The sequence below is a fragment of the Lycorma delicatula genome, chromosome 5 (genome assembly GCF_047948215.1).
Source record: "Lycorma delicatula isolate Av1 chromosome 5, ASM4794821v1, whole genome shotgun sequence".
In the NCBI taxonomy this organism is placed as follows: domain Eukaryota; kingdom Metazoa; phylum Arthropoda; class Insecta; order Hemiptera; family Fulgoridae; genus Lycorma; species Lycorma delicatula.
Window position 1 is genome coordinate 87,416,111 of NC_134459.1, and position 129,296 is coordinate 87,545,406.

Genomic DNA, 129,296 nt, shown 5'->3' on the forward strand with positions numbered 1-129,296 from the left:
TTGTGTGAGCTTGGACGTACAATCAAATTTAAATGTGTATTTTTGCTGTATGTTTTCTACTTCCTAATTTATTTTTGAGTGACTTACTGGACCAAAATATTTGAAAGATTTAATGTTTTTCTTACTAATATTGAAATAAGGTAAATATAAAAATTAAGTGGAAACATTTGAAAGAAAAATCAATAAAAGCTTGTTTACCCATTACGGGATATTTCAATTTTGAAATAATAAATCATTCACCATCAAACTTTGTTTGTTTGTAATCTCCTTGGTTACAGCAATGTTTTTATTAACAAATAGCGGTATATGGTTTTTAGTTGAGAAAGTGATTTTGCTCACATGACACACTTTAGGTAGATTCAGGCAAGTATGTGAATAATTACAGAAATGTTTATTGTAATTATTTTTCTTTGTACTAAGGTCATTCAGAATAAAATTTAATGATTTTTTTTTTTATTCTACGTTCCATCTACTGTAGCAGTTAAATGTCACATTTGCATTACTACTTTCACAATTAAATTATGCTGAGATGTTACCTTAAAATAAGAACTAGAACAAGATTATTGAGCTAATTTAATTTGTGTAATAACAATTTTATTTATTTTACAAATTCTTTTTTTTAAATTTTAATCTAGTATTAAACTTTAATCCATTCCCCCCCTTCAAGGATGTACATATTTTGTGTTAGCGGCATCTTAGATTAAATATATGTTATCATTTCTGTTTAAACTAAATTTCTGTTAGATTCTGGCAAACAAAATAGAAACTAATTTTGAAGAATCACTAAAATATTCATGTTGTACATGAGAAAAATCATTAAAAAACCCTAAGTATCTTATGTCAAGAGATGCTAGTTTTATCCAGTTCTTGCTACACAGAGTTCGCTATATAATGAACAAAAACATCGTTAATTGTAAAGACCATCCTAAGGCATTAAAAGATGTAAGCAAATTGTAATCGAGTTCACCCACCTATCATTAATTAAGGGAAAAAATGTCTGTTAACATGAGAATAACTCAATTATTTTTCCAATATCACCCAAGATAGTTGTGATGAAGATTATATAAAACTATGACAAACTAAACCAAATTTACTTAAATGACTATTTTTATTCTTACATTGCATTACTCTTATGAGCTTACTTCCTCAAAAGCACTTTGTGTTTCCTCAAAAAGAAAGGTTCTTCTTAGGCCTTAAGTAAAAAATGTTTGATTTAAAAGAATTTCATTTAGAGTGCCATTAAAATTAATATTTTTGTATAATTATTAATCTTTATTCATTTAATAATACCAAGCTTTAAACTTTAGCTTAACTTGTTTATCACTGAAGTAATATGAATTCTTAGTTTTTATTTAAATGAAAAAAAAAATACTAATTTAAGAAAAATAAAGAATAACTCTTTTAAATCTAGACATATAGTCGGAATATATGGCATTATTTTAGCATTAAAATGCAAATCCATTTATCTAGACTTCAATAGATAACTTACAGTTAATTCAGGTAAAAATTTCTGAGAACAATTTTAATGAAGAAAGCAGCAAATAAAAGTATAAGTCTCCTTTGAATGTTACATATCCTGTGTGGAAGTGTAACATATATACTCTTGTAAATGAATTATTAATTCAGTTACTAAAAGAGACGCTATAATAAACTGTAGGTGTAGCTCATGCTGTATCTGCATCTCCTTAATAAACTAATACTAATATTTACATTAATTTTTTCATGATAGGAGGCATGAAGCTTTCAAAAGAGCTTCATAGGTGAAGCTGAGTGAAAATAGATAATAGGTACAGTAATTTGGGTAGAAATCTTCAATAATAATGCCATTGTTGTAACATTATTTGAGTCAGATTTCCAGCCTTACTAGAAATATGATTTGTTAATTTGTTTTTATCAGAATCACACTTACTAAAGTGTACCAGAAATAAATTCATCATTACAGACCCAGTATGATCATATTTACTGTTTTTGTAAATTAATCCAATCATTAAAAATAAAAAAAATTATACAATGTTTTTTTATATATTCTGTGATTATTGTGGATAATTTAATTAGCTCTAAAAAGATAATTAGGCAAGATGAAACAGTCATGTAAAATGTAGACTAAGATAGAGTAAGCTGTCATTTCTCTGCTAAAAATATACATGGATCCTAATTGTATTTGTTAAAAACTGCAGTAAAAATGTCAGTTCTTAAGCATATGTTATTGATCTGATTTTATTCATTACAATAAAGTGCTTGTTTATTTAAAGAAATGAATATTAATGTTAGTAACTGTTTTTATTTGGTGATTTAATTTTAAATTTGTAATCCAATTAAGTCTTATTTTTCATTAAAGCCAGCATAACTTTATAGTTCTGAATATTGTTTAATTCTTCTTTTATAAAATTAAAAAAAAAAACTTCACATCTTTTTAATTAATAGATATCTAATATTGTATTGTATATAAACCAGATAGTACACTACGGTCTAGGTATAGGCCTTATATTACTCAATAATGGTTACATAGAAGAGAATATATAATGTGTACATTTAGTATTATTAGGCTGACCTATCTATTATGCATAATATATGGCAATGTGTAAGCAAAGTTAGTTGTAACAGAATTTAAAAACTAAGTTAGTTGTAACTGTTTAGTGTTTATTTTGCAGAGAGCTAAGATAGGTGCCATGCTTCCTTCTGGTTACAGTAAATAGTATGAAAAAAAATGCTAGTGAAAATTTGAGTAATCCAAGAATAAGTAAAATCTAGGACATTAAAGGTTTCTTTCTAGTTAATCCAGACTTTACCTGATCCAGACTAAGTATTGTCCATCAAGTCTGGGTTATTGAGTTTTTACTGAATTATATAAACTAGCTAACTTTTTATTAGATAACCTTGAAGAGAAACTCTAATGACTTATTAATGATTTAATTTTAATGACTTTTAATGATTTATTTTGTGAATGATATTTATTTTCACGTCCTTATTGTTATCACTATCAACAGCAGCTACATGAATGCCATGATGGTAAATGATATGTATTTTAAAATTAATGGGTATATACAAAATTTATACACCCATGAACAATCATGATTTCTTAAAATCATAATTAATTCATCTATAATTTGTTGCTTAGTATTACTTTAGTATCATACAATAATGTGGCCTTTTGTTTTCAATTTCAGCTAGATGAAGCGTAACATTCTTTCTGTGATGGCCATTTTAGTTATCACTGTAGTTTCATTATTTTATCAAGTTACTCCACAAAGTGTCCAATCAATAAATTTAAGTAAGTTTTATTATTTTTGTACCAGTAAAATATAAACAGTGATTTGGTGTTGTAAAATTGGTTTATTTGAATCTTGTTTCGCAGTTCTTGAACTTACATTATCTGATACAATAATAACACAAAACACTAATAGAAAAAACTAAAAATTTTGACATGTAAGCCGATTTTTTGTGTCACTGTCTTTATAACTTATCAGTATTATATCATTCAAATATTCAATATTTTCAGAATAACATTACAGTTCATCTACTAAGATTTGGAGAGGTCAGCCTGAAACTGAACAAGTCAAACGGTGACAATGTGGATGAAACATAATAAAAAACAAATAAACTCTTTAGAGAAAATGAATGATAAGACCAGTTTATTCAGTAAATTGAGAAGAGGTGGGAAATTTCTCAAGGTCTATCATCATTGCCTTCATATTTATAAAATTATAAACATTCTGTTCAAATATTTTTAAACTAATCTTTATTAATATCATCTAACATTATATGTTTACAACTGACAGAAGTTCAATTACAGTTTAGCGGTTAATCTTTTTTAGTTTATGATAAAACCATTAATTGATTCCCAACAACTTAAGAATAGTCATAATAACACATAAAATTCAAATTCAATTAAACACAACTGGAATTAAACCAGAGTCCTACAGAATAACATAGCAACTGATATCTGCAACGGGACTTAAACCAGAGTCCTACAGAATAACATAGCAACTGATATGTAATGATACCTAAAACTCATATAAATGTACTAGGTAATTGAAAACTACATTACTTAGTGTTACTTCAGCTATCAGTTCATAACTATTATTCAAAAGGAGCACAAAATTAAAAAAAAATCTTATGTGGACACCACATGACTTCCTTGTACGCCTATTTAATTACTTATACAAATTTTTTTTAAATGAAAACTACATAAAATTTTATTTCATTAATAATTTCAGATATTTTTCATATTTCTTTTTTTATTGTTGTTATTGAATTAATGTTAAAAAAATTAACAAAATGTTAAATAAAAAAATTTTACAATCAGAGAACAATAATTATTAATAAATCAATATATTTAAATTAAAAAAAAAAATGAGATGAAGTCTTATTTGAATCGATGTGACTTCCACTTGTAAGATTCAAATATTTCATTAATTAAAATTTTATTTGGCTATAAGTCTGAAACCAATGAAAATAAGTACCACTTAGGACATATCGTTTAAAAGCTGTCAAAGAGGGAATGCATAAAAAAAATCCAAAATCCAATTTTTTTTTAATTTTGGGCTTTTTTGGACACTTTTTTGTTCAATCAATTGCATTCAAAAAGGGAGGTGCAGAACTAGATGTTACAACAGTCCTAAATTTAAAATTTCAACATCCTGCCTACGTCTAATCGTTTTTGAATTATGCGAGATACATACGTACGGACAAACGTCACGCGGAAACTATTCAAAATGGATTTAGCGATGGTCAAAATTGATATTTCCGTTGAAATATGAAAACCGAAATTTTTCGCGATTACAATACTCCCTTTATTTCGTATATGGAACTAAAAAAAGTTTAATAATTTTTCAAATTTGTTTTTTTATCTCGTTAAATATTTTATTAAAATGCGTCCCATTGTAGGATCACAATAAAACTACCGTGTTTATTTAAGTACCTTCCGCCGCCGATTAAACCCCGCACGACGATTTTCAGGACCGAAAGTCTAAAAAAAAAATCGAGTATATACCGGTATTTCAAAGTGCAACAGATATGATAAAAAAATACGTAAATACGAAAATTTTCAGAAAGTAAAGCATTTAATTCGTTCATTTAAATTACAATATTAATATAACAATAATAATTAATTACCGTAATTCTAGTTTAGTTAAGAATCAGTAGGCCAGTAAAACGAAAAGAAAGTATCATGTTGAAAAGGATCATTTCAATACACTTTTTAATATGGGATTTTATTTTTAATTAATCACTGTCACCGTCCAATGTCTATAGAAGAGTTAGCGGTAGTCTCCACGTCGCTCTGCCAAAGGTGATCGTCTTCACTACCATCAAGTTCATTAGATATTCCGCATTTTTTAAACTTTTCCTTACTAATTCCGTGGAAATACCTTCCCAAGTGTCTTTTATCAAAACACAAATCCGGTTAAAATCTGGGCGTTTGATTCTTCCTGTAGGCGTGAAAAGAAATTTTCATCAGCCATCCATTTACTGTACAGTTGTTTTAATGCAGATTTAAACGGTTTATTAATGCAGATACCTAGTGGTTGCAATAGAGATAGATGTCAATCGTCCTGGAATTATTACTTTGTCTATAATACCCTTTTTTTAAAATGTCTTTTACTTTATCAGTCGTATGCCCCCGATAACTATCCATTACTATCATACCGGTATTTTTTTTATTAAGTAAATCTCCTGATCGCTTTTGTCATACACACCTGATCCGATCTAAAATTAAGGTTTCGTCCATCCAACCTGATTCCTTTGCTCTGACAATAACTCCATTTACCTGTACGGTAGGAAGAGTTTTTATTTGAAAAACAATGTACGGAGGTAATTTTGAACCATCAGAAGTAATGCAAAACATAACACTACACTTATGTTTTTCATTACCACCAGTGCGAATCGTAACACTTTTTTCACCTGTTTTGTTTACGGTTTTGTCGTTTTTCGTTTTTTGTTGTTTTTTCGGTATGGCGTTTCAAAATATACGGGGGGTTGATCAGCGTTTCCTGTTTGAGAAGGCAAATAGCCTTCAACATTTCTAAGATTTGTTATGTATTTGTGAAAAAGTAATAAATTTTGTTCATAAGCGTTTGGAAGTCGTTGAGAAATGGTCGTCTTTCGTCTTACTGGCAAATCATTTCGTGCAAACTATCGCGTTATCCAACAACGGCTTGCTTTAAAATCAACTTTATTCAGTGATTTAGCGATTTCACGAGCATAAGATTAACTCATTTCTGTCGTGACTGCATAACCGTATTTCATTTTTTCCATAACGAAGTCATACAATTTTTTTTCTATGCCTGTGTATTTTGGTTTTAAGCCACGAAAAGCTTTTTTATTACAAGTGCCTTTCACCAGAAGTTGTTTCTTCTTACGCCAGTCTCGAATGCAGCTTTCATCTACGTCAAATTTTCTTCCTGCCGCGCGATATCCAATTGTTTCAGCCTGTTCTGTAACGCGCAGTTTTTCATTTACTGTAAAAGATCGTAAACGCTGTCCTTTTGTACTCATTTTAATGCCGTAATTAAAGTAAATCACCGTGTTAAACTTTACAAGATAAAATGCACATAACCAACCACATATACAAACAGTACAATGACTATGGTGAATAGACAAGAAGACGATCGGTAACTAATACTGTAACTGTAGTGCCACTAGAATCGGATGCAGCCTATGTAGAATGAATCAGTTTTATAAAAATACCGTAACTTCGTTACTATCTAAAATATGAACAGGATGTTAATAATTAAAGATGTATTCTGTATAAGCGGCATCCGGTATTGATAAACGAAAGCCTAATGTAATTATATTTATGTGATTGAATTTACTTACTAAATTCAGGAAAACGTTTACTCTACATAAATTATCCTGGCTAAAGGCTATGTTTCAAGTAAGCCCCGCACCCTTATTTTTTCACTCCAATTCCAAGAAAAAAGTGCAGGGGGTTCTCGAATAAATACGGTACTTTCAAGAAGAAGAATGGAAACCCTGTTTAAAATTTCAAAAATGTTTTGTACGAAAATTTTTTAAAATTCTATTTGCTTAATATTTTTCACTAGAATGAATCTTTAGCTAGTAAAAAAATTACCACAAACGGGAGTAAAACCTCAGTAACTCAAAAAGATAATAAATTCTTAGGAAAGCTGTTTGAAATCTTTTTGTACTGTTGAATTTGTGTTCCTAACTGCAATCAGTTTAAGATTCATCAAATAATAGTTGTATGTTTAATTTCATTCCTTATAACCTGATGTTTCCACAGCAGTTGAAATGTCTAAGGTGCAACATTATGAAAATTGGAATGTGTGAAATAAGGTAAAATGCCAACAGTCAAAGCCATATTTAATAAATCCCCAGTTAAAAAAAAATGTTTGCTTAAAAGAGTAGTCAATTATCCTTAAAAGATAACAATAACACTTCTATCAAGCCTAACCACAGAACCACTTTTATATAACTTAACATAATAATTTGGCTTATAAAAATGGGTTCTTATTATACTTCTACCGCCTTTTTTTATAAATCACCAAATCATTCAAAAGAACTTCCCACCAATTTATACAAAGTAAAATTAAAAGATTTTCTTTTAAATTAACAATATTACGCTATCAATGAATTTTTCTATCATATGAATTTTATTAAGTTTACAAATTTTTAATTAAAAAAAGAAAATTTTTTTACACATCTGTTTAGTGTGTACATAAATGAGCTAAAATAATTTCTGTAATGCCTTCGGATTTTTAATATATTTGTAGATATTTTATAAATTTATTATCTTAACATAATTATTTAGTTTAATATTATTTCATGTATCTATATTTAAAATAATTAATATGACCTTTAATTGCATCAATTTTAGGAAGAATTCTAATCGCGAAAAATTCCGGGTTCCAGATTTCAACAGAAATTTCCATTTTGACCATTCCTGAATCCATTTTGACTAGTTTCGACGTGACGTCTGTACGCATGTATGTATCCAGCATAACTCAAAAACTATTAACCGTGGGATGTACAAATTTTGGATTTAGGACTATTGTAAGATCCAATTGTGCACCTCCCCTTTTGAATGCAATCGACTGAACCAAATGTGTCCAAAATGCCCAAAATCCAAAAAAAAAATGGATTTGGATTGTTTTTCTAACTACAGTAATAAGCCCTCATAGAGAGCTTTTCAACGATATATCATAAGTGGTATTTATTTTCATTGGTTCCATAGTTTCAGCCCAATAAAATTTTTATTAATGAAATATTTGGATCTTACAAGGGGAAGACACATCAGTTCGAATCCGGTTTCATTTCATTTTTTTTAACCTTCTTTTTTTAATTTAAATATATTGATTTATTAATAATTATTAAACTCTGTAAAACATTTTTTCAATAAATAATAATTCAATAATAACAAAAATAATTTATGAAAAATGTAATAAAAAATATAAATATATATGAAATATACGTAATTTAATAAGCATGAAAGGAAGTCATGGGGTGTCCACATCAAATTTTTTTATTTTATAATTAAATGTGTATTTTATGATGTTGCTCTGATCAAGTTTTTAACATGGTTAAACTTGATCCTTTCAAGAAAATTCTGGAGGAAATTATTTTTTTCTTTTTTCATGGAAGTACTATTACTATTAAATTATAATAATAATAATAATAATAATAATAATAATAATAATATTTTTAATTTAAAAACAATATGTTTTAATCACATATCTTATCTTTTGTTACATATAAAATAATAATAATTTTATTTTTGTGTGCGGTTTTCCTGTGTCTGTTTTTAAGTCCACCAGTTTTATATAAAAGCAGACAGAGTTTTTCATAGATTTATAGTGTGTTCTCAGTGTACTAACCTGCTGTTCGACGACGACGACGACGACGTTAAAAATATTATAAAGGTGAGAACAAAAATAAAATAATTTCTTAATAATTAGAATTTTTAAATAATATCTTGTAATTTTTAAATGTAAAGATTTAATAATTTTTCTTTATAATAATGATGATAATTAGATTTAAATAATATTTTATAAATAATTATTTGCATAAAAAAATACTTTCTTAATAATTAGAATTTTAAATAATAATAATTAGATTTGAGATTTTAAGTTAAAAATAATATCTTATAATTTTTTAAATGTAAAGATTTAATAATAATGATGATAAATAGATTTTAAGATTTAAATAATATTTTATAAATGATTTTTAAGAATTAAATAATATAGATTTAATTCATAATAATTAGAAGATTTCAAGATTTTAATAATATCCTTTAATTTTTAAATGTAAAAATTTAAGTCATATTACATATGCGAGAACAAAAACCGACCGCTTAGCTTTTTTTTTAGATGAGGTATTGATGTAGTACGCATCATAAAATCTAAAATGAGCTATGTGTTTTTCAGATGGCCGTAATCTCTATAAAAAAAGGCGAGCGATTGATGATGATAAATTTTGATGATGATGATGATGACAAACCTCCCAAAGTCCGCTTAGTTAAAAGCATGCTCGCGGATAATTCCATTGAGATTACAATTTCCACATCTGCCTATGTAAAAGTTAACACAAACAAACCTCAGATCTCCACACCCATTGATAGAGTGGAGGAGAAAACAAAGGGTGCAGCCGGAAACCTCGCTCTAAACATCGAGCGAGCGGTGGCTAGGGTTGCACCTCGCCTCCGTGCTGAGGTAGCCTCCTCTATCAGCTCGCTTGAAAGAGCTGCATTACCTCTTTTACGCCCACCTTCACCTCCCATCCTAAACCTCCATCAACCAATCGCTACTGCTGCGGATGGTGAAAACTGTATAATTTTATGCAAATGTCCTATCCGTCCAAATCTCGTGCGCTCTTTCTTCATGATGTCGACTGGTTCGTACATTGAGAAGAATTTGTGCAACAACGAGCATATCACCTTGCAGACTCTCATCGAGCGCACAAGCTCAAGAAACTCGATCAGAAATCTTCGAATAGAGGATGAGTGCTTCCACACGGTCTTTGTGATTGATGAGGATATACGGTCTCCGCTTGTGCTCCATCCGTGTGAACATAACGGATGTGGTGAACCGATAACAGTAGAGCGCGTTGTAGGGCTTGCTGCGTATGAAAATGAAGCTGAGGACTCTATCGCCCCTATCTAGATGCGGGGGACTATGAGCAGATCATAGAGATGATGATTAATGCTCCATTCCTAGCGATCAATTTCGATGGGTTGCGAGGTGGTATTATTCGCATACCCGCAGGAGAGGAGGATGAAGAAAGCGATTGGGATGATTGATAACAAAGCTGCTGCAAAGGCATGAAAAAGCCTACGCGCTGACCTCTATGTTATCACTTCATCTTCTTAAAATCATTATCAATCGGCTTAATACGATTCGAGGAATCTATTTATCGATTCGGAGGAGGTGAAGCATTAAGACCTTTTAAAAAGGTAATTTTATATCAAATATATAATAATTTCATATGCAATATTTGTTACTTTTTCAGACTAAATTAATATACCGGTTTTTTTTATTTTTCAGATTAAATTTAAAATTATAGTCTTTACGGTAGTGTGACATCTTGTATACTCTTTACGGTGTGGTATTTTGCATCGGCTTATTACAAAGGTAAGCGCGCAACCAACTACTATTCCATAGAATAATTGGTATTAGTTAATATTTTTGTTTTTATGAAATAGTAACGTTATTTCTTTAATAAAAATAATTATAAGCAAATTTTCACATTATATTCTTTTTATAAATATAATCCTTTCATCATTATGAAAAAATAGTATTAGTTATTATTTTTTGTTTTATTCTTATATAGTGGTAATTTTATATCAAATATATAATAATTTCAAATGCAATTCAACACGACATTTATTACTTTTACAGATTAAATTAATATATTCGTTTTTTTTATTTTTCAGATTAAATTTAAAATTATAGTCTTTACGGTAATGGGACTCGGATTCGGAGGGAGTCTCTTCTTCTTCGTCGGTAGCAGATTTGTAAGTCTCTTCTTCGTCAGTAGCAGATTCGACATTTTCCTCGCCGCCGCCGCCGCCGCTCGGTGATGCATTTTTTTCCTTTGCAGAAAAATATTTCTCGTTCTCGGACGGTGATGATGAGGAGGACGAACTCATTGTTTCTTGTTGTCTACTACAGCTTGCTGCTCCTAGAACAAATAACATTAAACGTATTAGCGATTTGCTTATATATCAAACGAGACTTAGTTCGCGGCGCCTGAATATAACAAACATCAACTCACCTCTTCGGTCTTTGATGAAGCGTTGACCAGGACGCAGTTTGGAGACGCACGTTTATGTTCTTCAAATAGAACATCATCATCCGCCCACTCGTATAATTCAACGCCGCACTCTATACATGCCACAGTATCTAACACGCCAGTAAAATAGAACCCCGTCTCTAACATATCATCAATTTTAAACGATTTTATCGGCCAGTACCTGAACGTGTTACGTAATAATATATCAAATACATCGCTCACTTTAAAGAATTTGTAACACTCATAAGCTTCTTTGGCGGTATTACAATCAGGATTGAGTTCGTAGTGCCATAAACAACTGTGAAGAAATATAGTTTTTAATTCGAACACAAAACCGCACTCTACACATAAATATTGTTCTGCGTTTTGATAAATACAACATTTCTTCAAATCAGATTTCGACATGGTTTGGTTCCTTCGACTTAGTACCGCAAACGGAACAAACATTTCTCAATTTAATTCTTTTGATGCGATTATTAATTTTATAGATTTCTAATTCGTTTTCCAATTCCTCTAACCTTTTTTTAAACGATGCCAATCTCTTACAATATTCATTAACTAAATCATCCTTTTCAGTTTGCGACAACGACGACGATTGCAACTGAAACAAAACAACTACGTTAGTATGTGCGGTTATTATTTAAAAATATAAAATCACATAAAGTAATATATATATATATATGATTACCTTTATTGACGAAGTCTGTTTGTTAAAACAACAATCTTTCTACAGAATGGACAACGATTTTCCTCCGCTTTCTTTGGTTCATCTCCATATAACTTTATTACACATTTTATACATGCATTATGACCGCATGGCATAAATACTATGTCAATTTCATCTTCAAAACAAATTTTACATAATATTCTTTTCTTAGCCTCTCTTTCTGTAAGATTTACAAAACTTTCATCATCATCGTCCTTTTCTATTTCATTCTTAAGGAAAAAAATAATCTGATCATCCCTTTTTATTACAGGATACATATTATATATTCCATTACTTACTCCACAATCATGCTGAAAAGAAACAGAGAAGAACAATAGCATTGAATTTTGAAAAGCATGAAAAGGTTGGTTGTTTCTGAAAAAAATATTTGAGATAGAAACTATTTATTAATTATTACTTTTAATGGAAAGTAATTGTTTAACTCCTTTAGCTAATTATTAATAGACATTACAAATTAAAGCAGAACAGAAAAATGTTAAATTATGCGCATGAAATACCCATTTAAAAAAAAATATATATATATATATCTTTATATATATATATATATATATATATATATATATATTTCTTGTGTGCATAAGTATGTCACTGAACTCCTCCTAAACGGCTGGACCGATTTTTATGAAATTCTTTGTGTGTGTTCAAGGGGATTCGAGCATGATTTAGATTCACAATTTGGTCCACTAGGAAATGTTTTTTTTAATTAATTTTTTATTTATAAGTAGTTGTTGATTTTGGAATGTTTTACATTGGATCCGGCAGACTGCGCTACCTTCGCAGTATCGAATATTCTATTTTAATTTTAGTTTGTCCCGACAGTTGGTGCTGCGATCAAATTGAGAAAAATATTTTTTAATTTTGTGTTATTATTGTGTTACAAAAAATCACGAGAAAACTGTTTTTTAATAAATAAGAGGCTAATAAATCAGATGGAAATGTAAACAAAGTAAAACCAATCAGATCAATGCAAGATGGCCGCTGTCAAACAAACGACCAATCACAAAGAGCCCGTATGGCCGTTGCCAATGTAAACAAAATCACAACTGATTAAGTAACAAGTAGGCAGCACTGCGATCGCGTTTAGAATTGTGCGCGTATTGAGAAATATTATGTTATATTATTATTTATTGAAATAACGTTTTAAAGTGTAATTAAAAAATATACATTGTGCAAATTTGTAAGGTACAGTATTGAAGTGAAAATGTTATTTTAATTTATTTATGTGTTGTTGAACTTGGGATGGTTAAGGTTCACAATTGGGTCCGGTAGGCAGCGTGTGGGTCCGGTAGGCAGAGCTGCGATCAAGTTTTAGAAGGTTTTTTTTAATTTTTGGTTTATCAGTCAAACCCGGTAGTTGGTGCTACGATCGGATTCTAGGAATTTTTTTTATTTTGTAGCTTTTTCGCATATCAGTTACTTGCGTCGTAGCTTAGTGTTGTTCTTACATTAAAATTAGTATTTAGAGAATAGTTTGAATTAAATCCGATAGGTAGTGCTGTTCTGACAATTGGATTTATTTACATTCTGACTTTTATAAAGTGAAAGGTTAAATTGCTAATGTTCAGTTTTTTAAGGTTTTATGAAACTTTCAATTGTTGTCATTTAATCTGTATGTATACTCAGATCTAGCAACAGCGAAGCATTGCCGAGTCTGCTAGAATTGCGCGCTTATTGAGAATATTATATTATTATTTATTGAAATAACGTTTTAATGTTTAATTAAATAATGTACGTTGTGCAAATTTGTAAGGTGCAGTATTGAAGTGAGTATTTTACATGATTTTTCATGAATTTTAATGATGTATACACGTGCATTCAATAACAATCAACTTAAACTAAAAATTTGGTCAGTTCTCATTTGATTCTATGCAACTTATGAAGTATTGAACGGCTTTTTGAAAATAAAAATTTAAGTTTGTAAAATAAATTATAACATTTATAAAATTAAAATATAAGTTACTTATAATATAGTTTAAAGTATATTTAAAAAATTGAATTTATGTTTTAGCTGATTAATTTTATAAAAAGTTTTCTAAAATTATTTTTAATTTACAATTATCTAAAATTTGGTAAAATAGATGTTAAAATAAAGAATGAGAAAAATGATAAATATTTCTACTAAAATTTTAACTACGTTGCTTTTTTACAGTGCTTTAATTTTTTTATTAATTGATTAATTAAGCTGTTACATGGTTATGAAACATCAAAATTATTAAATAAATAAAAAAATATGTAGGAGGTACTTTTTTAGAATGATGTTAAGTGAAAATTAGTAGTAATGTGGATGAAAATGTATTAATTACACTAATCATTAATTTTACGACGTTTCGATTTTTTAATTCAATTTTCATGAGACATCTCAATATTTACTGAAAATAAACATTAACCATACTACACATAATTAATCAATAAACCCATTACAATAATAAAACAATCACAAACTGATAATATCATACTAATAGTCATTTTAATGAAATTTAGAACACATTCCTGCTAATTTTAACTTAATTAAGTTACTTATATTTATGTGTGTGCATTTATTACAGAATAATGCCGCGTCAGGACAACGTCTGTCGGGTCCGCTAGTATATATATATATATATAATATACACTGTATAATTATTAAAATACCCTACCCTAAACTTTCTGTTTATCTGTATGTGTTATGATATGTTATTATTTTTCTTGTTTTTTTAATAATAATTTTTTCTTTACTTTTACATTTTAGTGTTTGTAAATGAAGCTGAAAATAACATGGTTGCTGAGAAATCTGTTGAAGTTGCATTAAATTATTTAAGACGTAATCCACGTCTTGGTATTCATGTAGGTAATTTCATAAAACTTAATTTGGTTGGCCAAGATGTTCAAAATATTCTGGAAAACTGTAAGTTTTAAAATTCACATCTTTTAATATTCGTTTCCCTTAAAATTATTATGTCTCTCTTTTACAACACTAATATAGATTTGCTATTAATGTATTGTAAGTATATGATAAAATGAAAAAATTTTCTAATAAAATATTTTATTTGTTTAAACTTTACTCTGGTTTAAAAATTTAAAAAGAAAATTTTTTAATTTATTGCCAAAAAAATAAGAAAAGTTATTCTACGTAACACTAATTCTGGAAATTGGGGACAGTTGACATGTTTTATTCATAATCTTAGTTATTGCGTAGAATTTTTTTCTACTGTCTATCTTTAACAAGATATTTGTAAAATTCACTATTATTCACTAATTTTATGTGAATAATGATTCTGGTTTACAAAATTAATTGCTAAATTTCTTCAGTAGAGAAGATAAATTTATGTATCACTGAAATGTTTAACAATAATTTTTGTATCTAAACCACAACCACTACTGTGATTAAATGCCACAACCATAATGGTTGCAGAAGACATACATGAGTCATAATTCATTTCTGAAAATCATAGATATTCTCAAGTGTAACAAGATCCATGTCAGGCTTACTACTGAAAGTGAGAAGTGAAATGGTTTATTTTTCCCTTCGTCACTGAACCAAATATACTACTGCATATCAGCAATCGAAGCCCATCAAAATGCAGATGACATTCAGCCATACAAGTGATACCTTCTTCTACACACAAAGGCAATGGCTACATAGTGAAAATCATTACTCCCATAGAAAGCAACTCTGACTGGTATGCTATTTTTTGTTAAATAATTATTACATATTAAATTCAAAAAGAAATCCTCTATTTATACATTTAATTATGTATAAACATTCTTTAAATTACAATAGAAGTCTTTTAATTTTTTTGATAATTTTACCCTAACAATTTATTTAGTGTGTTTTCTTTTTTTTAATAATCACACTTTAATTATTTTATGATAAATAGATACTTTAAGATGGTGACTAACCATTTAAATGTAATTTTTTTTCAGTGTGTGAAAAGTATAATAATTCAGTGGTAAATAATATGCCTCCTCATATTGTCTTGGATACAACACTTAGTGGTACTGTTTCTGAAACAGTTAAGACATTTACTGCTGCTCTTGCTTTACCAACTGTTTCAGCTTCATATGGTCAAGAAGGTGATATCAGGTAAGATAAATAGTTTATAATGTAATGGTAATAATGTTTATTTATTCTTTACAGAGTTTTTTTTAATTATAAGTCACTTACTTTTCATTAAAAAATGGACGCCCATATTCAATTTTTTAGTTGTATGAAATAAACAGTGTTTGTACGGAACGTAATATATAATTTATTACTATTCCAAAAAATGTAATTTTTAATTTATATTGTGTTCTATATATGTATAGAATTTATTGATGGACAAGTCTTTATCAGTGGTATCTTACAGGAGGAAATTTGCCATTTTTGTAATTAAGAAATATAATATCTTATTTTACTGTTTAATATGAAACTGTAATACTGTCTCAGCAACCCTAAAAAATAAATAACAATACAAAAATAACAATTAAACAAAATGAAACATACAAATAATATTTAGCAGCATGTTAACTTTTAAATGAAATATTTTTATATACCTTTTTTGTCAAAAAAATTCTTAAAATAGAACAGTAATGACAAATTGTTTTTATAGTTGAGCAAATTGTCTTTAACCAGTTTTATCACATCTGCACACTATAGATGCTTTGGATATTTTCGTCTTGTTACCACCATTGATTTTGCTGTAATGATACTACCTTGACGTACGTACATAAATATATGACTATTTAGACTCAGACATGACATTTTCATCTCCTTATATAGGTTTGGAAATCCAGTCTAGAACCTTCCATATATACTTATATGGAATAAAACTTTTTTGCATTTTCAAATAGCTTAATTGGTGATGAAATGAGGTTTTATAGTTTTATATATTTTAATGTGCCTTTTTTTATCAGTAAAGTAATAAAGAAATATGAATGGATTGCTCTAAAATTGTCTATCTTTTTACTAAGAACATACTTTCTTATTTACAGTTGGTGTTATTGATTTTTATTAACAACTTTTATATAAAATAAAATTGCATCATTCTATTTTTTTATCTCATAAAGTATAATATGTCCTGTATTTTAGTTTGTAACAGTGAGAAATAATAATGAACAATCATATAAAAATTTGATTTCTCTACAGTTTTACAATTTCAAAAAGAAGAAAAAGAATATTCATTATTTTATGGTACAATAACAAGACTTTTATATTTTTAATTAAAACAGTTTTGCTGTAATTGGCCATGAAACCTTTTAAAGAATGTAGGTCATGATTGATAAGCAGGTTTTCAGAAAATTATTTAATTATCTTCACATTTTAAAGATAAAAATTCCTTAAAAAAAGGTTTAATTATCATGAGTACACATTATTGTTGGATGTTTATAATTACTGCATTTATTTCTTATGAATTTTAACTAATCAACTGTTAAATTCATTCATCAGTAACTGCCAACTGTAAACTGTTACAAATGTGGTTCTAAAAGACATTACAAGAAAGAATTATGTTATAAAAAAATGGTAAAAATACAAAAAGAATCTACAGATGCTTGTGAAATAGGAACTACTTCATACTTCTACAATATACACCAATTTGCTGAGAGCTCTTACCATTGGAAAAACTATGACAAGGTTATGACAAGAGTTATTCATTACATAGGAATTACTGCTTATTCCTCAAGAGTTACTCCTGTTACACTATTTTATAGATAGATAGTTGAATGTGTATGTGGCATGAAGAGAACTACTGCTTCTCTGCTCTTTCTGAACTGCTAACAGTACACATGCACAGTTTTATAACTTAACTTTATTTTGTTTTTTTTTTAAATACCTCCCATTAATATGGTGAATTTTGCAAGTATAATTTGTCAAATGAAAGAATTATTTATATATTTTAAACAGTAATTTAAAAGGAACAAATAAACCATTAATAGACTACATTTAAAAATTTTTGTATGTTTAGAACAAAATTCATACAAATAAGTAGAAATAATTGTATTTATTTAACTTGTTTCCTGGTGAATAATATTTTTTAACATTTAATATGAAGTTATCCTTTTTTATTTTAACTGGCAAATAATTTTAGTTAATAGATAAATTATGATTAAAAGAGACTCTTTTGTTTAGACAATGGCGTAACTTGGATGGAGAACAGCAAAAATTTCTAATACAAATCAGCCCTCCTGGGGATATTATCAGTGAAGTAATCAGAGCTATAGTTGAAAAGCAGAACTGTACAAATGCTGGAATACTTTTTGACAGTTCTTTTGGTATGATCATTAGAAAATTTAAAATTTTATAATAAATTTTCCATGAGCTTCTGTTGTGAATTAATTCATCAGTTAAAAAAATAAAAATTAAAATAATTACTAGGTAAGCCGAAGTATATTCACCCAAAATAAAGATACTGAAAAAAATGAATCTTACAAATTTCGAAATTACTCCCGACCTTGAGGGTTTACTCAGTACTTATGAAAAAGAATCATTTAGAGATAGTATAAATGAAGAAGGCTTGTAGTACATAGCAGCATTTGTAGCTTACCCCTTTTGTGGCTAACATAATGAATATTTCTACAAATACCTAAGTATGTGATAAATGAGGATTGAGACTGATTACAATTTACGTCAGAAGAAGTTTTGATGTATCCTAGTGATGAGCTGTGTTGTGTAGCTGTTGATATGGAATTTCAGACTTTTCATAGTGATAATATTTCAAATGAAAAATCTAATTTGACAATCTTTGACAAATAATTTGTTTAAAACTAAAATTTTCTATTCCCTTGAAGTTATTTACTGTTTAGTAAAAGCTTACAAGTATGCAAGATTGTGAGAGTTAAATAGAAAGATAAGTTAGAAGAACTCTAACCCAGGCTCCACACAAACTTATTCATAAGGTGACCAACTTTTTTACAATGAAAAGGAGAACATAAATAAATTGATGAAAAAAAATTGTAAATAAAAGAAACATTTTATTCAATGCAACAATAATATAGAATACTCTATAAATGCGTAATAAAAACATTTGTAACTTTTTATATTGTAATTATGCTTACATGCCTATTAATTATTATTTAAAGACTGTTTTCCCTAAAATAGTACGATTTGCCACCTTAGTATTCATGCACCAATGTTCGATATTCGTACATGAATAACGCATGTGCAGATAAAAAATTCGTGTTCGTTAACAATTATTCGGTATTCATAGCCCAACACTAATATTTTCCTTCTAGAGTCGATCAATTAATACTTTAATGTGATCTCAAGCCGAATACAAATATTCGGCTAAAGAAGCACATTGTAATGGCAAATATTCGTACAAAAATATTCGCTGTTTAACCAAACATTCGTCAACGCCATGTGTGGAGGCGGAGTAAGCGAAGATTTAAAAATCATACGTATGTTCAACAATTCGAATTATTATTCATTATATGAATAGTAATTTATATAAACTTTTATATGATTTAGACTTCTACGGCTTTAAAATAAAGGTAAATTCAAAACCAAAAGCATAGAATTATGTATTAAATTCATATAACGTAATTGTTAAGACTAGATAAGGGTTCGACGATTTTTTATTAGTTTTATTATTAAATAGTCACTACTGAAGGCTATTTTTAATTATTAGTAATATTGCATTTTAATTTGTTTTTTAGTTAGTCGAATTCGTAGTTTTGTTCTGTACTGGAATGTGGAACAGTAATAAGTAAAATGTACGGTAATGAAATGAATAATTTGCTTCGCTTGTTTCTTGTTCCATTAGTAATGTCGTCACATATACGACGAAGGTAATACATGCGAAATTGCACATTATCCCCTAATCTCGCACAATCCATAGAATTTCAATATTCTTCAGCAGGTAGGTAATATGAAACGTTATTTTGTGAATAAAATTTTTTAAATATTTACTTAAAAATAGTAGCAACTAACAACAGTACCACCTTCAACACTTGTAAAGGAAACTAATAGTATTCAGAAATATCAAAAACCATAATTCCACTTAGGTTCGAAGCTCGCCATTTCAGTTTATTATTACCAGCCGTTCTTATGGTATAGAAAAAGCTTGAGATCGTGGCAGGATTTTATTAGATATTCCAGTGAACAGATGCTATATGTTATTACGAATTCACATTACATCTATATGTAATGTGTAAACTTAATAAACCTTACGATTTATTAAGAAAAAGCCTCAACATGAAAGTTACGTACCCGAGAACCCCTAAACTATCTTTTTTTTTACATCGGTGACTGGACTGATAGTAAGAAAACCCAATCATTTCAGTCTAGTCAGTAATTAAAGTGTAATAACAATAAATAGTACAAATTTGAAATACACTGATCGGTACCATAGTTATCGTAAAAATTGTAAAAATACTACTAAGATCAATAAACAATGCTGCAGTAGACTTGCTGGCCGCTCAGTGTTAATCAACGTAACATAAATCTCAGGTAATAAACATAATCGAATGGGCAGTGATGATTGTATGATTACAGTTAAGAAATTTGTTTGAATATTTGAATTGTTGTATGGTTTTTTAATACACATTTTACAGTTAAAGATAAGATATTTGACTACTGGGTTAAAATAAAATTGAAAACTGCAAGAGCTAAAGTATAAAGTTTAAAAAATCCTAACCGTTGTACGTATTCCAAATATATCTGCCAGAGAAAATTGACGTGAAACTTAATTGTTTGGTTATTATTTTTGTAACCGATATCCTTCTAATTATAATTGGTAGATACTAAAGAAATCGACTCATATAAACTAAAATGCATAGAAAAAAGATTACTTTTGCTTCAATGTCTGTAGAAGTTTGTCTAAGATCTGTTTATTATTAAAATATATAGTAATGAACCCTAAAAGATTGATATTGTTAAGTAGTTGATGAAATCACATTACCCTAGATTACTAAAGGTCTGTAGTTCTTTAAGTGTGTGACATAAAAATTACATTCATTTGTTTAATACATTATTTCTTTAATTCTACACATTATTAATTACAGATTGTCTAATATTGAGTTTGTGTTCCAATATGAATCGATTTCAATCATTGTGCTGCAGATACAGACCATTTATGATAATATTCTCCATCATGAATTTCACGTGGTTTGTTATCACTATTTGGAGAACAGTAAAAAATAATGGAAAGATTAGTAAGGGAAACCGGGACAGGTTGTCACATGTGTTTTGTCACAAGTGTCAGTTCTCAGTCGCTGCTGCTTCCTAGCGGTCTAAACTGAAACCGCAGCACGATAACAATATTCTGAGTAAGGTACGCAGTTTCTAGTTCCTCTTTCTTTTCCTGTTTAGCCTCCGGGAACTACGGTTCAGGTATTACTTAGAGGATAAATGAGGATAGTATGAGTGTATATAAAGTGTAGTCTTGTACAGTCTCAGTTCGACCATTCCTTAGATGTGTGGTTAATTGAAACCTAACCACCAAAGGAGACTAGTGTGCAAAAAAACGTGTTATCCATCAACGGCTTGTTTTAAAATCAACTTTATTCAATGATTTAACGATTTCACGAGCATATGATTGACACGATTCTTTCGGACAGCATAACCGCATTCCCTTTTTTCCATAACAAAGACATACAATATTTTTGTACGTCTGTGTGTTTTGGTTTTAAACCATTAAAAGATATTTATTACCAGTGCCTTTCACCAGAATTTTTTTCTTCTTACCAGTCTCGAATGCAGCTTTAATCTACGTCAAATTTTCTTCCGGCCGCTCGATTTCCAGTTTTTTCAGCCTCTTCTGTAACGCGCAGTTTTTCATTTACTGAAAATTTCGCAGACGCTTTCCTTTTGTACTCATTTTATTGCCGTAATTAAAATAGATCACCTGTTAACCTTTACAAGATAAACTAAACAGATAAAATGCACATACAAACAGTACAATGACTATGGCGAATAGACAAGACGACGATGGGTAACTGATACTGTAACTGTAGTGTCATTAAAACCGGATGAAGCCTATACGAATGAATCAGATTTATAAAAATACTGTAACTTCGTTCCTATCGATAATATGAAGAGGATGAAAATAATTAAGGATGTATTCTGTGTTAGCGGCATCTGGTATTGATAAACGAAACCCTATTGTAACTATATTTATGTGATTGAATTTACTTACTAAATTCAGGAAAACGTTTACTTTACATAAATTATCGTGGATAAAGGCTATGTTTCAAGTAAGCCCCACACCCTTATTTTTCCTCTCCAATTCCAAGAAAATATGTGCTGGGGGTCCTCGAATGAATACGGTACTTACTATTTAAAGAGTGCTTATGGTCCTAACGAAGACATCTGCACTTAATACAAATGGGCCTGACCGATTTCTTAGGATACGCTTCTCGTTTGTGTCTCTCATCCCCAAAGTAGAATCACAGGTGACTTGTGCACATTACTGTGCACAAGTCACCTCTCGTAGTAATACCTTTACCAAAAACTGACGATAGAAAAAATACAGATAGAAATAAGTCTCGAAAAAGAGATACAGCAATTTTAACAGATTCGCCAATTAAAAGAAAACTTGAAGAACTAGTTAAAAAAGGAAGTAAAAAAATTCAAATAAATGTCTATTTAGGAAAGTAACTAAAAATAATGAGAATGTAAAACATAAGAAAGGAAGTAAAAAGAAGAAGGAATGAAAAATCTCAGTTAATGAAGAAGAGGATGATGATGACTTCTTTTTGTTTTGAAACATTTTCTGACAGTAAAGCTAAGAAAAAATGTATCCAGTGTATAGAATGTAAGAAGTGGCCCTATGAGTATGTACCAAATAACTTTTATATATGTCAAAATTGTGAGAATGTGCTTGAAAGTGACTAGGCTAATATAGGGCCAGCCCTCGTGCGAATGGTAGCATCTCGGCCTTTCATAAGGAGGTCCTGGGTTCAAATCCCAGTCAGGCATGGCATTTTCTCAGGCTACATTTGTCATTCATCCCATCCTCTGAAGCAATACATAATGGTGGTCCCAGAGGTTTGGACTAAGGCTAATATAGGACATTTTCTTAAATATTTACTTAAATTATTATTTTAGTATCTAAATTGGTCTTAAATATATATTAGTGCTTTATCAATATCATTATTTAATTTTTTTATTCTTAATGAAACTTTTTTTAAATAAATAATTTCTTTTTTCTGATTGAAATAACCCATGACAATCAACCCCAATGTATGTGACAACCAACTCAGAGTCGGGACAATTTGTCACAAAAATTTACTCTGACAGAACTTTTTTTCTGAAAAGCTAAATGCTGAATGGCCTCAAATTTGTGGGAAAATATAGCCAAGATTACATATTACGAGATACACTAATGATTGAAAGGGAAACTGTAAATACTGCCCCTTCAAAAATTAAAAATTATAATTTGTGACAACCTGTCCTGGTCTCCCCTATTGTCTTTTATGAAGTGAACAAACTATTCATAATTGCTTAATCATAATTTTTCATAATACACTTTGAAATAACATTAAATTTACACTTCATTGCTTCTGTAAAATTAAAATTATCTTTCTGTGATTATATAAAAATTTTCTTCATTTACATCATCTGAATACTGGGATAAATGCTTAAATTACCGAGAATTCTGTAACTTTACATAGTTTTGGAGAAAATCATGGTCATTAATCCTAAACAGCTGACATAAGAGATTAGAAATAAAATGAAATCTGCAGGTATATGAAGAATCAAACATTCTATTATTACTGAATTGTAAATAGAATAAACCATAATCCTTCAGAAAAACTTCAGCACAAAAGCAACAAATATTGGTCCAAAAAGCAAAGCTACTGAATGAAAAATACTAAGATACTAGTCAAAGACAAATCAAATGTGCAATTAAAATTAATTTTAAAAATGTTGACTTTAAATAAAAATTGATTCTTACTGTTAAATGTTTTTTGTTTGAATAATATTTCTCTTATCCTTTAACTATTATTTATTTATTTTTTTGATTACCTAAAACATGACATCTAATTAATTTAATCTAATCTATTTTTCAGTTATGAATCATAAGTACAAGTCATTGCTGCAGAACATTCCTACCAGACATATTATATCTGAAGTAGAAGACGCCCGTAGCATAAAAAGACAGTTAACACGGTTTAAAGATTTAGATATTGTCAATTATTTTGTTTTGGGCCGTCTGTCTACAATTAAAACTGTACTTGACAATGCTAACGTTAATAAGTTTTTTGGGAAGAAATATGCATGGCATGTTATAACTCAGGTATAAAAATTACAATTTTAAAAGGATGTAAAATACTGATCTTGAATATTTTAGTTATTTTAATGATTTCAGTAAAATTTGCTACACTGAATATTCTTTTACATGATCTATTTTCAATAAATATATGTAGTAACATGTATTAAGTAATGCATGCTTAATAGCATTATTTTTCAGATTATATTTGTAGCATGTTACAAAATATAAGGTCGGTTCTCAAAAGTTTTTTGTTTTTTTAGATAAGTAGTTGAAGTTAAGAGAAGGAAATTAAAATGTTCTACCTTTTAGTTACCCTCTTTGCTGCAAGGTGCTGCAGCTAAGTATTTTTTCTAGCCTTGGTTAATCATTCCCTTCCCAGTTTGTATTTGATCATATTGAATGCTTTCATCAGTTTTGTTTATGATGACAAATGTATTACACACCATTACTGAATCATTTTTTGCCAAAAGTTACGTGATAACAAACCTTAAATGGTATCTATGATTCAATAACGTTGTTTTTGAATTTATGCAAGACAATAAATGTTTTAAACATTTTTAAAAATGGCAGAACTTTGGTGGGACATGATCAGTATTCTGGTATACCACTAAAAAAAAATCTGATGTTGGCACCTATTAAATTACATATGTACATTTTTTTTTTTTTAATGAAAAGTACATAAAATTTTATTTCATTAATAACTTCTGATACTTTTTCACATTTTTTTTTTTTTATTGTTATTATTAAATTATTATTTATTGTACATTTTTTATACAATTATATTATATTAATAAATCAATATATTTAAATTAAAAAAAGTTAAAAAAAAGGAGATCAAGTCTGATTTGAACCGATGTGCAAAATCCAAAGATTTCATTAAATAAAATTCTATTTGGCTATATCTCTGGAACCAATGAAAATAAGTACCACTTATGATCGTTGAAAAGCTTTCAGTTAAGAAAATTCAAATTTGTTTGGATTTTGGGCTTTCTTCGACACTTTTGGTCCGGTCGATTGCAATCAAAAGGAAAGGTGCACAACTAGATATTACAACAATCCTAAATCCAAAATTCTAACATCCTATGGCTAATAATTTTTAGTTATGCGAAATACATATGTACATACGTACATACAGATGTCACGCGGAAACTAGTCAAAATGGATTCAAGGATAAAATGGATATTTAAATTGAAATCTGAAAAACCTAAATGTTTCGTGATCACAATACTTCCTTTACTTCATACAAGAAAGTAAAAACATTTTGGTTTGTACTAGTAAAATAAAAAAAGTTAAAAATTTAATCATAAAATATTATGAACTAATCATTGGAAAAATTAGTAACTTAATGACACTGGTATTAAGAATATTGGATGGTGCAGCACAGCAATTGTAAAAGATTTTAAGTCATACTGAAAATAGTTGCATAGCCAAGTTACTTTGATTTGAGCAGGAAGAAGAGCTTCACATTTATATCAAACAGGACTTGCTGAACTGTGAGTGTTCAATATTAATTACACTGACAGACAAAAAAAATTTTTTTAATGTTTCTTAAGTGTGGTACCATTTCTTGAATTGCTTTTTTGCATACATTACAGATATGTAAATACAATTTTTCTATCATGCTTGGTTTTAAATATTACGCTTCAAAATAAATAAATAATGGAAAATATATTTAAAATCTGTAAAATTTATAATTTGCATGGTCATACCTGTGTTAGAATGATTTCGATGATGCTTTTCTTTTATAAATAGCCTCAGATACATCCCGAATTAATGTCCAAGTAATCGGCTAGCATGCTAATATTCCATTTACCTTTATAGTGGCTTTCCATCACCGAAATGTCTTGGTGGAAACGTTCACTGTGTTCGTCACTTACGTCTCCGAGGTTGTTCGGGATAAAATCCAGATATGAGTGGAGGAAATGTATTATCAAATACATATTACATCCCATAGCTCTGAATGAAATAAGAAGTTGATTAACAATATCGTAGTAATTGTTGAATTTTTGTTTGCCGAGAAAATTATTACAAACATTTTTAAATGAAGTCCAAGCTGCACTTTCCACATTATTTATCATTGAGTTGAATACATCATCTTTGACCAACCCTCTTATCTGAACACCAACAAACATTCCTTCTTAATTTTTACTTCACTTACATTCAGAAATTTCTGCCTAACGTACAAAAATCAGGGACTATTTTTCTTCACTGCTTTTACAAAATTTTTCATTAGTACTAGCATGATAAGAGAAGAAGGAGGTAAAAATATTGTTTTTGGTTCTACTAAAAGGGCTCATGAATAATATTTTTCCCGTTTGGGGTTAAATTGTCTCGTTTCTTCCACTCTTTGGTAATATAACGTGTATTCCTGGTTCAGCTGTCCCATTCCCAAAGAAAACACATGTATTTAGTATAGCCTAACTGCATGCCGAACAAAATAACTATAAATTTCAAATCAAACCATACGTTCCAGATATGCTTTTTATAATTTATTTTTTCAAGAACGTCTTTCATCACATTGAATGTCTCTTTCAAATTAAGCTCATCAATATTTGTGCTCTGCACTGTTAACAAACTTAAGACAGCAGTAAGACTGAACCAAATTAATTCATTTCTAAATCCAGTGCTTAGTACAAACAACAAAACTGTGTTTTCAGCTAGATGTTTTGACCTCCACAGATATGATTAATCTTGTCCATGAAGGAGGTTCACTTTTCAATATTAGATGAGATGTCATAATATGTGGCTATGATATGATTTAATTCTTTGTCTAATATTGTTTATTTATAGCTTACACATTATATTAACAAAGTTAAACAAATAAAACAAATACAATATAGGAGCTTAAAATGCTAACTATACGTCAAAAAATGAAAAAATTCTTTAATTAAAATTTTAAAATGTTTCAAAAATGGTTGGTGATAGAAATTCTGTGTTCATATTTGTTTTGAGCATCAAAAAACAGATTAAAATCATGTATCACATGTTAGGAAACAAAAATTATGTTTATCATTGTTATTATTACTGGTGATAAAAGTAAACCAAAGTTTCAGTCATTGGAAGTCTTCAAAATCCTTTGTCAAACAAAATAAGATAATATCCTGTGTACAAAGTAAAGAGTGGAGTTTACCTCTAATTTTCTTCATTACATGTTTGTCTCAAAAGACAGACCTGTGAAAAAAGTGCTGTTGTAAAATATATCTTTACAACATAACCTGTTCATTACACACACGTTGACCAAAACACTTTAATTAACATACAATTATGGATTTTGCAAAGAACCTTGCTTTCTAGTGTAGTGTTATTTGCTTACTCCAGAAAATGGAATTGTTACTTAAAGGGTTAAAATTTGAGAGTCAGGAGAACATTATTTTAAAAGAAATTTAACTACCACTTTGAAATGTGGCTTACTGAATTATGTATTGAATCATGATAAAAGTGCGTGGATAAGTTTAAAGTCAAAAGTATCATATTTTGGTGCCTGAATAGATAATTACTAGTTAAAGAACTGAATATTTTAAATACTTCTACCATATAAGGTCAAATCATTTTTGAACAGACTCCAAATATTATATTATAATAATACATTCCATTTAACAGTTTGTTTTTTTTTTTGTCTTCAGTCATTTGACTGGTTTGATGCAGCTCTCCAAGATTCCCTATCTAGTGCTAGTCGTTTCATTTCAGTATACCCTCTACATGCTACATCCCTAACAATTTGTTTTACATATTCCAAACGTGGCCTGCCTACACAATTTTTTCCTTCTACTTGTCCTTCCAATATTAAAGCGACTATTCCAGGATGCCTTAGTATGTGGCCTATAAGTCTGTCTCTTCTTTTAACTATATTTTTCCAAATGCTTCTTTCTTCATCTATTTGCTGCAATACCTCTTCTTCATTTGTCACTTTATCCACCCATCTGATTTTTAACATTCTCCTATAGCACCACATTTCAAAAGCTTCTAATCTTTTCTTCTCAGATACTCTAATTGTCCAAGTTTTACTTCCATATAAAGCGACACTCCAAACATATACTTTCAAAAATCTTTTCCTGACGTTTAAATTAATTTTTGATGTAAACAAATTATATTTCTTACCGAAGGCTCGTTTCGCTTGTGCTATTCGGCATTTTATATCGCTCCTGCTCCGTCCATCTTTAGTAATTCTACTTTCCAAATAACAAAATTCTTCTACCTCCATAATCTTTTCTCCTCCTATTTTCACATTCAGTGGTCCATCTTTGTTATTTCTACTACATTTCATTACTTTTGTTTTGTTCTTGTTTATTTTCATGCGATAGTTCTTGCGTAGGACTTCATCTATGCCGTTCATTGTTTCTTCTAAATCCTTTTTACTCTTGGCTAGAATTACTATATCATCAGCAGATCGTAACATCTTTATCTTTTCACCTTGTACTGTTACTCCGAATCTAAATTGTTCTTTAACATCATTAACTGCTAGTTCCATGTAAAGATTAAAAAGTAACGGGGATAGGGAACATTCTTGTTGGACTCCCTTTCTTATTACAGCTTCTTTCTTATGTTCTTCGATTATTACTGTTGCTGTTTGGTTCCTGTACATGTTAGCAATTGTTCTTCTATCTCTGTATTTGAACCCTAATTTTTTAAAAATGCTGAACATTTTATTCCAGTCTACATTATCGAATGCCTTTTCTAGATCTATAAACGCCAAGTACGTTGGTTTGTTTTTCTTTATTCTTCCTTCTACTATTAATCTGAGGCCTAAAATTGCTTCCCTTGTCCCTATACTTTTACTGAAACCAAATTGGTCTTCTCCTAACACTTCTTCCACTGTCTTCTCAGTTCTTCTGTAGAGAATTCTAGTTAAGAATTTTGATGCATGAGTAGTTAAGCTAATTGTTCTGTATTCTTCACATTTATCTGCTCCTGATTTCTTTGATATCATGACTATAACACTCTTTTTGAAGTCTGACGGAAATTCCCCCTTTTCATAAATATTACACACCAGTTTGTGTAATCTATCAATCGCTTCCTCACCTGCACTGCGCAGTAATTCTACAGGTATTTCATCTATTCCAGGAGCCTTTCTGCCATTTAAATCTTTTAATGCTCACTTAAATTCAGATCTCAGTATTGTTTCTCCCATTTCATCCTCTTCAACTTCCTCTTCTTCCTCTATAACACCATTTTCTAATTCATTTCCTCCGTATAACTCTTCAATATATTCCACCCATCTATCGACTTTACCTTTCGTATTATATATTGGTGTACCATCATTGTTTAACACATTATTAGATTTTAATTTATGTACCCCAAAATTTTCCTTAACTTTCCTGTATGCTCCGTCTATTTTACCAATGTTCATTTCTCTTTCCACTTCTGAACACTTTTCTTTAATCCACTCTTCTTTCACCAGTTTGCACTTCCTGTTTATAGCATTTCTTAATTGCCGATAGTTCCTTTTACTTTCTTCATCACTAGCATTCTTATATTTTCTACGTTCATCCATCAGCTGCAATATATCGTCTGAAACCCAAGGTTTTCTACCAGTTCTCTTTATTCCGCCTAAGTTTGCTTCTGCTGATTTAAGAATTTCCTTTCTTAAAGGAACATTCTCCCATTCTTCTTCTACATTTTCTACCTTATCTTTTTTACTTAGACCTCTTGCGATGTCCTCCTCAAAAATCTTCTTTACCTCCTCTTCTTCAAGCTTCTCTAAATTCCACCGATTCATCTGACACCTTTTCTTCAGGTTTTTAAACCCCAATCTACATTTCATTATCACCAAATTATGGTCACTATCAATGTCTGCTCCAGGGTAAGTTTTGCAGTCAACGAGTTGATTTCTAAATCTTTGCTTAACCATGATATAATCTATCTGGTACCTTGCAGTATCGCCTGGCTTTTTCCAAGTGTATATTCTTCTATTATGATTTTTAAGTTGGGTGTTGGTAATTACTAAATTATACTTCATGCAAAACTCTATAAGTCGGTCCCCTCTTTCATTCCTTTTGCCCAGCCTGTATTCACCCACTATATTTCCTTCCTTGCTTTTTCCAATGCTTGCATTCCAATCTCCAACTATTATTAAATTTTCATCTCCTTTTACGTGTTTAATTGCTTCATCAATCTCTTCATATACACACTCTACCTCATCATCATCATGGGCGCTTGTAGGCATATAGACGTTAACAATCGTTGTCGGTTTAGGTTTTGATTTTATCCTTATTACAATGATTTATCGCTATGCGTTTTGAAATACTCTACTCTCTTCCCTATCTTCTTGTTCATTATGAAACCTACTCCTGCCTGCCCATTATTTGAAGCTGAGTTAATAATTCTAAAATCACCTGACCAAAAGTCGCCTTCCTCTTCCTACTGAACCTCACTAATTCCTACTACATCCACATTTATCCTATTCATTTCCCTTTTTAAATTTTCTAGCCTACCAACCTTTTTTAAACTTCTAATATTCCACGCTCCGACTCGTAGAATGTTATTTTTTAATTTTCTGGTGACACCTTCCTTAGTAGTTCCCACCCGGAGATCCGAACGGGGGACTAGTTTACCTCCGGAATATTTCACCAAGGTGAAATTTCACCAAGGCCTCCATCATTGCTATATGAATATGCAGAGAGCCACATTTTCTTGGAAAAAAAACAGCTGTAGTTTTCCATTGCTTTCAGCTGCGCAGTACTCAGAGGCCTGAGTGATGTTGATATGGTCGTTTAAGTCATTCTGACTCACGCTCCTAACTACTACTGAAAGAGCTGCTGCCCTCTTTCAGGAATCATTCCTTAGTCTGGCTCTCAACAGATACCTCTCCGATACGGTTACACCTTCGGTCCAGCTACTCTGTATCCCTGAGCACTCAAGCCCCCTCACCAACGGCAAGGTCTCATGATTCATAGAGGATAACAGTTTGATGGACCACAAAATATTTTATGTTGTACATTTACTTTATCAATTTATTAATATAAAAGTATAATTTTTACAGAAATGATTATTATTAAAAGAGAAAGGTTTTGCATTAAAAAATGCAATGCCTTTCTTTATTTTGTTTTTTATCTTATTGTGTTATTATTATTATTATTATTGTTAATTACAGTATAACTAAATTAAAATTTGTGACTACTTTATAGTGCACATTAATTGATTATGTTGTAGTTTAATTAATTTTTTTGCAAATGTATGTATTTCAGGACAAAGGCCTTCTTAAATGTAGTTGTTCAAATACTAGTGTAATGTTTGTCATGCCTGAGCCAGAACCTACGAATCGGGAACGACTTTCTAATCTTCGAACTACATATAGTCTTACTGCTGATCCTGAAATTGCAGCTGCATTCTACTTTGATCTTACAATCCGTTCATTACTTGCTGTAAAGTAAGTATCTAAAAGATCATGTTAAGAGTATTACAGAAATTTTTTTTTTAATTTACGTATTTATTTACCTTTATTTTTTAAAGTTTTATTTCAAATAATTAAATTATTTACTTATATAAATTAAATTATATGAAACATATTCTACTGATTAAGAATTTGAACGGTCCATCTGGAAGCATTTTTTAAATAACAAGTTTTATGTATTTAAAAGTTTGCAATTTTGAAGTATCACACTTCAATGTTATACTATTGTATAGTATATGCAATAATATACTATATATAGTATCACACTATCAAGTTACACTATTCCAAGATATTGCTTTCAGTTAAATGTAAGCAAATATATTAGTTTTTCATTCTGAAATAAAAGTTGAACTCAGTAAATACTCTATTAATTTGTATAAGCTGAATTAAAGAAAATGGGTAAATTTTGAAGAAAAGCTTATTTTCAGTATGGTTGTATTTTGTAACATATGTAGATCCATGCCCTTTTTTTATTTTACTGAATAAGTAATTTAGTCACATACAGATATTTTGTTATAATTTTTGAGTATATCTTACCTCTTTTGGTCTCTGTTTCATTTTATATCATTTTTTTATAATTTAAATTTCTTATAGCCTAATTCTGGGTGTATGTATCCTTTTAAGTTTGAGAATTAAAAAAATCTCAATAATGTAATAAGATAAAACAAATTTATTTTAAACAAGCATTCTTTAATTCAAGTCATACTTTTTCTATTTGGTTTTACGGTAAACTCATCACATACATAACAAAAGCCATTATTATGACACTGCACTGTTAACAAACATAAGATGCAATAAGACTGAACAAAATTAATTCATTCCTAAATCCAGTACTTAATACAAACAGCACAGCTGTGTCTTCAGCCACATGTTTTGACCTGCAAGATATGATGTCATAATATGTGACTATGATATGATTTAATTCTTTGTCTAGTATTGTTTATTTATTGCTTACAAATTATGTTAACAAAGTTGAACAATAAAAAATGAGCTAACAAAATACAATATAAGAGCTTAAAATGCTAACTGTAAGTTGAAAAAGAAAAAATCCTTTAAATAAAATTTAAATTTTTTTTCAAAAATGGTGGGTGATAGAAATATTCTGAGTGCTTATTCGTTTTCAGCATCACAAAACAGATTAAAAACATATATTGCATGTTAGGAAATAATATAAATATAAATTATGTTTATCAGTGTTATTATATATTTATTCATTTTAAATTTGGCTAACCTTTTCTAACATAACTTAACTAAATGCAACTAGTTTACATTCATTAAGTTTCCCTTTGAAAATTGAGCTATAAAGAAGCAGTTTCTTCGTTTGTGATCCAATAAAAATACCCTTTGTAAACTTAGTATCTTCAATTTAGACATAGTCTTTTTAAATGATTAAATTTCAGTCAATCTTTTTGAGTGCCTTTACAACATTTATAAGTGAGGTTCACTTTTTAGAAAGTGCTTTACGTATTTATTATCGGTCACAAAGTTCTTTCACAGTGTACAGTACTTTACTTGGTAATGTGTTTTTGTAATAAAATTGTCCACAGATATAAACAATAATAGTTAATAATTCCAGCTAGCAAACCAAAAGGTAATGCCAAATCTTGTATTACCAAATCTTTGTGATCAGTAAAAACTTGCTACATGTGGTCTTTATGTTTTATTGCTTGTAATATTGAAGTTATACTTCTGAATGTTTCTTTAATACTGACTGTTTAAACTAATTGAATTGATGACTGTTTTGTTACAATTATGAAGCAAAACTGCTTTGAAGCTAATTTCAAATTCTTTTAACAAATCCCACTATTTAGGAATATGGTGAATTCAAAGATCTTTCATTAGGCCATCAGCATATGTACATATATTTATATATATAATGAATTTTTCATAGTAAAATAATTTTAACTACTTTGTTGTTCTAAACATGGCAACTTTTTATGCTAAAAGATTTGACTGCTGTAGTCTAGACCCCAAAAAATTCTACTTGCTGCTTGGATAGCTTAAAATCATGAATTAAATCAATAAGTAAAAAAAGGACAAAATTCTTTAACATTCTTTAAAGTTCTGCTTGCCATCAGATTTTCTTGTACTTCTAGCTTTGTTAATTTGGACTGTGATGCAGGTACAGGGGTGCCTCTTTTCCATGTGATATCTGATTTAGAGTTGAGGATACATCTCTTTATCATATTGAGTTTTTTTTTAGAATGAATATCCAAATGTATTTGTCAGAGAAAACAGCAGTAAGTGGTCCTTAGGTTCACTTCCTACCATTGATAAAGAAAATATTGCACAGCTCATCATTTCTCCTTCAATCATTTAGTGACTGAACAGATGAAAAAAATAAGACATAATTTTTCTCTTGATTCCCATGTGAATAATCAAAACACAATTTGTAAAATTAGAAAAAGTTTTTCTTGGCACTTGAGATACAAATTTACAAAAAAACATAAAAATTGTACGCATTACTCATATTTACGTAATACACACCTACAAACTTTTGCAGAAGTCAAAACAAAAGATACTTTTGTTAAAAAAATATTGATAGTGAGTTAAAGAAATGTTATCAAATATAAAGGTGCTAAAAATCACAATTTTATTTATGATCGATTAAAAAATAGCAGCACACTAATATCTTACCAAAATACAACATGTGGTAAAACAAGACTAAATAAGATTTAAACTCTCTGTAGTAGTCAAAAGCAGACATACACATATTTATATAGGTTGCAAATTTACTAAAGACATGTTTCCCTTATTCCACTGAACAAAAACCCTTCTATTGTTTAGGCCTACATTTTATAAATACACTGTTTATTCTGAGTTGTAACCAGTAGTTGATGACCACTTGAAATTACTTATGTGCCATTTACATTATGTTGTGCCATTATTTGGTATGACAATTTCCATTCCATATGTAAAGTCAGAATCCATTACAATTAGTAAAGTTGTTATACATTGGAAAAATGTTTTATATTGACAGAGTAATGAAATAAAAATATTAATATTTTATAATTCTTTTTAAAAAATTTGAGTGCATGCTTCTCCATGGTCATGCATATTTATGTAAAACAAAGAAGGAACTTAATCAAGTTGTAAAAGTAAATGACACAATATTTGTACTTTTAAACAACTGATCGCATTTTTTTTTCATTTAGCACATTGGATTCAGTAACAAAAAATTTAACTTGGATGACAACCTTGATCAGGTAAACTCAAGATGTCTTTCAGCCATAAGTCTCATTTATCTAGTTCTGTTTACTGTTCAGTAAAGGGATGTTTGCTTAATTATTAATGAAATGTGTCCTTATACACCTGATACATCTTAGGCAAGAATAATCATGGAAAAATAGAAAAGGGGATGTTTTGATATTTCTTACTTTCTTTAATAATGTATAAAGAAGTTAAACTACATATAATATAAGAAACACAAATTATAGAGTTTCCTTGGTAAAAATATATGTAACTTTTAATTGTTTTAAGAAAAAATGTGAACTTGCATAATATTTTCTAGAACTATTTTATTTTTAATTAAATAGTACATAGAGAATAAAAATTTAAATAATCATTTTATCTAAGTTAATTTCTTTGTACCCTTAATAATAATGATTGTGTTATTTTTAAATAAAAAAAAAAAAAATATGAATGATTAAAATTTTGTTAATACTAGGAACTGAATAAAATTGTGTTTTCTTATCCAGTCCTGGAACTTTTCACCCTACCCTCTTATATGCACATATATATATATATATACTCTTTTACTAATCAATTGTTCTTTTTAGTATTGATCCATAATACTGATTTGATTTAAAATATTAAAAAATTATTTAATGAAAGGAATATCTCAATATTTTATGAAAAATACTATTTTTTATTTTTAGATTTTTCTGCCTTGCTGAAACATGTCTGTCTCAGGCTTTAAACGCACATCCTAAACACACTAATATGGTAGTTTTAAGATAGATACTTTTTATGAATATAATACATTAAAAGTCCTTTAAAATTGTTTAAAGTATTTTAATATGTGCAGTTATCAGTCTTATAAATATTTAAATAAATAAATATTTCATTTCACTGATGATAATTTTTTCATGTCCATACTAGGAAAGTAGGCAATATTTAAAACAAATGTTTTTTGGATAGAGCACATATCCTTAAGTATGAGTGCATATTTAATGGGATGACATAAATGACAACTAGTAATACATTTGAAATCGGACAAAAAAGGATGTTTATTACACTATTTAGTATATAATTAATCTGATTAATAATGCTAAACTGTTTTTTAAGCTTGTAAATAAATGACTTAAAAATTTATAGTTTCAGTTGCTTAAAGTTTTCACTGGTACTACTCTATTTCATTTATGATTTGAGGAATTGTGCCAGCATCAGCAACAATAAGTTGGTTAAATAATCTTTGTGTTGAAAGATTTGGTTAAAACGTTCTGTATTAAAAATTAGTTTACCTTTGTAAACAAGCAATGCTGAGAGGCTTTTGAAATAATGCAAAAAGAAAACATTGTTACTGTTACATATAATTTGTATTTATAAATAATATTACAAAGTGTAAATTGTTAATTGAATTCATATGTATTTTTTTTCTTCTTTTTATATAGTAGACCTAGCATTATTAGAGAAGCACTTGTCATTACTTTAGCTTTTTTATGGAATCCTGTTTTTGTGGACAAGCATCCAACTCCCTAGTAAAGAAGGGGCTGTTTTGTTTATTTTAAGCTGGCAGGATGGAAGCTAATATAATTTTAGTGTTATTTTTTCAACATGATTAGAATAGTTTACTTATTCATGAAGAATAACATTAAAAGGAATGGGATGATAAGGCATGGAGAGACTCTCATTGTGGTAATTTACTGTCTTCCCAGGACTGTTCATATGTAATGTAATGTAATTAGCATTAACATACTATAAGTTTGTTTTTTTAGTAATATTGCTTTCTCTCTCTTTTTTCTCTTTTTTCTTAAATGGTTAATTTTTTTTTGTAACCAGAAAGAAGGGCTGATATTGCTGTTATAACCACCATTTAAGTACTTGTTTATTTTATTAAACTTTGGATTAATAGGGCTCTTTCTTCCAGATCAATGATGGAAAATGGGGAATGGCCAAGGAATATGAGCTACACTACTTGTAATGATTATAGTGAAGATAATTTACCACGAAGGAAAGACTTGGATTTAAGAAAATCTTTAAAATTGGTGAGATCATTATTAAAATTAGTGAGATGTATAATATTCATAACACTGTATGCTTACTTAATTGTATGTTTTTATTAATTGTGTGTCAGGTTCGTATATAAAAGATGTAAAGTAATTGATAGCAAAAGATGCAGTAGACTTCCTTTGACTGAATCTATCTTTCACTGTTTATATCATCAATAATTAACTTCTGTAATAGACTAGGAAGTGTAATGTTGATCATCACTGAACATGTAATCTTGGGCAAAGTTATTAGGAATAAGCTCTACCACTTACTAAACATCATTACTTGTGAATATGTGATAATTATGAAAGAGAGCTTCCTTCGGTAGTTTTATTTTCACCATAGAGTGAATAAATTTAAAATTATTTTTATCTTGTTTATATAAAACTAATGTTTTGTTTATTAATTACTGAGATTATGTTTTTAATATAAATAAAAATAAACATAGCATGTACATATTTCTATATGAAAGAAATGTAGATTTTGTAATATTGTACAATTAAACTTTTATTTTATTTACTAGTGTTGCTTTAGTACTCTAGTACCTTTTATTCCTTTCTATGAGTCTTTTCCATTTTTGATCTACTTTCTTTATTTAGTTTTGTCTTCTCAGGTAATGGGAAGTCTACTGTAATTTTGTTTTTTGGCAGTGTGATATCTATGATTTTGATACAAATAAAAAAAAATATTATTAATTATTAAATTTTAATAATTATTATTATTGCAAAGATAAAGGAGTCCTGCAATTAGTTTCAAAAAATTTCAACTATCTATTTACACTTAACATTCTACCTAGGAATTTCCTTGTGAAATTATACAATGATTCAAGTCCTTCTATCATGTTTCAAACACTTCCCAAAAGTTCAGTCTATTTACAGTTCATTATAAATTTCATCCTCAGTATCAAAATGCTGCCCCTTCACATTCAGCTTTCTTTTTTAAACAAGGGAAATCTGTATGGGCTAAATCCAGTAGAGGTTGTGCCAACTGCCTGAAGGAGACAGTGAACTTTCCTTGTAAATTATTTTTGTCTCATATTTTGGTTCCTCTATAAATAATCATTCCTTATTAATCATCCCACCCTTTTGACCCACCCTTTTTCTTTATCCTTAATTCCTTCTCATTTCCAATTCCAAAGTTGTGTCCAGACTGGTTAAATTGAACCACCTAATTCCTCCTAAAATATAAACGAAAACTCATAAGCAAAATTTGTTCAATAATCAGAGACAAATGACTAGAAAAATGCTATTTATTTAATGACAATGAAACTAATGCTAATTTTCAACATAATCCCAGGCTATATTTAGGGACTCATCTCATCTTTCTATGACGTTTCTTATTCCAGTAATAAAGAATTCTTCACCTTAGTGTTTGAGTCATTCTTTTATTGCAACCTTGACCCACTCACTGTTATCAAATTTGATATTATTTAAAAACTCTTTTAGAGGACCAAACAAAAAAAGATCTGATGGTGCAAGATTGGGAATTAAAGGTGAATGTGGAACTAAAATTTTGAGTAGCTTCTTTGTCTTTTGAGTAGTATGAAGATAGAAATTATTATCCAGAAGAATTACACCTTTTCAGAGAGAATCAAGAGTTTCCTCTTTGCTGATGATTTCAATTTGTTTTCTAGCATATTCACTACTATGGTATTATAATAATCTTCCAAATAAACACAATAAATTCGACCTTTACAATCCCAAAACACCCTTAGTTTGAATTTTTTCCTGATAGGCAAACTCCATTGTATCCATTCCATATTCATGACATTTGGCTTCTGGCTCAGAATGATGAATAAAGTTTCATCACAAGTGTTTGCAATCTAAAAAACATTATCTTCCACTAAAAACCATCGCTTAAGTTCTGTACTACTGTGAATTTGGGTGTCTATGATTATGAGTCAACTGTCATAGAATCCCTTTTAAACATGTTTTGTGGTAATTTAGCTTATCGTTGATAATGGAATGGACTGTGTCAATACTCTCACTTCAATTTCAGCAATTTCCCGAATTTTTAAATGTCTATCTTTGAGAATAACATCATAAATCCAATTTTGCAAAGCATCAGTAGAGACTTCCAGTCTTTCATGACAATGAAAATTGTTTACAATTGTTCTGTCTGATTTAAATTGTTCAGTACACTTATAAAAGTTTGCATGGTTAACACACTTTTACTGTATTGTTTTAACAAATGCCAGTGAATTTCAGCCAGTTTACACCCTCAAAAAATAAAAATCTTACTATAGTACATTGTTCTTTCATAGTAAATGTTTCAACCAGAGTCAACATTTTAACATATACAAAAGAGGATGTAATAAAAGGAAATTTTTTTCAAACAGCTGATATTTTCTATGTTCAGGGATGTCAATTTGAACATCATATAGTTTTGGTTTATTCTGTTTAATAGTTTTTCCACTGTTGCCATTTGTCTCTAATTATTGGACAACCCTAATGTTTGCAGATTAAATATACTATACACTGACACTAATAAATCAGAATGTAACTAATTTTATTAATATTTTCAGGAAGAAAGGTAATGTTCTTTTAAACTACAAAAAATACTAATTATCATACAATGCATATTGATAATTACAACCAAATAGTAATAAAAAAAAAAGGGTGACTGTACTAAACACTGTTGCCCAATATTATGTGGGCAGACCGTATGATATTTTAGCCGTAGATAAAGAAACTTTAGAAGTATATGTACAGTATATTTATACTAAGATATAATTAACTAAACATTTAAGTTTTCATGTAGTAGATAAAAGCTGCAGACTTGATCTGCCAAAAAATTTGAAATTTATACATGAAATCCAACAAAAAAAGAAGCAGAAGTATAAATGAATAAACATTCAGATCAAATTGTGGTTTCCTAGCCAGTTCAAAAAGAAAACCACTTGTAATACCTGCAGTATAGGAGCTGTTAAATAGTTCTAAAAGATCTGGAAATTTGTTACGTATAGAAAATGAGCTATTTAGCAAAAACTTATGGAATATTAGAAGGGTAGAAGGAGAGGGTTGATCTATTCACAGAAATGCTTCAATGAATATGGGTATTCTTCAAGGACCCATCTGATTATTAAACATTGATCCTGCTCATAAACCTTTTAGAAAAGCAGATAATCTTTATTTAAAATGAATGAGAAATTACATATAATATGTTCTTCCTCTGACAAAATCAGATGTTTGCTTCTCTAACATGGTTTTCCTCCAGGTACTGGATAGTCACCGAAAAACATACTCAGACTTTCTTAAGGAAATCTCCCCTTATCTCCAGATTTGTGTAGGATGTGAAGGATGTAGCTAAACTAATCAGCCATACCCTTATTTGTAGGCTATGACTACTACTTTTAGTCTATAATTAAATTTAAATTCATCAGCATTTGATGACAACATTAAGCTAAACGTAATATCTAATACTAAGCTAAAACACTCATTCAAATCAATATGAAAATTAAATCGTTTGAAATTAGGAAAATCACTAAATTTGATAGGAGGAAACATTGCACATGCATAATAAAGCATGCAGTGATGCTGTACAACTTTTTTTGTGAATTTTTTTTAGAATAAATTTTTCTTGACTATTTTTTCTAATGAAAAATTAATTAATTTAACTTTCCTGAGATTGTTAGAATGTAGACATCAGAAACAGTATTGAAACCGAGGATGTCCACATTCTAACAATTTCAGGAAATGGTATCTTATGGCTTAAGAGTTTTAAAACGCTCAAGTGACATAACTAAGATTCTTTGAGCTCATGAAAATCTGCAGATTAAACATTTCAAATCTTCTTGCTCATTTTCATAGAAAATATAATCAGACTCCAGTTTCAAGATTTAAATGATCAAAATAGGTCCTATATACAAGTCATAGATGCACTGAATACACCAGTGGCATACGCAGAATTTTATTAAGGGGGTCATTATTAAAATTGTTTACAATTGACATCGATATTTTAAATTTTGTGTTATTTTATTATTATCATTACTATTATATCATGTTACAATATATTTATTTTACAATATTTGAATATTAACACATTCATAAATACACTCATAAAACTTTTGTAACGTATTTTTTTCACAGCCTTAGGCTACAATCTTTTTTAACACCTATTTCATTTTGTATAATAAAAATGCTTGTGCCAGTGCCACATGCCATTATTACACTTAGGCTACACAATAATCATATATTTTAGTCAACAGTTATTATACAATAGATAAGGCACTTTACATAACATATAAAATCCATGGAAGCAATCAGTGAAATATATAATAAAATAAATTTAATTAAACACAACATATCAATATGGAACTCACTGAGTTGAAAAATGAAACTGGCACTGATGAATCTACATTCTATGAAGGAATTTGAATAAAGAATTGAATACAGCTGTCTCAAACGTTCAAATTAGTACTCTATTATAGTGTATTATTGTTTTGAAAAATCATTGTTTAAAAAGAGTACTGGTGGCTAGTTAAATTAATATTGTATTTATAATTTACATAGCCTATGGTATATTATGTTACTACATTTGGAGGATTCAGCATTCACAATACAATGTCCAAATGACGTTTCTTTTTCATTAGTTCATTTAACATATCTTCTGTAGTCGGAGTGTAGTTTCTATGTATGTTTAGGAGTGCTAATCCATTCAAACATGTATTTCCAGTAGAATTAGGCAAATATGTTTTTAGATGGCATAATGTTGAGAAACATCGTTCATTTGTACACGTGGACATTGGGAGTATAGCTAGTATTTCTAACAAAGTGAATATATTTGGCATTATGTTGGGATTGCACATAGTTAACCCATATTTTTTCGGTTGGTCTCCCTTCTCAAGACGTGTAATTTTTTGTACCATAATTTAATTCCTTATTCAGATCTTCCTGGCAACCTTTTCTTATGTCACTGGCATAGAATTCTGTGAGTGAAGTGAAAGCAGAAACTTGAGACATTAGGGGCAGAATGTCTGGGTTCGTAGGTAAAAGGCACTGAAAGCCTTTCAGTATTTCCTTGTGTTTCAAGGAACGTGAATCTAGTTGGGATATGAAGGTATCCAGAAATGGAATAAAAGTTGAGACACAGAAGTAAAGTTCTGGCATCACTGATAATAGGTCCAATTTTACACGGTTTTTTGCTTATGTTGCCATGCATGGGATTTGAATAGAGGACCCCAACCTATTAAAGACTTTAGAAGCACAAATGAAAATTTTAGAAAATTCTTCAACATTTTTGTGTATGCATTTCACTTCACTGTTATATCTGGAGCAAAGTTTACTGCTTACATGACATCAATAATTGAATTTTGCAGGAATTTACACAATGGGAGACTTAAAGAAAACAATCTCTGAATATAAAACAACGATATCACAAATTGAGAGTCAGTCAAAGTACTTAAAAGTGAATTTTCTTGTGAGAACGAGTCTTTGTCATTTCATTCTGATACGCTTTGAAGGGTTGCAATAATAGGGTCATACAATTCCACCACCGTGGCCACGGAATTATAACTTTCTAACCAACGTGTTGCGCAAAGTTGAACCAGTTTTTCATGGTGTAAAGTTGTACTTTCCATTTCATTTATCGTCGATTTAAAACATGTTGCCTTTTAGGGGTATTAAGAAAATTGAACAGACTCGATATTGTACCCATACAGTTACTAATGGCACTTACTTCACAAGCACTGGATACAGCTAAGTTGAGGCTGTGTGCTTAACAGTGGAAATATAAAGCTGACGGAATTATTTCCTTTACATGTGCCTGGATTCCGTTTACTTTTCCTAACATGGACATATCTCCGTCATACCCTTGACCACGAATCTTATTTATGTTTACATCTAATGAACGCAACTTGTCCAATATCGCCGTTGCGATTACTTTTCCGGACCCAACATATAAAGGTACGAATTGTAGAAAGTTTTCCTTCACAGTGAAATTTTCTCCATCAACATAACGAACACACAGTGATAATTCTTGTAAGCCTTATATGTCTGAGGTCTCATCGGCGAGAATAGAGAAGCAACTGAGGCATTAAGTTCTTTCACAAGATTTCGAACAATCAGGTCGTTGTACATTTCAATTATTTCATTCTGTATTCTAGGACCTCTTTTTTTCTTTTTTTTTACAAGGTAGAGGAACCCCATTTACGGGCCCCTAGGCAGTGTCGGCCTCGCTAACAGGTTCCGCAAGATATGCTAATAAGTGCGTATGTGTTCCTGCGCAATACCGACTAAACCTCCACCTCTGGCTATCTTTCCTCCCTGGTACAGTTTAAAGAAGCATATCATCAGGAAAAGGTATTCTAGGACTGGTGTACTGCGTATTTCCAACACTACACATCAACATACTTTTAATACAATATCAGTCTTACTTCGAAAGCGAAGAAGTACCCTGAAATTGCCATCTTCTGGTTCTTGGTCGACCTCGACCTCTATTCGTCCCGAATCCCTGTGGCCTCGCAGAGCTATACATTGTTTCCCGCAACAAAATACTCTCAATAATAGGAATAAGTTTTTAACTGTTCTTCAGTTTCTTCTGAGTTGTTGTAGTATCTATTAGTACATCTATAGACCTTTTCTTCCCACATGACATTTCGATCAAAGTACCGGCTACCTCCAAACTTTGTTTGTGATAAAGACACTTCTCATGTTCTGAAAATCTCTCGACAGGATCATTCCATCATTCCAGTTGTCCAATTTCTCATTACAACGTTGACCTAAGGGTTGCTTGCCAGATCTAACACCATTTCTTGGAGCAAACAGTGCACAAAATATTAAAATTTGAAAAATTAAAAAAAAAAATATTAGTTATTAGCATAAGGCTTCAGTGACTAAGCTAAAGTTGATTTTATTATTTTTTTTAATATAAATTTTATATTAAAAATATTTCATCATCCAACGAACGTGCTTCCGGTCAACAAAGTATATGTGAAGCATCAACATCTTGAGATACAGAATATATTGCCGAGACATCGAGCACACATTTAGAAGAAAACGCATTCTTTGAACTGAAACTTCAAAGGAGTCGAGAAAACAAAAAGATGTTTGTTTTTTTTTTTTGTGGCAAAAGCTCTAAAAAAAGGACAACGTCAACATCTTAATACGCTCGATAAGGAAGTTTTGAAAAAAACTTTAATACCGTACGAAAGATTTATCAGGGATACTATAAAAGAAAGTTCAATATTTTAATAACTAATATTAAAATTTGAAAAATTAAAAAAAATATATTAGTTATACTAAGAATTGTTAACTAATTTTTAATAAATACTAAACATGAATTTTTATTAAACGTTGTATTTGCCAAAATTATGTAATGTTAAAAGTAGTTTTGTTGTAAAATTTTGTACTCCATTCATTGAGGTAACTAAAAATTCAAGCCGGTAATAAATCGACGAGCAGATGTATACAGCTATTGTATAAAGCTATACAGGTAAAAGATATGCCTAATATCAATAGTATACGTAAATATACCCTGTAGTCGATATATTGGGTGTAGTCTATCCGATAGACAAGATTTATTTTAGTTAAGGACTATGAATATCTCTCGCTATTTGTGATTATATTATCTTATTTTACATAATAAAAAATAAAATTATACTGTGCCTAATGAAGATTGGATTTTCCTGAAGCGTTGTCATAATATTTCTTGATTAAAGATTTCCAACACTTCAAGACTTTTTTTTTGTGGAGTTATTTCACTAAAAACAATTATTTTTCCGTCGCTTTTTGTGCAAATAACGCAAACTAATTTTTCACTTTACACGATTAATATATATTATATATTTTTTATACTCGTGTTTGCGTGTTGTTGTGTATGTGTGTGTGTGTGTATATATATATATATATATATATATATATATATATATATATATAAATAGCACTTCTTTAACTATGAATGAGAATCTTTTAACCACTCCAAAATTTTTTCTAACTACTGCAAGCTTACTATAAGTCACGTGTTCTTTCGAGAGCCAATCGCAGCAAGATTAACAACTCAGCCGGTCGCAGATATATGCTGTCTCTCACACTTCAACCCTTTTTTTCCTGTTTAGCCTACGGGAATCACCGTCAGGTATTACTTAAGAGGATGAATGATGATGATATGTATCAGTGTAAGGGAAGTGTACTCTTTTATAGTTTCAGGTCGACCATTTCTGAAATGTATGGTTAATTGAAGCCCAACCACCAAAGAACACCGGTATCCACGATCTAGTATTTGAATCCGTATAAAAGAAATTGCCTTTACTAGGATATGAACGTTGGAACTCTCGACTTCGAAATCAGCTGATTTGCGAAGACGCGTTTACCATTTGACCAACCGGTGGGTTCATACTTCAATCTACACATAGCGTTACTTACTCGCACTCAGGTATAACATTCCCGATCACCTGGCAGGTAAAATGACATAACCTTTTAAAAATATTTTTTTCTCGGTATAAATATTATTCTGTCTAAACCTCAACATGCCTTAAATATATTTTTTTTCGATATTTATGAAATACAATTTTGAAACGACCTGGCAAAATTCTAAACCCGACTAAATAATCTGGCATTTTTATTATTATTTTTTAATTCATTAAATACTAAATTTGAAGGTATTAAAATTTCAAAATGTCTCAAGGGTTGTTTGCAAATAAAATTTCGCAAAGTTAAAACTTCGTCTTCGATTTTATTATCAGACATTATAAAAAAAATATTACACAAATTTTCACGGTGCCTCAAATGCCTACATAAAAAAATGTTTTTTATGTATTTTTTTTGTTGTATTAATACATGTTTCCGCTCTTAAAAATATGTCTGTGTGTTATTTTATAAAATAAAGGGGAAGCAACAAGATGAAATTTTTTTTTAAAGGGAGGCGTAGTAACATAAAGTTTGGAAACTACTGGTGTATAGATGTTGGCTTTTCAAGTGTATGGCAAAAGGTTTGATTCTGACACGCATCTGGCATTCTTTTACCTGTCATTTCATCCACCTCATCAATCTTTTAAAAAGATGTAAAAGATCATACTAATAAAACTGGAAAAATAAAAAACAATCTTTTTGCAGACTTTTTCTTGTCTGACATATATTATTTTGTGTTAGTTATCAGTATCTTTTAATTATTCATTATTATATTACCATAAATTTTGAGTAAATATCTTAATATGAATTTCTACCTTGACGTGAAGTATTGTATGAAAGAATTAATTCTTCTTTCTCCTCCTGAAGCTGTTTCACTGTTTTACACCATACCTATATTTTATTCTTGTTCTTATCATAGATAAGCCTATGATCCAGATTGTTTGTCTTCTAAAGAACCTTTGTTATGAACTGTTCTTAATTCTGTTATGAAATAATTATATTGAATTTTGGTTAAAAAAACTTAAAATCGAGACCATTGCATTCTGGGTTTCTGTAATATAAAAATATTAATTATAGACTTGTCTGATAGCCTTTAAATGGTTATTTTTAAGAATGTTAATATTATAGTTAATTTGTTTTGATTAACCATGTTAGGGGGAAGTCCCTTTACACTGTAATAAATCCAGCGCAATTGGGCTCTGCTGCTGTCAATTCTCACTGCTGTTATCGCTCACTGCTGCTGGAAAAGGTGAGGGGAATAAGTCTTGGTGGGGATTGTCTGGGGCATTCATTTGTGATGGGATGACCTTAGTTGTAGTCGATTGTGGAACTGTGGTGGATGCAAGTGCGTTCACTGTTGAAGAGCATTTGTTAGCTTGTGTGCGAGTCCACGAATGTCTACATACTGGTAAAACATTGGAAAATATTATGAATGACTTCTTTGATGTTTTGGCAAATCATCACCATCATGTAAAATGCTACTGGCATGGAAGAAGGCTTTTGTAACAGGAAGTGTTCTTGATGCGCCATGCAGTGGGAGGCCGAGCACTCGAGCTGAGACATTTGCTGTTGTAGAGATACAGCTTCAACAATCATTAATGAAATCAATACACAAATGTTCTGGAGAGTTAGGCATTCCAAGATCAACAATGCGAAACCATATATGGAATAACTTTAAAGATAAATGTTTGTGTTCAGTTGAATGACAATGATGTTGATCGACATCTTTGTGCATGTCAGTTATTGCTAGAATGCTTTCGAAGAGCAAACAATAAAAAGAACATCATGTTCTCAGATGCGTGGTGATTTAGCGAAACTCTCTCAACTAAATGTTTTTTCTGTGCAAAGACAATCCTCACTTTTTTTAGGAAATTGAACACCATCACCTCATGTTATGGTTTGGACTGGGATGACAGCTGAACATCTCCTTGGTTCTTATTTTTACATGATGCAGTTAATGAACACAGTTATCTGAGAAGCATAAATGGATTTAAGTAATTAAAATATCCAATTAATAATAATTTAAAGTATTTAATTAAAATAATGATTGATATTTTTTCTTTAGGTAAATGAACCGGTTTCATATGCTCCATTTTTAATAGAAAAGAATGGTCATAGTTATATGGAATTTAATTCTAGACTTGAAAAAGTTACCATAATCAATTCACAGTCTGTAAGCGCTGAGACTTTAGGTTCATGGAGAGCTGGATTAAATTCACCATTAGTTATTAAAGATTCAAACAGTATGAAAAACTTTTCTGCAGTTACTGTATATAGAATTGTTACAGTGTTGGTAAATATATGTTTTTATTTCTTTAACTGAAATTTTAATTATCATATTAATTGAAAAACTGACTAAGTATAGATATTGATTACTATTGTTTATATTTATGAAAATATGATAATAATCACAAAACTTAATAACAGATTCAATAAATAAAATTATTGTAAGAAATTGTTTAATTCCAATTTTTATATATTTATTTTTAAAAAAAATGTTTTTCTGATAGATTTTTTAGGGCATAAGATTGCTTGAAATTAATCAAACTTTGCTACATTGAAATTAGATTACTGTTAACTTAATGATTTTCTCCCAGTTATTAAATCTTAAAAAAAGATATTGACTGGTATAAACTAAAATAATTATAGAACTTTTAGTTTATGGTCGCACCAGTTGAAATATAATGCTGTTGGATATATTACAAGAAATTTCTGATAATTTGTATTTTTAAGAATTATACACAATGCTGTAATTATGCTGTAATTAAATTTGGTATATATTTAGTAGGTACCATTATATGAATATATTATTATTTTACTCATTCATAAATGCTACACTAATGACAGTCATAATACATTAACAGTAATTATATAATCCTTATTATTAATCTAATACATACTAGTACTTACTGATAAGTTCTGTGCCAGAAAATTAGGCTGTGTAGAGTCATAAGAATGTTCCAGAAGTAATTTAGTAAATTTAGAAGAGTTTAAGTTAATCACTCGAACCTCTTGTCAGTTTTCATCTGAAAATCTTTAAAACTTGATTATAATTTTTATAAGGATCTGATAATAATGATGTAAAAATGCAAAGGTGATAAAATGTTTTTTTTTTTTTTTTTAATATGTTGATAAAAATATAGGAACAAATTTGTTTTTTTATATTATGTATTTATCCACATATTTTTTAATGTAAACAGCTCTGATTTATTTATAAAAGAATTATGTTTAAACATAAAGGAAATATTTGTGTTTCTATATATTTCTATGAATAACCTGATGTAGCTGAAATATAAAACTAATAATATAAGTTGCGTTATAATAAATCTAATTTGATAAAAAGTAAATGGAACTTTTCCTTAGAAAGTATGTATATTTAGCATTAGAGCATATTTACTTAAACCAATTAGCCTACTTATTTTATATAACTGATTAGTAAATAGTTTTTTTTTTAAAAAAAAGCAGATACTTTATTTTCATCCTATTTTGTTTGGCTATTAAAATGATGATGACAACAGCAATAAAATAATAATAATAAGTAAAAGTGAAGCTATTATTCAGCTTTCAAATAGTCACACAATTATTTATTCTCCTGTTAACAAGCTTTGCAGAAGGGGAATCATTTCATTATTTAAATAATCAATAATCAGTATGTTAGCATATTGATAGAGGTAAGTAGATTTGTAAAACAAAGTTTTGATATTTAAGAAAAAAATGTATATAAATAATTTAAGTCACATCTTTAAATAAAGCAGTGCATTAAAAAAAATGGTTTCCAACGAAAAAACATGGATATGTGTCAAATATGCAGTATTCTTTACATAAATATTGTTCATTTTCTGTTTGTTTAAAGTATTGTTTGACGGATTTTTAAGGATGTACTTAAAGAAAAAATAGTAATGGGACAAAATATTAATCCTACTTCCCTTTTGGTAAAATTGTTTTAATTTATAATCAGAAAGGATTTTAGCATAAAATTCCAATAAATAAAAACAATTTTTTTTTTTATTTTACACAGGGAAAGGGGTTCTGATCACTTACTGATAAAATATTTTTATGGTTTACTAGCCAGTGGTATGCTTTTCAAAAAAACTTCAGGCAAAACAAGAATTATAACAATTCTAAACAATCTTCACAGAAACATTTAAAAATTTCAAACAGAGGTTCATTCCCTCATGCTGGATTAGTTTTTTATAATTTATTCACTGGATAAATGCAGTAAAACGATTTCTGAGGATAAGATTAAAGCAAATAAAATTTGAAACAAATTCTGTATGTAATATTTTATTTTAATTTTCACTTTGGATTCTGTTTCCAATATTAAATTACATGTAATAATTGGAGGAGCATGGTAGTTTAGCTTGGTGGATATAAACTGTTAATGAATTTTCTCTAGTCTACTTGAATTTTTGCTAATTTACCATATTTAATGAATGCAGTCTTATAAACAGTGTAGGAGCATTTTTTTAATGTAAACTATTTAACGTAATTCCTAATATACAATATACTGTTTTTTTTTACATTAATCTTTCTTATTTTGATTGTTTTTCTTATCAAAGCAACATCCATTTATGATGAAAACAGAAGAAGATGGTGTTGTTCAGTACAAAGGTTACTGCATTGACTTAATTGAAGAAATTAGAAAGTTAGTTGGTTTTGAATATGAAATATATGTTGCTCCTGATAATAGTTTTGGTGAAATGGATGAAAATGGACAGTGGAGTGGCATGATTAAAGAACTTATAGAAAAGGTAAATTATGGAAAACTTAGCGTATGTGTGTGTGTGTGTGTGTGTGTGTGTAAGCACACACACACACACATTACAATTATCAATATTGTCGGGTGTTCGCAGCTCGATCAGGATACTGAGAGATTGACAGTTGGAAATGTTTAAATAATTACGATTTATTAGATACGATTTACGATTTCTTAGTTTAAGAACATAAATAAAACAAGACAAATCAATACTAATAATAAACGACAATAACAAACAATTCACAATAATAATCAGAATAATATCAACAATGACAACAGAAAACAATAATAATAATAATAATAAATGTCAATAATAAACAAAAAATAATCATAGTAATCACAACCAAAACATTAATAATAATAATAAAAGACAGTGATTACATACAAAACAGAATTTAAAGTAATCGTCAGAATTTACCTACAGGTAGTTAAGTATTGAAAATCAGGATTTAATTCCACTGTCAGAAGACATTAGTGTGACCGTTAATCTTAACACTTTTAATAACTAGTCTTGTATTAACATAAATAGTATATAGATAAGACAATTATAAAGTTTTTTTACTGGAAATACGCTTCCTGTTTACAAATAAAACTACCCTAACAATTTATGAACGAAATTTAGTGCATTATTCTTTCACCTATAGTCTAACGGTAACTCATCGAACCACTTAGTGTATTCATTGACTGGAATTACTTGTGACGTCACCTTAATCGCGTCGAACGTGTGCGTACAAGAAATTCGCGCCTTCTCTGACCCGCCGATCTCCTCACACGATATTCTCACTTCAAACACACGTAATAACTCCTTGCTTAGAACTCTCTCGCAGAATGACTGTCAACTGGTCTTCCCTGGAGTATTTATACTCCTATTCTCTTTACCTGCAGGACCGAACCCAATTCGAAGCGTGAGAATGATCGTCTGCTCTCACATTTCCCCATGAAATTCCTACCTTGGTCCGGTAACCACTTTTCATTGAACAAGATAAGTTTAGTTGTACCAGCAGGCAGTATTACAAACGACGATTGTTAAACGGGCCTGTTAGCTTTACTAAAATGGTTTCTTTTAGCCCCTTTCTGGATTTCTCCCATTATTATATTTGCTACTTTTTTTTTGGCATGGTGGATCAGCTTTTATTGATTTCAGTTAATGAAAATGGAACTTTGTTTTTGTAACTTTCAAATCAGCTGGCCGAGTGGTTAGCTGTACTAACTAGTTATTCAATATATAACTTGCTCAACCTTTCTTGTTAAGACCGTTTTTATTTTTCTGTACACTAATGTTTGCTCCTTAATTCTTGGTATCTGTACCATGATTCCAATTGCCTCTTTATTTAGTACTCTCTTTCTCTCTAAATCGTATTGTAACAAGACAGGTATAGCGAGTCTGAGTAACGGATTCCTTTCAATTATTGTGAAAGTAATTAAAAAATATAATAATGGGACGAACCAGAAAGGGACAAAAAGGAGAACCCTTTTTGTAAAGAATTGGTCCGTTTTACAATCGCCCTTTATACTACCTGCTGACACACAATGAACAGCTGTTGTACGGTGAGAAGAGACCAGGTTTGGAATTCATGGGAAGAAAAGCCTCGATCGACTGTTCTCACGATTCGACTTGGATCCGGTCTGCAGGTAAAGAGGCTAGGAGTATAAATATCCTAGTAAGACCAGCTAAAAAAGAGTTCTATTAGAACCAGTCTGCGAGACGTTAGGCTCAGTCCCGCAAGGGCAGTTCTGCGAGAACAGGCTGCGAGTTGTGTGGGTTCGGCGGAGTTCTGCGAACTAGTCCTGCTTGCGACATATTACAACGTCGGTCCAGCGAGGAGAGTCTTGAATCCAGTTCGATACGAGTAAGATGACGCCACGAGTAACTCCAGTAACCAAGAAATACTATCGCTGAGTTACAGTAAAACTATAAGTGTATAAATGAAAGAAATAATGCAAGAAACTCTATTCATAAACTGTTAGGGTAGATAGGAAAGGATAGCAAAGTGGACACTATACGATTGTTTGTTAATACAAGACTAGTGGTTAAGACTAGCGGTTTCTTTTGTTAATGGTTCTAGTTTTCTATTTATCTACCTGTAATAAATTCCGAATGATTATTTATTTTGAACACTGTCTTGTGTGTAATCTGTATTTATTATTTACTAATAACATTTATCACTATTTGATGTGTAATATTTAGATTGTTTTTTGTTGATTATGCTCTGTTTTTTTGTCATGCTTACTGTTTTGATTATGTTATGTTTTATTGCATGCATTATTTGTTTGATTTGTTGTTTCTGATATGCAATATTATTATTCTGATTATCGTTGTGGTTGTAATTACTATATTAATATTTGTGTTCATTAATTGCTTTATTATTGTCACTTATTATTCTTATTGTATTTATAACCATTGTTATTATTAATTTGTCTGGTTGTAATTATGAACATTTTAAATCAATAAATTGTAATTATATAAACATTCTAAATTTTCAACCTCTCAATATCCTGATCGAGCCGCGAAACACGCGACAATATCATCAGTACAATTCCTTCCACTACTCACTCCATCATTTGTTTCCTTATTCCAATCACTTCCACTTACTTTCTTTTTCTGTACTTTCACAACGTTAATAGTTAGAAAGTTGTTGGTTATTGCTTTTAATTTGGTTCAGCGTTTAAAAGTCAAAATATAAAAAGAATTGAAAAGGTTTTTTTTTAGTTTTTTGGCCCATGTGTTTTTAAAGTCATGTACTGTGACTGTCTTTTAGTTTTTCTTGAAACACTTTCTGAAAGAGTAAAGATTATTATAATCTCAAAGTATCACGCATATTATCAATTAATTATCAACTTTTTTTAACATAAATTCATTTTGTATCTTTAGTATGTTTCATACATGATTTTCTTATTAACTTTATTTTTTAAATAATTTTAAATTAATTAATAATTTATTATTTTACTGTAGTTAGTATTATTTAATCACAGATTTCATATTTAATTTTTTTAATAGAATATGTTTCACCAGTTACTATTAAATTTGAAGGCTGTTTCAAGCAAATAATTAATGCTAATTTTGCAATCATGATTGTATATTAATAATTTTGTACACTTCAGGTTAATCATTAATAAATTAGTCTGCCTATTTGGTAATAATTATTTTTAATTAATACTTTTAATTGATGATTTAATAAAAATTAAATTCTTATGTTTTAAGAATTACCATATTTAATGAATACCATCTTATTTAGAACTGTCTTTTAAATATTTACCGATAAAACTGTTCAAAACTATTCCAGGTGTTACCATTTAGGTTTTATGAGTGATTTTGGGTAACTTTTATTACCTGAACATTACCTTCTAAACAGTTATTTTAATAGTGGTACAATTTTTATAATTAAAAGGTTATTGTTAAAACGTTAAATTGGAGATTAACTCAAACCATGTGCTTATCAATTTTTAACTAAACCAAAGGTTACTGGTACAGTGATGCCTTTATACAGACAAAATTGTTTTGAAATGAATGTCTAGACATGAGAGTTTATATACAAAAACATATCATAACTTTTATAAGTATTACATGAGAAAAGTATGTTCCATGCTCTCATCCTTTGTATGTGCTATTAGAGTCAGAAATCTTATATGAATAAAAATTTAATTTTAAAAAACAACTTGACATTAAAAACAAACAATGAAAATATTTTTGCTTTTTGATTATTTTTAAATTAATTACATTTGTAGGTTCAGTCAAAAAAAATTAAACCAAAATTTTTATATTGTATTAAGCAAAAATTAAAAGCATTTCCATAACACATTAACGTGTTCTGAATATCTTTAAAATGTTCAAGTTTTATCCTGAGATGTTGCAGCGTTATAAATATAAAATATTGTTTAGATTGTGTAAATTCAATATTACAGTAGAAGGAACCACATTATCTTTAGTATTGAATGTGTGTTACACATTTTAATTTTCTATACTTTTTTTTATTACTTGAATACTATGTCATTTTTTGCATAATTTAAGTTTTAAAATTTTTTTATTTATAATTCTCTTGTCAGATAAAAAATCCCTAAAAGTATAATTTTATATAAATATGTAAATTGTTATTTTAAAAGATTAAATGTTTTGTTTTATCTCTCATTAGACGTTGTCTCTATTCTTCGTAAATTTGTTGTTTATTTGTAACATTAAACATTTAATATGATAATCACCAATTTGTATGATGAAAATTAACTAACAAAACAAAATTGTTTCTAATTATAATTACAAGAAAAGAAAAGAATGAATACTCATCAAAACAGTTAATATACATCATTTCAGAATATCTGTAATTTAACTAATACGCATTCATATATTAAATTATAACATTTCCATTTGTTTTTAGCGAGCAGATATTGCTCTTGGATCATTGTCTGTGATGGCTGAAAGGGAAAATGTTGTTGATTTTACAGTTCCATATTATGACCTTGTTGGTATCACTATATTAATGAAGAAACCAAAAACACCTACTTCACTATTTAAATTTTTAACTGTGCTTGAAAATGATGTTTGGTTATGTATTTTAGCTGCATATTTTTTTACTAGGTAATGTAAGTTTGTTTCTAATATGGTAATCTTATTTTTACATTTTATATAATCTGGTTGTTTTCAATTCATTTTTAGAATTAAAGTTTAATAAAATATGTTGTTTATGCTACATTAATTGTACTCATTTAATAGCTGTTGTTAATAATTTATAGAGTAATACAAATTACTGTGGTAGCATTGTAAATGGTATGATTTACCCTTTATCTTGATTCAATTCAAGAACAAAAAGTCATTTGCTCTTTTACTTTACATTCTTCTCCTTTTTTTAAGTGATTTTCTTATCCGTTTTTTCTTTGTATTTTCTGTCCTTTCATGACATCTTACTTTGTATTAAACCTTTCCAGCTCAGCTTTTACATTTATAGCTATTTTAGAAAATCGTATTATCTGTGTAAAACAAAATATCTACAAAACTATCCTGTTCATTAGTCACCTTAGACACAGTTGGTCACTGTGTCTAATAATCAAATTTAAATTTGCAACATTAGTTATGGAACCATTATCTATATATTGAGTGATGCTGAGAAAACCAGACTGAAATACAGAATACAATTTTATTTAGTAATAATTTACCATTAGTTCAAAACAAAATTAATGTATGTTAAATAAAATTTATTGTAGCATTTTAAAAATTAATTTTTAATTTGCATTTTCTTCCATTTTCAAGCCCATGTTGGAAATGTTAACATATATATGTAATGTACACTTATGAGCATAATTTGGTTATTATTGTACATTGTGAACCATAAAAAAAATATTAGTTTCATATGTTCAAGTTCAATTTATCACTCTGTCCTGTACAAAAACATATCATGATTATCACAGATAAATTTATTCTCTACTTGCATTACATGGAATACATGAGTATGTTTCATTGTGCTTATATGTAGAGTTTTAACTATATTGTTATTTTATTAAATATTTTAATTTTTTTCAGTTTCTTAATGTGGGTATTTGATCGGTGGAGTCCTTATAGTTATCAGAACAATAGAGAAAAATATAAAGATGATGAAGAAAAGAGAGAGTTCAATTTAAAAGAATGCTTATGGTTTTGCATGACTTCTTTAACGCCTCAGGTATATATTTACTGATAAAATTAATCACATTAAATATTTCTGCATCCCAATTTGTTAGGGTTGAAGGACCCTTTTATATACTGTACTTCTCTTATTGCTAAGAAGGCAGTCTGTAGGCATGTATCTTCTGATATGATTGAAAGTAGTGAGAAAATATATTCAGGAATGGAAAAACGCTAGCTCATGGAGAATACAAAAACCTCCAGCAAAATAAGTCTCTTGAAAATAATCTCTTCAGAAAGTTCTTAAAACCTACATCAAACCTCTTCAGAAATATTACAATAATTATGTACTGGTATTATACCAGTAATTATGTACTGGTATTATTACAATAATTACATTTGGTATTATATCATGTTACCAGTTTTTAAAGTGAGCAATTGAAAGAAAGGGTAGAACAGTTGCTGGTGTTTTAACACTGTTGCAATTCACTCATTTTCAAATCCAGATTGAACTATGAATTTAAGTCTTATTGGTGTACTTTGATCTTTAAGGTTTAATGAATGGTGCTGCATATGGACTGATCAATATGGAACTAAATTAGAGTAATTGCTAATCCATAATTGAGCTTAAAACTGTTGTGAGACAATAAATTTTAATCCAGTGATAAATAGATACTGTAAATATTATAGTGTTCATGAGTAAATTAAAATAAAAAATAAAATTGATTTTCTTTACTAATCTTTCAGATAAAAGGACATACCACACCACTCCACCATGTTGGTTAGCAGAATATTTATGTATTGCAATTTTACATTTATTTACATTATCGCTTGAAAATGAGTGAAAGTTTATTTATTTCACTGATTTTAAAGTATCATAATTTTTCAGGGTGGTGGCGAAGCTCCAAAAAATTTGTCTGGTCGCTTGGTTGCAGCAACTTGGTGGTTATTTGGATTTATTATAATTGCATCTTATACTGCAAATTTGGCTGCATTTCTTACTGTTTCTCGCCTTGACACACCAGTTGAAAGTTTGGATGATCTTTCAAAACAGTACAAAATACAATATGCACCTCTTAATGGTTCTTCTGCAATGACTTATTTTCAGCGAATGGCAGAAATTGAGGGAAAATTCTATGAGTAAATGTTATTGTTAATAATTTTCTTGCTATATCATATCACTTTATCAACCTTTAGAGCAGTGTTTCTCAACCTGGGGATTGCAGTATAAAAGTACTCTTGATAAAAGAGGGGTTTGCAAAATTAACCTACTACTTTACATATAAAAAATAATGAAATCATTTTATGAGAAAAAAAATCATTTATAATGAACATTTTACTTAAATTTATAAAAGTGCATATGTAAAGAAAATAAATTAATGAGATGGTTGCATTTGTTTTTCATTTAAAACTTTCTCTATAAGTGGATCTATGTTAGAAACACATAAAAGTAAATTGATACAAGATGATTCCTATATTTAATTTTTAGCACAACCTTTTCACAGAGGTAAAATGTGGTAAAAGGGATAGATATTTTCAGTGCTTCTGTGACTAAATTTTCCCATATTCACTTAGATGAGCCGATCAAAACATATCTAAATTTTGAGATGTGAATTGTAGTTGTAACATTTTATTGGCAGACATTTCGATGGGCTGATTGTGAATCTCAACTGATAACTTATGAGCAGCAACAATGTTTTCACTAAATAGATTCAGTACCCATCTCATCAAGAAATCATTTTTATCTTCCAGGAAATACTCCACCAACTGAATTTTTAACTTGCACAAATGCGTCTTCATACTATCCAAACTATGGTGAAGAAGAGACTATTAGTCTCTTCTTCATCCAAAGTTTTCTCAACATAATCGGAAGTGAGTGGAAACATACCAAAAGTTTTGGCTTGAAGGCAAATAAGCCAAGCTTCTTAATGAAAGCATGAACTTTGTCATTAATAAAATGTCCTTATCACGTTCTTGTAAATTCACATTCATTCAAAAGCAAAAAATACATCAGCTAAGTTAGCAAACAACAACATATACTTATTATTCTGTAAAAACATTGAAAAAACTTCATCTCAAAAATAATTCATCTCACAATTCCAAAAACTGGGTTAACACTTTCCATCTGATGGTTGATAACCATCTGACTGTGTGTGGAAATGAAAAAAATGTCTCTTTTTGCCAATTTCATCACATAGCAAACAGCCTATTCTGTAATGATTGACTTTTAATAAAATTATCCACTTTTACAGCTTTACAAAGAATTTGTTTGAGATTCTCCGTTATATTTTTCTTAGCAAGAGCATGTCTGTGAAGGAAGCAGTGTGTCCATTCTGTCCTTGTTATTATTCTTTCCTGTTATTACCTATGCACTATACATACTGCAATACATGTATCTAGTCTATATTACAGTTTTTAGCAGCTTCATAAAATATATCAAAAAGACATCGTTCTGCTGCATGACCAGGTGTTGATTTGCAAAACAACATATTTTCTTTGAATGATCGATCTGTCCCAATCACATTCATAAAACGTAATAACTGGGAAATGTTTGCTACATCTATTGATTCATCAAACTGAATACTAAAAAATTCACTTGAACTCACTTGCTGACTTATCTGATTGTGAACATCGGCAGTCATGTTATCGATTCCCCTTGATACTGTGTCGTTAGAAAGAGTATTTTTTCAATTTTTTTTTGCTTCTTTCATGCTTATTAAAACACAGACCATATCAATTGCAGCAGGCAATATGAGATTTTGTGCGGTTGTATGAGGTTTGGACATCTTAGCTAACCTTAATGCTACTAGATAAGATTCTTCAAGTGTATTTTTATCAGTATGGCTTGATTTACAAATAGAAGCTTTGTTGATTTCTCAAAGTATGTAATTTTCTTTGGAAAAATTTGAAAGGTTTGTTTTTATGATCTGGATGTTTAGTTTCCAAATGTTGAATTGATTTTGATGGCTTCATGCTTTTATCAGACTTGAAAGCAAACAATGCACTGTGGTTTTCCATCCAGTGAGGTAAACCCATAATATAAATAACTGTCATTGTACAACTCTGTCTTTTTATGCATGCTCCATGTTCGAAACTAAAGTGATGTTCTGCAATCCCTTACGCTTCTTATATTGCTGAGAGCATGATGCGTTCAAACATATCATATACATGTTTGAACATGACACACTCTCACAGCAGATATTATGCAAGCAGACCGAATTGCAAGGAGTACATACACATCAAGTTGGAACCTGTAAATTGATAATGTTTGGACACCCCATAAATGCATGCTCATACCCATCACTATTAACGCAGCTAAATAGTTTCACTGGGTTGGGGTTGGAAGGGGTTGTAAAATAGTCCTTATATATTTTTTTTATTTTTTGGGGGTTGTGGAGTTTAAAAGGTTGAAAATCACTGCTTAGAGGAATACATTAGTCACTTATGGTTCATTTATAAAACTGTCAAAAATTTGTTGGAAGGGTACTGCATAATTATTTGCTAAATGGTATTAAAAAAAAAAAAAAAACTGAAATGGAGTTCTGTAATCCCTTGATATGGATGATTTTGGTTTACATATTTTAATTCTAAATTATTTCTTCATATAGGGAATAAGTTACTACTAAACAAATTCAATCTTTTTTTCTAATTTATTTGTGTATATATATGTATAATTATTAGTATTTAGATTAAGTTTTTTATATCCCATTTTTTCCTCTGTATGTTAAATAACCATATATAAAACAATAAAATATAATAATATTTTTTCAGCCTTCATAAAGTACAGAATTAGAGAACCCTCTTACCATTACTTTATGTTTATCAAAATGTTTTTGGGCCCAATCCTCAGTGATATTTTTTTATTTTAATAAATTCTTCTTTGTTTACATTTACACATTAATTTTAGCTTTTTACATTTTATTTTGTGAAAATTGTTTGTTATTGCAATACTTTTTCATTCTTTTGACTGAACAAATATTTGTTCTGAAATTTTTAAAATGTTTTAAATTTTATTAACAAAGCATTTTTACAAAATAAAATGTTAAAAGCTAAAATTAATGTGTAAATGTAAACAAAGAAGAATTTATTAAAATAAAAAATATTACTGAAGATGGGCTTGGGCCCAAAAACGTTTTGATGAACATAAAAATGCAAAGGTAAGAGTGTTCTCTAATTCTGTACTTTGCAGAGGCTGAAAAAATATTTATATTAAGATAATAATTATATTATCTTATGTATGGATATATATATATATATATATATATATATATATATATATATATAGTTATGAGAGTCATTCAAATATTGTTGCATTGTTGCAGAGAAGGAGGATGTTTCAAATCAGTTTCTGGTGTTGTTTGTTGCGATAAGTAGCCCTGATGTCATCTTTTGTTGATTAGATCACATTTGTTCATGTATATATATGTCTGAACCTGCACAACAGTAGCAACGGTATCCTTAGAGTTAGCTCATTTGTTTCCATCATATTTACAATGCTCTAGAAGCTTTTACTTGACAATGGACAAGTGAACAAAAAACATTTTAAAATTAAAAAAAAAATAAAATAACAAAAAACTGAGGGTGAAGGAGAAATTCCAAATATATATTTGAAGACAGGATAAAAAAACTGCATTAAGTATATCTATTTGTACTTGTGAGATAAAAATCATGTTGACCAGGGTAATTTAAGCTGGGAAATATGATAAAACAGGTCCCAGAACAGTAACTCCTGTAACTCCAGTAGTTTTTAAGATATCTGATGTAAAACACAAAATTTGATGTTGAAAAAGTTTTTTTAGGTTTGTAATACAGTAGCTTCACTAAATGACATTATTTAGAAAATTTTAGAAAATTATTTAAATTTTCTCAAAATTAACTTTCTTCAAGTTTTGTTATTAAATCTAGTGCATTCATTAGTAATTTGTAAAGCTATTGTACTACAAACCTAAAAAAAAATATTGTTTTTTGGCACTGAATTTTGTGTTTTATGTTGGATATATTAAAAACTACTGGAGTTACAGCCTGGAATCTGTTTTATCTTTTTTCCCAGCTCAAATTACATAAAAAAACTACCAACTTTACTCCTTAACTTGGATCCCAAAAATTACAATAGGGCTTCTTTTTCTTAGAAGAGCTGAATTCTGAACAAAATCTTTTGCTAGCCATAATTCAAAAACAAAGCATTTCCAGACCTATGTTTATATGAATTTGTTTCGTATTTTCACTAGTAGAACATGTCCTGAAAGTTTCTCAGTTTCTTTGTGGAATACCTGCATAATTTATATACATGTATTAAAATATTATTAATCATTCACTACACATATGTGCTAGTTCGAATAATCACAATGCATTCAGTGAAATAAGACAGATGTTAAGATAAACAGTTGTGTGCAAAAATTATGTCTAGGTAACAATCAAAAAATTGTTACACAAGTGAGTTAAGTGTATATCTCAAAGTAGGTCATCTATAACTAGCTTTTACACTATGCAGACTGATCTCTTTAATTATTCAGATATATATAATAGAATAATATATTGCTGTTATTTGAAGTTGGAAGGCATTATACCTTATATTATGATATTGTTTATTATTATAAAATATTCTTCTTTTCACAGTATTTGGAAGGAAATGAGCTTAAATGACAGTCTAAGTGAAGTAGAACGTGCAAAATTGGCTGTTTGGGATTATCCAGTCAGTGATAAATATACCAAAATGTGGCAAGCTATGAAAGAAGCTAGACTTCCAAATACTCTTGAAGAAGCAGTTGAACGTGTTAGAAGTTCAAAAACTTCCAGTGAAGGATTTGCCTATCTTGGTACATAACATTAATTTAAATATAATATTCTTAAGAAAAATATTTATATTTATAAGAAGATTTTAACATTGGATTATCTTATCATTGGTTTGATTTTAAGGTGATGCAACAGATATCAGATATCAAGTATTGACAAGCTGTGATCTGCAAGTGGTTGGTGATGAATTCTCAAGAAAACCTTATGCAATTGCAGTACAGCAAGGTTCTCACTTAAAAGACCAGTTTAACAATGCGTAAGTTGGTTTATATCTGTATAATTCTTTTCTTTTTCACTGATAAATTTACTTTATATTTTCTAATCAAATAAGGTTAGTCTTATACTAACCTTATACATTTTACGTTTTAATACTGGGTCACTGGGGCTGAATTTGTAATTTTCATGCTTGAACACACATTCAATATTTTGGCAATTTTATATTTCTTAAATAAAATTTATAATAATTTGATAACATTAATGCTTAACTTTCTTGACACTTGCATAGAGCTTAAAATTTAACTTTCCTGTATTAATAAAATTAAATGTATTATTATTCTTATAACCTTACATTTTTTTCCATATATTTACATATGAGGACTATTTTTTAAATAAGGTCCGATGGGCTGTAGCTATGTAAATTTTGCACAACTGTTAAAACGTGCATGTATCCCAGCTCACGGCATGCCTTGTACAAAAGTAGATGCCATTTGCAGTCGTAGCCTCACTGTGTACAGTTTATATTGTGAAGTAGAAATGTTGCAAATAACTGGCGCCGATTGTGAAATGTAGTCTGTGATAAGAGTTTTGACTACAAGGAACATGCTAGCAGCAGACATTTATTGCCAGATATGTGAGGTTTATGGGCCTAATTCAATGAGTGACAGTAAAGTGCAAAATTGGGTAAGCCTGTTAAGGGAAAGTGGGACAATGTCCACGATCGGGTCGACCTTCTGTAATCACAAACAATTTGGTATGTAATGTTGATGCAAAAATTTGTGAAGACTGGCAATTCATGATTTCCACTTTGTCACTGATTTCCCTTAAGTCTAACTAACCCCTTTGGGATTTATTACTCTAATGTTCAATTAATCCAATGGTTTTTGTTTTTTTTAATTTAGTAGAATCATTCACAAATGTTACCTCATCAATATTCATGATTATAAATTTTTAAATATAAGTCCAAACAGATAATCAACCAAGATTAATACAAACATTTATAGATAACAGTTTTACAAACAAGATCTTAGCATTTTTGAATCTGCCAGGAGCCTCAATACTTAGGTCAGTATTGGAGATAGGTAATTTTTTTGATAAACCGAACATCTTCCTTCTGTTGTACATTGAACAGTGAAGAAAATAGAAATGCATTGGGAATAAGTAATAAAAATGTAACTGAAAATAAATTAATGATTCACTCATTCTTTCTTTCTTAATATTTTTAGAATACTTCAGTTGTTGAACAAACGAAGACTTGAAAAATTAAAAGAAACATGGTGGAGTCAGAATTCTGAGAAAATGACTTGTGAAAAACAAGATGATCAATCAGATGGAATTAGTATTCATAATATTGGTGAGTTTTGGGTAGAGAACTGACTCTAATAATTCTTGTTAAAATATTTTAGATTTTCCTAATGTGTACATTGCAATCTATTAACTAGTGAACAATAAGCAACCACCCCACGGTCCATTTAAATGAGTATACGAGTATGTATGATATTTAAATTATGTCTGTAGTCTTGTACAGACTCAGGCTGACCATTCCAAAGACATGTAGTTAATTTAACCCCAACCACCAAAGTATGCCGGTATTCATTGTCTAATATTCAAATTCATATAAAAGCAACAACTACTTTTTACTAAGATCTGAACCTCAAACCTTTGACTTCAAAAATCAGCTGTTAAATTACTGATTTGTGACGAGTTAACCACTAGACCAGCCCAGTGAGCTCGTTAAGATATGAAAAATGAATTTTCATTAGTGAAGTAATATACTGTCAAGCCAGTTTGTATAATTACCCACCAGGTCTAGTGGTGAATGCATCTTCGCAAATCAACTTATTTTCGAAGTTGAGAGTTCATATCCTAGTAAAGGCAGGTATATGGATTTGAATACTAGATCGTGGATACCAGTGTTCGTTGGTGATTTGGTTTCAATTAACCACATATTTCAGAAAGGTCGACCTGAGATTGTACAATACTACACTTCATGTACACTCATACATATCATCCTCATTCATCCTCTGAAGTAATCCTGACGGTGCTTCCGAAGGCTAAACAGAAAAAAAAGATTGTATAGTTCGTTATCATGTTGGCTTCTGAATCACTGGTTTTGGATTCAATTGCAGGCAAAGGTCTGGGATTGTTTTACTTATTACATATTCTCATTAAAAGATATCTGTAGCGTGTTCTAATTACTAATAATAGTCAATACAGTGTTTATTTGAAAACCAAGTAAAAAGCTAATTTGTATTAAAAAGATTCTGCTGTATAATTTAATAGGAAATTTTTTTAACTATCTTTTAAAATTCTTTGCAGAAATCTATTTCTTATTATTTAATAATATAATGTTTAATAACATGTTTTATATTATATTTTGTAATATAATTTTATCAGAGTAATCTTCAGCCATTACTGGCTAATCCATAAGTCTGAGTTAGAAAGGAAATGCCTACATCTCTAACTGTAGGGTTGAGACAATCTCGAACAAGATTTGCATATATCGTAGATGCAGTCTGCTACTCTTTTTTAAAATCTATTAACCTTCTTTAATTGCTGACAAAAGTAAGTTCACTGACAAAGAAAGTACCCCACAGTTTTTATTACTATCATTAAAAAAAGAACTTGTTTCTCATCAGTTTTTTCAGTTTGTTTTTTTTAGTTTCGGTTTTTGATTTTTTTATTCTTTCCTTTTTATACTGTTATAGCCTTCTACAATGATATTTTACAGACCAGTAAAAAAATGCTACCACTATACACAGAGTTTTTTGATTTCCGTACTGAAACCTAGTAAAGATAAATGAGCTGATGATATATCCAATGATAAGGAGGCAAGAAACATTACAGAGAGCGTTAAATACTGTTGTATAAAGTTGCTTGTAGTAAGGTACAATGGTGAAGGTAAACCCTTCGCTGCGGATAAGTAAGAGCATTGTAACAGCTTGTGGGTCTCCAAAATCTGTGAAAAAACTTAGGAATGACAACCTGTTAATTGAAGTATGTAATGAAGTGTAATGTCGGGAACTCCTAGCTCTTATATAGAGATAGACTGAGTGATTGTAGAGCCCCATAAGATCTAAATTCCAGCAAGGTGTGATCATTTGCTGTGATCAATTTGACAGGAGTGGTACTACAGCGATCCACCTACTTGCCAGGCTTACACACCTGATATTTGATAGTGCAAGTGAATTTATTCCTCTAAAATCTGAAAAGCCAAATGGCCTGCTGTTCCTTGGTGGGACGAAGACTGCAGAAGTGCATTAAGGGATCATTGCAGGACTTTACGTAATTTCAATCAAAGGCCTACAACAGATTTGCTCTGTGTCTTGCAGAATGAAAGAGCTGTATGCCGTTGAGTATTTTGGTGTGCTAAATGGAAATCATGGCTGAATTATGTGAATACAATCTCTCTGATAACTCCATCATCTGTTGTATGGAGTAAAGTTCAGGCCATGTGTGGATCAGGACAATCTTCGCAGCTGATTGGACTGGAAAACAATGGCATCCTTGACACCACATCAACTGATGTGGCCAACACATTTGGAATTTTCAGTTTCCCCTTACACTGTCATATTGTCCTGAGTTTATGAAGTATAAGTTGCAAGTAGACAGTCTCCCATTACTAGAGACTCACAAAATGAATTAAACCTTGGGTTTTCTATTGATGAGCGAAAGTATGCCTTAAAAAATTCCCGTGTCAATTCCCCTGGAAATGATAATATCAGATTTAGGCCTCCTGAATACTGTATATGACATCTTTTGTCTATTTTCAATAAAATAGTTTCTGACCAGGTTTTTCCAGATTCTTGGTCAGAAGCATTGGTGATTCCCATACTGAAACCTGGTAAAGATAAATCATGCCCTTTTGCCCTATCTTGTTGACCAGTAAGTACCTTGTGCAAGTTGATTTAATGAATGGCAAATGGTAAACCTTTGTCTAGTGTAGAACCTTGAGAGAAATGCCCTAATTGCCCCTGAACAATGCAGTTTCCACCAAGGTAGATCTTCTATTAAACATGCAGTTGCCTGAAATCTGTTATTCAAAATGCCTTCCAACTTCACCAACACCTTTTTGCTGTTTTTTGATATGCAAAAGGCATATGATATGGCTTGGGGGAGAGGAATCCAAAATACATTCTTAAAAAACTCCTGATAAATGCAAGGAGAGTCACCTTGCATTTATCAGGGATTTCCTAAATAGTCAGTCTTTTCAAATTCAAGTTAGAACAATGGTATCTGAAAGTTTCAAGATAGAAAATTGAATACCACAGGTAAATGTTCTAAGTGTTATCTTTTGCTGTAACATAAATAGTATAACTAATTGAAGGAAAATCCCGTTATGTGTTTGTTTAGTTGTAGGTGATTTTGCAATTCACATTGTTTGAAGAACTTTAGCTATTGCCAAAAGGCTGTTCCAAATTACAATAACCTATTTGGAATCATGGTGTAAAACAACTGGATTTACTTTTTCCCCTGAGAAAACAAAATGCATTTGCCTTTCCCAGTTGAGGGAACATGTTAATCCTCAACTTTATTTATACAGTGAACTAGTTGAACCATGTATGAAGGTTAGATTTTTAGGGAAGTTGTTTGACCAATTACTGGTGTAAGAAACAGATTTAATGGAGCTGAAGATAAAATATCTAAAACTGCTAGCGATGCTGAGAGTTCTAACTAATATAGTTGGGGAGCTGATTGAGTATGCATGTTCCAGTTCTATCGAGCCCTGGTCGATTCCCATTTGGATTACAGCAGCATGGCTTATTCATCCACATGGACTACTGTTCTTAGAATGCTTGATGGAGTCCATCATTCATTTGTCCCCCTTACTACAGGTGCATTTCATTCAAGCCCCAAGGTAAGTCTACTATTGGGTTGTAATGAGTCACCTCTTTGGAATAGAAGAAACTAAATGATCTGCTCCTATGAAGCTTGTATTAAAGCAACCAAATAATCTGACCTTTGACACAGCGCTCTCCAACCAGCATGTTAATTGATATAAGGAAAGGCTGAGATCTACTGTCCTGCTAGGCATCAGAGTTCATTGCCTTTTCTTATCTCTAAATATACAATTATCTCCCATTGTTATGATTACTCAACATTATTACCCCCTTGGTGGCCTTCTCTCGTAAATTATTGCTTTGGTTTTTGACAATATAAAATAAAGTACATGAATCCTTGCAAGAAAATTTTTATAATATTGTAAATAGTTTGAATCCTGATGCTATATTTTATACAGGTGGCTTTAAACATGATAATTCTGTTGATTATGCTTTTGTGATTGGCAATAGAATATATATGTTTGGCCTTCCTGTCATAGCTGGTGTTTACATAGTGGAGCTGTATGCTATTAATAAGGCCTTAAACATAATTAGCCCAACATTTTGACTTGTCTGATTCCTTGAGTGCCTTACAAGTGATAAGTGACATGTACTCCAGACACCCTGTTGTCTGTGATACATAGTCTGTTATCTCTGAAATGACTCAGCATAACACAACTGTGAGTTCCTGCTGGATCACTAGCTATATTGGAATTTCAGGCAATGATCATGTTGATCATGTGGCAAAAGAGGCTTGTTTGTAGTCTCCTTTCATTAATCATGTTATTTGAAAAGATCTTGTCTGTTTTCTGAAGAGCGTGATTCTTGAGAATGACATTGTGAATTGAATGCTACCAACAACAATAAACTTCATCCAATTAAGAACACTGTGGAGCCATCCAGGAAAAACCGTCGAGAGGAGGTTATTATTTGTTATTTGTGAAAAGAGCACACTAGACTCACTCATGGATATCTCATGACTCAGATCGATGCACCCGTTAGTGTTCACCGCAACTGCCAGCTAATGATGTACCATATCCTTGTGGATATGATATCTGTTATGCAGCATTTCATCTGAAATTTAAACTAGGGGCTAACATGCAAAATATTTTAGAGATCTATGAAACGATGTTATCAAATATTTTAATGATTTCTTAAGGTTATGCATTGTAGTCAGATATTTGATTATTCATATAATATTTTTTGTCTATGCCATTTGGTATATGCCAGAGAGTATTTTTGTTGTTTTAAGTTAGATTTTTAATATTTTATTTCACTGTAGTTTTATTTCACCTTTATTCTACGACACAGGCATTTTAAATCTACGCTGTGTTTTTGTATTATTGTTGTTAACTTTTAATTGTTAATTTTTAGTATTTAATTGTTTACTTCATGAATATTGTATCCGGGCAATGATGACAACACTTCATTGTGCGCCAAGGAAAAAATCAGACAATTGAAATCTTACTGCATCTTTGCCAATAAGTATAAACCTAATAACCCAGTTAATGAACAGTAAAAAATCATGAATGGACTTACTTTTCTAATCAGTTTTTTGTTGTTTGATTTCTTTTCCTGTTGAGATTTTTTTAAATCACTGAAGTAAAACTAAAGAAAAGAACCCTTCTTGACCATCTTTTAACTTAAACAAGACCCATGTCACAACTCCTTTTTTTTCCCTATTCTGCTGCAAGGTGTATTTTTAATAAATGTTTGATAAAAGATGAACATGATCTATAGTGTTCATTATTGTAATATATGTATATTATTTCTTCTTCAAGGTGGCGTATTTATAGTAATATTTGTTGGAATCGGATTAGCTTGTATAACTCTTGCATTTGAATATTGGTGGTATAAATATCGTAAACCGCAAGGAATCACTGAGGTTAAAGAAAAGCGAGATCATCATGCACAGCGACGTGAATTCTTAGAGAAAATTATAGGCAATGATAAAGCTGAAATGCCTGCATTTAGACCACGTCATGCTTTTCATGGAAATGATTTTAGGTAAATTATTATTTAATTTTTTTATTAATATTACACTTAATTTTTTTCTATTATCCTCTTGCGGGTTATTCAAGGCCAAACCTTGACAAACAAAGAAACTTCACCTCTATCTCCCTTTTGGAATCATTTTTCTTTCTGCAGGAACAATTTTCCTTCAAGTACTGTTTTTGACTAAGTCTTGTTTCTCTCAATTTCCAAATTATTTTTAGTATTTTCCCATTCTTTTAACCTAATTCTTAATTAAACCTTCTTGGTTTGATTAAGCTTAATGCTTAATTAAGGAGTTATCTCTCTCCTAGTCTTAAAAAACTCTCATCTCTGCTCTCTCACTATATGACATTTCTTTTATTTAGTTTATGAATCCTTGCTACATATGCCAGAATAGACAGATAATTATGATGTTAATTACTTATAGAAGCTCTATCATATTCTAAAATAATCCTTTTACAATACGTTAGATATACCAAGTGTAATTTATTTTCTTGAATATTCTACAATATAATTATTATTCATTTGAATAAGCAGTGTAGAAATTATAAGAAAAGCCAGTAATCAATACAAGTGAGAGTGTATTCATCGTAATGTAGAGCAGATTCAATAAAATGTACTTTTCTTTAATTATCACTTTGTTTTTTTATCTTAGCTGGAATTAAGTATTACAATTATTTGATGGAATCTTTTTTCTTTCTTTCAAAAAAAAAGCTATTGTCTATAAAATGATGCTTACTATTGATCTGGGACTCATCCCTGGTATTGAAATAAAAATATTTGATTTTATCATATTCACATTTATATGCATGTACATGTCCTAACAGTTCTGAGTTTATGTATTAAAAATTGTTTTTAGAATTATTCTTGCATACCATGATTGTTATTCATACTCGTAAATGTGCCCTCTTGCTATCTAAAATATTTGATCTATACATGATATGTAACTCTGGAATTTATTGTTGATGGTGGTTTACAGTTTGCTAGATGCAAGCCAAGGTATCCTTGCAAGACTCTGAAAATAACTGGTCAGATTATTGAACTTTTTCTAAATCCATTTTTTATTAGTGTTTGAGTAATTATTATATTTGAACAGGATAATATTTCTGTTATTATATTCAGCACATAATGATACCTCTAGAGACATGTACTAGGTCAATTACTTTGTAGAAATTTGTTGGTACAAAGCACCATGCCATCACTTAAATTCTATTGTCATTCATTTATAATTAAGCCTACTTCTTATTTATATTATAACTATGTAATGTTTCACAAAAAGTTATCATAAATTTGTACTGTATGATGTGCAGTTTTTTCTACCTACAGGGAAAAACAAGATATCATATCTTGAGGTGTTTGGTAATTAGATAATTGAGTCTATGAAACTGAATATTGGTCTTAAAAGAAGCAGATTCACTGTCTGAAAAGTATACAGTGTAAGGTTTTACATGTACTTCCAGTCAAAACAGGAGTCCTCTAGATGCTGGTGTATTTTAAGGAATTTGATAGTGTATGTGTGATATTTCTTGATAGGCAGTTTAGTTATACCATGAATTCTGTTCAAATCTGATAATTATGATTATCCTAATGACAAATATCCTCTTTGAAAGTATATATCTTAATAATGATTTGGTTTGACTGATATATATTTGAAGTATTTTTAAAGGTTAATGTTTTTATCTCCATTGATCATTAAGTAATGATACAGTTGTAAGGATTATAATATCGCCTTATTATCTTAGATAGCGCCAAATGCTGTACTAAAAATATAAATTACGCCCAGTCAACAGCATGAGGGTGACTTTTATTTAGATAGTCACATTAGCTTATCTATTATTGCACAGTGATACATAGATTTTCTCCTAAAACTGAGATGAGAACGGTTGTATAAAGTAAATCGCGAAGAGGAAAACCCCGTTTGAAAAAAGATTTTATCGAATCGCGTTAATTAGTTATTAACGATTAAAGTTAAAAATTTTTTGACTGTCAACCATATGATTTTTTGATATGTGTGTATTGGAAATTTTATACAGAATATGAATTTCTAAAAATTATATCAAAAAAAGAAAACAAGAAGAATATTGATGTCTGAAAAATAAATAAATAAGTCGAGAAAAGGTGAAATCGGGAAATACCTTCAAACAAGTGTTAACGATAAGCTATAAGGGTAATAAACAGCGGTTTGCCGTAGCATTGTTGGGCCGCCGTAATTCCTACAATAAAATGTAACAACAATGCTACGGCAAACCACTGTTTATTACCCTTATAGCTTATCGTTAACACTTGTTTGAAGGTATTTCCCGATTTCACCTTTTCTCGATTTATTTATTTATTTTTCAGACATCAATATTCTTCTTGTTTTCTTTTTTTGATATAATTTTTAGAAATTCATATTCTGTATAAAATTTCCAATACACACATATCAAAAAATCATATGGTTGACAGTCAAAAAATTTTTAACTTTAATCGTTAATAACTAATTAACGCGATCCGATAAAATCTTTTTTCAAACGGGGTTTTTCTCTTCGCTATTTACTCTATACAATTGTTTTCTTCTCATTCTTAGGAGAAATTTTTTTTTTTTTTTGTTCTACTGTGTTATTATTGATGAAACTGAAAGTTTGAAAACTGAAAATAAAAATTGCTATTAATGTGATTGTTTTTAGTATATATCTTAAAGTTTTCTCAAAGTTCATTTAAAAAGTAGAATTGTTTATAAAATTCTGTTAGTGTATTTTTTCTTTCGAAATTATTAATTACATTATCTTTTTTTTCAGGAGAAATATAGGGGTTCCTCCTGTAGCTGTGCCTGGCCAATGGTAGATTGATAACTGATATTGAAACTTGTTCATCGTAATTTTATTTGTTCAATAATGTAATTACAACATCGATAATTATTTATTAATTCACTCAACCTTCCCAAATACATAGTGTGTGTTAAATGTACCACAATTAATATTTATGTATTTTAATATTTAACAAACAAGAATTACATCAATGTCAAGATTGTACTATCATTGCAACATGTGAATGTCCATCAGTACAATTTAATAAAACATAATTATTTTTAGGTAATAAGCATTTGTAAATTATTATAAAAAAGTGTACAGAAGATTTAATTTAAGACAAAAATGTGGGAAAAAAATGAATTTTAAAAATCAATATTTTTGATTTGCTGAAATTAAACCATTTCTCAAAATAGAATTCATCTTGGTATATTTAGTTAGTATCAAAGTAGAAAAATTTGTTAATTTAACTTAGTTTCAAATATGTTACTACCGATATCAGTAGTTTGAATTTGTTTAGGTTGACCCATCAATTAAAATGGTTACAAATGCAAAGATGCAATTTAAGAATAAACAGTACTGATGTGAACATGAGTTGGTAATGTTATTAATGTTTTTTTTTTAAGTGCATTGATTGATTTCCGAATAAAGTTGTAACAATTCAATTGAATGATAATGTGATATTTGTTTGTAAATAGGAATTCTAATGAGTTCCTATGTGGGTATCAAACTTACAACTTACAATGGAATTTTTGTGCTCTGTGATGCCCAGAAATAAAATGTTAAATTAAACAATATTTTATAGGCTAAATGGTTGCAGTGGTAATTTTTCTATATTGCCTTGTACTACTCTACAATGAATCATGCTTTCTCTGTGCAAGTCATGATGCTGCTGTGTCATACACTATGATGCATTGATGACTTAAGTTACAAATACAGCCTTTCATATAGTTTTTTTTCAAAAAAGATACTACATTTATATTAGTTTCTTTATTGTGATCTGTTGTTTTGTGTTTGTTATGTATATTTTAATAAATATGTAATTAACATGTTTTTAATTTTATTAATTTAAACTGTAGAATTTAAATAGAAAATGTTGCTTTCAACACCAGTCAATAAAAGAAAAATTGATGACTAGGGAAGAAAATTCCAAGAAAAGTGTGAGCTGAACTACTTTTGTATGAAAGTGAACAATAAAATTACATGCTTATTTTGTAAAAATTCTATTAGTATCACTAAAGAATACAACATTAACACTAATCACAAGGAACAATATTCGAGCTTTGAAGGAAAAATAAGAGAAGAAAAATTAAAAATTATGAAGAAATTAGTTCATATTCAGCAAGAAATATTTAAAAAATTCATGACAACTAATGTATAGATCAAGATGATGATGAATCAGTAGTAAGAGAAAGTTACAAAATAAGGTGTTTGTTAGCAAAATGTTCAAAATACTCACAGATGATTTGTTAATCAAAGAATGCATGATAAAAGGAACTGAATTATTATATATTAATATTTAAGAAAAAATGTATGTGGCCAGCATAAATCATACATCAGACAAACTTGCCCATGGCAGAAATGAGTTGATACACCTGTTTCTTTCTTTTTCCTGTTTAGCATCTGGTAACTACCGTTTAGATAATTCTTCAGAGGATGAATGAGGATGATATGTATGAGTGTAAATGAAGTGTAGTCTTGTACAGTCTCAGTTCGACCATTCCTGAGATGTGTGGTTAATTGAAATCCAACCACCAAAGAACACCGGTATCCACAATCTAGTATTCAAATCCGTGTAAAAATAACTGGCTTTACTAGGACTTGAACGCTGGAACTCTTGACTTCCAAATCAGCTGATTTGAGAAGACGCGTTCACCACTAGACCAACCCGGTGGGTTGACACACCTGCTACTAATGAATTGTCTTACTTTTATAAAATAACTATAAAAGGTAATAAGTATTATTTTTTTTCTAATAAAATCAAGTTTGAAATAACTATTACTTTAAAGTAATCGATAAGCCATAAGTCCAAAACACCGCTCAAACTGTTCGATAATAATGAGATAATATTAATTATTAAGTGCTGGTGTTTTCAAATTTAATTTTTCATTTTTATGAGTGTAAAGTTGAAAATAGGCAAAAAGGTTCTGTTGTATAGTTTTTCTTAGGGTTTTGAAGAAAAAATTCAGTAACAATAAAACTAAATCGGTTAAAAAAAAGTTATTGGTTTAAAGAAAAAAATCAGTTGATGTAACACTTGATCAAAGAAAAAATAAAACAGAAACAACTGTTGAATGTACATAATATTACTTTACTCTTAAAAAAGTTAGAAAAGACATTAAATTGCCTAGATTTAGACTTTTTATAGAAAAAATCCATTGGAAAATAAATAAGAATTAAAGATAATGAAATATAAAAAAAGATATATTACATCTATATATTTAACATATTATGCGGTACCAAACTACAGAAACATGAACAAAGTAACCACTAACCAAGGATTTCTCTGGCTTTGCTTCTGATGAAGTTATAAAATAAAAATATGTAAAAAAAATGTTTAAAACACCACTCTTAAATTAAACGCACTGAAAGGTAAAAAATAATTTTAGGATAGTATCTCAGAATGGATTTGACAACAAGCTTTGATGGTGATGTGTAAGATTATGTGAAAGTCATAATGTAGCGTTCCTAACGCAGTTTATACTTCCCGCCAATACACATGTGTTTATCGTTGCTAAGGGTCGTCGTTTTAACAACGGAAGGCAACGTGAAGACCAGTCGATATTTAACAGTTACCTACTCAGTTAAATTCGAGTTATTTATACATCTGGTATCTGTTATGTGAAATACAAATAATAAATTCAGCTTTATTACATAATTTCACAGTGTCATGTTCAGTGTTTTTATACATTTATTCATTAAAGACTTGGGACCTATCCCAACACATAGCTTCAAATTAGAAATTTGATGTTTTTCCAATTTTTTCATATGCGTGATGAATGACCAAAAGAGTAGGGAGCTAAAATTTGTGAAATAAGTACAATTTTTCATATCTTACATATCACCATCAAAGCTTGTTGTAAAATCCATTCTGAGATACCGTCCTAAAATTATGTTTTACCTTCCAGTGTGTTTAATTTAAGAATGATGTTTTAAACATTTTTTTACGTATTTTTTATTTTCTGCTTTTTAATGCATTTAATATGAGTGGTTTTAAAAAAGTTTTTTTACATATTTATTTTCTACTTTTTAGTCTTCATAAGTTTGTACTTTGCAGCTGTGCTAGCGCACAGGTTTGACCGATCTTTCAAAGTTTTCATGCCTTAAATTTCCAATACCGCAGACAAGAGTATAGGCAGCTTTAAAAGTTCATATATCTTAAATTATTACTGCATTTACTCGTATACATTTCAAACATCACACCAGGTATAAATTTTAGGTCTCTATTCTCACATATTAAAATCTCTCATGCATTCATACACTGAATCAGTCAGTAATGTCATTCAATACACCAAATGAAATTCCCGATTTCCAAACTCCAGCCATAATTTAACAAAAGTTGTGGGCAATTTTTTTTTTCACCGTGTGTGCGGTCATGCATTGTCAGCAGCAAAATTATTTTGATTTTTTTTCATACGTTTTTTTAACCTTTTTGATGTTTAATTTTTTTACAATTTTAAGGTGATTTTGATATTAGTTTGTAATCTACGCAGGGGAAATGCACACTTCTTACTTATGATCGAAGAGGAATAATGACTATTATTTACTAGCTCATAAGTATCATGAATCATCAGAAATAAGTATTGAATGTAACGATTATATGAAATTTTAATTTTTACCTCAGCCGTAGAAAAAATACTTTTATTCAATTTCTTGAATTGAAACAACAATATCACAAACATGGATAATTCTTTCATTAAGAAAATATGCATGCAAACGAGGTTCTTAAGTTAAAGGGGCATTTTTTTTACTTTATTAAGGAGCATTTATTTCACTAATTAACACACCATAGCGACTTGAAAATGTTGCTAATATGTGTTATCAGGAGCAAACTTGTATGAAAAATTTCAGAGTGAATGGGAAAATGGAAGTGCTTCAAAATTCGACTAAAAAGTTCCGTACCATGAATCTCACATACATAGTCCAAGAACGAGTTCATATGAGTGGTAAAAACCAGAAATTGGCATAAGTAAGAATTAACTTAATTCAGTAAAGAATTTTGATAATTTTTAGATCTTATGAATTCTTATTCTAAGATAAATATTCAGTTTTCCCAAAAAAAATATTTCAGAAAAATATAATGTTTTATGTTTGTGACAGTAGGTAGTCAGAGAAAATCAGGAAAAGTAAGTAATATATGCGTTTAAAATGTAGTGATGTTAATAAAACTTATTTTTTCTTTTTAAAATTTTTTTATTATCCGTCGATCCATCGAGCTCTCTACATTCTCCATTAACACCACCACATTTTAAAACATATTTATTACTTTTTATAATTAGAAAACAAAGAAAAAAGGTGAAGGAAGAATCTGTGAAAAATGTTTTGTAAAATACTAATTGGACTGGTTAACCATATACAACAACATTTAGGTTATTTTATCTGGTTTAAAGGAAAAAAGATAAAAATGAGAATATGAATTAGATAATTGGAACGTAAGATGTAGGTAATATTTTGAGATTAACGGATTAGAAAAAGCAATAATAAATTGCATCGGGCAAAATCAAGTAATAGATTACAAAAAAGTCAAAGATGATTCCATGCTGGATATTTATGTGAATAACTTTGTTACTTAGAAGAGGAAATATAATGTTATTTTTTTGCAAACAATTTATAAAATTTTATGATTGTAATAAATTATAAATAATTTAACTATATTATCTTATATAAAATGGAAATATTTTTATAAAAACATGCTTATTTCTAGAATTCTACTAGGCTGATTTTAATGATGTTTGTGCAGTTTCAAACCTTTCCTTGGGCATGTTTTACAGAACTTTTAAGTTCTGTTTCCTAGAAAACCTACTAGAAAATTGAAAAAAATTTACCTTTTTTTAATTAAAAAATTTAATGGGTGGGATGGGTGGATCCTTTTTAACTGTGTCAAAAGATAAAATCCGTAAAGTTTGTCGCGTATTTTTGAAAAGGTATTTTAAATTGATAACAGCTGAAGTTTTCCTTTTTCCTATCAATAAAAAAAAAATTAAATTGTGTATTTTATATAATTGCATACTTAGCCCTCCTTCCCCATAAGTTAATTCCAACCATTTCAGTCAGGATTCACGTTTTAGAAATATCATTGTAAAGATATGTTCATTTATTTTTGTTACAGAAATATTATTTTTGCTACAAAAAGAAATTATGTAAAGAATATGTTAAAAAGAAATAAAAACCTTATAAAAAATGGAACAAAAAAAAAATAGAAACACTGAAAGGGGATTCGTTTTTTTCCTGTGAGGATTATATTCTTTCAAATGATTCCACTTTTTGCATTTTAATGGAATAAATTGTTAACAGTAGTTTTCTACACCCTGTTGTACTTTTTCATGGAACAAGATTTATTGCTAGTTTTATAAAATCATTCTTTTGTTAATGCTATAGCCACAACAATAGCCTAATTGATACTGATCCAGTGCCAATAAAAAAGTATCTTTTTAATGTGCTTTAGTTGTTAGAAATATTTAGTATTTCTCAAATGATATGAATAAATCACATTTAAAAAAAAATATTTTTTTTATTTTTATTTTATAAGCAGCGTTGACAAAAGAAAAAAGTACTTATACTATTTAATTTACTTTTATTTCTTTCCACTCGCTAAAAATCTGTATAAGAAGATGCTACTTTGAATTTTATAATTTTGAATTGAATAAAACACAACAAAATTACAATTATTTTTATTATTTATTAAACTATGCAAATTTACAATTACAATTCCCTAAATCTTAATAACAATTAATTATCTTATCTATTCAGTATTTCTCGACTTTTCTAATGAAACAAAGTACTCGAAGACTTGAACCAGTGTTGTTTAACTTGCTTTTTATAAAATCGATTAAATAAGAATCCTGGAAATGACTTTTTTAAATACTATATTTAACCGATGCCCAGAGTTGATCAATTGTTTGTGTATGTAGGAGTGATGTAAGATTCAATCTTTAGATTGAGTGGGTTCGTATTCTTAGCAACAGATATGCTAGCATTATGATTTTTTATTATTATTATTTTGGTGATACAGTTCAAATAATCAGATCGGGCCTAATTTTTTCCATAATTGATTGTTATTGGATTTCTATACTTTGATCCGGAACTAATAATTTTAGTCTATTTTTTTTTTTTAATACATAAAAACTTCATCAATTTCATTATACCACAAGTGCAAAAAAAGGATATATCGGTTTTAATTTGTTATCTCTTGAATGATGTGTACAATGTTGATTTCAGGTTGGAATCGAAGAACAAAAAGGACAGCTTTAGTTGTGCACATGGCTGTACATCAATTCTTTACTTTTTCGCTTGACAGAATCACTAGCACAGATGATGATTACTAAACAAAGTCCTTCTATGTTTTACAGTTAGCTAAATGTAAATCTGCAGTTTTGTGTTCCGTAGAAAATGTAATTATGATCCTTTAAGTGACAATAACAGTTTTCAATGGCATAATCAGTTTGAAACAACTGGGGGTCTGGTAAAGGGAAGAATATGGGGTGACTGAGGGTGATTGAAGAAAATGACTGCACAATTAGCTTAATGGTATAAGTATTTAACGAGGCCTGTCAGTCACTACTAATGTATAAATTTCAATATTATTCTTTTAATTGGGTAACGTCTTAATGAGGTCATAACAAATGACTTCAGTGATGATGATGATAATCATCATTCATCATTCAGTGTAGATGAAAAGACGAATATGATAACACTGGAAAGTGGCTTAAAACAAAAATTGCAGGCAGGTTTTATTTTGCTTTGATTGTAAAGTTACTACAATTAAGTTTGCTCTTAAATGAAACTGCAGAAGAGGTTCCAAATAAATTATTTGGAACTGATTCTAGAGCTTGAAATAAGAAAAAAGTCATACAAACGTACGTTCGAAAACGCTTTGTTATAGAGTTATGGCTAGTGAAAAATTTTGTCTGGATTTCACCAGTCAGTCGCCCCGATAAAATGAAGTCTTATGAAATTTTTAAGGCATTATATCAGGGGAAATTGATGATTTCTTATGTTTTTTTACCTGAAAAATTGAATAAAACAAAACTATATTTCCCGTAGTTTTCATGATACCCAATGTGAAACAGAAAAATGAATTACATTTAAGTTAATATATATATATATATATTGTAATCTTATTTTATTCAAAAGGTCTTTATTGTATTAATTCTATTTTAGGTATTTTTCTTCAGATTTGTTTAAGCTTTTATTTCATGTGCTTGACAAGTATCAAAAAATTTGTAGCTTCTAATCATACAAAATGCTCTTGTTAGGATATCACCATACCTATCACATGAATTTTTAATTCACCGCGTTGTGGAGAGGAGGCTGGTTGTGACGTTCTGATTGGTTGACAGCAGGCAGCGTGTTAGTTGTGGTTGTGGTGGGGGGGAGCTTATAAATATAATGTAACAGAGTGAAGTAGTTTAAACCGGGGAAAAGTTTACTTTTCCCACGGAATTATAGGCCAATCTCCCTGTTACCGGTATTGTCTAAGTTGTTCGAGAGGATTTTTCTCGAAAAACTGAGGCGATACATGGAGGGAGAAGTGCGGCCCGAGCAATTTGGGTTCAGGGAGTGTCACTCAACTACCCTCCAACTGGTAAAAATAATATATGACCTTGTCGGAGGCCTGAACAGGAAACGGGTGACTGCAGCCGTTTTTCTGGATGTGGCCAAGGCCTTTGACAAAGTTTGGCATAGCGGGCTGCTTTATAAGCTAGCGCGATCGGCGATCCCGTACCGCTATGTCAGACTGATGCGGTCATATCTACTAGACCGACATTTTGTCGTGCGCGTAGGGGAAACGATTTCCTCTACCAGAGAAATAGCCGCTGGGGTTCCCCAAGGAGCAGTACTTTCCCCGTTCTTGTACACTTTGTACGTGAACGATATGCCGCTGTCGGAAGGGGTCAAAACGGCCCTTTACGCAGACGACACGGCATATTTCTACGAATCCGCAAATGTGGATTACGCGGTCCGGAGGCTCCAAAGGCAGCTGGACTTAGTGGAACCGTGGCTCGACATGTGGAGAATCAGGGTCAACGGTGAAAAATCGGTGGCCGTGATGTTCACATGCAAGACACGAAAACCGACCAGAGAGCTGGAAATCTCAGGGGAGAAAATCCCTTTTGAGAAAACAGTTAAGTACCTGGGGGTGGTGTTGGACAGGCGGCTTACCTTCGACGAGCATGTCAATTATGCGACCCGAAGGGCTAAGGCCGCCAGAGCCTCGCTATACCCAGTGCTGAACAGTGCCAGCCCGTATCCACTGGCAACTAAGCTGCTCATTTTTCGGCTGTACGTACTGCCGATTCTAACATATGCTTACCCGGCATGGGGGGCAGTGTTGAGCTCCTCGCTTCAAAAGAAGATCGAGGCCGTCCAAAACATAGCGTTGCGGACGATCTTTGGAGCTTCGTGGTTCGTCAGGAACGCCACTCTCCGATCTGATGCGAGATTTCAATCCGTGTCCGAGGTGGGGGTGGCGCAGGCGCGCAGACTGTTCGGGAGAGCGGCTGTGTCCGAACACAGTCATCTTCGGGACATCTGCAGAGAGGACCCAACTCCGACAGGTGTAAGGAAGCGGCCTCACGCCGTACTGGACGAACCACCGTGATGGTGCGGTGCGGTAGCCGAAAATCGACAAACCAGGCTTAGGGGCCTCCATATCGCATGAGCCATAAACGGAATAGTGCGTCAGACGCGTTTCCGGGGACGCGAGTGATTAGTTGTTCGCGAGTTATATATTTTGAACACTTCAAATACGGTAAGTCGCGCATACAACAAAAACGCGGTCTAAATTTAATTTTTTTTTTTTTTTTTTTTTTTTTTTTGCGTGTTTTGTTCTGTTTCTCTTGTTTCAGAAACGGGAGAAACGTGGATGTGGAACGACTCGACGTGCCGTCTCATCCTGCCAGCCGAAAAGAAAAGTTATAATTAAGAAATTTTTTTTTTTTTCGTGTTTGTGTTCTGCTTCTTCTGTTGCAGATACCAACAGCCACCACAAAACAAATGGTTTCTTCACTGCGGCCACGCGGTCCCCCCAACCCCTTCTCAGACACACGTGTGTCTGAAGGTTAATAATTACGTGGAGTGAATAATTACTGTTTACTTCTTTCCAGAAAATCGCCGCCCCAAAACCGCGATCGAGAATAGGCACCACCATTTGTAAGTTCTCTATTACCTTCTTTTCCTTTCAGGAAAGAAGAAAGAGGGAACGAGCCCAGCAGCCAGCAGCCATCAGCCCAGCAGCCATCAGCCCAGCAGTCGCAAGCCCAGCAGCCACCTGCCCAGCAGCCACCTGCCCAGCAGCGACCTGCCCAGCAGCCACTGACAGCACAGAAGAGCGAAGAAACCTGCACTTTCCCCCGTTCAGCCCTTCGGGGCTTCGGGAATTACAAGGTTAACGGTATGTAACTTCGGTTACTACCAATTCTTGGAAAGTGCAGGCCAAAGAAGAACGAAGAGGTCTTCGGGAGAAGAAGAGGGAAAAGATGAAGAAGAAGGAAGACCAGCCACTCGTCTCAACATCACGGACTGGAGTCCGGAACAGAGCCCAGCAGAGATGCGTCCTGAAGGGCAGCCATACCAGAAGCGGATGAAGAGCTTCTTAACAACCTCTCCTAATTCAAACTTACAATCAGACCAAATAACCCAGCAATTGCGACCCCTCCGGAAAAGGGGACGCATTGCTCCCTCCTTTTTAGCTAGTGTCCCGTTGTGGCGTATTCCTGCTAGCCTACTAAAGAGTTAGCACCGAAAGGACTTCAGTGGACGGTCTGAAGGGGAATTACGTCGGGAGGACAGGCTTTATAAGCCTAGCCTTCCGCGGTCGGCCCATGCAATGGGTTTGATAACGCTGGTTCAACAACGGATTGGAATGCAGTTGGATCCGTCTTAAATTCACTAAAGTAGTAATAGACAAAGATTGAAAAATTGGATCCGAGATTAAAAAAATAACCTTTAAAAAAAAAAACAAGCCCGATTGGAGGGATCCAGTGGCAAGGGACTCTGTCCAGGCTCTGCGATGGAGTGGGGAGTGGTGGACTCCTGCCAACTTTGCATTCCATTCCATTCCCGAAGTAGTTTATTCTTTGAGAAACATTCGAGGTTTAAACATTATGAATCAGTTTAGTGAAGAAGATGCACGCGTACGCGTTGGTGACCAACGTCTTACGCCTATGTGTTTTAAATTAAAACAGTTTTTTATATGTTGTCGATTTATCTGAACATTATTTCGATAAAAACGGTGATAACCTGATCATAAGGTTAGTTTTCAATGATGATTTAGAATATGGACGAAAATATTATTGCGAATTTGAATGTGGTGAAAAAGCTATTGCTCTTATTGACAGTAAAGAGGTACTATTTTCTGGGTTCTACGGTAACGATGGTAACGTAAAGGCGTTCAAATTAAATCATTCGTCGAATATGAAGTTGGACGCGTCAACGTTAAAAGATCTCAATTAGTCTCATCGAAAAAATAACGTACTCGCTATAAACGTGTATGTTGCAAATCAAAAAAGAAGAGTAACATCTCATGTAGCGTCGGATGGAGTACTTTTCTTTAGGATGCACGATGAGGTAGATTGTTCTACCAACGATGATGATGATACCCAACTGCTGATGGTCGCGTACGACACAAACAAAAATTCAGAAAGTGGTTACATTAAAACGAATCGATATATGAGAGGATGTCATATCGCTTCTCTTTATTTTATTTCATACAAGAATACGAAACGCCAAAAATAAGATGAAGAAAACCGTCGTTCATCTATTCGAATTTTTTCATTTATACGATTTTAAATAAGTGTTTTTAAGGACTACAACACATTACACAAACAACAAAAAAAGCTACACACAAAACAAAAACACTTAAAACCCCCATACAGTAATGTATTTACTATTGTTTTCTTAAAAAGTAATAGTTTTTGCAATTACTATATGTAGTGGTTCCAAGGCCCGTGACATGATATGATATTGGTTCCAGGTAGTGTCAGATTATGTTACAAATGGTGAGGAGAGTGTTTAAATAAAATTTTACACCGTTTACTTATGAGAAACATTTTCATTATACTCCTTTACAAGACCATGATGTGATAAACAACAAATGCAGATGATGGGTACAGATAAACTTGCACGAGAAAACGAGTTTCACATATATAAATAAGTTAACAATGTTTTTCGGATAGATGTGTTTTCTTGTGGAAGTTTATCATTAATAATTTTTTCCTTTTTTTTATCACATCGCAGTCTTGTAAAGAAGTACATGAAGATGATTTTTTTGAAGCTAAACGAGTTTTTTCTAGGCCTACTGGGGAGAGATATCACTCGTTAAAAAAATCTCAACCCGCCGCAGTTGCTACCTCCTGGGTGGTGTGGAAATGCAATTGTTTTTTTAATTTGTTTTAGCGTACATTTTTATACACAGAATATGAGTCTCTCTTTGTTTTGTTAGGAGTAATTTTTATAGTATCCAACTTAATTTTTAGCTTATATTTTTAATCATTTGCTGTTATACGAGTGTTTTTCAGATCTACTGGGGAAAGATCTCACACTAAAAATTTTAACGCGCCGCTGCGATTACTACCTCTTGCGTGGTGTGGAAATGCAACAAAACTCTAAACCCCCAAACAGTAATGTAAGATTTTTTTAGAAATAAAATTTAGTCGATTGGCATTATTGGATGAAGGTTCTAATGCCTTCGGTGTAATCCGACGTCAGATTCGAAATACACCCGCGAATGGTGAGGAGACACATAAATGGATATATTTGAGTGTGGTAATTTTCGCGCGCAAAATGTAACCGGTTTTTTCTTTTACAGATTTGATGAGAGTGCGCGCGCAACCGACTAACTAGTGCGCATGCGCCGCGATTGGTCGACGGGGCATGGCACTTTTGGGGCGAAATCAGTCGAGCGCGCATCTCGCACGGTAAACACCCTGCGTCACTCCGTTGACACACACACGTACGCAAACACACGCGCAGACGCCGCCTCCCGGTGCAATCGCTACGACGGCCAGGGACATCCTCGAGGTACGCCTAAATTTTTATTCATAAACATACACACACACACACACACACACAGACTAGTGTGACGTTAAAACATGATGACAGCGACTGCGGCGGCGGTTACAGGTATTAACAACAAAATTAAAAAAATTAGCGACTTATGTAGAACAAATTTCACTCCGTCTGACGTTCATCCGCCGTAGCCGAACGTTCTAAGGCGTCGGTTCGAAACCTAGCCGGTCCACATTTTTTTCACTTTAAATATTATTAATTTATTCAATTCTACCGCCGCTCAACACCAACGTCAAAACCAAATAACAGCTGTTCAACAATACTACCAACCTTTGAAATATTAATTAAATAATTTCTATTTACAAACAATGTAATCACGTTGGCAATACTGATGAGACTACGTGCGCCAATACACAAATCCAACATGGCCGACCATCGTCATCTTGGATTTGGCGCCCGTACGCCTATTTCCGTACTACTCCTTTTTCTTGAACAGAAAGCACAATAAACAATGAAGCATAACAGTGCATTGATTAATGCAGTGGTTAAAATGGCTGTTACACATATTTTTCGGTTGTTTGCTTTCATTGCTACAAATATATTTTCTTAAAAAATGTTTAATGCTTTGATCTTGTCATTTTATTATGATGACCCTGTGTATTTCATGGTAATAATTGGTTTTAACTGTGTTTTTTCGACAGATCGGCTGCTACCGGTGGGATAATTGAAGTTTAAAAAATTCGTTTGTTCTAATGCAATGAATTATCTGCATTAGAAAATTTGTGTGTGTGTGTGTATGTTTATATTATTTTTATGACTATTGTTATGAGGTCTTTTTCATCAAATGTACTTGATAATTAGGTCAAGTTTGGCGTTTAAAATGTATAGTAAGCTTTTCTTTTTTTGAAAAACAAACAAATGGGGCAAACTTTTACTTAAGAGACAAAAAGAAATATGTTTTTTTTTTTTTTTAGTCGTATCAACAATTAAAGTCATTAGCGACTTATCAATGTAATGTAACTGTACCGGTAAATTTGTAGTCTTGAACAAACTCAAGTCGACTATTCCTGGTACGTGGTTAATAGAAACCCAAACACCAAAGAATACCAGTATCCACGATCTTGTATTCAAATCCCACTCTTTTTTTTTTGTTTAGTCTCCGGAACCACCGTAAAGTATTTCTTCAGAGGATGAATGTAAATGAAGTGTAGTTTTGTACAGTCCAGGTCGACCAGTCTTGAGATTTGCGGTTAATTGAAATCCAACCACAAAAGAACACCTGGTATCCACGATCTAGTATTCAAATCCGAATAAAAGAACCTTTATTAGGATTTGAATCTAAGCACTTTGACTTCAATATTAGCAGATTTACGAAGACGAGTTTACCACTAGACCAACCAGTTGGGTATTATCTGTTTTTGTTTATATTCCTGTAAAGGTTATGTTTACGAAAAAACGTTTTTTAGCTGTATTTAACATTTTTGCTTTAAATAATTTAATAATTTTAGCAAATTAATATTATTACCTTTTCATTAACGATTTTGCTAACGGATGATTAGAAAGAAGGAATGTTTCAATCCAGCCGATCAGCTTTTAGTCGCTGTGGTTATGTTTGCGTAGTATGAAAGGGGAAGAACAACGCAAACAATCAGTAGCGCATATGTCTCTGCGAACAGCTTAAAACTAATTGTACAATTATATTTTATAGTTTTATCCTCCTACCTACTTCTTTTTACTGGAAAAAAATTAAAGATCTTTCGTATACTACATATATTAATAAAAATATATTGTCCGCCCGAAAAAATGTATTTTTTTGGGAGTTGTATGACTATTATTCTTAGTAGATATATATTTACTAAGAATGTAAAAATGTAAACATATAAGAATGAAAATATGTCGTAGGCGAATTGAAAAATCAGATTTATTGTAAAGAGCCTACGACACTTTGTAACGCGCCCGGTGAATTGGAAAATTATATAGTAATTTCTAATTAGCCAGATATTTTTCAGGCTTATTGTATGAGTCCAAACATCTTTAGGCTAATAGAAAATGTGCAATTGTTTACACATTTTTTCTTCCAAACAGTGAGTATTTGGAGGTATTTGCAGAAAAGTTATAAGTGTAATCTAATCAAACTTAACTTACGCTCACTAATGAAGGTTAGTGAGAGTAGGTTAAGTTTGGTTTGGCAGTTCTCAGGGCACGGCGCGTTTGATTATTACCTTTTACCTTTATAGGTTTGGTAGACTCAGCTCTCCTCGCTGCATGTACTGTTGTGGCGAGGATTCTGCCAAACACACACTATTTCACGTGAGGAATGGATCGATCTCCGGGATCAGGCGGGTGTAACTGGTTTAAGTCCAGAAGACCTAGTCAAACATATGCTTGAGACAGTCCAGAATTAGCAGGTGCTCGACAAATACGCGACCGAAGTTTTAAGAAAGAAGGATGAAGGGATGAAGAGGCTCGAAGACGAGGGTTTTAAGACTAGTAGGGATGGATAGCCCCAGTTGCGATATCCGGTACGCCGAGACGTGCTGGTACCAATGAACGACTGGGGACTCCATGGGAGTGAAAAAACAAAAATATAAAAGACCCAAACCGGTGCGGACACCTTTGGGTGCGCCCCATTAGAGTGGGCACAAGCAAAAAAAGAAAAGAGCCAGCTGGCGAGCCGATCTGCCATGCCGGATTTACAGCCGGTAGGCGGGAAGGCTCATTTGAGTAAATGGACACTTTCCTGAGCTGAGGTTTACTTAAATGTATGTCCGGTTCAGGGGAGTAGGGATGAGGTAAAAAAATAAAAAAGGTTAAGTTTGGTTAGATCATAATTATAAGCATTAATGCTTATATTGAACCTCTATTTCTCTTTAATGAACAAACAATTGCACATTTTCTAATTCGCCTAAAGTTGAATGGGCTCATTACAATAAGCCTGAAAAATATCAGACCGATTAAAAATTGCTAGATAATTTTCCAATTTGCCGGGTGCATCGCAAATGGCGCTCTTTGCAATAAGCATGATTTTTCAATTCATTTGCGATATATATATAGTGTGCATTTCTTTAATCAAACTGGTTTAAAATTAACTGGTAAGTGTTTAAGTTAACTTAAAATTTACTTTATTAAATTAATTTAACTGGTTTAAAATTTAACCATTAACCTAATTCAAATTATATAGCGAAATAAAGATATGCCTGGCCATGGACCCACGTTAAATTAAAGACCGTTTTTTGATAACTTTCATTTGATTTCACGTTGAAAACACCAACTAATAAAAAAAGATTAAATCTTAACTAAAATATTTTTTTATATATTGGCGTTTTTCCAGTTATCACTGTCCTACACACAGCAGAGGTAAACACAATGAAAGAATGGATAAAATTACAAATATGTAAACACGTCAACAGAAAGAGTAAATTACAAAGTACAAAATATTTTTACTTTGTATCGATTTAAAATGTTTTTTTTCAAAATGCTGTTTAGATTACTCACTATCACCCATGAGATTAAAAGACCACGCGTGAAATACTTTATATTTCACGAAAACTCGATGAATGATTTAATCTTTTTAAAAATTTTATTTGAAAAATTTAGTATTTTTTCAAATTGTCATTTGAATATTTTGTTGTTTTTTTTTCTTTGCACCAAATCAGTAAATTTTTGTTTTTCTTCGATTCCAATGATTCACTTTAAATTTTTCTGCAGTATTTTACTAAAAAAAATTTAATATACTGGTTGATGAATTACAAAAAATGTTGTTTGGAAAAATAATGGCATCAACAAATTACCATTTTGATCACTTCAACATATGTAATTTTCTCGATTTTTGAATCCTAATCAAGCTTGGAATTTTTCGCCCGTACAAATTTTAATTACTGCATTCCTTCTAATAAATTGGTGTAAGGAAGCACATCCTGCTGTAGAAATTCATTAAAATTTCTTCCGACTACCTCCAGAAAAACTAGGAAAGTACAAGGCGGAAAAGAAATGTATCCACTCGATATTAATCATGCGATGCAGGTAAGTACGTTGTATCAATTTCATACTGTGGTAACATTCTGCTATTGTAGTTACAGAATCACACATATACATACAAGATAGTCAAAACATATCATATACAAAACAGATTATCTATCTCCGTTGCCAGGTAAAAGTGCATCCTCATTACCCGTTAGGAAGTCCAGCACCATCTGGAACATACGGTACATGAAAAATGTGAGTTGAATTTAAACTTTATACTTCTAGCCCTACATTTTAATTTTTACAGTCAATAAACAATTTATTACAAGTAAAACTCTTACAGTAATGTAACATTGTTTCATATTTTAATGTATTATTTATAAAATTATGTCACTTTTATATTAGTTTAATTATACTTTTAATACATACATCGATAGAAGAAAGGAAGTTGTAACGGGTTTGTATTAGCGATTAAAAAGGGATTTTTGTTGCAATTTAATGGTAAATTATGAATTCCCACTGTTTATGTGCAAAACCTGTTGGTAAGTTATCGGCCGAAGACTAAGAGTTCAGTTAAGTGCTGAGTTTTAGATCACTATGAAGGCTAAGTCAGCTTACAGTCAATTAATTTTTAATTGGATTTTTAATATTTATATTGTTTCTGCATTCGCTGGTATGTTAAATTTTGTTTTTATTATATTAATTATTTATTTATTTTATTTAAAATTATTCCTTTGCGATTCAAATATTGTCAAGCTATCTACTAAAATACTGCGCACCTAGAATAAGGAAAATGAAATGACCATATTATCCTGATAATATAACCACATTATCAATAATTATGCAACAGTTATTTCTAATAAAACATATATTACTCACTAAACTGTATTCACCACACATACACACACTATATATATATATATATGAGTATATTAACATGTTTATACAACATGTACATCCCATTTTTCGTATGACTATGTACAAGGATGAAAAATATTTAATGTATTTTTGAATGAGCGTGAGAGTGATCAACCGAGCCCTTTTTCCCATGTATTCCTAACCTGGGTCTGTTAACATTTCTCATTGTAGGTGTGTCAGTGGGCAGTATTACAAAGGGCGATTTTTAAACAGACCTGTTAGCTTTACTAAACGCTAACCGCTAAATCCCCGTTCTGGATTCCTCCAATTATTATATTTTATATTACTTTCTTTTTAATTGGCAGGAATCCATTACTCAGATTTGTTATACCGCTCTTGTTTTTTAAATTACATGTCAAATTGGGATTTTATAATTTTTTTTTAATTTTTATTGTTTAAATCTATTAAGAAAGAGTTTTTAAATAATTTTTTTCTGAATAAGGTATTACCTGAGTAGAAATAGTTTTCAAGCCTTACCAGTATTGTAGGTGGTAGTTTTTAAACTGTTTCAAATACCTAATGTCGAGTTTCAAACATTCCGTTATTTTTAACTACATTCTGAAAGAGTAGTTAGCATAGAATTGAAGATATGTTCATTTTTATAACTTTTTAATGATTTTACAATTCACCCTAAAATATTTGTATTATTTTCTTTAAATAAATAAATGAGGAAAAAAGTGGGAAATACAAACGTAAAAACATTATTCTACATAATCTTGTTAAACTTTGAGAAAGAGATTAAATTTACAGATTTTAGAAAGTGCTGGAAAAGTTCAGAATAAAATATGTGTCTGAGTTAATAATCATTAAAATATACTACATGTAAATTTTTATGCAGTAAATTAATATGTAACAAAGTACAATTAGAGCACTTCATGACAGTTTATCATAACATCTCAGTCCAGCTTATGAGAAATAAACATGCTAATGAAATGCAACTTGAAAAATTATTTAAATGCTAACTTGAAATTATTAGTGTAATGATTTTACTATATCTACTGCTACTGATAGCTTTTTCATCTAGAAAAGAGAACAGTTTTATTGATTGTAATCTCACAATAATACCTAAACTGATTTACTTCAGAGATGTTAAACCATAAGTTTATTTAAGCACATTCAGTGTAAATTAGTAAAAATATTATCTTGTAACTTTACCAAATGTTTTATATGAATAGTCGGAAAGGGAAGAAAGGACAAAAAGTCAGTTTTTTCTACATTCTTTGGTTAGGCAGCTACATGCTATTATTATCAGAGATACATTCATTTTGCATTCAGTTTTAATTCACAATATTGTTTAAACTACGTTAGAGTTCATCAGTTTATTAATCACGAAGTCACTTAAATGATAAGTGGTTACTTCATTAACATAAAATTAGATAATTAAAATTCTTAATGCATAATTTTTATGAAATTCAATCTGTATTTCATTATCTTAGTTGTTAAATAAGAATAAAAACATTTATGAACTATTTATTACATATGGCTCGTTATCAATGGTTTATCTTAGAATATTGCTCTAATGAACTTAACAACTCTAAACTGAAAGCAAGTCTCACTGTGGTTTATATTAAAAACAAACAGTGTTAATAATCTCTGAATCTTTATATTTTTCCTTTCAAATAAGAAATGTTCAGTTAGCGTTTGAAATGTTTTGTACATCATTACTAAAACAAAATCCCTGTTTTCTCATTTGAAATTTTAGAGTTAAATGCTCTGGTAGCAACAATTTATTTTATGATACATTTAAATTTGATAAAAAAACATAAATTATAAAAAAATTAAAAATGTAATATAATTACATGGAAAATTTTCTAATTTTTTTTGGGACATTTTCTACATCAGTGTTTTTTGTAAATAGATAATGAGTTGAATTGTAAGTGATGAAAAAATGCCAAGCCCATGCCAAAAAGCAAATGCAGGACATTCAGTACACAGTAAGTCGCTTGTCCAACCGAACTATGACAACTAGAATTATTCGTTTAAATTAATAATTCTTGTTAATGGGAAAAATGGTACTCTAAAAAATTATTCAGTTTATTTAATGTAGTTAAATGAAGCATTTAATGAAGTGAATTAATAATTATTTCAATTGCAGGAGTCACAGTAGATGTATTTTCAAGGCCATTTAATTCTTACAGAAATGAAAGTGACATTAAAAATCTAAGGTAAATAATTTTATCTCACATAATTTACAAAATAATTTTATTTGTATGAGAATGCGCGCGCGCGCACGAGCGCGCACACACACAATCAACATTATTCAGCAATGTGCACATTATGCTATCAATAAAGTTCACATTGTTTATTAAGGCATCTCTATCGCATTAACCATCCTTTAAAACAATGTATCTATACTCTTCAATAATTAATTTAAAACATAATCATTCTATTTAAATTTAGTATGCTAAATTTATTTTCTTTTAATTCTATTGGTTAATTTCACTTTTATGGAAATTGTAATTCTTACATACACATCATCTTTAAGAAATATAGAAAATAATAAAAAAATATATACAGTAATATGATAGTAATAACAATGACAATCATAGTAATAATTATTTATCTAATGATTGAAAATAGTAATTGTTACAGTAATAATGTCATTGTTGTTCTCTATTACTATAAAAATTACATTTTATGCACATAACATTTTCAGTTTCATTGTCAATATCAGTTTTAATAAATGAGACATTTAAGTAGAAAAGAATTGAATTACAAAACAGCTCACTGTTACACGTCTAAGGTCCTTAGGCCATTATTTTCAGTCTTGATTATCAACTATTTATTTGAATGCTACAAAAAGAAGTCATTAGCCATTAAAGAAAATTACTAACAGATGTGGTGAACTATACTGGATATGACTTTCTATGTACAGCCTGCAGGGTAGTTATTTTTTTATTAAGGCTTGAAAAGAAGTGTTAACTCTCTCTTTACGAATGTCTGGAGATTTTGTTTCTTCCTCGGGGATTAGAAAATAAGTCCTTGACTAGTTGGTGATGGCCTTTTGTGCTAATTTTAGTGAAAAAACAAACCAAACTCAGGCTCAAACTGAGGTGCCCATAATGTAATGGCCAAGATTCCTATATCTCTAAAAAACTGATTTATATCTAATATTTAAATTAGTAATCAATCAAATTAAATTATTACTTAAATAGTCATAAATGATCCTTAAAAAACATAATATCTAGCATTCTTGATACAGGTAAAGTTGTAACTAAATTGTAATAGTTTATAGTATATAAAAAGAAAATATTTTTATTATTATTTTCCAAATTGTTTAAATTCATAATGATTTAAGTTAAAAAAATAGTTCTATAATTTTTTAGTTCTGTATTCAGTCTTTTAAAGAAATGAATTCTGTAGATTTTTCATATAATATAATTAAAGTTGATGAAAAAACTTTCAAAACTCAAAAACATCTAAACAAACTTCAGAATACTTTTATTGTTAGAAAAAAAAATCTAATGTGGATACCACATGACTTGCTAATTAAATATGCCTATTAAATTACACATACACATTTTCTTTAAATGAAAATTACATAAAAATTTTTTTCATTAATATTTTCATATTTTTTTTACTTTTATTGAATTATTATTTATCATAAATTTTTTTTTACAATCAGTGGTTAATAATTATTAATAAATCAATATATTTAAATTAAAAGAAAAAGGTCAATAAAAGAAAAAAAAGAGATGAAGTCTGATTCGTACCAATGTGCCTTCCCCTAGTAAGATCCAAATATTTCATTAATTAAAATTTTATTTGGCTATAACTCTGGAACTAATGAAAATAAATACCACTAGATATATCATTGAAAAACTCTCAATTGGGGCTGCCATTAAGAAAAAGTCCAAAATCTAAATTTTTTGGATTTTGGACTTTTTTGGACACTTTTGGTCCAGTCTATTGCAATCAAAAGGGGAGGTTCGCAACTAGAGGTTACACCAGTCCTAAATCCAAAATTTCAACATTCTGTGGCTAATCATTTGTGAGTTATATGAGATACATGCATATGCACATACGTACAGATGTCATGATGAACTAGTCAAAATGGATTCAGGGTGATCAAAATGGATATTTCAAAATGAAATCTGAAAACCAAAATTTTTTGCGATCATAATATTTTCTTTACTTTGAACAAGGAAGTAAAAATTATATATACATAGTGTTTTATGTGTATAGTGCTCAGGAATGGGTACATATTTGGAAGAATGAGAGATATTTGCTTGGTGATACTTGTATAAATATACTTTTGTGTTCATATCTAACAATGAATAAGTATTTTGATTTTTCCTTTGTAGTATTTGAACATGTGATTTGTTGTATTTAGTTATAATTTGTGGATGGGTGTATTATAATGAAATGAGTATGATCTAATATGTTTTTTGTATGCTACACTGGACTTTGAACTTTCAAGGAAAAGTGTAAGAAATGTTACATTTAGTGAGTACAGTGAATTATTAGGTAACTTCTTGTAAGATTGTAAATTAAGTAACCATTGCTTGAAATTAAAACCATTGTTTCCCTGGCTGAGAATCTTGCATGTATACTAAGATGAAATGTTTCACTTACAGGTTAGCTAAGGCTAACTACTAAGGCTAAGGCTTTAATAACTATTATCCTTACTTACTTGAATTTGTTCACAAAACACTACAATATATGTTACATATTGAGGTAATTGAAATTCATTGTATTAGTCAGAATCAAGAAGATAATTCAATGTATATGGTTCAGATTTTCTGCTAGTCTTCTTCTTTGTTGTAATTACAACTGAACTTAAAACTGAAAAAAATAAAAGTTTTTTTTTTGAGAAAAATTAGAGAACTATTTTTTCATTATAAAAACTTTAAACATATAAATACAGAATAATTCTATAAAAATGATTTGAAAGTATTATTTGCATACTCCTAAGTTAAATTAAATGAACAATATCATGCTAATGATTAAATTACTTATTATTATTGAAGTTAACAGCTATGATTTATTATTATATTTATTTACTTTTCAATTGCAGCAATCCAGAAAGTGACTGTACCATGCCCCCTTCTTCAATTGGTACAAAATATTCAATTGGTCAACTATGTACTGACTTTAAGAACTGTACAGAAGTTGATGAGAGTGAAATTATAAAACATTTTCAGCTTATATTTATAAACTGTGATAATGGATATGTACAACCTAAAAAGGAATATACATTTGCTCTTTGTAATGATGGAAAATGGCAACCAGAAAACACAGCTTGTGTCAGTAAGTTAACACATCCTACTATATTTGTGACTAGTTTTCTCTTATACTCATATTCTTTGAGAATTTAGATATATAATTAATTATACTGCAAACAAGAAGACTACACAGCACATCAACACAATTGTGGTTGTTTCTCATTGATAAAAACCCTATTAATTTCTTAGCCCAATTTATCCCCAAAAAATTTATTGTAAAATCTATTCTTTAATTATCAGATGCATATTAGCTCTTATTGAATGATATAATCTTGTTAGTACTACATCCATTTTATCTTTGCTGCACAGCCTGCTAGTGTTCATTGTTATAATTTTCTTGCAAAGATTACTTCTAAAGAAAAAAACACAAAATTATAGTTGCAAAAACGTATAATTTATTTACCTATTTATTTGCTTATTTTTATTAGCCAATTTTTTAAAAAATTTACTTGGTTACGGTAGCTACATTTTCAATAATATATTATCTGCAGATAATATTAGTAATGACATTAACAGAGTTAAATGTATTTTAAACATTTCAACTATATTACAATAACATTGGTCAACAAAATTTAATTTTTTGTTTCTTAAATGAGAGGGAATGGCTGATTCTTGTAGTACTTTTTATGTTGGTTTCATATATGTTTATAGATTTTTTTTTCTATCAGGCTCATTTTTTTTGTAATTGAAATTTCTTTTGAAACAAAAAATGTATGGTGAAGGTAATATGACAATATATTACATGTATTTTATACTCGCCTAAAATTTCTTTCTTTCAGATTTTCTGCTGTAATTTGCTGTAGTAGATCCTTCTTTAGATTCCAACAGTAATCAGCTAACATTTTTGGGTTCCATTTTCCCTGGTATCATGTTTCCATTGTAGATAACTCCTGGTGAAAGCATTCTCCATATTCATCACTGATAGCACCAAGATTGTTAGGGGAAAAAAACGAATGTGAATGTAAGAAATGGATTTTGAGTGGAATGTTATATCCAAGTTTTTTGTAGTTTTGAAGGAATTCAGTCACAAGTTCTCTAGTTACTGGCCTTATGGTTTTCAAGGAAGATTTTTACTATATTTTGAAATAATTTACATGCAGCAACCTCCTAGTCATTCAAATGCGGAATCACTCATTAGTTTTCTTATTTGTGGTCCAACAAAGATACCTTCCTTTATTTTATTATTGCTTATATTAGGGAATTTGTTTTTTAGAAACTGAAACCCTGCTCCATTATGATCCATTCTTTTAACAAAATTTTTGAATAAACCTAACTTAATGTGTAGTGGTGGAGAATAACCTTTTTCTGGTTTTACTAATGCCTGACTAACAATGTTCTCTGCTACAGTCGGTCCTACCTCTCTTTTTGGCCACTGCTCTTTATGTAATGGTTTTTCCTATCCTTGCTGTCCCACTCGCACAAAAAGCAACAGAACTTAGTGCATCCAAGTTGCCGTCCAAGTAAAAGCGCTATTACTTTCAGATCTCCACAAATATGCCTTAAATATTTTTCATACTGAATCCTGCTCAATACAAGTTTCATATTTTCATAAGACAACTTCATGTGAACAGCGTATGCTAATGGTATTGAGGGTATTTATTTCCATTGTGAAGTAGAACAGCTTTTAAACTAAGTTTTGATGAGTCACTAAAAATTCACCTTTCATCAGGATGGTGCATATGTCTGAAAGCTTCCAGTAAAGAGTCCTCATCATTACAGTATACTGTTTTCATACTGAGAGGAGAAGCGTTCAAATTCTGACTGTCTGTCATGGAAAGCAACTTATTTTAGTGTGTGGTTGTAAAAGATGCCATCCTTTCAGTCTTGATGCCAGTATTTCTGCTTGATTCTTTGATAAATTTAGATCACAAACCAGATCATTTGATTCTGACTGATTAATTAAATGAGGTTCAGTACATCTATTTTCTAAAAAGTTTGGATTTCTTTCTTCATTGCCTGATAATTCAACACAAGATATGGCATTTTCATCTTCATCTGAGTTGCATGTTTCTGGTGGTACTGGAATTGGAAGTTCTTGGCTGTGTAGTACTGACCATATAGCAGAGGAAATATCAGGATAAATAACAGTACATCTAGTTTTAGCTGTTACCCCTGATATTTTTATTACACAAAAATAAAAAAAAATAACAGTTTGTGGTATGATCTTTTGGTTCTCTCCAAACCATTGGAAATTGCAAATGGTATGTGACTCTTTAAAAAAATGTGGTTTAGCCAACCAGTCAATAGTGTAAATAAGAAGCACAGCAAATATGAAGAGTCCAAGATTTGTCCTGATCACCTAATTTACATCCAAAATACAGTTCATACAACTTTTTTATCAGTGGAGTTATATTTCTTTACCAAGACTTCAACGTTATATCACCACAGATGTAGCAGAAATTGTTTGGATGATTAATGCAGCTGTGAGGCATTGTTAATAGGTTACAATAACTAATATTGTTTAAAAAGAAACACTTTATAAAGATACTTATTTAATAAACATACACTTACTTTTCTGAACAACATATACCTGCAAATATGAAAGCCAGCTTCAAAACTTACCGTTACATATACGAGAACTAGCACTTGAATGAGAATATTTCTCTAGTCTGCATGACAGTTCAAAAGTAAATATAATGACAGTAATAATTAAGTAGATGATATGATTATAGTATGATTAAAATAGTCAGAATGAGTCAAATTCTTGTTCATTTTAATTAGTGTGTAAATTATAAACATGATGACTAACATCTAATAAATCAATGTGACCACAATTAAGGGGCTGTAATAAATAAGCAAAAGCCATTTAGCTGATAAATAATTTAATAAAATATGTTCACAAAATGCTATGCTTAATTAAGATCATGGATAATACTACCTGAAAATAAGAATGGTAGTTACAAAAAAACTAAGCCTGATAGAATTCTGATTCCAAAATCAGCATGAAAAATACTATAAGAATCAGTTCTTCACTTTCATTTAACAAATCATTGTTGACCAGTGTAATTTGCTATTATTACCTTGGAAATTATATTTCTTATTTTTTTTAAACAGTTACCGATCTGATGCTATTCTCCACTTCTTATATTCCCTTATGTTTTCATCCGTCATTTGACTGGTTTAATATTCTCCCCCGATGGGGAGTCTTAATTCTTTAAGACTTTGGGAGTTGGAATCCCCAAGGACCTAGCCTCTGCAGCTTTTCTTCCCGCTACACACTTAGCTGCAGAATACTTTACACTATACACATATACTACACCAAGAACACTACACAAATTACAACATATACATTTACTCAACCACACAACAATATCCAACACAATTTTCTCTTTCATTTATTCTCGGTGGTGTTGCGACATCTTACGAAACGCAACCATAACCTAAGGGGGGAACTATCGTGCCAATGGGTGAATGGCTCTATGTAGTGAGTCTCGAACGATGTCCTCTGGGCTCCAGAGCAAACCCAGTTATATTTAACTCTAGCTCCAGTATGCATGTTCTCTGCTGGAGTAGCCTATTATATCGCCGGTTCTCATGAGACCAGAATTTCAGTTCCTTCAGCAAATTCTATGATGGTTGGTGGTCCATCTGAAAAAATCACCAATTTCAGTCTAGTGAAAAGGCCTCGGTCAGCTTCGTCTGACGAGGATAATCTTGCTACAGCGGACGAAGATGGTGTCAAGTGTAAGAATGTTTGCTTTGTTGTTATTCAAAATAATCAGGAAGGTGGCTCCCTTCAAAAGGTCTCACCTTTCCTGATTAACATATGCGTCACAGGTTGTATTGGTTCTCCGAGGAACATTAAGAAATTGCGTGATGGAACAATTCTGTTGGAAACATTTAACGATGAGCAGAGTCGTTCCCTATTACATCTCACCAATATGGGCAGCATAAACATAAGTATGACATGCCACAAGACCCTAAATACCTAAATACCAGCCGAGGAGTAATTTTTTGTCGTGACCTTCTGGAAATGAATTTAAGTGAAAATGCTGATGAACTTCGTACTCAAGGTATTGTAGAAGTGAAACGTATAATTAAACGGCAGAATGGAACAGAACCGACACTGTCTTTTATACTGACATTCAGTCTTCCTGTTCCACCAGAGAAGATGAAAGTGGGTTACCTCTCCGTTCGGGTACGCCCATTCATACCCAACCCACGGCAATGTTTCAGATGCCAAAGGTATGGTCACACCACAACATCTTACTCGAGAATGGAGATCTGTGCTCAATGTGCTAACGAAGGTCACAATGACACTAACTGCGAGGAAAGTGAAAAATGTCCGAACTGCAGTGGTTCACCTACAGCCTGCTCCCGAGATTGCCCAACCTTTAAGTAAGAAAAGGCAATTCTCAAAATCTGTACTGAGCAGATTTTTATTTGCTGAATAATGGATCTCACACACCATGTCTTTATCATCTGGTACTATGTCTAACATCGATCTCTCCATATGCTTAACGAATTTACTCCCTCATCTTGATTGGTCTGTTTGTGATAACTTTCACGGCAGTGACCACAAACCAATTATTATTAGTTTCAGTGTGGACCACGTGGTTAAGAGAAGGCCATGGAGGTGGATTGTTAAAAGGGCAGATTGGGATAGATATCATAAAGCCTTCCAATCACAGTATAACGATGGTGCGGACATCCTTAAGCAATGTTCCTCTTTTACATCCATGATACTTGAAACTGCCAGCAGATATATCCCACAAACATCGGGTAATCCTAAATGTCCTTCCGTTCGATGGTGGAATGATGATTGCAAATGTGCTATTAAGAATCGACGGCGAGCACTACGCAAATTTAATAATAGACCTACAACTGAACATCTAAATTTGTACCGTAGGGCTAGAGCGGTATGCCGTCGGGTCTTCTTGAACGCTAAGAGGAATTCATGGACGAAATAAGTGAACACTATCTCAGGTACTACTCCCACGTCTACTGTTTGAAAAAAAATCCATGCAATTTTCAGATCGCCAAGACAATCTATTCTCGGTCTCATTGATGAAGGAGAACTCCTTTCACCATCTTCGGCTGTAGTAAATACTTTAGCAAAATCTTTCTGCTCGTTATCTCTCACTTCATCATATAATAATTGTTTTCAGAGGTAGAAAGTACAGATAGAAATATCGTCGTTAAACATTGGTGATTTGGTTGGTGAATTAAACACTCCATTCGTATTTAAAGAATTATTACACGCACTCAAGAACTCACGTGAAACTTTCCCTGGACCAGACAACGTTCACCTGGGTATGGTTTCACACCTTCCTAACTCAGCACTACAACATCTTTTGAATATTTACAATGGTTTAGTCTCCGAACAAGTCTTTCCGCCCGGCTGGTCAGAAGCATTTATACCAGCACTATAGCCTGGTAAAGACAAAACCAATCCCTCAAGCTACCGCCCTATTTCTTTAACAAGCGTGTTGTGTAAAATAATGGAGAGAATGGTAAACCGCAGGCTTACATGGTACTTGGAGAAACATAGCTTTCTATCTTTGAAACAGTGTGGTTTCCAACAAGGACAATCTTCCATTGACCATTTAGTATCAATGGAAACATTCATACAAAACGCCTTCCTAAACTGCCAACACCTCGTTCCTATCTTCTTCGATATAAAAAAGGCACATGACACAGCCTGGCAATGTGGTATTCTTAACACCCTCAAGAGATGGGAAATCAAGGCCAATATGCTTGCTTTTATACGAGGATTCTTAAATCACCAAATGTTTCGTGTTCGTGTAGACGATTCACTTTCAGGTAGCACCTTATTTTCTGTAGCCATAAACAGTATTACCAACTGTGTACAGGCTCCTGTCTCATGTTCTCTATTTGTTGACGATTTTGTTATTTACATTGCGAGCCGTTCAACGTCCACTGCAGAGCGACTACTACAGAACACATATTTGCCTTGAGGCTTGGTCTCGAACTACTGGTTTCACATTTTCTTCTGACAAAATGAAATGTCTAGTCTTTTCTCGGCTACAAAACCCTTCTATTCCACAAGTCTTTCTGAACAGAGAGCTTATTGCTATCTCTCCTTACGTCAAGTTTCTAGGTTTGTTTTTTGATAGCCGTCTTACTTGGAGTAAATATATAAAGGAATTAAGGACAAACTGTTCCAAACTTTTATATATGATGCGGGTCCTTTATATATGATGCGGTAACACCAATTGGGGAGCCGATCGGTCATGTATGTTATGTTTTTACTATTCCCTTGTTCGTTCCAGTTTAGATTGTGTCACTTACTCTTCAGCTCGTCAAACCGTGCTTAAAATGCTGGACGGTGTACATCATGCTTTTCTTTGGCTTGCCACAGGTGCGTTTAGATCAAGCCCTATCGCAAGCTAACTTGTGGACTGTAGCAAGCCATCACTTTGGGATAGACGAGACCAGCTTTTCTTATCTTATTTTGCCCGTCTCAAAGGACAGCCAAATCACCCGGCTTTTGACCCAGTTCTTACAAATCCTAATTTAAGAAAGTATGGGGACAATCCACGCTGTACTATACCTGTAGTTGACTGTACCCGACGTCTGCTGCAGCATATAAATGTTGACACTCCATCGTTGTTTCCATCATGTCCGTGCTCATATCCTCTGTGGAGAATGAACCTTGTAAATTTTACATTTGACCTTACAACATACGATAAGCAATCAACACCACCTACTGTTTTCCGGCAATTGTTTCAGTGTATTCTCACCAAGACGAACCCATACGCGGTGATATACACTGATGGATCGAAACAAGACGATACTGTTGGTTGTGCTTTTGTTGTCAATGAAAGAACTTATATGCTTGGCCTACCCGGTATTACGAATGTGTTCACCGCTGAACTGCTCACTATAAATAAGGCTCTTAATACCATTAACCCTAAATATAGAAACATTCTTATTTACAGTGACTCGTATAGTGCTCTCCAGGCGTTAGAAAACTTTTATTCCAAACATCCTGTCGTCATTGAAATTTACAATGCAATGGCTGAGTTGAGTAATCACAATACAGAAGTAAGTTTTTGCTGGATCCCTAGCCACATAGGGATTCCAGGTAATGAAGAAGCAGATTATGCTGCCAAAGAAGCGTGTATTAAACCTCCTTTCACCACCCGAGTTACTATCTTTGATTTTATTAGTCGTGTAAAACAATCACTGAGAGCAAGGTGGCAAAGTGACTGGGCGACTACCGTCGATAATAAACTCCGACGGATTAAAGATTCAGTGTTGCCATGGCACTCCTCTTGCAGAAAAACTCGTTGTGAGGAAGGAGTCCTCTGCCGATTACGGATAGGACATACGAGGATAACACACGAGTACCTAATGTCAGGAGGACACGCACCTCTATGCACACGATGCAACTGCCGCATGACTGTGCACCACATTTTCATAAACTGCTTATGTTATGCAGCATTGCGTCGTAAATTTAATCTACCCAGAAACATCCATGGTATCTTTTACAATAATAACAAAATTTTGAACCGGATGTTTCTGTTTTTGCGTAGTATCAGGTTACTGTAAAAAATTTAATATTATCATATATATTTTTATGCTAGAAGAGTTTTTGATAATTTTTTTCCTTTACTTTCAATTTTGATATTTTTAGTTCTATGTCTTTAATTTTATTATCCGAGAAGAGAGCCTTTTGCATAACTTATCGGAATTAGGTAAGTTTTATATAGTTTCTTTTTTCTATTATTTTAACTTTTATATTTTAAAGACTCCATCTGCGATATTAGTTTTGAGTTTTATTTCACTTTTTTGACTTTTGTTTTAATAAATCTTTATTATATGATTTATATTAATTTTAAACCTTATAAGTTTTATTATTTTAGAGTTATTTTACGTTTTTATTGAAGATAATTCCAGGTGATGATAACGCACAGGCGTTTTTCACCCCCCCCCCCCAAAAAAAAAATTCTCCACTGCTTTCTGATGTTTACTTATACTTCAGTTTAAACATTTATTACATCCTCAACTATCTGGTTCATGTACTCTGATCTTTGAATTCCTTACTAGAGATTAAATAGATATTTACAAACTGGGACTTATTCTCTACACAATCTTCTACCAAATCTTCTAATTACCAAATTAACTAAGTCAGGACTCCTTAATAAATCACCCATTATCCTTCTAAAAAATAATAGTAATAAAGCTGCTGTAGTCACAAAGTTTTTTACTTAATTTTTCAACATTTGGATACAACTTTCTTATGTAAAAATCATTAACTGATCAACAAAGCAATACAAGTGTGAAATTATTCACAAAATCCTACTGCATATGAAATTTACACACTGTCTGTTTAATATGGAGATGCAGATGGATCAGAATTTTCTATATATTTTATCATTTCCTTTACGTATCTTCTGTACAGATAAAAGTTAATAATATCGAGTCATATGTTTGTAAATCAAGTAACAGTTATACTTATCCTTTTCAGTTGCTAAAATGTGTCCCATTCAAATCATCCAAATCTCTTGCTAAGAATACCTAGACTGTTGACTTGTTTTAATTGCAATGAAATTCAAAACTATCAAAATAGAACTTGTAAAATTGATGTGTCAGTCATAAGATATAAAAAACAGCACTGCTAAATTAGTAAAAACATAATATCTCATCACAGTTCCTAATCTTTTATTGGCTTGTCAAACATCTGTTTTGTTATGAATGTAGAAAATATAAGAATGCTAGTGATGAAGAAAGTAAAAGGAACTATTGACAATTAAGAAATACTATAAACAGGAAGTGCAAACTACTGAAAGAAGAGTGAATTAAATAAAAGTGTTCAGAAGCAAAAGAAAATGAACATTGATAAAATTGATGGAGCATGCAGGAAAGTAAAGGAAAATTTTGGGGTACATAAATTCAAATCTAATAATATGTTAAACAAAGATGGTACACTGATATATAATATGAAAGGCAAAGTAGATAGGTGGGTGGAATATATTGAAGAGTTATACGGAGGAAATTAATTAGAAAATGGTGTTACAGAGGAAGTCAAAGAGGATGAAAGGGGAGAAACAATACTGAGATCTGAATTTAAGAGAGCATTAAAAGATTTGAATGTCAGAAAGGCTCCTGGAATAGACGGAATACCTTTAGAATTACTGCGCAGTGCAGGTGAGGAAGCGATTGACAGATTATACAAACTGGTGTAATATTTATGAAAAAGGGGAATTTCCATCAGACTTCAAAAAGAGTGTTATAGTCATGATTTCAAAGAAAGCAGGAGCAGATAAATGTGAAGAATACAGAACAATTAGTTTAACTAGTCATGCATCAAAAATCTTAACAGAAGAATTGAGAGGAGACTGGAAGAAGTGTTAGTAGAAGACCAATTTGGTTTCAGGAAAAGTATAGGGACAGGAAGCAATTTTAGTGCTCAGATTAATAGTAGAAGAAAGATTAAAGAAAAATAAACCAACATACTTGACATTTATTGACCTAGAAAAGATAATGTAGACTGGAATAAAATGTTCAGCATTTAAAAAAAATTATTGTTCAAATACAGAGATAGAAGATTTATAAAAGTATAGTTAAAAGAAGAGATAGAATTACAGACCACATATTAAGGCTTCCTGGAATAGTCACTTTAATATTGGAGGACAGGTAGAAGGAAAAATTGTGCAGGCAGGCAGCATTTGGAGTATGTAAAACAAATTGTTAGGGATGTAGGATGTAGGGGGTATACCAATATGAAACGTTTAGCACTAGATAGGGAATCTTGAAGAGCAGCATCAAACCAGTCAAATGACTGAAGACAAAAAAAAAAGTCGTTTAGTGTTAAATCTCTCATTCAGTTTGAGAATAATTTGAAAAGTTGGTGGTTAAGTACTATAGAAATGTTTTTCAAAACCTCTTTTTACTTTAGAAGGTTATATGATGACATGATTACATAACAACCACTTTTCACTAAAATTCAGTTGATAATTTTCTTCTCATGACTATGTCTTCAAAAAAAAAAACACTAAAATTATAAAAATATATATATGTATAAACAAAATATCAAAGTCTTTGGTAAAGTGGTAGCAGCTCTATCTTTTTACTTGAAAGGTTCCAGGCCCTGAATTGTATTTAGGCTTGAAATGTTTCTCATTCTACAAATTTCCATATCATATTCCCTATTCAAATTTATTTAATAATAATTTACTTATTCCACATGGCTTCTTTAGTGAAATGCATCATAAATACACAAAATAAATTAAATTCAAAAAAATTAAAAAACAAAAGTTGTATAGGCCATAAATTAGGCTGGTGATAGGGAGATAGAATACCATTTTCTTCCATACTCATAAACTGGCCAGTGGATAAACACCATTATTTTTAAATTTATGAAAAATTCTCAATCAATATAATATATTCTTAAATCATTGTAGTACATTATTAGGCAATGATCTAGTTTTCTTTTTTATGTGATCAATCTAAAATTTAATAAATTTAAAAACAATGAAGGTTAGGTACCTAACCTAATGTACAAAATGAGGTTGCAATAGAGGATTGTAATTAAAAAGAATTTTAATTTTTAAATTTCAGAGCTCTGTTCTGCACTTAAATCAACATCAATGAATATACAATGTTCACTTGAGGGTGAGATTATACCATGTGATGAAAAGGTACATCCAGGAACCACTGCCAGATATACCTGTCGACCAGGATATTCAACTTCACATACATCATTATTTCAAGTAAATAGATGCCAAGTAACTGGTGAATGGCTGTTAACAACTCCACATTGTTATCCAAGTAATAATTAGTTATATTTATATTTAATTATATTTCTAATTAATTATATTTTACAATATATGAGTATAATTTGCAATCATACTATTAAAATAGAAGCAGTTCTAACTATTGGATTCAATCCAACTATTGGATTTATAAACTGGGTCAAAATACCACAACATCATTTTAGTTTTTGTGGTATTAAATCTCTTTATTTGTATAATAAGCCACTCTAATACAATCTTGCACTACTTATTTCCATAAAACTCCAGTTGCCCAAAGAAGGATATGGATCACCTAGTGATCCATATCCTTCTTTGGGTATTCTACAGACATGTGTGTGTACTCAGGCAGCAATTTTTTTTTTACCAGTTTTGTTATTTTTATGTACCACAAATTAGATATGTACACATGATTAGTAGAATTTCTATTGAGTCAGATTCATAGCTTTTAAATTAACTATAGCGTGTTTATTTCATTAGAACTGGTCTGTGTTAAAAATTTACACTTATAAAATATGAGATGATTAATCAAATTCAGTTGATGGTGAAGGAGCAAAATGAATATTTAAATAGGAAATTTTTTGAAAAAAGAAAGTGGACTTTCTACTTTCTTCCAGAAAGTGGACTGTTTCCCTTACAAATTTTGATTTACAATAAATCATTTCGTCAACTTTACGTTAAGTATAACTTAAAAATGTTTCCCATGAGATCACCCATGAATTCCTAGACACCTATTTGGTACATGTTCAACTTTGTGAACTGAAGATGAACGTGTAAACCGATGTTGTAATATTACTTCAAAAAGTTCACTAGGAGAGTTTTGCAACTTGATGGAATGGATGATCAGAGGATGTTACTGTTTGTTTAAACACGATCCAACCTGCACCAGACCCTGTCTCAGTGTCATTACTTTTTAGCTGTGTTTATGAAAGAGGTAGTGATATTGTGGTTGAAAACTGAATACCAGGCAATTTTGCGCTAAAATTTTGCACATGGGTTAAATGTTGATCAGTGTTTTTATAGGAAACGACTCCTCTACTTGGAGAGGATTGTCCTCATCATACAACAATATTTAGGTGGTGCTAAGAATTTTAAAGAGTAAATTTTAACATTGATGATGCTCAAGCCTTGGTCTTGACAGACTGGAAGAGAGGTATTTTACAAGCGATGATGACCTCCGAAGGGCTTGGGAAGATGAGTGTGTCCCATCTTTGTTGAAACATGGCAGGGTTTAATTGAAGACTGGTTTCAAAGAATGTTGAAATGTATCATGTGTGTTGGAAATTATTTATTAATTTTGAAAAATTATAAAATAAAGATGTATTGCAAAACTTTCCTTGTACCCCTGCATATACAGGCAGAGAAAATATAAATGAAAAGTAAAGATGACATCAATTTTTAAATAAGCTTAAGTAAGTCTGCTAGTAAGGTGTTATATATTATGAATTATACTCTCCAATTTAACTAGCAGTTACATAGCCATGATATAATAGTATTTTTCATATTCATTTTCATTTATTTAAAAAGATAATAACTTAAAAGAAAACATACGTTATTCCAGTTCGTAGTTTATTTTAATGTACTATGCCTAAACATGAAAAATAAATATTATCAAAGGAAATTTTAATATTTTTTAGCTCAGTTGGAGACTGGACTTCTGTGAAGTAATAATAGGGAAAGACCGTCAAGGAAAGTATTTTATGACTGTAATAGATCCATTCAATGTTTGGAAGAATAATTGATAGTTTACAAATTAGAAAAGACAGATCTAACCAAGTTTTTCATTTATTAATTTATTTTTTTTCTGATGTAATTATTTTTTAATATTGGAATTTAATTATCTATGATTTAAGGTTGTGGAATACTTGATTTAAATGACACTTCTACTGAAGCTGGTAAAAAAGAATTAAAAAGTAATTTATATTATCCATGGAATGCTAGAATTTATCATAAAAAGAATACAGATGTTTATCCTGAGGCTATTTGTGCAGGAACATTAATTACACAATTCCACGTTTTAACAGGTAAGTAATAGATTTATTTTATTTTTTTACATTTATATAGTGTTTCTTTGTTTTCTTAAGCAATCAGAACAGATTAATTATGGACCATTAATATTTTATATGATGGTTTTATCCAATTTTTAGTGATAAAATAACAGTTTTCTTTTTTTTTAAAAATGAGTTAATATAGATTAATGTAATGATAAATGCATGATACATAGATAATAAATAGATTAATATGAAGAATATATTATGTTTTACAGTGAGTATAACATAATATTCAAAAGTAATGGCTTATATTAAGAAATTACGGTTTTCTTAAACATAGGCTCAATCAACAGGAAATATCTCCAGGATTTTTTATGTACATTTCAAGATTAGCGGAATATGCATGCACAGGCAAGTTGACTCACAATGCAGTTGTAGTCAGTAGTAGTTGGTCAAGATATGGACCCCACAACAGAAGTTTCAGTCCGTGCTTTGGTTAATGGAGTTTCAATCAGTTACGGGTGTTCAGCAGCGTGTACAAACTGAATGGAATACCAATCTTCCTACATTCAAGTCTATTCATCAATGAGATACGACTTTAAGAAAGACTTGAAGCTTAGTTTCACAAACTGGAAATCATCCAAAAATTTCAGTTAGTGATGAGACTGTGGATCGTGTATGCAATGCATTGACAGCCAGTCCTGGAAAGTCAATAAGGCAGGCTAGTTTCACAAACTGAAAATTCCTTGTTCCACTGTTCACAAGCAGCTCTGTTTGCAAGATACATGTTACAATTCCTTCATCACATTAAACCAAATGATCACTACCTACAATGCAATTTGCTGCAGATGTAATGCATGGTGTCGAAAAAAATCCTAATTATTAGGATAATTAATTAATTAGGATAATTAATCTTAATTATCTTTATACTTTATTATTTAGAGCTGAGGCAACCACACTTGTCTGAATTTGGGGTACTGAAAACTTCCCATACAGTAATTGAAAATGAAAGGAACACTGAAAGTCAGTGTCTGGTTAGGATTGCACAAAAATGGCATCATCAGTTTGTTTTTTTTTTTTTCCTGGAAGCGCACTGTAACAGGACTCACATACCTGACATACTCGAGAACTTTGCTTTCTAGAGATTCCTGCAGGCTTCAGTTTCCAATAGGTGGTGCTCCACCATACTTTCATTAAGATTTTGAACAACACTTTCCCCAGATGTTGGATTGGATGAGGAGATCCAACTGCATGGTTATCCAGATCTCCAGATATCACTCTTTTGGACTTTTTTGCTTGGGGAATTTATTAAAAGTTGTGTGTACCAAAGAAAAATTTGATACTTCAATGTTTTAAAACAGATAATTGTCTAAGTTGTTAATCTAATAACATTGCACTTGTTCCTAAACACCTGGCAAGAATCAGATTATCATCTAGATGTCTGCTGAGCTACAAAAGGTGCACACATTGAACTTGACTAACCTACGTTAAAGCTTGGTGAGTTGCTGTGTTTATTAAAAAAAAAAAAAATTATTAAATTTTATTCAGTGGTTCTCTTAATATAGCTGTTACTTTTGAATGTCTTTAGCCTGGACACTCTGTATTTGTTCAGAAGTTAAATGAAAAATAGTTTCATGTCATTTTCTAGTATCCAGAATGTTCTACACAGATGCTATAGAAATTTAAAAACTTACTTTAATTTCTAGTGATCATTATTACCTTCAAACAGTACAGGTATGTACAGCTGCACCGTCCTATACTACTAATATAAAAAATTCATTAATACAAATGATGTTTATTAGCACAGCCTGCTCAAATAGGCATCTCATCATGAAATAATCTTCTTGGTAAATCTGTCAAATAATTTTAAAAATAATGATATAGAAGTACTTTTTTAAAATTAAATTCTCCTTACTGTAATCTTCCCTGTAGGTCCATTTTGCCAGAAATGTTGATTACTCGCTGTTATTCTTCCTGGATGTTCATATGGGTATTTAAATGATACTCTTTCATCTTGATGATCTTCATTCTGTTCTTGTGTAATATCTATTTTTTTGTATTGTAGTCTCCTTATACCTTTCCATAAAAGACTCCATTTTGGCTCTAAGATTTTGTTTGGTATTATGCTTAGTCTCTTTTAAACTTAATAATAAAAATACTTTCATGGGGAGTAAATTTTGTAAAAAATATGTGTTTTATGTAATACTATATACATGTTTTGAGGCTGCTTACAAAAAAATAGTAGGATATATTACTTGTATCAGGCAGAAAATCATTATTCAAGTGGATTGTAAAAAAAAATATTCACTACTTAAATTTTTTCACTGAATTTCTATGTTATACGCCAAGATTATTGGTATGGTTTTGCTTGTTTTCTAATTTAAAGGTAGAAAGTTTAACCATTCCTGTTTTCATTTTCTTATGCAGCTTATCTTCTAATCTTGAAGTGTGCTTTTTTAAACTTAGTTGCTTTATTTGTAACTTTTATTCTACTAAAAAAATATCTTTAAATGAAGTTAATTCACAATACCACAAATTGTGAATATTTTTTTTTTACTCACTTAACTACTTAAGTTAAAGATAGACTTTTCTTCACTGAAGAATCTTTATAAACAAATATTATGATAGGGAACAAAATCTCTTAGTTGATTACAATGACAGGTATTTCATTCTGAAGTCAGAACTTAAATTATGAAACTTACAGTCAAGTGAATCTTTTTAACTACAATATGCCAGGTGGGTTAAAGTTAGTTTTCCCAGTTACTAATAAAAAGAAAAAAAAAATTAAAAAAAAGAGTTCATACATTTTTGTTATTTTTATACATTTAATACACATCCAAGGAAATACTCAAAGTGTCGTCCTTTCACCTTTATGCACTCATGGCAGTATTTAACTACTGTATTATACATTTTTTTGTAATAAAGTTTATCCTGGTCTATAAAACTCACTGAGTTATCAATTGACAGCTTGAGGTGGTCCAAGTAATTTGGATTTGGAGAAAATACCATTTTTTTTATTCTTACCCAGAATGAAAATTCACGGGGAATCAAGTCAGATTTACTTTGTGGCCATACAATTGTTGTCAGTATCCTATCAATTCTGAAAAAAATTCATTGAGGTACATAAAAGTTTGATTGTAGTAGAGGTGTCCATCTTGCTGCCAATCATAGGGATGGTCAATGTAAAACACGGCTTTTTAATTGTTTGTAAGTAACTTCTCAAGATATGAATTATCGGTCAGCTGTTAAAAGTTCAACTTCATTCAAAGAAATAAGATTCTAACACTATTTTTTGTGGTCCCACACCAAATATGAACTCCACGGATAATTACACCAGGGATTTCATTAAATCAATAAACACAATTACAATGGCTAACTATGCCATTCAGTTGGAATCATGATTCATCAGACCACATCACTTAACAATAGAAATGAGAATTTGCTTCACAACATGATAAATTTGACACAAAATTCCACCCTTCTGTCAAAATCATCTTCACAAAGTGCATTAGGTAATCCTAGCCGACAAGATACAAATCAATTAACTATATAATAATTTCCACTTACCAAGTACTTTTGTTATTGTGTCCTAGCGCTTTCAGATATTAGTTCATCATCGGGAATATTTATGTGTTATGGATTATAATTATTTTCTTCACAAATTAATAGTAGATGAATTTTGAATTTTTTAAAAACAAAAATTATAAATACAACAATTGATCGACAAAATGTAAAAATAATGTTGATGTTGTCCGTCATGTCAGTATGAAGCTCTCAGTTGTTATGTTTATTAATATGAATCAGTATATCCAACTTAAGAATCAATATTATTGTTTAATATTTGTTTAAATAATACATCATTATCAAATTTTGTTTGTTCATTTATCAATTTTTTATTATTTAAGTATATGTAATATTTTTCAATAATATTTGTTTTATGAAAGTTATTGGAATATTCAAGTATATTAATAAAATTATTTGCATTGTAATTATGATTATTTTCTAAGATAAGTTTAGCAGAATTGGATTGTTCTTTATTTTCCTTATTTATACAATTAATGTGTTTGTTAATTCTGATTGAAAAAGATTGGTTAGTCATCCTGATATACTTATTGTCAATTTTAATATATGTTTTTAAGGTATTAGATAGAAATTTGCTTAATGTGTATGTAGGTAATTAATACAATTTATTAACGATCATATAAAAATAGTAGAAGATTAAGGTAAAGTAATAAAACTAACCAATAACTCAAATTTTTCATGTAAATATCAATCTATACGATAAAATTATGGTCGTAACCCAAAATTTCAGGTTTATTCCAGACAGATTCTGGTTTCCTGAATAATTCCTTTCAATAATAGTATACTTACTCTTTCTGAATATCCTTTCCAAGTAGTTTCTAGATTGAACTTCCTTTAGGTAAATTCCAAACATTAGATGTCACGTAAAACAAACTAGATACAAGCACTTCAACATTTAGTTTATTTCCTTGATGCAAATGCATGTTCTTAACATTTTATGAACTGTAATCAGTGGTTTATCTTTAATTTATATTAAGTTTTTGCAGTTTTCATAACTTCATTGCATACTATTAGGTTTAAAATGAGCATGACTTAAAACAAATGCAATCTGTTCTTGTATTAAAAAAAAAATTGTTTTACAGCAGTTTGTACCATTAAACACTCACCTGAGGCATTCCTTCAAGGGTTGATAGCCCTCCCTATACATCGTCCAGATTACCTTTGATTTCTTTCCTTTACAGTTCATTTGTGGTGACATGCTCACTTGTAGCATTATATTGACATTGGTGGTAGCCAACTGTGAAGCTGCTTCCGTAGCGGCGAAATAGTTCTGCCAGTAGATTGTCTCTATCACAGGATCATATAAAAGTGATAGCTGCTAATATTGAGTTATATCTCAGTAAATGCCAAGCCTCTTTGATTTTTACAAACTATTGATTGGTGTATATGACAGTTACTAGATGTTTTTCAATAACATTATATTGTAGATTGTATTATGTTTAGTTTGTAGATGTCTCTAGTTTGTAGATTGAAAATAATCAGAATAGTAATACAAAGATACATATAATTACAGTGTTAACCCTTTACTTATTTAAAACAATTATTCTTGTATGAATTACACAGTTGCTGAATGTGCTACCAAACATGTGTTCAAAACTCCTGAAACAGAAGTATTGCCTGGCGATGAGTTTAAAATTGCATTTGGCAAAGAATATGAAGACTATAATGAAACTAGAGATTTAGATGCACAATTCAGAGATGTAAGTACTTATAAAAGATTATTCATTTACATTTTCAAGTACTCACTAAGGTGTCTTTCGTATTTAACATTATCTTATTAGAATTTAATAAATGAGTTTTATTTTCAGAAATATAAGCCTTCAATATACTGCATACCAGGATCTACAATTGTTGTAGTGGTTAGCTAGGATTAAAGGTTTTTCAGAGAGAAATAGTTATACATGTAAGGAAAGTTGAACTAGAATAAATTACTGCAATTGAAGCAGGGTGCTTGTGAGAAAACTTAAAAATTGTTTATTGGTTTTAAATAAATTTCCTTGTACAAGTACCAGTATGAGGAGAAGTCCGCATAAAATAAAATATAAATTTAGTTCTTTTGCAGGTCTCACCTTCATCAAAGTGTTGTTTTATAATATCTAATTAAAAACATCATTGAGGTACATAAAAGTTTGATTGTAGAGGTGTCCATCTTGCTGCCAATCATAGGAATGATTAGTGTAAAACACGGTTTTTTTAATTGTTTGGAAGTAACTTCTCGAGATATGAATTATCTGTCAGCTGTTAAAAGTTCAACTTCATTCAAAGAAATAAGAAACTATGGAAATGTATGTTCACCACCACTGTGATTGGTATATTTTACATTTATTAGTCTTCTGATAGTCTATGACACCGTTATTTGTGATCATGATTTTAATATAGTTTTAAGTATAAGTTAGAATAATCTAAATTAAATTTATTGTTTCCCTTAGCCAATCATTATGCTTACTTTTTCAATAATTACATTTTTGTTGTTTTCTATTATGTGTATTTTTTTAAAAGTGCAAGGGATTTAAATTTATAGCTATTGATTTCTAATAAAATATCAACAGATTAATTCCATTATTTAATTTAAGGGTCTATCGAATCATAATGAACATAAAATTTAATTTTAAGTTAATATAATACTGTAAATTAAAATGAAGGTTATTGAACAGATTTTGTTTATTATAGCAAAAGATTTTAGTAGTAGGTAACTAATTAATTTTATATAAATACTGAAATGGTAAATATAGATCTCTAGAGTTTAATATTGTAAATTAATTTTTTAGTTAAATTTTATAAAACAATATTCTCAGAAGCAGATATGTCTGGAGATGTATTTAACACATATGATAAAAAAAGCAGTCCTAACCAAAAATATTAATTTTAATAAAATAATTACATTCAGCTGTTAGGTTGCATTTTTAAAATTGATATATTAATGTTTTTGCAGTTAAAAAACAATAAATTAAACTGTGGGTCAGAGTATTTTCCACCACCATCATACCATTTGTCAGTAATTAACATTATGTATAATATAAGTATCTGTTGGTAACATATTTTTACCACAGTGTTGTTGTTCCTTTATTTTTTTTTCCATTTTTTTTTAACCTCTGGGACCACTGTTAGATATTGCTTCAGAGGATGAGATGACTGATTTGTAGTGTGTGTGAAAATCCATGTCTGTCCAGGATTTGAACCTGGGACCTCTGGATGAAAGGCCGAGATGCTACCACTCGTCACAGAGGCCGGCAAAGTAAAGGAACAGCCTCCGGCCATTCCTTTATTATCCTGTATTGTCTGAAAACGTGTGCAATGTTAGCAGCCTTATCTGTCCTGTTCATGCTCTATACTGAATGTAAAGACAAGAAACCTAATTTACTCTGAATAAATTAAAATTCTTTAAGCAGGACTTGTCCTGGATATATGCCATTTGCAAGTAAGAAATGTTTAGAACTTTATGAATGTATTTAAATGTTATTTTCAGAAATAAGATGATTGATCAGTAAGAACTTGTAGATGTATTTCTCAAGTATATTCCTATTGTTGTAGAACAAAATTTTGTGATTCAAAAGCAATCAAAAGTAGTCCAAGATCTGTGCCTTTCACTGAATCTATGCCTATCAAAGATCAGTGAAATCTGCCATTGTTTTTTTAATAATGAATAGAACCATTTTTAAGAACCCATAGAGTTTTTTCATTCTTAGGGAAGTATGAATGAAAGTTCTAAACTTAAAGGAGTTGATGGAATAACACCACCAGTTGTATAGACTTAGGTTAGTTAATTTGAATCAATATGGGAAAATTCATCAGGCTGTTATAGGAAAGCACTGAAGAATTGAAAGCTTCTTTGCCAAAGTGTGAAAAATATGAATCTGCAGCTCTTCTCAGTTTGCCTAGTCTCTTTGTTTGCATTAATGTACTGACACTTTTTATAGGTTGAAGGTAACTGATATTAGTAGAACTGAGAGTAGAGGAATGATTTTAATTAATTGACTTGATACTTAATTTTTGACAAGTGTATCAAAAAAATCTCTAAATGCTGTTTATCTTAAGTATAAAATTTAATTTATTTCTACCATAACTTTGGCTCAACTTGTCAACTACTGCTGTAAATTATGTTTAATTTAGTGAATTTTATTTTTAGGTTAAATTTATTCATATACCTTTTGAAGACAAGGTCACTTTAAAGTTTAATCTGGATGTTGCTATTTTTGAATTAAAAACTCGTGTTGAAATAAATAGTTTTGTGTTGCCAGCATGTATTGATACTAGTAATGAATTTACTTTAACGCCATCCATGGAAGGAACCGTAAGTATATTTTTCTTGTGCTTTTAAAATCACTTAAAACAGATGAATTATGGGTAAAGGTTTACTATATTCTGATCATAGAAGTAATACATTTTAATAGTTCCTATTTAGTACACCCACTTTGTAAAAACACTTAATGCATTGGTGAATACTTTTCCACAGATTAACTCTAGGCTGCTGGATGACCTCAAAGGAACCCTAGGAGGGTTGTTTCACAATAACTTAATTATATATACTAATATTAATGTTTCTTTTGATAATTTTTAATAATAAACAGAATAGTAACTTACCACTTATTTAGTAGAAAACTTAAAATAAATTATAAAAAGATTTAAGAACCTTTTATTTAAGATGCACTAAAAAGTGCACTAGGTGGGTGATATTACACTAACAATTTTTTTAATCATTTACTGTAAATAATGCAGTTGTCATAGTTAGAGATTTATTCATTTTAGTTTTGCATTTCACAAAACAGAGATTCCTTTCCCTCGAAGGCGCATCTTTGGGAAGTTATTTTTTGAAAAGTTGATTTCTGAGATAAGCTTCACTCTTTATAAATTATATTTTCAAAGACCTACAATATTCTTCCCTTTTTCTTCTAGATTTAGTTTAGTGAGATCAAATCCAATGTTAAAGAAAGCAATGGTATTAAAGAAACAATCAGAAGTAATTTTTTTTTCTTGATGCCATTCTAAATTATTTGGAATGAAAATTGTATGTGTTTACACACAGTCTGTACCACGGTTAAAATGTATCAGCACATTAAAATAATGTGCATACACCTTTTCTAAACCTTCTATGAACTCCAGTTATTCAATCTAATTATAAATGAAGCATTGCTGTTATTTGCCTAATTTATAGACGCATTTATTTAATTTTAAGTTAAATATGTATATAATTTTAATGAATAGTAATTTTTGGCATTTATATTGGATGCGGAACTACACACCGTATCTGAGGTGGTGGTGACGCAGGCATGCAGACTGTTCGGGAGAGCGGCCGTGTTCGAACACGGACATCTACCGTACTCCACAGGGTATAAAAAAAACGGCCTCATGCCGTATTAAATGAACCACCGGAAGAGGCGGTACGACAGTCAAAAAATTACAAACCAGGCTTAGGAGTCTCTATATCGCGTAAAAGTGACCGCGCGAAAGTGACCATTTTCGCAATTAAATTTTGTTAAAACTATAAAAAACTAGACAACACACCATACTGTTCAACAAAGAGACCACAATTTCATTTACTCAGCATATGCAACTCCCTCTGGAGAAAGGGGCGGATTTCTCCCTCCAAATAACTAGGGCTCCGGTAGGCGCACTTCTGCTAGCCCATAGGTGCTGGTACCGAAAGGACTTAAGCAGATGGACTGAAGGGGAATCATGCCTGGATTACTAGGCTCAAAAGCTTAGTCTCTCACTGTCAGAACCAGTAAATAAATTTCACGATGGTCCATACGGATAGAAACGCAAATTACCAAATCCGTCCATAAATAAAACTTAAAATTTATAATCGCCACTAAATAACCAATGAAATCCACACAATAATAGAAAGATACAGCAGCAAGGGACATTGTCCAGGCCTTGCGATCAGTAGGGAGAAATATTGAAACTCCCATTCTTTCGTTCCGTTCCAAATAGCTGTTTTAAACATTCCTTTATTGTAGCCTGTTTCTCCCACCATGCTGCTGTCATTCTGATTTCCTCCATGTCGTTCAATGTTGTTCAGTTTACACTTACCTTTTTGAAATTTTTGTTATAAAAACATCATATTTATAGTAGTATGTTTTTTCCATAATATAATATATCTTTTTTTTTAGTAATGTATTTATATTGTTTATATAATGTTTTCTTTTTCAAAATATTGTTAAAAAAACATTGTGTTTATAATACAAGTTTTCTTTCTTTACCATAATTTTTTTTTAATTTCTATGCACTTGATTTCTTGTTTACAATTTGTGTTTTAGGGATTTTTTTGTAGAAAGTAAACAGTTCAAACATGGCAGAAAATAGTGCTTAAGTAATTAATAATGAAGTAGCAAGGTTATTAGATGACTTATCAGAAAAATTAGAATCTGATGCTGAACATTTAGATATTGTTACATTAGATGAGACTGATGATGATGATGATGATGATGAGGATGAATTTGATAGTGTAATGCATAATAGTTCTGGTGATGCAGTATACCTACAAGATGAAATTTTTAATAGAATGACTCATTTATTTTCTAGGAATGCATTACAAGTCACTGATACATTACAAGTCAACTTGGGGTTTAAGTTTGATGGCTTGTATAACTGTGAAACTAGCTTGTGCATAGATCAGTATTTTGAGATCTATCACACTAACAAAACCTTTTAAGCTAACTGTATATTTACTTTTTCATGCTAAAACATTTACTAATTAGAATTCTGGAATGTTTACTATTTAAGTTTAATATATTATATATATGAGGGTTATTTTTTTTTCAAGGTCTGATCGGTCACAAAATTAAAACCACAGTGAAAATAAAAATTTTTTTATTTGTAACAAGTACTTACATAGTTACACTATTTCTCTACATAGTCGCCAGTCTGATTTAGACATTTGTCGTAGCATGGTACCAACTTTCCAATACTCTCTTTATAGAATGGAGCCGCCTGTGTTTTCATCCATGTTTCTATGCTAGTCTGTAGCTCGATGTCTGTGCCAAAATGTTGTCCTCCTAGCCAGCGTTTCATGTGAGCAAAGGTGAAAATCAGATGGAGCCAAGTCCGGGCTGAATGGTGGGTGATCAAACACTTCCCAACGAAAATGCTGCAGGACCTTCTTTGTTACAGCTGCAGTGTGCGGCTGAGCATTGTCATGGAGAAAGACAATGCCTGATGACAACATTCCTCTCCACTTATTCTGAATTGCCCTTCGTAGATGTTGAAGAGTCACGCAGTATAAGGCTGCAGTGAAGTCGTGCCACGTTCCATGAATTCCAACAAGAGAACTCCATTCCGGTCCCAGAACACAGTAGCCATACACTTTCTGTTGGAGAAGGTTCGCTTGAACGTCTTTGGTTTACTGGGAGAATGAGAATGCATCCACTGTTTGGATTGTTCTTTTGTTTCTTCAGTTTCAAAATGTCTCGTCCCCTGTGACAATTTTGTTCAAAAAATCTTCTCCTTCATTGTGGTAGCGCTGGAGAAACATTAGGGAGGCGTCCATTCTCATTGTTTTTTGATGGTTGAACAGCATCTTGGGAACCCATCTCGTACACAGTTTGCGGTACTGAAGTCTCTCACTCACAATGGTGTAGAGAGCTGACCTTGAATTTTCAGGAAATGAATCACTCAATACAGAAATTGTGAACCGATGATTTTCTCAAATTGCCTCATCCACTTGCTTGAGATCATCGGTTGACACTCGCTTCCTTCCCTGACTGCCTGCATCATGAACATCTGTACGTCCTGCTTTAAAGTTCCTGCACAATTGTCGCACTTTGCTGTCACTCATTGAAGTTTCACCATACACATTACTTATTCGTGTATGAATTTCAGCTGCATTACACCCCTCAGCCTAAAAAAAATTGAATTACCGCATGCACTTCACACTTGGCGAGAGATGCTATTGTTGTAGAAATGTTTATGTCCTAGCTACGTGTTCAGAACTAAATGAAGTGACCTGGTGTGATTGAAGGCCATACTAGAGACGCTGTGCAACACATATGCGCCAAGGTTCATCTGATTTTTGCACTGGTTTTTATTTCGCGACTGTTCGGACCTTGAAAAAAAATAACCCTCGTATATATCTTAAGTAGAAGTTAAAATAAAGTAAAGTAAATTCAACTAACATGCTCGTTTCTGTACTTTTATTTTAAAAAACCCCACGTAGATAGAGGGGTCACAGTTACCTGCATAACTAACACATTAAAGGGTTAAACCAAATGGGACAGCAATGTGTATTTGTTTGGACTCCAGGGTATGCTGGTATCTTAGGAAATGAAAGCGCAGACTAAGCTGCCAGAATGTTAACAGTTTGTGAGAAAATGCACATAATCCCTATTTGTGTGGCAGATATTAAAAATATGTGGTAGATATTAAAATTATTCCATATAAATGGAAAAGTGACACAAAACTGACTTACCGGGAACAAGTGACATTGACCAGACTCAAAATTAGTCACACATAAGTGACTAAATCATATTTGTTAATCGGTGAAGAAAGACCGACGTGCTCTGTGCATATGGTAAACTACTTACTGTTAAGCATCTACTAGAAAAGTGTATGAAACATGAAAACCTCAGAAAGAGGTTTGGACTAATAAATGATATTACTGCTGATTTAGAAAATGTTAAAGAATAAAAAATAGTTGCTTACCTACATGCCAGCAGTCTACTAATACACTAGTAAGCCTTCAATGAAGTTAGTATGTGTTGTGTTTGAGTGAAAATCCCTTAGGTGAAGGCACTTTACACCTGAACATAGAATTCTCAAATTTATAAAACATGTCAAACATGTTTAGTGAATTTTATTTTACTGTGTGTTTAATTTTTTAGTTTTATTTTTGTGTTTTTATGTAAATGTCAGCATTCTTTTGCAACCTGTAAGTGTTGTATGTGTGTGTTTTATTTAAATAATTAATATAACATTTTGTTATTAAAATCTAAGGCCCCCATACACTATTACATTTGATGATCTTGCTGGCAATCAACAGCAAGATCATCATTTTATTCTTTTTTTAAACAATGTGATGAAGGCATTGACCTTGGAAGTTGATGTCCATGTAACAGAAAAAAAATTATTACTTTATTTTGTAATTTGCAATTTGATTTTATTGATTATTTTTATTACACAATGTAATACATTGTCAAAAAAATTTATAACAAGAATTAAAATCAATAAAATTGCATTAAAAAAATACAGCTTACATTACATACCTACAACATGAAATAAAATTCAAAGTGTAGAATATTTCTAATTGACATCAAAATAAAAAATAACACAAAAAAGCAGGCAAAGCAAATTCAATCAAACTATAATCTTCAACACTCTTTCAATTGTATTTGTTATTAAATCTTGCTGTATGAAACTAAATTACTGATAATCATGTTTGTAATTTAAATTAATTATTTATTTCTGTATATCAGGCTGTTGAGACATTTTATGATCCCAAAAGTCAGCATTCAACTTTAAAAAATGTTCATATGGGTTACAGTAGTAGAGGTGAGTGTTTAGGAACTATATCAAAACTCATCTGGCCGTATTTAACAAAGGATAAATTCTGCGCCTTTCATTTAAATGGTGAGCCTAGATACTCTATCATATATTAAGGAAATTAGGATACATTTTGTCTTTAATAATATTGTTTAACTTTCTTTATTTTATACCACAGATCACTTTCACTTTTAATTATGAGATGTGCTGGAACTCAGTGTTCCTCACTGTAATTAGTTTACATTATACAAGACTATATAAGTTTACCTGTGAAACAATGTTTTTAATAACTTTTTCAGAAAATTATTAGTGGTCTTTGAAACTGATGCTTCAATGACTGGTATTCCTATCCTCACTCTGGCATCAGCTAATGCTATTGCTGTTAACTTAAAATATAGTTAAAGGGTGTTTTGGATCTGCATTGTGTTCATTTATGATACGCTACTTGTTTATGCCTGTTTATATATTTCAAATGTGGTCCTTTTTGTAAATGTATAAAATATCAAGGTTATTGTAAATTTGGCTGGATCTGTGTTATGATATGGTTGACAAATTTCACTTTGGAAGGCTTTAATTTACTTTTTAGTTTTTTTTTTTTTTTTTAAGTATCAATTATTCAAAAATGTTGTTCATATTTCATCATGGACTTTATACAATCCAAGTAATGTATTTTCAATATTTATTTATATAATTTACTAAAACATTCATTCCTAATTCTGTTGGCATGTAAATGCAGTATAATAATATAAATAGAACTTCATTCACAGAATGACTGAAAATTTTGTCTGGCAATATCTTTTTGCCTTTTTCCAAAAGTAATATATGTATTTCATATTACTGGTATCTTTAAAAACTTAATACATGTGTTATTATTTTACAGATGAATCTTCTGGAACTCAAACTATGGGAACTGGATTAGTATTTAAATTTGAAAATGCACATTTTGTATATGGAATACGAAATTCTATACACCACATTTATACTAATATTACATATAAACTAAATTTAAATTATATAAATAAGGTGCTAAAAGAAGTTTCAGAGAAAGCGTAAATAAAATTAAACATATTTTATTAATATTTACTTATTATTATCAGTTTTTGGCTTACCAGTTTGATCCATTCCTCTATTCATTTATATTTTGCACTGAAATTTTTATTTCCCTATGCGTTATATATATAAGTTAAGAATATATTTCTGCTATTTGTTTAAATACTTAATCATTCTTTCATTATAAGACAGTTTAGTTATAAATGTTGGATGTATATAAATACATATTAATGTATCGTTTTTAATAGTTAAATGATGTATTGCTTAACTCATCTCATTGTATTAACTCATGTATTAACTAACTCATCTCAATTGGGAATAACATATCAAATTTTAAAATATGATAAATGCTGAAGCTGTAGAGGAATTACAGGCAGCATCAGTGGCTTCCACAATCACTTCCAATCAGATAGTAAGGATGTATTTTTATCCAGCTGCATAAAGTGCTTGACAACCTTGTATCCCTGTAGTTTTTTATATTTATAGTAGTGCAACTGCACTGAATACCAAAGATAGTAGCTCTGGAAGACCTATTAGGCATTTGAAACTCAACACTTATGGTCCACGCTTTAGAATCAATAAACTGAATATGTTGGTTATGTCCAAAAAAAGAGTCTGTTTATTATCATGTCTATTTCATGAAATAGATATCAAACAAATCAGTCATGCCTGCATAAGTGACATTAGAAGTATGTTGAAATCATAAATCAAAGTACCAAATAGTAATGTAAAATTCAAATTGAAAACTAGAACTATTTGAAAATCAAATAAAAACACTTCCAAAGAAAATTTGAAATATGTTGAAAAGTTTTGTGACAAACTTACTTTTACTTTTTCGTGTCCGAGTGATGAGACATTAAAACCTCTGCGACCAGTATTGTGCCACCGAAACACCAGAAGCATTTCCTTGCCACAGATCTTCTAGTGTGCATTTGGTTGGGCAGAGGGTGCACTTTAGGAGATGTTCAGAGTCCTGAATCTCACCGCACTTGCAGTTAGGTTGTTAGGCTCTATTTGACACCATTTAGCGCGGTTAACTCTGGTTGGTACAACCCCAGTTCGAAGCTGGTTTAAAGTCACCCACGTTTGCCAGTCTAGGTCATGTCCTGGAGGTGTTGGGGCCCTTTTTGGGAACCATGGAGGGGGCTCGATAGATGTAGAGTTAAAAAATCCCTTTCTCGATTTCAGTCTCGGAGGGGGTGGTCACTCCATCTGGTATATTGTATGTCGTGTATAGAAAGATTGTCTGAACCGTTCAATGTACTCGGCTTCAGCTCAACGTATTCTAGGTTCCTCCATGCCCGTCTCTTGGTGCAACTTTTCAATAGGAGTGGGTTTCATACATCCTGTTATTAAATGACAGGTCTTGTTCAGCGCTATATCAACCTTTTGGGTGTGTGTTGATCTGTTCCACACAGGACATGCATATTTGCCTGTTGAATAGCACAAAGCTCTAGCCATTGTCGACAGGACAGTTGGCTTAGCACCCCATTTACTGCTTCGGAGTTTCCTCAGGAGAATGTTCCTCGTATTTACTTTCAACATTGTGCTTTGACAGTGAGCCCTATACGTAAGTGATCTGTCTAATATAACTCCAAGGTACTTTGACGCTTCTGAGTGTTCCAGCTGCTGATTGTTCCGTGTAACATTCAATCTTCTTTTTGCTTCCCTGGTTTTCAGATGGTAGGCGCATACAATTGTTTTCACTGGATTTGGTTTCAAGGAGTTTGTTTTATAATACTCAGTTAAACCATTTAGGGCTACGGTAAGTCTCTTCTCAACTTCTGGAAAATTTCGGTCTTGAACAGCCAAGGCAAGGTTGTCCGCATACGGGAAATGCTCAACCTCGGGGAAGATAGGTTGATCGTTGGTATACAGGTTGAAAAGTAAGGGTGATAGCACACCGCCCTGGGGCAGTCCATTCCTCTGGTTTTTCCAGCGACTTTTCTTTCCTTCGAAGCTAACATAAAAACACCTGTTCTGTAGTAATGATTCCACTATTTTAGCTAGTTGGTGATCCCCTGTTGATATGTATTTTTTGTAAAAGCAGTCTGTGGTTTATTGTATCGTAAGCCACCGATAAGTCGACGTATGCAACACCTGTGATGAGTTTCTCCTGAAAGCCCTGTTCAATGTGCTCTCAGCTTTAAAACTTGACCTGTACAGTTTTTGCCCGGTCTAAACCCAGCTTCTTGAGGAATAAGTATTTGTTCAATAACTGGTTGAATGCGTTCCAGAATCATTCTCTCGAAAAGCTTATACATGTGACTGAGAAGTGATATAGGTCTGTAACTGTTGGGTTCTTCAGGAGCTTCCCCTGGCTTGAGAAGTGTGACCACCTTGGATTTCCTCCATAGTTTAGGAATAGTGTATTTAATAGCACAGTTGTTAAAGAGTTTAAGGACCCAGCTCCTGGTTATGTCTTTGAAATGTTTTATTTGCTCTGTACAAATATCATCCTCTCCTGCGGCCTTCCCAATCTTCAATCCACTCACACATTTCTCCAGTTCTTGCATTCTGAAAGGAGTGTTGAACATGCTACTAGTTGCTGGTATTATGGTACTCTTTTGCCGCTTAAAATTTGCATGTTGGGTCTTCCTATTCAGAAGAAGTGACAAAATAATACATGTGAAAAAGATACTAAAAAAATATGAATACAATTAAAATAATCTTAATTAATGAACCATTATTTGAATTAAATGAACTCATTTTTAATGAGATCATTAAAAATAAGGTTTTAATAAGACATTTTTAATCCTTATGTTATATTAAGGTTATTAGGAAAATTGAAATGCCAATCTTTCCAATTTTATTATTTGATCTAGAAGTCCTGAAAATTTCAAGACAATATCTTTTGTAACTTCTAAAAATAAGGTCTCACCTAAAAAAACATGTTTTGAGAAAACCACAACAAAGAAAATGGTGTGTATATTTTACTTCATGCATTTCTGACCCAATTGATGAATTGTCCGGGTCTTCTGCTGTTAATCATCTTCAAGTCTTGCTTTAGCACTATCTCTTTATTTTTTTTAGCTTTTTTTAAGAGTCCTGATTATATTTTTTCACTCTTTTTTCTAGATTTTTAGTACTGAACTAAACTGATAGTCAAAGAAACTACTATGTATGCTACAGTTGATATTGAAGGAAAAAACATTCCATGAAAAGGTGCAGTAGGATGAAAAAATTTAATTATGTCAATATAGAGGTTGTTAAAACATTTATTTCTGTTGTTTTAAATATGGGTCTAATTGCTAAAAAAAATCATACAAAGGAAACTCATTTATCTCAAAGAGTTCCATTCTTCTCTGAAACCATGTCATTGATGCAGTATGAACTGATTAGTAGGATGCTGCATGTTAGCTCAATAACAAATGTTGCTAGAGGGGAGCTAGGGATGATAATTGGCATAAATTCAGGGCTCATTTAGACAGTCAATGATGTATTCAAGCTTTATTATAAGCCTAGTCAGAATATATGTATGCATATGTAAGGCTTATTGGAATGAAAACTGTTGTGTACATCCAATACATGCCCAACAAGAGACATTGTCATTTTAGTATTAAAACATTTGAACTTTGGGACAGTAAATCATCATATGTAATGTATGTAGAGCTCTATAATGGGAAAGAGTTTCCTGTAGGTAATCGTGATTCAATAGATCAAAAGTAGTTATGGAACTTTTACAGAAAACTAATCTACTTTGAAAAGGTACCATTTATTTACTGATAACTGGTATACTAAACTTCTAGCAGATGATGCAACTAGAAATAAAACATATGTTACCAATACTATTAGGAAGAATTCAAAACTTTTGGCTGATTTATTAGTTAGTAAAATATTAAAAGAAAAAGAATCAGTGTACTTAGAAGAATAATGTTACTGGCAGGTTTCAAAGAAAAACAGTAGAAAGCCTGTATACTCCTTGTCACGCTGAAAGAAAGATGGTTAAAAGCAAAAGCAGCTGGATTCAATGAAACCTGATCTAATACATGTATACAATCAAAATGTGGGAGGTGTCGATTTTAATGATAAAGCATTTATCATTACATTAATAGACCGCCAACCCAGAGATACTGGAAATTTTTTTTTATGAATTACTGGATATTGAGTTTACAATGCATTTTTATTATATAAAATAAATACTGACAGTAGAAAAGAATTTATGGTATCAGTAATTGAAGACCTAGCTGCTAGTAGCAATGATCAGCCTCCAGTGATACTAATGTCTGGTCCAAGTAAAGATGACAGAAATTATAGCTAGACTTGAACATCTAGCTGGCCGCCAAGAACAGTTATGTGCTGTATGTGGCCCTACAAAAAAAAGGGGTAGATCATCTCATTGGGGTTTAGAATGCAATCATGGTGTACATCCTGTTTGCTGTCACAAGCTAGAACATTATTATAGACCTTTGCAGAAGGGAAAAAGGAAGAGGGATTTAAGTGATATATCACAAATTTTAGGCATGGAACGATGGCATCAAAAAATTTCACACTGGTTAGTAATTAGTTAAATTTTTTTGTAATTATATCTAGATAAAAAAGGCTACAATTTGTATATAATGAAATCTTAGTTATTGAACGTAAAAGTTTTGTCATTGATTTCAAAAACTGCAAACTAATAATAGTGTGTTGTAAAATTTAAATTTATGAAGACAGATAATCAAAGAAAATTAAGGTGAGCCAAATTTTTTAACCATAAATTTAAAACTCAGAATTTCCTTTTTAATTTCATATATAAAATGTATCTGAAACAAACTGTCAGCCGTTTAAGGAGAGCATCTCAACTCAAGGATGATCCTGAACAGTCAATGGTCAATCCTGATTGGGGTCTTAATTTTAAGACCATGAGTACACTGTATAAGGGTGTTTGCAAGGCATTTATGCTATATGTGGTGCCTGTTTGGGCAGATAGGCTAAAATTCAGAAGCTATTGGAATATACTGTTACAGGCTCAACGCTTTATACTTTTAATGGTAAAGGAGGCTACTGTACGATTTCATGGGAGCCAATGTTGGTGATTTCAGGCATGAAACAGATAGACTTGATTGCGTCTGAGAGGCAACAGCGTTATGTTGCTAAGAGGTCAGGAGAGCAGACTTCAGAGAAAGTTCAGGAGATAGAGCAACATGGCAATGCTTTATGGCAGGCCAGATGGAGTGAGACAGAGGCTGGGGGCATTATACGCACGTTCTCTTTTCAGATGTTGCCAGTTTGTGGGGTGCCTCTTGGATGAACCCGAACAAGTATGTGATGCAATTTCTTTCTGAGCATGGCACCTTCAGGGACAGATTGCAGCAATTTGGTTTGGTAGATTCTGGTATGTGTCCACAGTGTAGACAATTGCATGACGCCCTTTCCATGTGCTATATAATTATACAAAGTATGGATATTATATATTGGCTCGATATTATCGAGTCTTGTTGGATTTTTGCAAATTAGAGGAACCAGGCTGAATGAGCAATTGTGGAAAACGTTTTGTCAACCTGGCAAAGGAGAGGATTGCTAAAGGAGTCTAGAGTTCCGTCTGAGTTAATGGTGTTTTAAATTTGCTTTAGGATAAAAGTTTTTGTTGTTTATGTTTTTCTGATTTGTTTGTTTTATGTTTTGTTATTAGTTTTAATTCTTATATACCTAACATCAGGTAGTAGGTCAGTTCTTTTGGTTGTCAGATCAGTATTGTTCAAGATTATGACAAGATGTGTTGGGAATGTCACATGTGGCATTCGTATTGGTGGCATCATGACTAAGTCATGATCAAGGCTGAGACATGCCTTTTGCCAAGGTTTTGAAGATGATCTTCAGTAAAGCAATCAGAGCTATGGGTGGAGGGGGTGGCATGCCGACCGTAAACATCACATGACAGGTGTCTTTCCCTACAGGGTCAGGATGTCCAAAACAAAAATCTTGGTTGAATTATGTTGAATCCATTTCTTGTACAACCAATCATCTGTTGTATGGAGAAGGGTTCAAACCATATTTGGATCGGTACATTTACCACAGCCGATTCAAGGACTCCAAAGCAGTAAAGACCTTGTTATCGCAACAGTTGATGTAGTGACCACATTTTGAAAATCGTTCAGTGCAGTTTCACCTACTTCATCATACTGCCATGAGTTTGTGAGATAAAAGCTGCAGCTAGAAAATATGCCATTGGTGACTGAGACTCTGAAAATAAATTAAGCATTCCATTTTCTTACAATGAGTTAAGATATGTCTTGAATAATTTTCGTGACACTTCTGAAAATATTATGCTCAGTATGTTATCACACCTCCCAGATAGTGCATTGTGACATCTTTTGTGTATCTATAATAAGATATTCTCTGAACAGGTATTTCAAGATACTTGTCAGAGGCACTGGTAATCCCTATACTGAAACCTGATGATGGAACTAATGGTAAACCATTGTCATTGTGGTACTTGAGAGAAACTCTCCGATTGCCTCAGAACAATGCGGTTTCAACCAGGGTAGATCATCTATTGAACACATGGTTGTGCTGGAAGCTGCTATTCAAAACACCTTTTTACTTTGCCAACGCCAGGTTGTTGTATTTTTTGATTTGCAAAAGGCACATGACATGGCATGGTGGAGAGGTCCTAAATACACACTTCATGAATGGGGTTGTACAAGGTAATCTCGCATTTGTCAGAGGTTTCCTCCGTAGTCAGTCCAGTGACTACAGTGAGTTCAAATGACGGTATCACACTGTGAAACGGAATACCTCAAGGAAATGTGTTTGTTGTAGCCATAAATAGTATAACAAACTGAGTGCAAAATCCTGTTATGTGTTCTTTATTTGTAGATGATTTTTCTGTTTATGTAGCAAGTAGAACATTAGCTACAGGTGGGAGGTGGGAGACTGCTTCAAAACACAATAACCCGCTTAGAATTGTGGTGAAAATCTATTGGATTCACATTTTCCCTGGAAAAACCAAAGTGCATTTGCTTTTCCCATTGAGGGAACATGTTGACCCTCAACTATATTTACGTAATGGACCAGTGGAAGCATGCATGCAGGTTAGATTTCTAGGTATGTGTTTTGACCAATGACTAACATAGACAACATTTGAAGCAGCTGAAGGTAAAATGTCCAAAAATTTTAAACTTTCTGAGAGTTCTGTCTAATACCTGTTGGGGAGTCGATCGTGTATGCATGTTGCCCAACTACCGAGCTCTGGTTCATTTCCACGCAGTCTCTTGTTAATTACTGCTTTGGTATATGTCAGTATAATAAAAAGAACACAAATCTGATTTTTCTGCAGAACAAATTTTATGATATTGTAAATTGCTTGAATCTGGATGCTACGGTTTATACAGATGGCTCTAAAAATGATGATTCTGTTGAGTATGCTTTTGTGGTTGACAATAAACAGCCCAACATTTACTTGTTTGCTCGCATTCCACGAGTGCCTTATAGTGCACCACATCCTTGTGGATTGTTTCTGTTATGTGGCATTACATTGCTAGTTTAACCTAGGGGTTAACATATAAACAATTTTAGGGGACAATGAAAGGAAGTTATCTTATGTTTTACTATTTCTAAGGGCCATCTGTTTATATTAAAAAATTTAATTATTGTGTTTCAGCTATTTATGCCATTTGCCGTAAAGCAGATGGTAATTTTCTTATCTTAATCAGATATATAGCGTGATAATCTTTGTGTTTATATTTTGATCTTAGCATACACTAAGAACATACACAAAAAACAGGTTTTTTTGTTTTAAAATTTATTTTAATTGTTTTTAATTAATTTCTTTGTGATTTTTTAACATTTAATTAAAAAAAAAAACAACAAATACATCATGTTAGGGTAATGATAACACCGAAGCGTTTTTCACCCAGGAAAATAAAACAAAAACCACCAAGTTTTCTTACCTCCATATTGACATAAAGAAGTTGAAATTTTTGCTTTACTTGAAGTGCTTTGTTGAGGTTCATGAAAATCTATTTTAGTTTTCTGTTTACCAGTGATTTTTTTAAAATATACTTTAGACTTTGTAATAAAAAATTATATGGATTTTTGCACTATTACACAATTCAATCAGAAAAATCCAGCAAAGCAAAAATCACAAGAGATTCTTTCAATTTTATCATCCCATTTTTAACTAAAAATTCCCATAATACAAATAAACTCATGTTAAATTGGTTCATCATGTTGGAATTTAAATTTATTTGTAAATAGAATGCTTTTTAATCTAATATTATGATTATTAAATTTCATGTTCCACTATAATTCTGACAGTAATAGTAATGGTTTTTAAATCAAGTTATTGTCATCCTGTTTTATTCTATGTTTAAGAATAATCTTTCTATTTCAAATGATTGAGGATGGTTTCTGATGCTGGATATAAGGGATAGGATTAAATTCTTTTTTACAGGCTTGATTCAAGGTTATCTGTAAAGTCCAGTTGCAGCAGTGTGATAATCCATCATTATGGGAACGATCATTATGACTTTGATTTAACATTCCTTTAAATTTTCAGTCAAATTATATTTTGATATTTTTTTTTCATTTCATATTGATTTGATGTTTGCATGATGGGAAAGACAATGGCAATACTGGTATTATTGAGGAAACTTGTTTTGTCAATAAATCATGTCTAGGAGGTTGTTCTCTCTATAAGGAAGGAAAGCTGTATTTCAATGCAGGGCATTATTTACTTGGAGAATGGATGGAATGAATAAATGTAATATAGTATGTACCCATCTGGCTTTGTGCAAATTTTTTAGTTTTTGATATATCATTCTTGGTACTTGGTAATGAGATGCAAAGTTTTTTAATTAGCAGTTAAAAATCCTTCAGTTTCAGTAAACAGATTTAACACTGTCAATATGCAGTTGACTGACTGATGTGCAGAAGTCACAAGGGTGTTGAACAAGCAATATTTTCCCATCCATTCACAAATCAAATTAGCACTCTGTGTTTTCTGGTTGCATACTATTAATCAGTTGAGACAGATCTAGTTTCACACAGAGGTGATTCTATTCTTGAATGAAAATAACCATTTATCTGATTAATATGAAGATATGCTAGTCTAACATGCCTGCTCCTCCCTCTTGATATGTTAGAATCAGTCTTTTGGTGGTACATATACCGTTTGG

General features: G+C 31.0%; 2 protein-coding genes across 2 annotated transcripts; both read left to right on the forward strand.

Moving 5' to 3' along the window:
• Positions 1-10,500: 10,500 nt before the first annotated feature.
• Ir25a (ionotropic receptor 25a) lies at positions 10,501-71,975 on the forward strand. The gene is made up of 18 exons (XM_075366563.1): positions 10,501-10,586; positions 10,889-12,317; positions 14,703-14,858; positions 15,878-16,037; positions 18,060-18,202; positions 23,942-24,168; positions 31,329-31,510; positions 36,624-36,741; positions 47,156-47,383; positions 49,650-49,841; positions 54,217-54,416; positions 55,356-55,494; positions 56,326-56,576; positions 61,053-61,252; positions 61,353-61,485; positions 62,672-62,799; positions 68,047-68,272; positions 71,038-71,975. The coding sequence occupies exons 3-18, from the start codon at positions 14,729-14,731 to the stop codon at positions 71,081-71,083; spliced, it is 2,703 nt and encodes a 900-aa protein (XP_075222678.1). The 5' UTR covers positions 10,501-10,586; positions 10,889-12,317; positions 14,703-14,728; the 3' UTR covers positions 71,084-71,975.
• Positions 71,976-87,781: 15,806 nt separating this feature from the next.
• On the forward strand, positions 87,782-120,228 carry LOC142325161 (coagulation factor X-like). Its single transcript, XM_075366564.1, has 9 exons — positions 87,782-87,910; positions 90,251-90,320; positions 93,173-93,405; positions 103,908-104,117; positions 105,952-106,122; positions 111,235-111,371; positions 113,798-113,962; positions 119,079-119,232; positions 120,026-120,228. Exons 1-9 carry the CDS (start codon positions 87,835-87,837, stop codon positions 120,196-120,198), a joined length of 1,389 nt encoding a protein of 462 aa, XP_075222679.1. The 5' UTR covers positions 87,782-87,834; the 3' UTR covers positions 120,199-120,228.
• The last annotated feature ends 9,068 nt before the right edge of the window (positions 120,229-129,296 follow it).

Coding starts and splice junctions, on each gene's coding strand:
- Ir25a (XM_075366563.1), top strand. CDS start 14,729: ATGGTTGCTGAGAAATCTGTTGAAGTTGCATTAAATTATTTAAGACGT. Junction 47,384..49,649: donor ATAGAATTGTTACAGTGTTG/GTAAATATATGT, acceptor TTCTTATCAAAG/CAACATCCATTTATGATGAA. Junction 56,577..61,052: donor ATTGAGGGAAAATTCTATGA/GTAAATGTTATT, acceptor TTCTTTTCACAG/TATTTGGAAGGAAATGAGCT.
- LOC142325161 (XM_075366564.1), top strand. CDS start 87,835: ATGAAGGCTAAGTCAGCTTACAGTCAATTAATTTTTAATTGGATTTTT. Junction 104,118..105,951: donor AACTCCACATTGTTATCCAA/GTAATAATTAGT, acceptor CTATGATTTAAG/GTTGTGGAATACTTGATTTA. Junction 111,372..113,797: donor TAGATGCACAATTCAGAGAT/GTAAGTACTTAT, acceptor TTTTATTTTTAG/GTTAAATTTATTCATATACC.